Here is a 144179-nt window from a genome sequence, read left to right on the forward strand (position 1 = left end):
CCTCAGGCTATGAGCCTGAGGCAAGCCCGGCTCAGGCGAAGCCTCACCTCAGGCCATGAGCTTGAGGCAAGGCAAGCTCAGGCGAGGTTCGCCGCCGATAGCCCGGGCTCAACCTCATCGGCCATCGCCGGGGCATACAACGTGAAGAAGAAGAAGAAGAAGAAGAAGAAGAAGATTACCTGCGCGTCGCCGGGCGGTGGCGGGAGGTTGACGGGAAGCGGCAGCTGGCGAGCGCCGGCTGGCGAGCGGTGGACGGGGAGCGGCGACTGACGAGCGGCGGCGGCCGGACGGTGGCGAGAGCCGACGGGCGGCGGGAGGGAGAGGGCGGCGGGAGGGAGCAATACAGCGAAACAGGAAAAAGAGAAAGAGGGATGGGATTAGGGATTTACGCGACATTTTGCGACGGCTTAGCGACGGAATTATTCCGTCGCTAAGCCGTCGTAAATCAAAAATACCAAACGAGCGACGGAATATATTCTGTCGCTAAGCCGTCGCTAATTAGCGACGGATTAGCGACGATAGAGTTCCCTCTCTAAATCCATCGCTAAAATGGTGTTCTTGTAATAAAAAGTAGTGACAAAAAATGCAGTCGCTAATCCGTCGCTAAGTAGCGACAGATTAGCGATAAAAGTTGTTTCCTCGCTAATCCGTCGCGACTTAGCGACAGATTCTATCTCTAGCTAATCTGTCGCTAATTAGCGACGGAAAAAATCCGACGCTAATTTCCGTCGCTAATTATCAATTTTCTTGTAGTGAAATTATTTTATGCGAGATCATGCAATATGTACAAATAAGTAAGATATTTGTAAATTTAGTGGTAAGTAGAGTTTCGTAGATAAATTTATGCAAGTTCTAAAAGTATACGCAAAAATGTAGGATATTTATGAATTTAGTAGTAAGTTTTGCAAATAAATTTATGTGATTTCTGAAAGTATATGCGAAAAAATAGGATATTTGTGAATTTAATGGTAATAATGTTTCGCACATAAATTTATGCAATTTCGTGAAAGATATGTGAAAGCGTAGGATATTTGTGATTTTGGTGGTTTTAGTTTCACTAAAAATTTGTAAATAAATTTATGTGAATTCATGAGTTCCGCATGAAATAACCTACAATTCTGGATTTAAGTGAGAGTTAGACCTAGCTGACAGTACAATTTTATCGCAATTACACCTTAATTCACAATTGTGAAGGGTAAAAAGGTCTTAACAATGTTAGATATTTGCGATTTTAGACATCAAAAGAATATAAAAAATTAAACGGTTTTTAGGAAATCAGGTCAAATTATTTGTACAATACGGTTATTTTTTGTTGAATATTTGTGATTCAAATGTTTATTTTATAAATGTGTTCTTATTTATATTTTTATAAAATAAATAAATACACCCAAGCAAAACATACATGAGACGGCCACACAAAACCCAAATCCTATTTATCCTTTCCGACAAACCTAATTTTCAGTAGTTACTAGAGACACATAGCTTCTCGCGGGATCCTTTCTTAGATCCAAGGAAAGATGGGAATATATTTGCTACAAGCATTTGTATTTATAAACGACTTCCGGTTTTTTTTGTCCACTAGTCTAACTGCATAAATGTGATTTGCATGCCTTGTTTAATAGATACTGGCATTGGGATCACTAACTAGATCCGGACAACAGAACAGCTTTTTCTAGCAATTGAAAGATCATTGTCCAAATATGTTTGGGAGCCTCTTTTTTTTAATAGGCAAGCTAGGGTTAGGCAGACTCCCACCAGTCATACAACCATACCATTGGGATTTGAACTTGCAACGTCCCAACACAAGGTAACGTGCACTCACTGCCGGAGCCCCCCGTTGGTTATGTTTGGGAGCCTTGCATTTAGATGGAAACACCGTTTCCATGTGTTGACAAAGCATGATTTTGAGGTTTTTTAGAGTTCCAAGATCCACACATGCTGTTTGGGAACACTTTTTTTCAAATGGTTTTGGCATTTCAAAGAATCAGTGTTGGCTACCAAACAAATGATTTTTTGGAGTCAAAATAGTCAAACAGTGTTGGCTTGGTTTTGGGCTTTAATAGTAAAAAACAAGGTGAAATTTGGATTGGTTTGCCATGTCTCTGAAGATGCCAACCGAACAAATTTGGCTTAGATATCTAACCGAATTCAAATCCATTGGTCTGACTTAGTAGAGCATATGACTTGGAATAATAGATGAATTTGGATTCAGCGTGTACTATTCTGTCCAAATTTTAATTTGAACCTGACATGATCCAAATTAAATACTTGTAAGATTTATTTGAATGGCTAGTTGGATATGATTTGGTACCCCCTTCCCATCTAACTCTGACCATATGTGATCATGTGAAGCCCTATTTGAACTTATTTATTGAAATCTAGCTTCAGACAAAGCATATCCCTTATCCAATCCGTTTGCATTCAAAGTTAACACCTACACCCAGAGTTCATGAAATCCATAAGACTCACATGACAAATCCGGATCATAGAAAAAGTGAGGCCCCACATCCAAGCAAAGGGCAGGATGGTTTCTCGTCTTTGTTGAGAGAGAGAGAGAGAGAGAGGTCGCAGTAACCTTCCTCAACCCACCAGCCTTGTCTTCTATTCCCGTGCTCAGCCATTGCCCCTACCAGGTATGCTTCTGCCTCTTCCTTTCCAAACCTTAAACCCAACCCTTCTGAGATAACAATGATTATAATGAAGCTTGCCTGAATAATGAACGAGTACGTCGGAGTTGCATCGAAAAACGGCGGTGCCAAAAAACAACCTTATCTTCAGTGGATGGGTGTTGAAATATGATGTTGGGAATGTAGGTGCATTGCCACCTCCATCCTTAGCAAAGCACTTTGGCAACACACCAACGTGCTCGGCATGATTGGTAGGAGCTGTCGGTGCACGTTTCCTTATGGTGGGACGTTGCAGGTTCAAAACCCAATGGCACGTTGAATAACTGGTAGTTGTCTAACCCCAGCTTGCCTTTTAAAAAAAAAAGCACTTTGGCAACAGTGGCTTTCATGGGCATTATGGAATCGGTAGTAAAACTCTAACACCCTTTGATGCCAAGATCACAGAGAATACCTAAGGCTATGTGTGGGGAGGAGGCATTTGAAGGGGCTCTGAAGGAGTAGGTTGAGATGCAAATACCAGATTTCAAGGGAAGCTGTTTTGAAGGGAAATACATTAAAGCTATTTTTTGCAAGTACCTGTAATTCCTTCAAGGATGCAGGCTTTATACTCCTTTGATTCCTTGTCTTGGTTGGAAAACAATTTATTTGTAATATGGAAACTAGATTAGCAAAAGATATGAATCAGATTTGAATTGGATCAACCCAGTATTTGGATACAGTTCCATTGAAGAGCTTGATTTTAGAATTTTAGTTATCATTTACCAACCTTTTCCTTTTTCATTGTTTTTTAGTTAGGTTTCTCCCTACAACAAGAAGCAACAAAAAAAAAACACCTAAAATTTTTTGCCTTCATCCAACAGTATAATAGAAATAATAGATTTCTTTTACGATGTGTTCACATTTTACTACAGATTTCTGTACATGGGAACAAGAAGACAAAACAATATAATAAACACAACAAATATGAAACAATTTGGTGAAAAGCAGCTAAGCATAGAGAAATAACAAGAAAATAGAAAAAACAAAAATTAAGTCATCTCTTTCTTTTTCAGATTGAGGATGAGGCGAAAGAACTAATAGCGGAAGACAGATGCATATATAAGATGATGACTGAAGACGTGAAAACGGACAATAGAGAGATGAAAGATTTCTCAGAAGCAAGAACCTCCGAAAATCTTGCACCCATGCAGATCAGGTCATGCTGAAAATGAGCGTTTGACATCGTGGCCGTCTGTTTGCATTTTGGATGAATGTCACATGGTTTTGTTGACTTTTGATCTTTTTAAAATGCAAATCGGATGGCCACGATGTCAGCATGAGCAAAAACGCTCATTTTCAGCATGACCTGATCTGCTTCCCCCACCAATAGCCCACTGGAATGTTTTCACAATGAGTCGTAAATACCTCCTCATTGTGAAGGAATTGAAAAAGGGGAAAGTGAGGATTTGTAAGCTCTTGATTCCAGGCATAAGGATCACAGTTCCCTGGGATCCCCTCTTTCTAACAATACTCAACAGTGCTGGGAGTGATCTAACAGTCATAACGGTCTCAGATGCCCTCTCAGTTCCACTTCCTCCCTCCCAAACGCAGCCTAAATGCACTCAACTTAGAAAAAACATTTTTTCATCAAAAAATCTGATCAAAAGATTGATTCCTAGCCAATCAACCATGTTGAATCCATCTGAGACCTTAGGTCAATTGTACCTACAATCAATTGTAGCAAATATATTACCAATGGAGCTCCGCTTGTCCCGCAGGATCAGTTAGTGCACGCCACCTCATGTTGGGTTGTTGCAAGTTTGAATCCCAATGGTATGGTTGTATAACTGGTAGGGGTCTGCCTAACCCCAGCTTTCTCTCTAAAAAAAAATTTTGCCGCAAATATATTCTAAAACTGAGTCGTTGATATCCCATTTTTATCAATTAAGTGGGTGCATGCCCTAACCTAAACTAAGCTGATTTAAGACACGATGGTGGGTGGAGCTACCTGGTCTATATCTGACTTGCTCCTACGGAACCAAGGTCGAAAAGATTGAGAAAGTCAGTCATTCACAACCACTGATGAAGGATTCCTCGAAAAGTTAAGGATTAGTAATCCTTTTTGGAAATCGAATGGATTCGGTCTTATACATACGTGAGGAAGGTAATAAAAAAAGAAAGAAGATGAGTTCTTCTTTCTTTTATCACTTAGGAGCCGTGCGAGATGAAAGTCTCATGCAACAGAGAATGGGGGGATGGGGGGAAGAATAACTTCAGTGAAAATTTGAGTTTGCTTGGCACAGCCTTAATAACATAATCATCACTTTCAAAGCCATTACTGTGAGACACCATCCACGCTGCAGCTTAACGAACATCATAGTACTCGAACGAATATCTTAACTGGCAACCCTCTTCCTAACAATAGCATGCTCTCTTTCGTTTGGCATTATCAAATGCTTGGGGAAGTAAAATTAAAACTTATTCATGTCACTGGCAACAAACCAATCGCTTCATGAAAGTAATGGAGCAAATCTCTCTCTCTCTCTCTCTCTCTCTCTCTCTCTCTCTCTCTCTCTCTCTCTCTCTCTCTCTCTCTCTCTCTCTCTCTCTCTCTCAACAAATATAAAGAAAATGAGAATGAGGGCTTTCAGCAACTCCACCATAAATTTATCTCTTCAGGTGGTGCTCAAACAAAGAAGCCATCTCTATCTGCAAAACGATACCTCCGTCTCAACATTTTTTAACATCTCAATAAATAATTGAACTACACATTATTTCATTTGGTTACGCCATCCCAGGTCCCATTACCTGAACCCACACACACACAAATGAAGGTGCAGAAATACAGAATCAGAAATAAGATGGTGAACAATCTGCTTGAGTTTTGATGAACCTAAAATTGTCACCGACTTGTACTCTAGATTGACCCCTTATCTGGCATCCACTCTAGAGGGCAACATGTATTATCAGGGCAGATAACCAACTACCAAGCTAGCTACGAGGAGTCTAGGACCAACACAAAGACTTAAAAAAGTTTCCTCATAGGTACTGGTGCATTCCTGGGACTGGGTTAGTAACTTTTATGCAGCGGGTAAACAGGGTTCGGTTTTCTGAAACTGTTCAGTAGAAAAATCAGTGTGCCCAAACGGTACCACAGAAAAATCCCAAATTTTAAGGGATGGTTCTGGACACCTTGAACTAGGTACGTTTGAAATTTCAAGGGCAGCCTACACAGGAACAAGGAGAAATGACTCAGACAAGTGGCGGGACAGACAGAGCAGGGACAGTTTGGGTTTTGACAACAGACAGATTGACTTGTAAAATCAAGATCTCCGCACAAAGAGCCCAATAAATCATGATTTTTGGAGGGAAGATACCTGAGTCAATTTCAGACCTAGAGGCACTACAGTTTGGGCTGAACGATTTTACAAAGTCTGACTAATTTTCAAGGTAGGTCAGATTTTAGGTTTAGCTTAATTTGGTTCAGGGGCTTCTGAACTAGGTTTAGGGTTATGGAAAGGTATCAGACGACTTATTGAGGCTAGGCTGAGTAATCTGTGGAAGGCCAGGGTTCCACGAGTTGGGCTTGAGAGGATCTAGGCCTCCAAAGTTGACCGCACCAAACAGAGTGGAGACAAGGCAGCAACTTGGTCCACTAAAGTGAGTTGACTCACCAAGGATCAACCATGCCAATTGAGTGTAGGGATTAGCCCTAGAGAGTGACGAGTCAGAGGGTAGGGACTCGAGCTAAAGAGAGAGTGAGACTCGTCCTTAGAGAGAGAAGGGGGACAAATTTAAGAGAGAGATGAGAGACAAGTTCAAGATTAAACTCAATTTCTTAGTTGATTTTCAAAGAGGAACAAGGCCTCTATATATAGGCCAGAAAGGGGCACCGAATGCCTTACACAATTTCATAAGCAATCCTAAATCTAAAACTAAAACTAGATAAAATGTAAATATGAAAAAGCTATATTTAGTTAACCCACTTGGACCAAGCTAGAAATAGGGGTCTTCTCGTCTAAAACTGGTCAACTCCCTTGGCTTCCCATTTCCTTTCTTAGAGTGCCATCAAATCCCTTGAAACGTTTTTTAGGAGACTCTAAAAATATGGGAGGATGCCCCCTAGGGTTGTTCCCACTTGGCTCCTCTCTAATTTTGGCTCTCCCATTTTTAGAGACACCAGAAAGAGTCTTCCTTTGACTTCTTTCTTCCTTTTTTAGAAAGGCATTCAAATCCCTCTAAACGATTTTCCTGGAGCCCTGAAATAGGCTGAGACGCCAAGGTGGGTGCCACTAAGCTCCCTTGGGCTATTTCTGGAGAAGGCATCCCACAGGTGGGTCCCACTTGATCTTTAATGTTGGGCTAGTAAGGTGGAACCCCAAGGGTGAGTTCCACAAAGTTGCTGCATTTGATAGATTGGATCTAGTTCTGGGACTACAGGAATTGGGTCCGCATCAGGTATATGGAAACCACCTACTAGAGCAGAGACATATTCATTTTGTCTCTTTTATGTTTCTAAGTTTGAGATGTAAAATGAACTTACAGCTGTTACAGCAGCCTCTGAACCTTTATTTCCAGACTTTCCACCTGCTCGATTTATAGCCTGCCAGGAAAGGTACATGTTATGAGGCACAGTACAAGATTCTAAACTTCCAAAATTATTTGCAGGATGTTTGCTTCAGAAACAGCTTAAGCATATGACAAAATTCAGAGAAAAAGCTGCTAACGAATTTCAAGCTATTACTACCATGAATAATAATTTTTTGACTTTGAACTTGAGAAACAATATACATATTTCCCACATGCCTTCTAGAGAGGGGAAAGAAAGTCCCACCTAATCCATATCATCACAAGTTAGGACACCAAATATGCAAGGAACCCCTGCAATCAACAAATAATATTTTAGTCACACCCACTAGCTTAGCATATGGATCAAGTCTAACTGAAGAGTTTGGAGAAAAACAGAAACAAATGTAAAATGATCTCATCAGTGCAGCTAGCTGACATGGCCAAAGAAATTGAAATAAGTCAGATAGAAGGATTACATAGGAGAAATTAACAATAAATTTTTGGAATTTATATCAATGTTATAGAGAAAATGTAGCAAGGGGCAGAATAGTGAATATAACAACTTTTAAAAAAAATTGTCAAGCATTACAAAGGGTAAATTAACAATAAATACTTTTGGAGTTTTATTTTTGATATTTAACAAGGGAAAACCCAGGCTTGGAAGAAATCTGATGCACTGCCATATGGCCCACCTGTAACGACCCCAATCCATACCCCTTGAAAATGTAATTTTTTTTTTAACTATTGCAGAAATATTCCCAGAAACCTGGGGCCTTTACAGTTCCACTCCCAATTGGATAAACAACCAACCACAATAGAGCTTACAATTATCATCCATACCAAACCAAACCTTTATTGAAATAATGAGTAGTAAGTCTCGAGACAAGTGCATAAAGGAAATGTTCAGAGTGCAATATCAACTAAATGAAACGAAAGGTAATAAAAGAAAACTGAGCCACGTTGTCCATCTGTGATCTGTCTAGCAAATGTGTGACACCCGTAACTCCTTCAAAAGTCAGTCGTTTCACCGATCACCTGCGTCTGAGAAAAACCACAAATAGAGGGGGGGCAGAAATCTGAAGAATTCTGCGTACAAATCCCTTTAATGAAATAAATGAGCATAAAGAACACAGATACGGTTTGATTAAATAATGCAAAGGAATGCAATATGACAATTACATAGTTTTATTAAGCAATCATGCAACATGAAGCATTCATTAAGCATGAAAGAACATTAATCAACAACAAGAATCATAATTTAATTGAACAGGATATTTGACATGCATTAGAAATTAAACATCATGTATCCACCACCATGTAACAATTAAGAAAACAGGTAAAATGTGCATGATCTAATGCATAGCAGGAATATGTATGATTTATCTGCAGTGCATGAACATTTTATTATCTTTCATTAAAGTTTTTCTTTCTATATGTATGCCCTATTAAATGCATACAATTTAAATTTCTCTCTTTAATTATTGTTGCTTGCAGATACACCAAAGAGATAAAATCCCCGAGGTCAAGTTAGGTTCTTAGGGTAGCTTAACACACAAATTATATTTTATTACTGGGTTTCAAACTTAGCCCTCGACCGAATCACCTTCGAAATATTAGACATCAATATCTAATGTCGAGGACACTATGGACACTCTACACCCACAAATGTCACTTTCTTGGTATACCAAAAACAACAACTGTGTTGAACACACCACCTCAAAGGTAAAGTGGAGGACTCTCTCTAAAACTGTGGCCAGGAGAAAGAACCTCAATATCGGGTTCAAGGATCAAAATAAAGCACACAAAGTTTATGTATCCTCCTGGTCCCCCAAAACCGAATCTCTAAAATCCTTATTCTTTCGATGGAAGATCTCAAAATGTATATTACACTGTTCTTATTCATTATCTTTTTATTAAAAGTCAATTATTGAGTTTTGCAATTCAGCATGCAAAAGCAAAGGCAAAAGCTCGCATCTACTCCTGCGAGAACCATCACAGGACTCCTGCCCATGGAAACACATAGAACAGTACAATATAATGCAATTAAAATAAATGTGATTTTTGCGATGCATTTAAACTATATAAAGAAAGAGCAAACCAAAGCTCGAGGCCCACCAGGCCCATGATGATTTATTTCGACCATTGGTGCATCGTATGCAAAAATCATAATAATATGCAATTTATGCAATGATACCAACATTATTCCAAATGCACATTCATTCATACCAATTTAACAATGTGCATGAGCTACCACAGTCGCATGCATGTGTTCACCATTTATGTGAAATTGCATTCATGAAATCACTTAATACGCATGCATTCATTCATGATTCATAAGTACATGAGAACATTTATGCAGGATTGTACATGCAAAACACACATTGATTTCATATATGCACATGCACTTGAAACAAATCCATAAATGCACGATAATCACTCATGTCCCATACATGTAGACATATGAAACTTTTCATTCATAACATATGTTAACATCCACACACATAACATAACCCGGATCTAGAAATTGAATTTCAAGGTTACACACATTCATATCATGTATGCACCTGGACCAAAACAAACTTTGCAATTGTAATAACCGCATTTTTGGGGGGGAATTGATTAGAATTTTTGTAGATAAAATACGTAAATAGGCCCAGAATCCACATTCCGGATCCAAAATATCTACTTATATAAGTATAATATCTTTTATATATATATATATATATATATATATTTAAGAAAAAGAAAATAAGAAGTGGAAAATATGTATATATATATATATACGGACGTAGGTATATTAAGGGATCCACGATTGGATCCATTCGGATCCAACCCGTGGATCCATATCGCATGGGTGGTGTGTGCCCAAAACCTTGGCTGGACTCGGATCTCGATCTCGGTCTCAGACCCGGACCAGCTCCACACCCTACAAAAAAAAAAGTTAGGGTTCAGAGTGAACCCTAACAGAAATCGCAATGTGGGAGGGGTGGAGCGCAGCCGTCGGAGGAGAGCTCCTCTCTTCTTGGGCTTTCCCCTACAAAGAGGGACCCCAAATTCGTCTCTCTCACTCTCCTCTGCCTCTCGTTCTCTTCTCTACCCTTTGTATCCCCTTTTTCCTCTCATTTTCGCGCATGGCAGCAGTAGCACTAGCGCCAGCAACCTCCCATCTGCGGCACACACCCCCTCTCCCTCTCTGTCTTCTCCTCTCTCGACAGCGGAGCAATCGACGTCGACCAACCCTCCTTTCGCAGCAGCAGTCTCCGATCGCCGGTCTGAGGTACGGGCTCTCTCTCTTGAAATCGAGTGAGGAATGGAATATGGACCGGATTCCATACAATATTTTGAGGGGAAACCTCATCTTGAATTTCCTGTTTTTTTTTTTCTCTTTTGGGCTTTTGGTGGATCGAATCACATGGGGTTAAGAAAGCAAAAACCCTAAGGGGATTTGTGTAGTGGGTTGGGTTTGGCTACCAGACAGGTGGTCAAGGTTCAATTCATGAGGGCATCACTCCCTTGCTGAAGCAGACACCCAAGATAAGCCCTGAGGTTGGGGGTTGAAGCCTCAGAGTTTTATGACTCTAGGACGACAACCATAGGCGTGGAAGGCTGAGCCATCTAAGTGTTACTGAAATAGCCTGTATTTAAAAAAAAACTAAAAATCAAAATCCTATCGTGATGAGGATTTAGTTTCAGCAGGCTAGAGAAATTTCAGCTCATATGGGTTTAGGTTTCATGGTGGCTTTTTGTACCTATTAAGAATCTGGTTTCGGAATTTAAAATTGACTTTAAGTTTGATCAGTGATCATGTATCGTTTCATGAATCGTATGATGAGTGAAGAATTTTAAGATGTCTACAGCACAATCGTCCTAATCACTGATACATGACAGTAACAGTGCGCATCTTATGAAGTTGGATGATTGTTCCTATATAAATCTGTCAGAATATTAGCAGAAGAAATAAACAAAGAAATTTTATCTCCTTCTCATCTAGTTTTGCTTCTTGTATTAGCATATTTAACTACTCATTTATGTTTCCTTGATGTCCATTCTTTAGTGTGGGAATCTTGGATGTTGCGGTTTAGGAGAAACTGTAAGGATACAAAAACTCCGTGTGCGTGTTGTTACCCCTGAATCCGATATTGAGGTTCTTCTTCTAACCACGGTTTTAGGGTGAGTCCGCCACTTTGCCTGGGGGTGGTGTGAAGATACAGTTGTTGTTTTGGTATACCAAGAAAGTGACACTTATGGGTGTAGGGTGTCTCTGGTGTCCCTGACATTAGATGGGTGGTCTAATGTTCTGAAGGTTGTTTCGGTCGAGGGCTAAGTTTGAAACTCAGTAATAAAATACAAATTGTGTGTTAAGCTACCCTGAGAACCTAACTTGACCTCAGGGATTTTACCCGTTTGATGTATCCGCGGGCAATGGTAATTAAAAAGAGAAACTTAAATTATATGCTTTTAATAAGGAATGCATATGGAAAAAAGAAACTTTAATGAAAGATAATGATGTGTTAGACATTACACATAAATCATGCATATTCCTGCCATGCATTAGAATGTGCATATGTTATTTGTTTTCTTAATTGTTACATGTTGGTGGATGCATGATGTTTAATCTATAATGTTTGTTAAATGTTTTGCTTACTTAAATTGTGATCCTTGCTATTGTTTAAATGTTCCCTGATGTTTAATAAATGCTCTTTGTTGCATAAATGCTTAATTGAATTATGAAATTGTCATAATTGTGTTCTTTTAAATTATTGCATGAAATCTTAATTATATTCTTTAGCTCACTTGTTTCATTAGAGGTATTTGTGCTCAGGATTTCGGTTATGACACCCTACTTCTATGGTTTTTCACAGCCGCAGGTGATCAGTGAAGTGACTGGCTCCTGGGAGAGTTACAAGTGTCACATTATTGCTAGACGGTTCACAGAGGGACAACATGACTCAGTTTTTCGTTATTTACTTTTATGTCATTTAATAACTCTGATATCTCTTACAATTATTGCTTAAACATTCTTTTTTTCAAATCAATGAATAATAGTTTGGTTTGGTATGAATGATAAGTATAAGCTCTATTGTGGTGTGTGTGTGGTTATCCAATTGGGAGTGGAACTGTAAAGGCCCCGGATCTCTGGGAATATTTCCGCATTTGTCTAAAAAAAATGCATTTTCAAAGAGTATGAGTTGGGGTCGCTTATGGTCACGATGTTGCACATGATATGCATGTCATATCTCCATTGGCCGATGAAACATTCATAGAGGAATGTGATCCAAATGATGTACCAAATGGATGGGTAAACAATAAAGAAAAAGAAGAAGAAAAAGAAAGTCAAGCAAGTGACGAGGAAGAATTCTCAAGCTAGTGAGTAAAATCTTGTAATACAAACCTCTATTTAAATGCATTGCAATACTTGATTTGAATGATTTGAATTATTTGAATGTATTGTAATACTTGATGCGAATGAATGAGTTGTATTGCAATACATGATGTGAATGATTAAAAATTTTATTTGAATGTATTGTAATGCTTGATACGAATTATTTGAATGTATTGTAATACTTGATGTGAATGATTTGAATTATTTGAATTATTTGAATGTATTGTAATACTTGATACGAATGATTTGAGTTATTGCAATACTTGATGTGAATGATTTGAATTATTTGAATGCATTGGAATACTTGATGCTAATGATTTGAATGCATTGTAATGCTTGATGTGAATGACTTGAATGCATTACAGTACCTGATATGAATGATTTGAATGTATTATAATACTTGTTGTGAATCATTTGAATGTATTGCAATACTTAATGCGAATGATTTGAATTATTGTAATACTTGATGCGAATGACTTGAATGTATTGTAATACTTGATGTAAATTATTTGAATGTGTTATATGCCATATGTTATTTGTTAGAATATGGTTTGTGGAGGTTACAGTAGTCGCACATTCAGTAATAGCCAGGCTCAGCTTTCATCTTCACGGGCTCCTGTGATTGGTATATCATTTAACTAATTGGATGCTTGATTAGTTCAATTGCGCATTCTGAGAATTTCTAACGTATTTTTTTACAGATGATGTTTCGCCTATACACGACCCACCTACACCAGTTGATCACACAAGTCAGGAGCCAGGGTCTTCTCAGACTGGCACAAGAAGACTCATTCGAATATTGTATATCGATAATCGACCGTAAGTATTTCATTTTCAATTATTGCATATCTTATCAATATTTTATATTGATATTTACTGTGTATCAATTCATGTGCAACACGAGGTTTGAGCCACAAAAAGTAGTACGGGAGATTAGGAATTCACTTCTTCATCTACCAGGACCGGTTGCTCAATGGAAAGAGTACCCAAATGAGGTGTTAGAGATATTGTGGTCCTCATTCACGGTATACAGTTGTTTCTCATAGTTAATTTGTTTCATATTTAATTTTTTAAGGCATGTCTACTAACTTTCTGAAAATATTTGTAGGCTTCAAATCGCTTCACAACTACGGTGAAAGAAAATGATGCAAGGAAGGTGTGGCAGAAGGTGGTTGTCAATCGATTTGCAGACATGATGCACAATATAAAGTCTGCAGCAAAAAAAACACCTGGCGTAATAGATGATCCACTACAGTGGAAGGGCCATGGCCCTATTACTATTAGGAGAGATTATTGAGATGAAATGTGTGATAAGTGGGCGGGAGATGCATTTCGAAATTGCTCTGCGAAGGCTGCACAAAATCGAGCAAAAATGCCTGAAGCCCATCTACACACAGGTGGATCTAAGACATTTGGGAGCCACCTAAAGAAAATGGTAACTCATCAATATATAATATTAATTTTATAAGTATTGGTGCAAACTTGTGAACTAAATCTTTTGCCCTTTAACTTCGCAGGAAGCAGAAAAAGGAGGTAGTGTACCATATAAGGATGTGTTTGTTGAAACACATAAACGGAAGACCACGGGAGACTTCGTATCAGAGAAGGCGAGAACGACAACGGTATGTATTTATTGTATTAATAATCATTGCAATATGCAAGTTATCATAATGTTATCATTAATTATTAATGCATACTTTAAACATTATTTTGTAAGAGGCATATGAGCAACAGATGGTAGAGTGATATGGCGATGATGCTACTCAGCATTCATCATTTGATCCTGCAGCATGAGTGACTGCAGCAGGTGAACCCAAAAAAGGTCGCGTGTTGAGGTTTGGGAGTAATATGAACACTTCACCAGTTATTGCTTCTTCCAGTTACGGCTCACAGACTTATTCCGCCGACATAAGCTCCAAGCCGCAGCCTATTCTTTTCGGTGATGATGTACGCCAGATCATTAAGGACACACTGCATGACTGCTTTCATGACACCGTCGCCCCCTTTCTTCGAGATGAGTTCAACAGTTTTTTGCTGAACAGAGGATCTTCGATTGCAGGTCCCTCTCAGGTATAATCACATATTCAGTTTTTTGTCTGCCTTAGAACACATGTGAGTATAATTGAATGACATATATAACTTTTTGCATGCCTTAGAGCACATATGAGCATGATAGAATCACATATAGAGTTTTTTGCCTGCATTAGATCATATATGAGCATGCTATAATCATATATAAAGTTTTTTGCCTACCTTAGAGCACATATGAGCATGATAGAATCACATATAAAGTTTTTTTGACTGCCTTAGAACACATATGAGCATGCTATAATCAAATATTCAGTTTTTTGACTGCCTTAAAACACATATGAGCATGTTATAATCACATATTCAGTTTTTTGACTGCCTTAAAACACATATGAGCATGCTAGAATCACATATAGAGTTTTTTTACTGCCTTAATTAGAACACATATCATTCATGATAGAATCACATATAAAGTTTTTTGCTTTGCCTGCCTTAGAGCACATATGAGCATGCTATAATCACATATTCAATTTTTTGACTGCCTTAGTACACATATGAGCATGATCGAATCACATATATAGCTTTTTGCCTGCCTTAGGGCACATATGAGCATGGTAGAATCACATATAGAGCTTTTTTAACTGCCTTAGAAATCATCTGAGCATGATATAATCGCATATAAAAAATTTTTAATGCCTTAAAACACATATAATTCATGATAGAAACACATATAAAGTTTTTTGCCTGCCTTAAAGCACATATGAGCATGATATAATCACATATAAAGTTTTTTTATTGCTTTAGAACACATATGAGCACATGATAGAATCACATATAGTGTGTAATTTATTTTATTATATTTTGTTTATCAATACTGACTGTTCTTTTCTTGTGTAGGCTGCTAGTGATAATCAGCGTAGGGAAGCTGAAGGGATAGACAAAGGCAATGAACAAGAAGACGCACAAAATCTTGGCGATGATTAGAGAACTGAAGACTTTAAATTTTTTTTTTTTTGCAAATTGTAATTGTTGAATTGTAAATAACTAAACTTGTTAATTTTAAGGTGAAACGATTAATTGTTGTAGATTCCCTTTATATGAAATTTTATGTGTAGTTTGTTTTTTATTTACAAGAAATATAAATTGTACAAGAAATATAAATTGTACCGTTCTCGGTATTTAATTTTCAAATAATTTTTTTTTATTTTTTTTCGTGTTTGCGACGGAAACATCCGTCGCTATGCATATAAATCTAGCGACGGCTTAGCGATGGATGTCAATCTGTCGTCAACCGAGGTCGTCGTTTAGTACCGACGGATTGGCGACGGAATACGTCGCTCATTATTCCATCGCAATTAGCGACGGACCTGGCGACGAATTTATTCTGTCTCCAGTTAGCGTCGAAAAATTTGCGATGTAAGCATTCCGTCGCCTAGTCGTCGCTAAGCCATCACTAAGTCTGTTAGCAACGGATTAACGACGGATTAGCGACGGAATGTGGTCGTCGCTAATCCACTGCTTTGTTGTGGTGATTGGGAGAAAGCTCGCACCCAAGAATGGTGGTGACTTTTCTGGGTGAATGCTGAGCTGGGTCTAATGAAGGAGGTCCAACCTAGTTAACAGCCCTAAACCACTGAGAATCAATAGGAAAAGCATCATCGGACCCTTCTAATAGTTGAAAATGAAAGGAAAGGCAAACTATGAAAGGAAATCGTTCGTATGTTATTATTTCCAAAAACAAGGAAATCATATATGGAAGGTTAATATTTGAAACTTCCTAAATAGACCTTACCTAAACAATATAAATAGAAGCCAACCTTTATGCACACATACTCGAGAACTCAACTCAGGGAAGAAAGAAGAAGAAGAAGAGAAGAGAAGGAAAACGAGAAAATGGCCAAGATTTTTGTTGTCACCTTTTTTGTGTACTTCCTTCTCGTTGCAAGTGAGTAGAGGAAGATTCCTTAATTTTCCCCTTTACCATCTTCCTTTACATGTGTTAAAGTTACACCAGTCCTATGTTACACGGACACTTCAGTTTGTGCTTGTGTCGTGTCTACTACTTCCCATGGTCAATTTCACAGTATTCTTATGGTTGTGTCCATGTCACGTAGCACCGGACAAAAGCTTCTTAGCCAACTTTTTATCATCAAATTTAGTACAGTTTTGCATGTCACACTTGTTAGCTAATTTTCATCGCTTTTTAAGTTATTGTATGGTTTGCACGTCTATGACCTACATACATGCGCTGTAGTCTTTTTCTTTTGCTCTTACGCTCAAAGTAATGAATTTTGATGGATTATAACAAAAAAAAAAGCAGTCATAGTCACAAATACTGGTGACATTTTGAAAATATTCTGATTTTATCCTGATATTCTAAAAGATGCTATTATACCAAAAGTATGCAACATTTTTAAGAATAATTGTCATTTTGAAAATATTGTGTTAGTATCATGCTATCAATGCTAAGACCAACTTTTTCAGATAATAGCAGACATCTATATTTCCTTCAAAGAAAAATAGTAGTCATATATATATATATATATATATATATATATATATATATATATATATATATATATATATATATATATGGACTGGTATTTTTCAGAGATCTTTCCAAGAAAAATAGTTTCTTCAACATGATATATATTTCACTAGTACGAGATTTGTGATTTTCATTCAGAAAAATAGGAAACGAGATTTATAATAATGAAAGTAACTGATGACTGTATTTTTTTTTTCTTTTTATGAAAAAACTTAATCAAGCATGAAAGTGTACATCGAACTTTTTCCTCTAAGCAAGCTGGGCTTAGGCAGATCCCAACCAGTTGTTCATTGTTGCTGCTCCTTAGCGCAGATATGAAAAGAAGATCAGGTGTAATGTGATTGCACTGTTTTGGTGTGCAGCACCATCTGCGGATGGACCCCACAGCTGAGAAGCTGTATCCCAAAGATGCAGGGTGATCAGGTGCAGCAGCACACTAAAAGTGTGCAATCATATTGCACCTGATCCTCCCTTGGAGACATGCCACGTATCAAAGTAAAATGTACAACCCTAGTGTACATCCAGTTTGGTCTATATGTTTTTATCACTTTTGATAAGTTTTCAAAAGAAAAAAAAAGAACTTATATATGAATGGCTCCGATAAAATTAATTTATATATAATTTTTATTTCTTACTTTATTTTTCAATATTCTTTAAGGCAACAAATTTTGCTTAAACACGCGTCGTGATATTTTCCTTGCCGATAAAATTTCAAAAACCATACCCATAATACTGTTTTTTATTTTGTGGTTTATTTAGATTGCATGGGAGCGGAGACACAACAAGGCAACTCGGTGTGCTGCACCAACCCTTACAATGGTTGCCACAAAGGGAACGGAGGCGACGAGGATCGCTGCAACTCGTACTGTGCAGCAAACGGGTGCAAGGGTGGCGAGTGCAAGAACTGGGGCGACCCAGCCGGCCAATGCCATTGCTATTGCTGAGCTATATACCTTAGCCTTTCATCAAACATTTGGAGGGTCACCAACGTCAATCATGAATGCTTATTTTTGTTATATCTATGTATTAAGCTCCACCGAGCTCATTGGACGCTTTGAAAGCAACTGCAATAAGAGTAGACTCTGATGAAATTGAAATTTGAACCACATAATGGATGATCTGCTAATGTGCTTTCCTATTTAAGGGTTATTTGTGTGTGTGGATGGTTTGGTAGAATAATATTGATGTTGATTATACTTTGTGGATTCCAAACACTTAGTTGGAACCTGAAGGGGATGTAGTTTTGACCAATTTTGGCACCAGTGAAAATGGTCTTTTAATGGTCCCAAAGGTTATAAGTATTTTTCGTTAGGTCTAGTTAGGCCCCTTTAAAAATCATAGTTTTAAGTAATTTTTCTCACATCTAACACGGTAGATGTTATTTATAGGTTTTGTTTAGTGGGAATACGCTTTTCGATCGCTGGAATCTGACTTGTATACAGGTTTTCCGGTTATTCAAAATTATGAAGGTACCAGTTTTTCCCATATCAGAAAAGCATAGTTTTTCATTGAAAAAACATGATCTAAGAGTGGATTCTCACTAAATGGATCATGGTAAACACATCTAAGGGTTCAGATCTATCATAAAATACTTAAAACCTTTGGGACCGAGCAGAACAAGAAATGAGGCTTAATATATATATATATATATATATATATATATAGGGTCAGTAAAATATGATAACGTTTGTGTGAGTTAGGCATTTGCAATATCGTTATGTGTTCAACATGGTTTATTTGCTAGAAAGATACACTATTGGATCGTCTATGAGAAAACATGATCTTGGATGCTTGAATAGTTATGAAAAATTGAGTCATGGATTTTCAAGCATATCATCATCAGATGTTCTAGAGGTGGTCTCCTTTGAACCAATAAGTAGATCACATCCGTATAGTTAAATTTAAGAAAAAACAAAGAGACCCATGAAAATCTCGGTTCACATAAAACTTCTCATACTGGTTATATGAGAGATATATATAGATCTTCGCATGTGCACAGCCTCATAACTGGCAACCCTCTTCCTAACAATAGCATGCTCTCTTTCGTTTGGCATTATCAAATGCTTGGGGAAGTAAAATTAAAACTTATTCATGTCACTGGCAACAAACCAATCGCTTCATGAAAGTAATGGAGCAAATCTCTCTCTCTCTCTCTCTCTCTCTCTCTCTCTCTCTCTCTCTCTCTCTCTCTCTCTCTCAACAAATATAAAGAAAATGAGAATGAGGGCTTTCAGCAACTCCACCATAAATTTATCTCTTCAGGTGGTGCTCAAACAAAGAAGCCATCTCTATCTGCAAAACGATACCTCCGTCTCAACATTTTTTAACATCTCAATAAATAATTGAACTACACATTATTTCATTTGGTTACGCCATCCCAGGTCCCATTACCTGAACCCACACACACACAAATGAAGGTGCAGAAATACAAAATCGGAAATAAGATGGTGAACAATCTGCTTGAGTTTTGATGAACCTAAAATTGTCACCGACTTGTACTCCAGATTGACCCCTTATCTGGCATCCAATCTAGAGGGCAACATGTATTATCAGGGCAGATAACCAACTACCAAGCTAGCTACGAGGAGTCTAGGACCAACACAAAGACATAAAAAAGTTTCCTCATAGGTACTGGTGCATTCATGGGACTGGGTTAGTAACTTTTATGCAGCGGGTAAACAGGGTTCGGTTTTCTGAAACGGTTCAGTAGAAAAATCAGTGTGCCCAAACGGTACCACAGAAAAATCCCAAATTTTAAGGGATGGTTCTGGACACCTTGAAATAGGTACGTTTGAAATTTCAAGGGCAGCCCACACAGGAACAAGGAGAAATGACTCGGACAAGTGGCGGGACAGACAGGGCAGGGACAGTTTGGGTTTTGAGAACAGACAGATTGACTTGTAAAATCAAGATCTTCGAACAGAGAGCTCAATAAATCATGATTTTTGGAGGGTAGATACTAGACATCCTAAGGTAGGCTGAGTCAATTTCAGAACTAGAGGCACTACAGTTTGGGCTGAGCGATTTTACAAAGTCTGACTAATTTTCAAGGTAGGTCAGATTTTAGGTTTAGCTTAATTTGGTTTAGGGGCTTCTGAACTAGGTTTAGGGTTATGGAAAGGTCTCGGACGACTTATTGAGGCTAGGCTGAGTAATCTGTGGAAGGCCAGGGTTCCACGAGTTGGGTTTGAGAGGATCTAGGCCTCCAAAGTTGACCGCACAAAACAGAGTGGAGACAAGGCAGCAACTTGGTCCACTAAAGTGAGTTGACTCACCAAGGATCAACCATGCCAATTGAGTGTAGGGATTAGCCCTAGAGAGAGACGAGTCAGAGGGTAGGGACTCGAGCTAAAGAGAGAGTGAGACTCGTCCTTAGAGAGAGAAGGGGGACAAATTTAAAAGAGAGATGAGAGACAAGTTCAAGATTTAACTCAATTTCTTAGTTGATTTTCAAAGAGGAACAAGGCCTCTATATATAGGCCAGAAAGGGGCACCTAATGCCTTACACAATTTCATAAGCAATATTAAATCTAAATCTAAAACTAGATAAAATGTAAATATGAAAAAGCTATATTTAGTTAACCCACTTGGACCAAGCTAGAAATAGGGGTTTTCTCGTCTGAAACTGGTCAACTCCCTTGGCTTCCCATTTCCTTTCTTAGAGAGCCATCAAATCCCTTGAAACGTTTTTTAAGAGACTCCAAAAATATGGGAGGATGCCCCCTAGGGTTGTTCCCACTTGGCTCCTCTCTAATTTTGTCTCTCCCATTTTTAGAGACACCAGAAGGAGTCTTCCTTTGACTTCTTTCTTCCTTTTTTTAGAGAGGCATTCAAATCCCTCTACACGATTTTCCTGGAGCCCTGAAATAGGCTGAGACGCCAAGGAGGTGGGTGCCACTAAGCTCCCTTGGGCTATTTCTGGAGAAGGCATCCCACAGGTGGGTCCCACTTGATCTTTAATGCTGGGCTAGTAAGGTGGAGCCCCAAGGGTGAGTTCCACAAGTTGCTGCATTTGATAAATTGGATCTAGTTCTGGGACTACAGGAATTGGGTCTGCATCAGGTATATAGAAACCACCTACTAGAGCAGAGACAGATTCATTTTGTCTCTTTTATGTTTCTAAGTTTGATATGTAAAATGAACTTACAGCTGTTAGAGCAGCCTCTGAACCTTTATTTCCAGACTTTCCACCTGCTCGATTTATAGCCTGCCAGGAAAGGTACATGTTATGAGGCACAGTACAAGATTCTAAACTTCCAAAATTATTTGCAGGATGTTTGCTTCAGAAACAGCTTAAGCATATGTCAAAATTCAGAGAAAAAGCTGCTAACGAATTTCAAGCTATTACTACCATGAATAATAATTTTTTGACTTTGAACTTGAGAAACAATATACATATTTCCCACATGCCTTCTAGAGAGGGGAAAGAAAGTCCCACCTGATCCATATCATCACAAGTTAGGACACCAAATATGCAAGGAACCCCTGCAATCAACAAATAATATTTTAGTCACACCCACTAGCTTAGCATATGGATCAAGTCTAACTGAAGAGTTTGGAGAAAAACAGAAACAAATGTAAAATGATCTCATCAGTGCAGCTAGCTGACATGGCCAAAGAAATTGAAATAAGTCAGAAGGATTACATAGGAGAAATTAACAATAAATTTTTGAAATTTATATCAATGTTATAGAGAAAATGTAGCAAGGGGCAGAATAGTGAATATAACAACTTTTAAAAAAAATTAAAAATCACTTCCAAGTAGGTGAAGATAAGAAATTAACAACCAAAATTATCTTTCAACAACAGACAAAAGCTACAAGTGCAACTTTTATTAGTCTCCATACTGAAAGAGGGGCAGCTTCTAATAAAACTTATTAATGAACAACAACTAATCATCATTGTAGATTGTGGACCATGCAGCTCATAAATATGTTGCGCCTACAGGATAAAAAGAAACAAGGAGACAGCAGAACAGAAACCTCATAAAACCCCATAAATGAAGACATCTCAAAAACAGAATCTATTTATAAATGGTCCTTGAAGATTGTGGTCCATTAAACCAGACCCCTTGGTGAACAAAGCATAACTTAACAAGCCAACCATCACCTTCAACCATGCAGCTTGTGTTGCATGCATAGAAGATTCAAGTGCATGCAACTATTTGCATATGGAGGTTAGGATCCACAGGCTAGAAATATACAATAACAAAATACTGTGACTTGGTGTTCAGGATTAAATGCATACATACACATTAAGCTGGACATGATGGGTTATGGAATAGCATGTTTTGAAAGAAGTTACACTTATAATTCTAAATCCAGAAAAGTTTGGTGATCTTACATTGAACCACAATCCAAGTCAGAATGCACTAAAATTATTAACAACAATACCCGAATGTTAATGCTACTAATCTTCCAAAGGAAAAGTGAAACCACACCTATGTCCCTCTTCTATCATTTATTAAAAAAAATCATTTCCAAAGCTGGATAAGCATTCCTAAATTGGCAAAATAATTACCATAAAAATAAAAAGAGATCTCATAACTCAAATTTAATGATGTCTTAAACTGGATTTCAATATCTAACACTTTACAGTTGAAGTAGGGACAGCCACACTTCAACTGTAAAGGATCTTTTTTTGCTTGTTTCAAAAAAAAATTAAATAACCCACCAAAAAAGGATTCTAGTTATGACCAATTGGACTGTCTTTCTCATGCTTCTCTTTTTGTTGTAATTAACTCATTAAGAAATTTACAGAAACTTATTAAGCCACACAAGCTTATCTTAGGAACATTCATTTTCACATGAAATTATGAAAATAATATTTTCTCGGTCTAAGAGATTTTCATGGAATTTGAAGTCCCAACTGGCCCCATGTAACTCCAAATCCCATGAAAGTTTGTCAGCCATAATTTGTGTGGAAAACAGATCCAGGTCAAAAGGATTTTTATGGGATTTCAAGTCATTCCTCACCCCCATGTGACTCTCTCTCTCTCTCTCTCTCTCTCTCTCTCTCTCTCTCTCTCTCTCTCTCTCTCTCTCTCTCTCTCTCTCTCTCTCTCTCTCTCTCCAACACACACAAATCTCACAAAATGTAAGTAGCTTCAATATGAAAATTGCCAAATTCAACTTAGATCTGTATCAAATGCAATTGACATGGGTTTAAGATTGGAAAAAACATTTTATCTATTCAAATAAATACATTTAATTCTTCATCAGATGCATTCAATTTGGATTTTATGACTAAGACTGATACCGAATCTAACCCTATGTCACAGATACTCTATTTTGACTCCCATTCCAAATCCCCTTATATGCTAGTCATATTGGAATTCTATAAAAAAATAGTGTATCCATACCTTTAGTAGCTCCAGTTTGACTTGAGCCAAGTCTGAGACCTCTCTCAAATGCCCCACTAGTTAAAATGATAAACTCCCAACCTTTCCTAAAATTTCAGGATATCCAATGTTGGCTTCCCAAATTCTATGTTAATCTCTTGTGATTCATATGTGTCCCCTTTCATTAGGAAGGATAATCTTGCTAGAAATTGATTATAATTCAAATAATTTTTAACTTGAATTCAGGAATAGCACCCAAAAACCTTACCTAACAATTTTAAGTCCTGTAAAGCACACTCCCTCATGATTTGAATCCACAAGAGATAAAGTTTCAAAACCCCACTATTTCTAATAGTGGTGTTACTTTTCCTACTGATATGAATTGCACAATTGCTCAGTGAGCAAAAGACAATCCTCATTCCACTCCACACTCTGAAAAGTATAGTGTATCCACACCTGAGATAAACCATTTGCAAAATGTTTGCCTGATTACATGGAGCAGAAATGGCCAATTTTTGGTGTAAGGTACAGGAAACAAAATAAGTCTCAAGCAATGGTATTATAACAAAAGAGTAAAGTCGCAGTCTGCATAAGCATCTTACGCTTTTCAACAATGTCATCAGATCAAGTATGATGCAGATCAAATAGAAACAATGGACATATCCTGCATGTGCAAACTCTAATGTTGGAGACCAGACTGTCCAAGCCAGCAGCTAGAAACATAGTAAGCAAACCCGGCGATCCGACTCTGGAATCGTCCGATTGGAACGGATCGTCCAACAGTTGGGCCGCCGATCCAGCCCAAACCTGTTTTAACCTGGTTCGGGCTAGAATCATTCAGGAATCGCCTGACTCAGCACTGACTTGGCAACTCATCGACTCAGTGTTGAACCGGACGATTCAAGTCTGTTTCAAGTCAATCGGTTCTGAACAGATTCACTGGATCGAACCGGTATGCATACCGGTTTGTTCCAAGACGAACCGGCTTTAAAACATAACAAAGGGCTCGAGTCTCTCGACTCTTCCCCTCCTTACCCATTTCTGAAAGACTAAAACCCTATTCCGCTCCGAGCCCTCCCCTCCATTTTCGGTGACCATCACCACCGCCGGTGACCACTAATGACCGCCGGAGACGCTGACATAGGGTTCTCTCTCTCTTTCTCACTCTTTCTTTTCTGCTTTGCGACCCCCTATTGCCGATGTGCGTTGCGATGCTCTCTCTCTCTCTCTCTCTCTCTCTCTCTCTCTCTCTCTCTCTCTCTCTCTCTCTCTCTCTCTCTCTCTCTCTCAGAGGAGATGCATGATGATTTTTTTTTTCCATACAGTTTGTGTTTCCCTGTATTGTAGTGTGCACTATGCACACTTTGGGTGTTTTTCATCTTATTGTGTACCATGTCTATGTGTGTGCATTGTGGGATTGTGTGAATCTTTTTTTATTTTTTCCATTTTGCTGTTAAAAATATAAATTTACAAAGTGAGGATTGTGTAGCTTAATTATTAATATTTATTTCACAATTTTCATTATTGTTATTATGTATGTGGCTAGTTACATGTGAAATTATGAAGCTTATCTATTTTTTATGCAAATATTTTGTAGTTTTTGTCCTTTGATGCTTTGATTTTGGTGAATTTGCTGCTTGGGCCTTGGATTTTGATTATTTGCATTCATACTGTAGAAAAACATAGTGCTATATTCAATATTTAAGGTATTATTAAAAAACACTGAAAATTTTAGGTCCTAACCCGTCCGAGTAACCGAGTCGACCCGCTGACCCACGAGTCAAGTGTTGGGTGATCCAAATCTGAGTCACAGGTTTGCCAACTATGACTAGAAAGAAAAGTAAATGTAACAGTATTCTTGCAAGTTCTAAAAGTATACGCAAAAATGTAGGATATTTATGAATTTAGTAGTAAGTTTTGCAAATAAATTTATGTGATTTCTGAAAGTATATGCGAAAAAATAGGATATTTGTGAATTTAATGGTAAGTAAAGTTTCGCACATAAATTTATGCAATTTCGTGAAAGATATGTGAAAGCGTAGGATATTTGTGATTTTGGTGGTTTTAGTTTCACTAAAAATTTGTAAATAAATTTATGTGAATTCATGAGTTCCGCAAGAAATAACCTACAAATCTGGATTTAAGTGAGAGTTAGAACTAGCTGACAGTACAATTTTATCGCAATTACACCTTAATTCACAATTGTGAAGGGTAAAAAGGTCTTAACAATGTTAGATATTTGTGATTTTAGACATCAAAAGAATATCAAAAATTAAAAGGTTTTTAGGAAATCAGGTCAAATTATTTGTACAATACGGTTATTTTTCGTTGAATATTTGTGATTCAAATGTTTATTTTATAAATGTGTTCTTATTTATATTTTTATAAAATAAATAAATACACCCAAGCAAAACATACATGAGACGGCCACACAAAACCCAAACCCTATTTATCCTTTCCGACAAACCTAATTTTCAGTAGTTACTAGAGACACGTAGCTTCTCGCGGGATCCTTTCTTAGATCCAAGGAAAGATGGGAATATATTTGCTACAAGCATTTGTATTTATAAACGACTTCTGGGTTTTTTTTTTCCACTAGTCTAACTGCATAAATGTAATTTGCATGCCTTGTTTAATAGATACTGGCATTGGGATCACTAGATCCGGACAACAGAACAGCTTTTTCTAGCAATTGAAAGATCATTGTCCAAATATGTTTGGGAGCCTCTTTTTTTTAATAGGCAAGCTAGGGTTAGGCAGACTCCCACCAGTCATACAACCATACCATTGGGATTTGAACTTGCAACGTCCCAACACAAGGTAACGTGCACTCACTGCCGGAGCCCCCCGTTGGTTATGTTTGGGAGCCTTGCATTTAGATGGAAACACCGTTTCCATGTGTTGACAAAGCATGATTTTGAGGTTTTTTAGAGTTCCAAGATCCACACATGCTGTTTGGGAACACTTTTTTTCAAATGGTTTTGGCATTTCAAAGAATCAGTGTTGGCTACCAAACAAATGATTTTTTGGAGTCAAAATAGTCAAACAGTGTTGGCTTGGTTTTGGGCTTTAATAGTAAAAAACAAGGTGAAATTTGGATTGGTTTGCCATGTCTCTGAAGATGCCAACCGAACAAATTTGGCTTAGATATCTAACCGAATTCAAATCCATTGGTCTGACTTTGTAGAGCATATGACTTGGAATAATAGATGAATTTGGATTCAGCGTGTACTATTCTGTCCAAATTTTAATTTGAACCTGACATGATCCAAATTAAATACGTGTAAGATTTATTTGAATGGCTAGTTGGATATGATTTGGTACCCCCTTCCCATCTAACTCTGACCATATGTGATCATGTGAAGCCCTATTTGAACTTATTTATTGAAATCTAGCTTCAGACCAAGCATATCCCTTATCCAATCCGTTTGCATTCAAAGTTAACACCTACACCCAGAGTTCATGAAATCCATAAGACTCACATGACAAATCCGGATCATAGAAAAAGTGAGGCCCCACATCCAAGCAAAGGGCAGGATGGTTTCTCGTCTTTGTTGAGAGAGAGAGAGAGAGAGGTCGCAGTAACCTTCCTCAACCCACCAGCCTTGTCTTCTATTCCCGTGCTCAGCCATTGCCCCTACCAGGTATGCTTCTGCCTCTTCCTTTCCAAACCTTAAACCCAACCCTTCTGAGATAATGATTATAATGAAGCTTGCCTGAATAATGAACGAGTACGTCGGAGTTGCATCGAAAAACGGCGGTGCCAAAAAACAACCTTATCTTCAGTGGATGGGTGTTGAAATATGATGTTGGGAATGTAGGTGCATTGCCACCTCCATCCTTAGCAAAGCACTTTGGCAACACACCAACGTGCTCGGCATGATTGGTAGGAGCTGTCGGTGCACATCTCCTTGTGGTGGGACGTTGCAGGTTCAAAACCCAATGGCACGTTGAATAACTGGTAGTTGTCTAACCCCAGCTTGCCTTTTTAAAAAAAAAGCACTTTGGCAACAGTGGCTTTCATGGGCATTATGGAATCGGTAGTAAAACTCTAACACCCTTTGATGCCAAGATCACAGAGAATACCTAAGGCTATGTGTGGGAAGGAGGCATTTGAAGGGGCTCTGAAGGAGTTCGTTGAGATGCAAATACCAGATTTCAAGGGAAGCTGTTTTGACGGGAAATACATTAAAGCTATTGTTTGCAAGTACCTGTAATTCCTTCAAGGATTCAGGCTTTATACTCCTTTGATTCATTGTCTTGGTTGGAAAACAATTTATTTGTAATATGGAAACTAGATTAGCAAAATATATGAATCAGATTTGAATTGGATCAACACAGTATTTGGATACAGTTCCATTGAAGAGCATGATTTTAGAATTTTAGTTATCATTTACCAACCTTTTCCTTTTTTTTAGTTAGGTTTCTCCCTACAACAAGAAGCAACAAAAAAAAACACCTAAAATTTTTTGCCTTCATCCAACAGTATAATAGAAATAATAGATTTCTTTTACGATGTGTTCACATTTTACCACAGATTTCTGTACATGGGAACAAGAAGACAAAACAATATAATAAACACAACAAATATGAAACAATTTGGTGAAAAGCAGCTAAGCATAGAGAAATAACAAGAAAATAGAAAAAACAAAAATTAAGTCATCTCTTTCTTTTTCAGATTGAGGATGAGGTGAAAGAACTAATAGCGGAAGACAGATGCATATATAAGATGATGACAGGACGTGAAAACCGACAATAGAGAGATGAAAGATTTCTCAGAAGCAAGAACCTCCGAAAATCTTGCACCCATGCAGATCAGGTCATGCTGAAAATGAGCGTTTGACATCGTGGCCGTCTGTTTGCATTTTGGATGAATGTCACGTGGTTTTGTTGACTTTTGATCTTTTTAAAATGCAAATCGGATGGCCACGATGTCAGCATGAGCAAAAACGCTCATTTTCAGCATGACCTGATCTGCTTCCCCCACCAATAGCCCACTGGAATGTTTTCACAATGGGTCGTAAATACCTCCTCATTGTGAATGAATTGAAAAAGGGGAAAGTGAGGATTTGGAAGGTCTTGATTCCAGGCATAAGGATCACAGTTCCCTGGGATCCCCTCTTTCTAACAATACTCAACAGTGCTGGGAGTGATCTAACAGTCATAACGGTCTCAGATGCCCTCTCAGTTCCACTTCCTCCCTCCCAAACGCAGCCTAAATGCACTTAACTTAGAAAAAACATTTTTTCATCAAAAAATCTGATCAAAAGATTGATTCCTAGCCAATCAACCATGCTGAATCCATCTGAGACCTTAGGTCAATTGTACCTACAATCAATTGTAGCAAATATATTACCAATGGAGCTCCGCTTGTCCCGCAGGATCAGTTAGTGCATGCCACCTCATGTTGGGATGTTGCAAGTTTGAATCCCAATGGTATGGTTGTATAACTGGTAGGGGTCTGCCTAACCCCAGCTTTCTCTCTAAAAAAAAAAATTGCCGCAAATATATTCTAAAACTGAGTCGTTGATATCCCACTTTTATCAATTAAGTGGGTGCATGCCCTAACCTAAACTAAGCTGATTTAAGACACGATGGTGGGTGGAGCTACCTGGTCTATATCTGACTTGCTCCTACGGAACCAAGGTCGAAAAGATTGAGAAAGTCAGTCATTCACAACCACTGATGAAGGATTCCTCGAAAAGTTAAGGATTAGTAATCCTTTTTAGAAATCGAATGGATTCGGTCTTATACATACGTGAGGAAGGTAATAAAAAAAGAAAGAAGATGAGTTCTTCTTTCTTTTATCACTTAGGAGCCGTGCGAGATAAAAGTCTCATGCAACAGAGAATGGAGGGATGGGGGGAAGAATAACTTCAGTGAAAATTTGAGTTTGCTTGGCACAGCCTTAATAACATAATCATCACTTTCAAAGCCATTACTGTGAGACCCCATCCACGCTGCAGCTTAACGAACATCATAGTACTCGAACGAATATCTTAACTGGCAACCCTCTTCCTAACAATAGCATGCTCTCTTTCGTTTGGCATTATCAAATGCTTGGGGAAGTAAAATTAAAACTTATTCATGTCACTGGCAACAAACCAATCGCTTCATGAAAGTAATGGAGCAAATCTCTCTCTCTCTCTCTCTCTCTCTCTCTCTCTCTCTCTCTCTCTCTCTCTCTCTCTCTCTCTCTCTCTCAACAAATATAAAGAAAATGAGAATGAGGGCTTTCAGCAACTCCACCATAAATTTATCTCTTCAGGTGGTGCTCAAACAAAGAAGCCATCTCTATCTGCAAAACGATACCTCTGTCTCAACATTTTTTAACATCTCAATAAATAATTGAACTACACATTATTTCATTTGGTTACGCCATCCCAGGTCCCATTACCTGAACCCACACACACACAAATGAAGGTGCAGAAATACAGAATCGGAAATAAGATGGTGAACAATCTGCTTGAGTTTTGATGAACCTAAAATTGTCACCGACTTGTACTCCAGATTGACCCCTTATCTGGCATCCAATCTAGAGAGCAACATGTATTATCAGGGCAGATAACCAACTACCAAGCTAGCTACGATGGGAGATCTCAAAACGTATATTACACTGTTCTTATTCATTATTTTTTTATTAAAAGTCAATTATTGAGTTTTGCAATTCAGCATGCAAAAGCAAAGGCAAAAGCTCGCATCTACTCCTGCGAGAACCATCACGGGACTCCTGCCCCTGGAAACACATAGAACAGTACAATATAATGCAATTAAAATAAATGTGATTTTTGCGATGCATTTAAACTATATAAAGAAAGAGCAAACCAAAGCTCGAGGCCCACCAGACCCATGATGATTCATTTTGACCATCGGTGCATCGTATGCAAAAATCATAATAATATACAATTTATGCAATGATACCAACATTATTCCAAATGCACATTCATTCATACCAATTTAACAATGTGCATGAGCTACCACAGTCGCATGCATGTGTTCACCATTTATGTGAAATTGCTTTCATGAAATCACTTAATACACATGCATTCATTCATGATTCATAAGTACATGAGAACATTTATGCAGGATTGTACATGCTAAACACACATTGATTTCATATATGCACATGCACTTGAAACAAATCCATAAATGCACGATAATCACCCATGTCCCATACATGTAGGCATATGAAACTTTTCATTCATAACATATGTTAACATCCACACACATAACATAACCCGGATCTAGAAATTGAATTTCAAGGTTGCACACATTCATATCGTGTATGCACCTGGACCAAAACAAACTTTGCAATTGTAATAACCTCATTTTTGGGGGGGAATTAATTAGAATTTTTGTTGATAAAATACGTAAATAGGCCCAGGATCCACATTCCGGATCCAAAATATCTACTTATATAAGTATAATATCTTTTATATATATATATATATATATTTAAGAAAAAGAAAATAAGAAGTGGAAAATATGTATATATATATATGGACGTAGGTATATTAAGGGATCCACGATTGGATCCATTCGGATCCAACCCGTGGATCCATATCGCGTGGGTGGTGCGTGCCCAAAACCTTGGTTGGACTCGAATCTCGATCTCGGTCTCAGACCCAGACCAGCCCCGCACCCTACAAAAAAAAAAGTTAGGGTTCAGAGTGAACCCTAACAGAAATCGCAATGTGGGAGGGGTGGAGCGCAGCCGTCGGAGGAGAGCTCCTCTCTTCTTGGGCTTTCCCCTACAAAGAGGGACCCCGAATCCGTCTCTCTCACTCTCCTCTGCCTCTCGTTCTCTTCTCTACCCTCTGTATCCCCTTCTTCCTCTCATTTTCGCGCACGGCAGCAGTAGCACCAGCGCCAGTGACCTCCCAATCGTGGCAGACACACCCTCTCCTTCTCTGTCTTCTCCTCTCTCGACAGCGGAGCAATCGACGTCGGCCGACCCTTCTTTCGCAGCAACAGTCTCCGATCGCCGGTCTGAGGTACGGGCTCTCTCTCTTGAAATCGAGTGAGGAATGGAATATGGACCGGATTCCATACAATATTTTGAGGGGAAACCTCATCTTGAATTTCCTGTTTTTTTTTCTCTTTTGGGCTTTCAGTGGATCGAATCACATGGGGTTAAGAAAGCAAAAACCCTAAGGGGATTTGTGTAGTGGGTTGGGTTTGGCTACCAGACAAGTGGTCAAGGTTCAATTCATGCAGGCATCACTCCCTTGCTGAAGCAGACACCCAAGATAAGCCCTGAGGTTGGGGGTTGAAGCCTCAGAGTTTTATTAGTCTAGGACGACAACCATAGGTGTGGCAGGCTGAGCCATCTAAGTGCTACTGAAATAGCTTGTATTTAAAAAAAAAAACTGAAAAACAAAATCCTATCATGATGAGGATTTAGTTTCAGCAGGCTAGGGAAATTTCAGCTCATATGGGTTTAGGTTTCATGGTGGCTTTTTGAACCTATTAAGAATCTGGTTTCTGAATTTAAAATTGACTTAAAGTTTGATCAGTGATCATGTATCGTTTCATGAATCGTATGATGAGTGAAGAATTTTAAGATGTCTACAGCACAATCGTCCTAATCACTGATACATGACAGTAACAGTGCGCATCTTATGAAGTTGGATGATTGTTCCTATATAAATCTGTCAGAATATTAGCAGAAGAAATAAACAAAGAAATTTTATCTCCTTCTCATCTAGTCTTGCTTCTTGTATTAGCATATTTAACTACTCATTTATGTTTCCTTGATGTCCATTCTTTAGTGTGGGAATCTTGGATGTTGCGGTTTAGGAGAAACTGTAAGGATACAAAAACTCTGTGTGCGTGTTGTTACCCCTGAATCCGATATTGAGGTTCTTCTTCTAACCACGGTTTTAGGGTGAGTCCGCCACTTTGCCTGGAGGTGGTTTGAAGACACAGTTGTTGTTTTGGTATACCAAGAATGTGGCACTTGTGGGCGTAGGGCGTCTCTGGTGTCCCTGACATTAGATAGGTGGTCTAATGTTCCGAAGGCTATTTCGGTCGAGGGCTAAGTTTGAAACTCAGTAATAAAATACAAATTGTGTGTTAAGATACCCTGGGAACCTAACTTGACCTCGGGGATTTTACCCGTTTGATGTATCCGTGGGCAATGGTAATTAAAAAGAGGAACTTAAATTGTATGTATTTAATAAGGAATGCATATGGAAAAAAGTGTTGGATTTTAGATACATTAAGATGGCTAAGTCTTTTATGTCATAAATTCAAATCCAGTTTTTGAACATTATAACAAAAAGTACTTATGTATTTCTAAAAAATTCATGTAGTATAAACCTCCTTCTCTATGGTCTTCCCCAATCAACTTCCCTGACTGGCGATCCTACACCCGACAACCAATAGATGAGAAAGAAACAGTATACGATAGTCAGATAATTGAGAAACAGACAAAATTTAGATTTAGCTTAGGAATATATCTAATTTTGGAATAGAAAACCTTTTTTAAAACATTTTTGAAATTTTCTACTCCCTTAATCTCAAAGGATATCCCATCAATAGTAAAAATATTTGACCTGCTTGAATTACGACATTCGGATAAAATATCACCATTCAGTGTCATATAGAAAGAGGCACCTGAGTCAAGAAGTCAAAGAGACTTACCGGGGTCAGAGATGCCAACTAAAGAGACTGCGGCTCCGATTGATGGAGCGCCTTTGAGTAAAGGTTGAAGGGTTTAAATTAAGGACATGCTCCCGATGTTTGATTTTTGTGAAGCTTTGAACTCACTTGTCTCTTATGTAACTAAAGCTACCTTTATCTCGTATGGTCTCTTCAATTTAGGACAATATGGCTTGACATGTCCCAATTCACGACAATACAACAACAACAACAACTACGCCTTCATCCCAAAACAATTGGGGTCGGCGATATGAACCAACAAAGAAAATCATTATGGGTCTTCCACATGAATCCTTCTCCTCCATTCATTTCTATCCAATGTCATGTCCTCGGTGAGGTTCAAAGCATTCATATCCTTTCCTATCACCTCCATCCATGTCTTCTTAGGCCTACCCCGACCTCTTTTAACTAATATATTTTCCCATTTCTCCATCCTTCTAACTGGAGCATCATTAGGCCTTCTTTGAATATGTCCAAACCACCGTAAACGATTCTCTCTCATCTTATTTTCAATGGGTGTCACGCCTACCCTCTTACGTATCTCCTCGTTCTGAATCTTATCTTTTATTGTATTTTCACACATCCATCTCAACATTCCGTACTATATAGTAAAGCGGGCCTAATAGTCGTCCTATAAAACTTTCCCTTCAACCGCAATGGCATTCTACGGTCGCACAACACTCCAGTTGCACTCTTCCATTTCATCCACCCAACCTTTATCCTATGATTTACATCTCCATCAATTTCTCCAATTCATGACAATAGTAACAAATAATTTTCTTCTTCTCAAACTCATTGCCTTGTCTTCTATACTGCTCGTTGTTCGGTCTTCCATAATGTGGTGGTTTGTAAGCAAGAACATAGTTTTCTGGCCCAAACACGGATAGGACTTAGACATTATCATCTTTAGATGTCTTCTTTTTTAATCTATTTTCCTTCGTACTTAGTTCTTAAATAGTATCTTCAATAGAGGGAACTTTCCATCCATGAAGAAGAGCCGATTTAGTAGACTCAAATTGTGGCTTAAGAAGAGTTAACTCATTCCAAAGATCGGACAACTCACTAAAGTTTTCTCTAATACTTTTTCCTCCTTGAGTTATAGTGAGTACTTTGTCTTACAAATTACAAATTGAGCAACATTTTTAAGAGAGTGCATTCTCTTAAGATAGTCTCATGCTTTATTTGCTTGTTCAAATTTAGCAAGACTCGAGCACTTCTTGATATCAACACCACTAATGAGCCAAGACATAATCTTGGCATATTTCATTCTTCACTCTTTCCATTTTTTCTCATAGGAGGCCATAGCCTTGGTCTTTTCCGCCTCCGTAAGAGGTACTTCTTTTTCTCCTTCTATCTTAATTAGAATTAGTTTGGGTTCCAAATTTGACCCATCCACTAACCCTACAAACCTTTTCCGCATTCGAAGTGCTTCATGATAGAAGTCCATGTTACAAGGTTTGTGTCAATGAGCTTGATGGATTTTAGGGTGACATTATCATCCATATTTACAAAGGCTAAGAAAGAGAATAGAAGATCGAGAGGGAGAAAAAAAAAGAGATAAGAAAGAATCATGAGCACTCCACCACAAAGAGGCCCTCTCCAATAAAGAGCATGAATACACGAACGCTCTACCACAAAAAAAAGGGCACCACAATCTCACAAGCACTTAAATGGATTTTGCAAAAGAGACCTTATCCCTTCTAAATCTTGAGTGGCATGCTTCCCAATGCACTAAAAATAACTTGATCTCCAAGTTCTGATACCATGAAAGGAAACGAGATCCTCCAAAAGATGTTCACCAAGAACAATAATGTGGACACTAAAACGAATTTCACCAAAGCACCAAGAAAACACACACAAGCCACAAGATGAGCTCACACACAAACACCCACTAAAAAAGGCAAACACAAGGGATAAAAATAATATTTTATTGATAAATGCTCATGCAAGAAGCATACATATTGTGGGGGTTTTGCCTCCTATTTATACACAAAGTTGGAGCTCCAAAAAGGAGAGTCGTTAGTCCAACAACTCTAAATAATCGTTGGACTCATAATTACAATACGGGTTGACTAATCAACCTTTGTTGACTAGTCTCATCCCAACTAAAAAACAAAAAAAAACTAACTAAACTAACCTAGTTACTATCCTAGTTATATACATATATATATATATAATTATATATATATATATAATTATATTTTTAACAGACACTTCTTCGTTGTTGATCCCATGCGGATCAGCAGCTACACTTTTTTTAATGTATTTAAGGAAACGGTCGCATCGGCCGCTGATTCCTTATTTTCCACCGAAGGCATTAATGACAATTGTGACCGCCGCTAATGTCCCAGATTACACAAAACTGGATGCACTAGGAGCATCCGACCCTCGTTCACCAGCCATCCGCTCTTACGACCTATATATATTATACAACATAGATATGCCTTATGTTCAATGCTATGTAATTTTATGATATTTTACATTGAATTACACACTTATGCTTAATTCATAATTACAATCACATTCTTGATACTAATTTAACCATTTACTGTAATGTTTATGCTTTTCTTGATATTTTGTTTTCTTCGTCCTGCCTAGGCCGACTAGTCCTTTTTGGGGTTGTCCGCCTAGGCACTGACTAGCGCTTTTGACAACTAAGCCAGAGACTTCAACTTCAGTTTATGCAAGCGCATAACATGAGACACAGGCTATTCATTTAAATAAAGGCAAGTAAATTTTAGGAAAAAAAATAATAGCAACGGAGGTTCTTCTAAATCCTGGCTCAAGCATCCATTCTGACAATGAGTATGATAACTGAACTATAACAAGTATATAACACCACCAACAGAAACACTTTCCAAACTATGACCTGAATGCAGACTAGCTGAAAGCACGCCAGATGCAGCTGAATTTGCAACAGCATCATAGTGTGAAGTATCACCTCGTACCTATTTTGGAAAAATGAGAAAAAGTAAACCTTAGATTAACAAGAATAAGATGTCAATCCCTTGAATACATAAATTTGGAAACAACTAAAACATAATTAATCAATTACATGCTTATCAACTGTATACATAAAGATGATGACTGGCACCTAGCTTTCAATCTTATAAGGAAAGAGCTCACATTATTTCCTAATCACCATGAAGAACAAAGGCAGAGGAAGTGAAAAGTATGTATGAAAAGAAAATACTAAATCATCATCATCAATATGATGAGACAAACATCGCCTGGGATTGAAAGTACATGAAAGAGACATGGGATTTCAAGGAATTACACATTGTTGTAAAGAAAACCAGAAGCTTAAGCTCAAATAATGTGTGTGTATATATATAGCAGCCATATGGACTTGGTGTAACATAGCGAAGTGGACACATTATGTACTACATGCACCATTTCAGATACTCAATCTTCACAATCATAGATATGCTCTAAAGGTGAGTATTATAAAAGCAGAAAGAAAGAAACATAAAGATAAAAGAAAAGATAAGACAAGACAATGACGAGCCCTGCTATAAATAAATAAATAAATATTTTTTATTGTTTGTTTGTTTATGCATTCCACAGTTCAACCACCAGAGTCTTGAGGATAAATGCAGAATCAAACAGTTGTTAACTAGTCTATTGATTTGACAAGGATGTATCTTTGTTACAGAACCAAATAAAGTATTTCATGCCTTTTTACCAAGGGAAATGTTCTAGTCAAGAACCATTTTCATTAGGACCCTTGTCAGTGTAAGAAGATGAGTTCTTGGATCACCACCAAACAACACTTCAAAGATCTCAAACTAAAGTGTTGAGAAAGAACACTCACAAGAACCACAAAGGTTCATACAAAATACCCAAAAAAGAGTATGCAACAACAAAGAGAAAAATATATATATTATTGATTGAGAATCTCACTAGAGAAAGCATTACATTATGAGAGGGCAAAGCCCCATATTTATGCACAATGAATGGGCTTGGAGGAGGGAGTCGTTGGGCTTTATGAGGGGGCAAAGCCCCATATTTATACACAATGAATGGGCCTGGAGGAGGGAGTCGTTGGGCTTCCAACGGCCCTAAATAGAGTCGTTGGGAGCCCAACGTCTCTTTGTCTTTTTGACTAAGTCAAATATTGACTAGTCAAAAAGACTATAAAGTAAAAGTAATGACAAAAATATCATATTCTAACTAAACTAGGCCTATGCTAACTAAAGTAAAAATAAAATAACAAAGATTCCTAGTTAGCCTAGGTTATTACATATAATTTAATACTCCTCAAACTTACGGTTGGATAACCAAAAGTTTGTCTAAGAGAAAGTAAAATTGAAAAGCAACGAGAGGTTTGATAAAGAATTCTGCCATTTGATATTCTGAAGAAACATAGGGAAGATCAATGGTGCCATGTAGAAATTCATTTCGTACATAGTGACAATCCATCTCGAGTTCGTGGAATGTCCGATTGCTGGCGATGTAAATAGAACTTTTGTTGTCGTGATGCTTCTGTGCTCTGAATACCCATGTCATGAAGCAAGCGTCTTAGTTAGACAATTTTCATAGTGGTTATGGCCATAGCTATGTACTTGGCTTTAGTTGATGAGATGGAGACTTTTTGTTGCTTCTTACACCTCCAAGAGATCAATGATTCACCTAAAAATACATAAAAAACAGTAGTTGTGTGTCGATTATTGGGATCACCTCCCCAATCTGCATTAGTATAAGCAATTAGATCTAAGAAGGAAGAAACATACAAGAAAAGTCCTTAAAAAGTGAAGGATAATACGTAAAACAGCTCTCATATGAACAATGGTAGGAGCATACTGAAATTGGCTTACTGTGTAAACGGCATGAGCAATGTCAGGTCTTGTAATTGAGAGATAAGACAGACACTGCCCCGACAAGTTGTCTCTAAGGTGTTAGATTTTCAAGTGGTTCTCCATCATCAATCTTGATTTTGATAATTATAACTTCGGGAGTGTCGACCTATTTTTCATGTCAACAATATCTAGAGCAAATTTAGATTGAGTTAGTAAATAGCCTCTAGAGGAATAGGCAACTTTTATACCAAGAAAGAATTTTAAAAAACCCAAATCACTCATTTCAAAGTATATTTTGAGAAAATTTTTAATGTTGTCAACTCCCTATTTATCCATACAAAGCCTTATTTAAACGAAAAGCATTTCCTTTAGGAATATTAATGTCAGGTGGCGGTTCCATATACACTTCTTCGGCTAAGCTTTTATTGAGAAATGCATTTTTGACATCCATTTGATATATATGTCATTTATTTACAGAGCCAAGAGCTACTAAGGTCCTAACTATGGTCATTCTAGCGACTGGAGCAAAGGTCTCTTCATAGTTTATTCCATACTCTTAGGAATAGCCTTTGGCAACTAATCGGTCCTTAAACCTTTCAAGTGTTCCGTCACTCTTGGTTTTAACTTTATACACCCATCGACAACCTATAGGCTTTTTGCCTGGCGGAATATCTTGAATAGTCCAAGTATTCGCCTTTTCTAAGGCATTTAATTGTGTTGTCATTGCTTCGACCCATTCAGATTGTTCCTTTGTTGCAGCATAGTTAGAAGGCTCTATGTAGGAATGTATTAAAGCAATGTAGGCTTGATACTTCGGTGAAAATGACTCATAAGACAAATTTTTCGGAGACTTTTGACACTCTAGATGACCTTGTTTATATTTGTTCATGTTCTTTAGTATATTTTGCGAGAGCACATAGTTGTTCTAAATTACCACGCCTAGAGTATTGAATACAATCTTGATATCACGAAATGATTTTGTACTTATCATGTCATTTTGATCTTCTTGGCTTTCATCAATATCACCTTTATCAATTTTTAGAACCAAGTCCAATAAAAAAGAATACTCATCTATTTCCTTAGAATTCTCATTCTCAAAGAACTTTCATTTTCCAAAAAAGATACATTTCTAACCACATAACTTTTTAGTTTTTAAATTAAAGCATCTATAGCCTTTTTTGTGATTTGCATATCCTAAAAAAATACAAGGAATAGCACGAGGAGAGAGTTTGTCATTTTTGTCGGAAAAAACAAAACACTTGCACTCAAAAACCTTTAACCTAGAATAATCTGAAATTTGTTTGAAAATTTTTTCAACAAGAGATATATTATTTAATGAAAATGATAGAAATATGTTAATAAGATAAACTGCCGTTAGAGTGGCTTCAACCCAAAAGGTTTTTGGTACTTAATGTGTAACAAGTAAAGTTTTTATTGTCTCTATAATATGCCTATGCTTTCTTTCTGCTAAGCCATTTTGTTTAAGGGTATAAGGACATGATCTTTTATGTATGATACTGTGTAGATTCAAATAATCATTAAATTCTTTTGATAAAAAGTATTTCCCTAATCGGTGCGCAAGATTAAAATATCATTCTTAAATTGATTTTTGACTAGATTATGAAATATTTAAAAGTGCGAGAAAACTGCAGATTTATGCTTAAGAAAATAGATCCAAGTGTGTCTTGTAAAATCATCAACCAAAATTACATAATACATAAAGCCACATTCTGATATAACAGATGCGGGTCTCCGTACATCCGAATGTATTAACTCAAGTGGTCGAGAAGAGACAAAGGTTCTTTCTTGAAAAGGTAATATCTTCATTTTACCAAGAATACATTTTTCACATGTAAGTTTTCAAAATTACAAAAATTTTCCATCTTTGGAAAGAACTGGATCTTGGATACACTAGGATGGCCAAGTCTCTTGTGTCGTAGATCCAAGTTCATTTTCTAAACATTACAACATAATATATTCTTCGGTATTTTTTAAAAATTCATGTAGTATACGACTCCTTCTTTATGTCCTTCCCTAATCAACTTTCCTGACTGGTGATCCTGCACTCGACAACCATGAGAGGAGAATGAAACTTTACATCCATGGTCAGATAATTGAAAGACAAATAAAAGATTTAGGTTAAGTTTAGGAATATATCTAATTTGTGGAATACAAAAATCTTTTGACTTTTGAGAAGTATTTTCAAAATTTCTTATTTTTTTTATTTCAAGATATGTTTCTTCAGCGGTAAAAACATTTGACCCACTTGAGTTATGACATTCGGATAACATATCAATATTTGGTGTCATGAAAAGAGGCATCGGAGTCAAGAGGCCCAAGAGATTTACCAGGATCAAAGATGCTGCCGGAAGAGAGCGGCCCTAGTGGATGAAGATGCTCGTTTTAGTAGAGGTTGAAGTGTCTCCACTAATTGTGTTAAGGACATGCTTTCAATGGATGGTTCGCTTGATTCTTGTGGAGGTCCAACGAAGGCAACCTTCTTTTGATAGGGTTTCTTCAATTTCGTACAATAAGTTTTCACATGCCTCGGTTCTCGGTAATAGTAACAAATGACTTTTCTTTTCAAATTCATTTTCTTGGTTCTCATCATTTGTCCTCCCATAGTGTGGAAGTTTGTATGTACGAACATAGTTTCCCAATCTAGATATGGCTAGAACCGAGTCATCATCACACTTGGAGATTCTCTTCTTAAGCTTATTCTCTTCCATGCTTAATTCTTCTATCGTGTCTTTTATTGAAGGAATCTTCCCTCGATGAAGAATGGATTTGGTTGATTCAAATTCCGATCTTAATCTATTAATAAATTGGAAAAATACTCCATATTTATTTGATTTTGACAGAGTTCTATGTCTTTTGGATAATGCCACTTTGGTTCAAGAAGAGTCAATTATTCTCATAATTCGGACAAGCTATTATAGTACTCTTTAATGCTCTTGTCCCCTTGAACCATATTTCATACTTTATCTTGTAAATCGCACACATGTGCAATGTCTTAAAAGAATACATTCAATTAAGATAGTCTCAAGCATTGTTTGCATGTTCAAATTTTGCAAGACTTGAACATTTTTTTATATTGACACTACTAATGAGCCAAGACATAATTTTGGCATGTCCCATTCTCCATTCCTTCTACTTTTTTTCGTAAGTGGTAATAGCTTTGTTTTTCTCAACCTCCGTAAGAGGTATCTCTTTCTCACCTTCTATCTTTGTAAGAATTAGTTTGGGTTCCGAAACGGTCTCATCCACTAATCCCCACAGCCCCTTTCCCCATATAAGGTGTTGAAATATAACCAATGTAATATATATAAATATTTTTCTTTTTCCTTTCTTTGCCTTTTTTCTTTTTATTATTTTTGGGTCTCTAGTTCACATGGAACTAGACCCAACTTTATTAGTCAAGTGCACGCTTTCATTTAAAGCACTGCATGATTCCATTCATTATGCATAATCATGTCAATTGCATACTTTGATTATGTACATATATTCACGTCAATGCATGTTTTTTTTAGTATACATATTCATGTCAATGCATCCGCCATTCACGATTCACACATGTGAACATTCATGCAACTGCACGCATGTAAACCCGCATAAATTTCATGCATACACGTACGCTATAAACAAGCTTTATAATCAGATCTAAAAATCTGTATACACATTCAATTTGATTCCTCAGGTTTACACACGTACTGTGTTAATTTCATATATATCTATATATGTATATATATATATAAATCTTCTTTTTTCTAAAGGGGTTTACACCCAGTCGACCTAGTCGGCTGGTCGGCTGGGGTTCCAAACAGGCCCAGCCGACCCTGGTCGTCGGCTGGGTCTAGTCTGGACAGACCCCAGCCAGGCCTGTCCCAGTCCTGCCCAAGGGCTGGACTGGGCTCGGCAGGTCCTTGCCAGCCCCAGGCTAGCTGAGCCAGCCCAGCCGAGTCCATCGGCTGGGCAAGGAAGCCCATGCACAGGCCCAGCCCGGGCCTGTGTATGCACTGTCAGGACCTGGCTGACAGCCTACCACTCCACGTATAAAAAAAAAGTTTACCTGAGCCCTGTGGCTTGGCAGACCTTGTCAGGCCGGCTGGACTTAGTCCAGTCGGGCCTGGTAGGGCTGTCATTACCTTGCCAGGTATGGCCAGACCTGAACAGCCAAGCCATGCTCGGCTGGTCTGTTCGGCCAGACCATGAGGTCCAACAAAAGAGACAAGAGTGTCCACTAGTAACACGATTTCTTCTTCTTTAAAACTATGCATATTTATATGAATGAAAAACGTGTGTTAAAACATTATCTGATACGTCCATGCCTGCATTTATAGATTCATGGCCCAAATATGCATGTTTAAACAATGATCCCATTCACGTAGGGTTACAAACAAATCAAACCATGTGCATGTTCAAAAATGTAACATGGGCATTAAGCCTACTTGTGAATACTTATTCACGAATGCATGCATATTTAATGTTTTCTGAAAAATACATGCATACATCATAATTTCAACATATACTCAGTCCATATTGTTAGAAATCCACCCGTACCTGCATTGAGAAAGAGAGAGAGATGAAGAGGCGAAAGCAAGAAGAGGCCCGCGGCTGTCACGATTTCTATATGAAATCGTGACCTAAAACAATGCATTTATAACTTTACATGATATGGATCTGGGTCTGGTGTATCCAGACCCGATTAAAGGTAAACATATACTCTGTACACAATCTTTACATGGATCGGGTCGACTCGGGTCGGATCTTTTTTCACCTTTTTCACCCTCCCTCAAGTTGATCATAGTTTTGGACCATGAACAACTTGCCTTTAAGCATCCAAAAACGATCATTGGTTAACCCTTTGGTAAATATGTCTGCAACTTGCATTTCAGTACTGATGAATTCAGGCTCAATCTCTTTTTCTTCAACCTTCTGTCTCACAAAGTGTTGGTCAATCTCAATGTGCTTAGCACGACTGTGATGTACGTGTTTGAATGACATGTTGATAGCACTTTGGTTGTCACATAGCAAGGTAATGTGGGAGATCTTTTCTCCTACTTCAGTTAGTAGATGCCTGATCCATGTGACTTCGGCAGTAGCAGCAGCCATGGATCTATATTCAGCTCCAGTGCTTGATCTAGCGATAGCCTTTTATTTTCTGCTGCTCTAAGAGACTAAATTTCTTTCAATGAAGGCACAATATCCTGATGTAGATCTTCGTTCGTCAGGATCTCCTGCCTAGTCTGCATCACAATATACAGTAAGTTCGTGCTCATCTTTGCCATATGACTGTGGTGAATATATCAATCCATCCCCAATAGTCCCTTTCAGATATCTAAGGATTCTCTTGACCGCTTCCATATGTCCAGTACGTGGCGCATGCATAAATTGAGATACTTGATTGACTGAATAAACGATGTCAGGTCTAGTGAATGTGAGGTACTGTAACATTCCTATTATGCTTCGATACCTGGTTGGGTCATCACACAAATCTCCATCATCAGCGCTAAGTTTCTGATGAAGCACACTCAGAGTTCCTAGAGGTTTGCAGTCTTTCATGTCTGCCTTGCTGAGAACGTCTATGGTGTACTTGTGCTGAGTGAGTGTCAAGTCATGAGCCTGGTTATCAACTTCTACACCAAGAAAGTAGCACAGGACTCCAAGATCTTTTATTTTGAACCTCTGACCTAGTAAGTTTTTTACTTCTTTGATGTGAACTTCAGAGTTTCCTGTGATAACAATGTCGTTAACATAAATTAATCACAGAGTAGTCACAGTCTGACTTCTAAAAATAAATAATGAGTAGTCCAGTATGGAACGTGAAAATCCATGTTTCTGAATCTCTAGCGAGAAGCTATCAAACCAAGAGCGAGATGCTTGCTTCAGACCATAGATAGCTCTGTTTAACCTGCACACATGGGTTTTACAATTTTGTTCTTGATATCTAGGAGGTTGCTCCATGTATACTTCCTCCTTCAAATCTCCATGCAAGAATGCATTTTTCACATCAAGCTGACTCAACTTCCATCTATGTTCAACAGCCAAAGAAATAATAATTCGAATTGTTCTCATTCTTACAACCGGACTAAAAGTCTCATCAGAGTCTTGCCCTGCTTCTTGAGTGAATCCTTTTGCCACAAGTCTTGCCTTATATCGTTCAATGGTTCCATCTGGCTTGTACTTTATTTTATAGACCCATTTACATCCGACAACATTTTTGTCAGGTGATCTCGGAACAACTTCCCAAGTTCCACATTCATGCAAGGCTTGCATTTCATCATTCATGGCTTCTACCCATTTGGTAGAAGTGGTTGCCTGATAGTACATAATGGGCTCATCTTCTTTATTGAGGGCAGTTAAAAAGAGTTGAAGATCCAAGGAAAAGTTGTTATAGCTAACCCACCTGTCAATAGGATGTCGTATGCGGTTTGATTTTCTGACCTCAAGAGTATGAGGAGTTGGATTGGTGACTGAGACATGATCTGAATGACTTGATGATATCAGTCTCTGTCCGGAATAGACAATGTTTTTGTATCTACCTGGTATTTCCTCTGCATTCTGTGAACCCAACGTCCTAGTGTTCTCAAACATCTCTTCTTCTTGTTGCACGCAATATGAGGAACACGCTTCATTAGGGCCAGCAAAAAGTTCTGAACTCAACCAAGGATAGTAAACTTCAGTTGACATGTTTGTTGTGTCAGCTTCGCGATCAAAATTTTGTTCATCAAAGACAACATTTCTTGAAGTTATGATGCGTTTGTTGATGGGATCACAACACCTATATCCTTTATAGTCATCTGCATATCCCATAAACCTACATTTCTTGGCCTTGTCCTGAAACTTGTTTCTCAGGGACTGATCAATATGCACATAACAAAAACATCCAAAAACACGCAGATTGTGATAACTACGATGAGCTCCAAAAAGACAGTGATAAGGAGACTTATTTTCCAGAACAACCATAGGTCACATGTACGGCAGAGTGGAAAGCTTCTGTCCATAGGTTGATGGGAAGATTACTATAATGAAGCATGCTCATGGCACTTTCAACGATATGCCTATGTTTTTGTTCAGCAATCCCATTTTGTTGGGGGGTGCGAGGGCAAGACACCCTTCTTCCTATTCCGTTATTTCGGAGAAAGGAAATAAAATCACGGGATGAGAATTCCCCACTTCCATCACATTGGAAAAATTGAATGGACTCAGAAAATTGATTTTTGACCAAGGAAAGAAAACTTTGAAACGAAGAGAAGACTTCTGACTTAATTTTTATGAAATATATCCAAGTGTATCGGGAATAGTTATCAACAAAGACTAGATAGTATCTGCTCCCAGATCCAAAGGCAATCGGGGCGGATCCCTATACATCAGAACAAATTATCTCAAAAGGTTTTGAAGCTCTCTTATTAATGAAATGGACCCTTTCCTTTATTCTCTGGATTATGCCAGTAATTTGCCTTGATATGCCCATTTTTGTTACAAAGGAAGCAACTAGGGATGGATCTTGATCCCTTCGCATGAGCTAACATGTTTGGAGTGGGAAGTAGACCACGCCCTCCGTATCCACTTCGCCCTTGTCCTCCTCGTCCCCGTCCTCTACCATAAGTCACTCCTATAGCAAAAACTTCTTGAGAATTTGGGTGAATGTGAGTTTCTTCCGAGAATCCCTTCAGAGTCATTTCATACTGGATCAATTTGGCTCGTAGCTCATCAAAGGTAGGAAGAACAGGAAGGCACAATAGTGAAGTAACTATCATATTGTAGTCAGATCCCAATCCGCTCAGAGTTTGTTGCACCATGGCATTGTCACTAACGGCACATCCTATAACTGCAAGTTGATCTGTGATGGTCTTTATCTTGTTCAAATATTTCATGATGGTCATTGAATCTTTTCTTAGCAACTGAAATTCCCTTTTTAGAAAAACCATCCTGGCTTGTGAAACCTGTGAATACGTCTGAACCAGTCGCTCCCAGAGTTGCAATGTTGTACAATTGTCGGGAATGGCAACAAGAACCTCTTGAGACAGGGTTGAGGTGATGTATGCAACAACAGATTGATCTTTCATTTCCCAATTGAGAAATTCTATATTTTTTACATATACAATCGAACTCGCACCTTGATCGTCTTTCTCTTCTCTCGGAACAAATTCTGGTGGGACTAGGATGGTTCCATCCAAGTGACCTAAGAGACATTGGCTCCTTATAAAATGAATGATTTGTCTCTTCCAAATCAAGAAGTTTGAGGTATTCAACTTTTCAGAAATGAGTTGGTTGAGAAAACTTGAAGAAATATTTGATTGAAGGGAATAGGGATCCATAGAGAGTGAATTTCAGCAAGAGTGTTCACGAAATGCTCAACCTCTTTTTTTTTCTTTTTTCTTTTTTTGCGGCTGTCAGATTTAGAGAATAAGAATAGAGAGACTGAACCTTTTTCTATGCTCTCCAGAAAACTGATATTAAAAAAAACTTTCCCACGTTAAATATATTTTCAAACGAGTATCAATAAGAGAAACAAAAAAAAAAACTACACGACAAATATATATTTGAATATGTAGAAATGGATGCATGAAAGGGATTGGACAAAGGGAGATCGAGCGTACGACAGCAGTAGAAGGAAGTCTAGCAGGCAATGTCAAACAGAAACTGAAATAGGGCACACGATTGGTCTGATGTTTCATGTGAATCAATTTCAGCGATTCACATGAAATACAGGCCCTCATTTTTTACGGTCTGGGTTCACGTGAACAAGATTCACGTGAACAGGATACACAGAAAAACAGAAGAGGAAGGAAGAACGAGAGAAGAAAGAAAATGAAGAAGAGTAGAAGAGTTTATGCAAACAGAAATAGCACAAGTATTAACTTCAGCAAATAGAATATTCAGATTGAGGGAGGGAAAACCGGTCTACGTCTCTTCACGTCGGCAGATCCAACTGAAAGTCCACTTTGATTCCAGAGAGAATCAGATCTTAAAGAACAAGAAAAGAGGAGATGTTGATGGAAGAGAAGGAGGAGACGTTATCGATCTTACCAGAACTGGAGAACACGGAGAAAAGGAGGAAGAAGACGCACGCAGACGAGAAGGCGATCTCAGGCCAAGCTTCAACACCGCTTTGATACCATGTTAGAAATCCACCCGTACCTGCATTGAGAAAGAGAGAGAGAGAGAGACGAAGAGACGAAAGCAAGAAGAGGTCTGCGGCTGTCACGATTTCTGTATGAAATCGTGACCTAAAACAATGCATTTATAACTTTACTTTATATGATATGGATCCGGGTCTGGTGTATCCAGACCCGATTAAAGGTAAACGTATACTCTGTACACAATCTTTACATGGATCGGGTCGACTCGGGTAGGATCCTTTTTCACCTTTTTCACATATCATGATCCATCAATCGAGATTGATATTCATTAGAGAGGATTCTAAAAAAACCACTCCTACCACCAATAGAATTCAGTTATAACATGAAAAAAAAAACAAGAATACAGCCATGGAGGAAGATCCATGAATCATCCTCCATGTATTTTTGAGAAAAAAATCACATAAATGTTTTTCCATGGATTTCCATCCAAGATATTGCATAGAAATCAAACCGGCATTCGATTTCTCACTTGAATCCAAAACAAGAGACTTATACCTTTGCAAAGATTGAATGAACAAGAAAAACCACCGGTGAAAAATATAGGATCGCTAGAGAAGAAGGCTCCTTCTTCGTCTTCCTCCTTCCTCTCTTTTTTTCTCCTCCTCTCTCCGCCTTTTCTCTTTTCTTTCTCATGACGTTTTTTTGTCTAGGCCTTGAGGCCTATTTATAGGCATAATGAGTGAAGATTGATGTATATTCTCAGTCCATATCATGATCCATCAATCGAGATTGATATTCATTAGAGAGGATTCTAAAAGAACCACTCCTACCACCAATAAAATTCGGTTATAACATGTACAAAATTTTATTTCATGAAAAAGATCAAAGAAAAACAAGAATACAGCCATGGAGGAAGATCCATGAATCATCCTCCATGCATTTTTGATAAAACAATCACATAAATGTTTTTCCATGGATTTCCATCCAAGATATTGCATAGAAATCAAACCGGCATTCGATTTCTCACTTGAATCCAAAACAAGAGACTCATACCTTTGCAAAGATTGAATGAACAAGGAAAACCACTGGTGAAAAATATCAGATGGCTGGAGAAGAAGGCTCCTTCTTCTTCGTCTTCCTCCTTCTTCCTCTCTTTTTTTCTCCTCCTCTCTCTGCCTTTTGTCTTTTCTTTCTCATGACGTTTTTTTTTCTAGGACTTAAGGCCTATTTATAGGCATAATGGGTGACGCCCCCCCCCCCCCCCCCCCCGCCCTTCCAGCCCCTTCTAAAATGGGCTGGAGAGAGAGCCTTCACCTTGGACTCTCTTCCCTTGTTTCCAAATTTTTAAAAATTCCTCTATGTTGACTTTTCCAAATTTGGTAATTTTTAAAAGTCTTTTTTAATCCCTCGTTAAAAGAGGTCGGGGTAGGCCTAAGAAGACTTGGATGGAGATGATAGGAAAGGATATGAATACTTTGAACCTCACCGAGGACATGGCATTGGATAGAAATGATTGGAGGAGAAGGATTCATGTGGAAGACCCATAATTATTTTCTTTTTAGGATTATATCGCCGACCCCAATTGTTTTGGGATGAAGGTGTAGTTGTTGTTGTTGTTGTTTCTTAATCTCTCGTAGGTAAGAATAAGGACTCTTTTAAGAAGTCCTAATCAACCCTAAAATAAATTTCAAAATTAATTAAATTAAATTAAATTAAATAATTAATTAAATATTTTCAAAATTCCAAAGTTAATTTAATTACTTTAGGAGTCTTCCTAACTCCAGCTAGCTTTAAACTGAATTTAAAGCTACATTCTTATTGGACATGGATTTAGGTCTTAATCCGAATCCAAAATCCAAATCCATAGCCAAAACGAAATTGGATCATGATCTGGATTAAATTCAGATTAAAATGGGTCTTAAATAAGATCCAAATTCATATTAATTCGGGTCATATGCATTGGATTTAATCCGATCCAACTTCGGATCCAGTTCGACAAACTACTAAATTTTTGAAAAAATATGATTTTCGGGCCAACTGAAACTCGAATTCTGAAGAGTAAAATATTGTTGCGCTCATAATTTTGAGACGCATTCAACGACATATTGCACGAATAACAAATTCTGAATTTTGCCATAAAATAACCCGAATTTCGCTTGAATTTAAATGTCAAAAGTAAAACTTTTTCTCACATTTGACAATGAAACCTGGGCCAAGCCCAGATTTCAAAGCATCGGCCTAATATCGAGGTTTAAACAATTTTTCTCTCAGACTTAGCCAAATTTTCGACAAAATCATAAAATGACTAATTGTGAAAATATGCGACATTACATCCCTACCCCCCTTAAAGGAATTTTGTCCTCAAAATTTAAATGTACCGAATAAGTGTGGGTAGTGTTGACGCATATCCGTCACAAGCTCCCAAAGTGCACTCATTCAGTCCATGATGCTGCCAACACATCTTCACGAACAGAATCATCCTACTCCGCAGCATCTTCTCTTGACGATCCACAATCTCAACAGGTCTCTCTTCTATCGTCAAGTCAGGTTGTACGAGAGTTACCGAAAGCTTCTTAGATAGGTGGGAAGCTCGTTTCCCGAAAACTTGCTTTGAAAGCACGATACTCCACGCTTCCGAAACTTGATGAGAACCTCGATTCCCCCACGCTTTCCACATGCTTCATCTATTCTTCTTATATGTTCTCCTACTCAACTTTTCATGTTTCTTTATGTGTTTTCTCTCACTCTTCTCACTCATTTTCATGTGTTTTCTTTAAATTGGTAGTCATCATTTTTAGATTTTGTTAAAATTTTAATTCTTACACTAAAAAAATCATGAAATTTAATATTAGTCACTTTATTTTAGTTTGTATTTGTGTTTCATTTTGATTCTCATTCAATTCTTATATTTCTTTTTTAATATTCATCGCTTCCCGCTTCCTATACATTTTAAAATACAACACTTCTCGCTTTCGCTTTCCGTATCGTTTTCCGCTTTCGCTTCCTAATTTGGCAACCTTGGGTTATACCTCGATCACCTCACAGTGAATCATATGTAAGGGGTCAGGTACATACTTCCTCAATATCGAGACATGAAACACATCGCGAATCTGTGAAAACTAAGAAAGAAGTGTTACTCGATATGCAGTCTCCCCAACTTATCCAAGAACCTCAAAGGGTCTGACACACTGAGGACTCAGCTTCTCCTTTTTCTTGAACTGAAAGACACTCTTCGTAGGCGAAATCCGTACGAACATATGATCGCCAACCTCAAAACTGAGCTCTCTACACCGCCGATCGGCATGACACTTCTGTCTGCTCTGTGCTGCAACCAATCTCTGCCGAATCAAACGCACCTGATCCGCATAATGCTGGATGATCTCTGGAGACTCCACTACTCTCACTCCAACCTCATCCCAGTACACAGGGGATCTACATGGTCGGCCATACAGAGCTTCATACGGGGCCTGTAACGACCCCAATCCATACCCTTTAAAAATGTGAAATATTTTTTTTTTATAATAGTTGCGAAAAACTTCCCAGAGACCTAGCGTCCTCACAGTTCCAATTTCAACTGGATAGTCCAAACACCACAAACGAACTTGCAACCATCATCCATAAGAACCAAAATAATTTCTTTATTTATAAGTAAAAGTAAATTTCAGATAATATTTTATTCAACTGAAAGTAAAGTAACAATTGAAAAAGCAAGGATTGAAGAAAGAGTCACTATGTCCCCTGCTGAAGCTGTCAATCTCAAGTATGACTCTCATCCATTCCCAGTAACCAGTCAAACCTCACTGTTCACCATATCCTGTGAAAAACCAACAAAGTAGGGTGTCAGAACCGAAATTTTGAGCACAGCTACTTCTAAGGAATCCAGGAGAGACAAAGAATATGGATAAGATTTCATGTAATGATTTGAGTGAGTGCAGATATAAAATTTACAGCATTCAAATATCCATACCTACCAACAATTACATATGGTCACCAGTCAAGAACAGTAAAGCAGTACCATATATCAAGAACTAAATAATCAAACCTTGCAGCATGATTTCAAGAAGTAAATCATATGCTACCACCAAATCATGTCATGATATAGAGAAAGATTCAAACATGCATGATCTAATGCATAACAGGAAAATGCATGATTATGTGCAATGCATGATTTCTTCTGTTATCTTTCATTTAAGTTTCATTTTTCCATATGCATGCCCTATTAAATGCACGCAGCTTTAAGTTCCTCTTTTTAATTACCGTTGCCCGCAGATACACCAAACGGGTACAATCCGCGAGGTTAAGTAGGTTCCCAGGGTAGCTTAGCACACAATTTGTATTTTATTACTGGGTTCCAACTTAGCCCTCGACCGAATCACCTTCGGAACATTAGACCTCCACATCTAATGTCGGGGACACAAGGGACACCCCACGCCCACATGTGTCACTTCCTTGGTACCATAAACAACAGTTGTGTCAAACACACTACTCTCGGGTAAAGTGACGGACTCTCCATAAAACCGTGGTCAGGAGAAAGAACCTCAATATCGGGTACAGGGGATAAAAATACAGCACACAGAGCACAGTATCTTCAAGACCGGATATCTAAGATTCTCATACTCCAGATGAGATATCCCAGAACGTATATTACATTGTTCTTATTATATTTTTATTAAAGTTAGTTCTTTAAGTATGCAACACCATATGCAAAAGTAAAGTGAAAGTCCGCATCTACCCTTGCGGGGACCCTTACGAAACTCCAGCCCGTATAATCAACTAGAACAGTGTAGTAATGTGTCAAACCATCTTATGTGGTTTTAGTGATGCAGTTAAAAACATATGTGAAAGAAAACCAAACCTACGGCTCTCCAGGCCGATGATGGTCCATTTAGGCCATCGGTGCATCACATAATAAAACAAAAGTAGTGTTTTATTTAACACTAGGCCAAAATGCCAAAAGCATGTGCACTCATGCAAGCATAACCCAACCACACACATGTACCATCCATGTGCAAGTGTTTCTATACAATCCAATACACAAGCTTTTAAATAACACATGGAACTCTAGACAAAAGTATAATGTTCAACTAGAGACGACAAAACAAGATACATTACATATAAAATTTCAGTTTTATGTGTCCATCCTCCCTAAACAGTGTAAAATGAACACTATTATACACAGCTGAAAATTTCAGGTTATGTTCAATGATGCCACGCTGCATCTTACAAATTTTGAGCTTAAACCACACTCAAGCACCAACTTATGCCAATAGACAACCTACATCAAAACATTAGGTAATGCATGCAAGATCCTGTCGGACCTTAATAATTCATGAACCTAGCAGAAGTGTATCACACTATTCATGCTTTAATGGTTTAGGATTGTGTATATCCATTTATGAAAAATAGGAAATCAGATTTACATCATTCAGCTGACCACGAAAATGTATGGAAATCAGCCCTGACAATAGTAACCAAGACATATATATATATATACATATATATAGTCAGTTGGAACACATACTGACTTTAAGTCTAATTCAAAACATGGTATGGTGCTGCATCATCAAACACCTCTATCCTCTGTTTCAGTATGCACAGCAGTGTTCCATTTTGAGGATAGCAAGATTTCAAAAATAAAGGAAATCAATTAACAAGAAATTGCCTATATGCAGATCATCGCACAGTCCCTTTTTCTCCCCTTTCATATTACAGGCATAGACATCCCCTTTGATATCAAAATAACCAAATGCAAACCGAAAATATGACTTCAAATTCTGGAAACCCAACATTCAGTCCAGAATACAATGCTCCATTATGGAAATAGCAAGTTAAGATTTTGCAGTAAATTTCTGAAACCTACTTACCCCATTATCAACAGCAACTACAAGTCCCAAACAATCTTTATGTACTTGGTTTTCAAGATTTCAAGTACTCAGATTCAAATACAGCGTATTTCAGGTAAGTAACGGTATCAAGACCTAAATCCACACGCAAGATCAACTGGATAACAATCTACAATGTAATCATCAAACCATAACACAGCAAACAGTTCTACACTCCTTAAAACACCTGAAATTTTTAATCCCATAGCATAAAAAGATCTGTCTGAAAACTTCATAACGGTTCATACTGTGCGATGCATATAATGCACACTGTGAAACCAAACTAAATTAGTTTATACATGACTCTTCTCATGCACATTCAAAATAAAGAAACCCCCATGCCCTAATTCGTATACCTAAACAGAATTTGGAACATAGATTCGAGTTATCAGTTTCAATGTCTATTACCCCCAAATCAGCCAGATTTTGGGGTTTCCAGGCTAGGGTTAGGCAAAAGAACCCCAAACTCCATGTCATCACGACCGAAACCCCGACTCACAGCATTGGGTTTTCCGGTAGCCAAGAAATGCATTGACATGCTGATGACGTGAGGGGAGAATCGGTATCCCCCCCCCGATTCTTGAAGAAGAATAGCCCTCTAAGGGCGTTTCTTTGACCTTCATCACAAATCCATACACGGAATCGAACCATATTCGATTCCTCACATAGTTTCAAGAGAAGCCCCGTACCTATTCGGCGATTTCTCGCTGGTTTTCCGGCGATCGGAGGCTACAATCGCGAGGGTAGGGACGGCTGGTGTTGCTCCACTCACTGCCGTGACAGAGGGTTGCTCGAGGAGCCCTTGAAGGTTGCGGATTGCCGAAGCTCTGCTGCTGATGGCTCCTTCCTCCAGCATGCGCACCAAATGTCAGAACGAGAGAGAGAGAGAGAGACCGAGTGAAGAGGGCAAAACCCTCTCTCCACTCCTTTTATTCCCACTGAACCCCTTCTTCGCGAGATGCGGGGTTGGTTACGCCCTGCGTAATCCCCCCTCCTGCTTCCGATTCTTGAAAACAAGAATCGTGCCCTAGGCAATATTCCTATTTTAACGCCCCCCTCTGTTTTAAATTGGACTCGGGTCCGGGTCCGAGCCCGTGACCCGCGACGTTGGGTCCATTATTACAATGGACCCGGTTCGCTGGTAAATGACGGATCCTCAGTTGGATCCGGGTGGATCCAACTGTGGGTCCGACCCCTTGTACCATAATTTTCTCCTTCTTTTTATCTTATAATTAATATTAATTATCTTTTTAATTTAAAATTAACATTATTCATATAATTTAACCCCCCATTTTGTAGTTTATTTACAGATTCGGGTAATGGGTCCGAACTCTATGACTCGGGATCCAAATCCCAATTTGGATCCGGGCTGGATAAAGAGTGGATATGTCTCCACTATTTACTGTTTTATTTATTTTATTATGATTATATATATATATATTAAAATATCTATACGGGTATATGGATCCGAAAGGTGGATCCCGGACCCATCTACGCACCCCTTTTAAATAATTATTCCCTGAATTATTTAATTAATTAAAAATTATTGTACTTATACATACATATCAAATTTACGAGGTAAATTTATTCGAAAAATCCCTTTATGGGTCCTGGATCTAAAATTTGGATCCCAGGCCCAAATCACTCTGTTATGAAATATATATTATAATATATTTAAATAAATGCCTAAAAATTATGGTTATTACAGGGCCATACCAATACTGGCATGAAAGTTGTACGAAAACTCAACAAGCTTCACATGTTTGTCTCAATCACCTGCCCAATCCAAAGCACACGCTCTCAACATGTCTTCGACCGTCTGAATCGTACACTCCGTTTGCCCGACCGTCTATGGATAGAACGCAGTACTGAACTTCTAGGTAGTGTCAAGGGCCTTCTGAAGCCAAAATCGAGACGTGAAATGTGGATCTCGATCTAACACTCTCGAACGCGACACCCCGTGAAGTCTAACGATCTCACCTACATAGAGATCGACCAAACTTTGACTGATTCTGATCGAAAGAAAGTGAGCACTCTTCGTCAAACGATCCACTATTATCCAAATGGCATCACGCTATCGTCGGGTCTTAGGCAACCCTACGATGAAATCCATCGAGATATCGTCTAACTTCCACTCTGGGATCTCAAGTGGCTGCAGAAGTCCACCAGGCCTCTGGTGCTCGATCTTCACCTATTGACAAATGAGACACCGAGACACGAACTCAGCTACATCCCATTTCACCTCGTTCCACCACTAAGTTCTCTGAAGATCTTTGAATATCTTGGTGGAGCCAGGGTGAACGAAATATCTAGACCTGTGGGTTTCGCTCATCAGCTGCTCCTGCAATGCCTTCGGGACCCACCATCTGTCTCCAAACATGATGGTCTCGTCCTCTACTCGACGAAATTGTGCGTCTGGCTTCTGAGCACTCACGCATAACTTCTCAAAATCCGGATTGGTTGCCTGAAACTCCTCGATCCAATCTATGAACTTTGGTCGTGTCTGCATCCCAACACAAAGGATGCGTCCGGAGTCATCAGCAAAAGGTTGTCATCTGACGAACTTCTCGACCAAATCCCAACTCCATCCAATCAGGCTAGCTGTTGTGACTGACGCATTTCTACTAAGCACATCTGCCACCACATTCGCCTTACTAGGATGGTAAGCGACGAAGAAGTTGTAGTCCTTCAGGAACTCCAACCATCTACGTTGCCTCAAATTCAAATCACAATGAGTGAATATGTGCTTGAAGCCATGCGTGAGGTAATTCTTCTCGTGCACCTTCAGCTGCCGAAAAGCATACACGATGACCTTTCTGTGTTGTATAAGAACACAGCCCAGTGTGGTTCTCGAAGCATCGCTGTACACAACGAAACCACCTGTCCTAGAAAGCAACGTCAAAACCGGTGTCGTGGTCAACCTTCTCTTCAGCTCCTAAAAGCTATCCTCGCATGAGTTGACCACTCAAACTTCACTCTTTTTTGCAATAGTCAAGTCATCGGGGCAGCTATACGTGAGAAGCCCTAGATGAATCGACGGTAATAGCCCACCAATCCCAAGAAACTCCTAATGTCAATCACTGTCTTCGGCTGCCCCTAAGACAACACGGCCTCCACCTTGGCTAGATCGACCTCCACGCCCCTCTCGGATATCACATAACCGAGAAACATCACCCTATCAATCCAGAACTCGCACTTTGAGAACTTAGCATAGAGCTAATGTTCTCTCAGTGTCTGCAATATGATCCGTAGATGCTCTCGGTGCTCTTCTACACTCTCAGAGTAGATGAGAATATCATCAATGAACACGATGACAAAGAAATCCAACCACAAACTAAAAACCTGATTCATCAAGTCCATAAATGTTACAGGGGCATTGGTGAGTCCAAAAGACATCACCAGAAACTCATAATGCTCGTCTCTGAACCTGAATGTTGTCTTCGGAACATCCTCCGCCCTGATCCTCAACTAATGATATCCAGAACGAAAGTCAATTTTTTAGAATACATTTGCCTTCCTTAGCTGATCGAACAAGTCATCGATCCTACGCAAGGAGTACTTGTTCATTACCGTGACTTGGTTCAACATGCAATAATCAATACAAAGCCGCATTGAACCATCCTTCTTCTTTACAAAGAGGACTGGTGCACCCCAAGGGGATACACTCGGCCTGATAAAACCTTTGTCAAGAAGCTCTTGCAACTGCTTCTTCAGCTCCACAAGCTCTGCAAGTGCCATGCGATATGGAGCTCGAGAAATAGGTGTCCTACCAGGCACTAACTCGATCGAGAATTCAATCTCTCGATGCGGTGACAATCCCAACAAGTCTTCGAGAAAGACATCCGAAAACTCACAAACAACGTCTAACTGCTCCATGGGTGTCGCCTGACTGTGTTACGCGGACACACTGGCCAAAAACACCATGTAACCCTGCTTATGATACTTGGAGATCTTCAATGCGGAAACCATCATCACCTCGCTCGTTGGTCTAGTCGAATGGAATAACAGAGCAGATAAATTGGGACGCTCCAAAATGACTTTCTTGCCCCGACACTAGATGTAATAACCACGATTTTTTTTAAAACTTAAGTGATTTGGGCCTGGGATCCAAGTCGCGGATCCGGGACCCATAAAGGGGTCTTTATATATATATATATATATATATTTATTTATTTCGTAAAACCTATATGGACTTACATAAGTGCAAAATTTTTAATTAGGCGAATTATTCAGGAGATAACTACGTATATAATGTATATATGGGCTTGGGATCCACATTTCGGATCCAATACCCAGATAGGATCCATTTGGATATAGGTAAAATACCCTATATATTCGTATACCTGATTAAATATATATAAAAATATATATTATATGAGTATTTTTAGGGGATCCACGATTAGATCCATTTGGATCCAATCCGTGGATCCATACCAAGTGGGAGGCAAGGGTCCGGTCGGGTTTGGATCCCGAGCCGCAGGTCGCAGACCCGGACCCGGCCCTCTCGTAAAAAAAAAAAAAGAAAAGCTCTTGGACCCGGGTCGGACCCGACCCGGATCCATAACCCGATAGGGTTTTTAAACCCTATATCGGGCTGCGTTTTTTTTAAAAGAAAGTGGGGAAGAGCAAGAATCGTGCCTAGGGCACGATTCTGCTGTTTCTAAAGAGGAAAGGAAGGAAGGGGGGGGTCGGCTGGCGTAACCGATCCCCACCCATCTCGGCATGGAAGGGGGGGGAATCAGCCGATAAAAGGGAGTGAAGAGGGGGTCTCTTCCCTCGTCTCCCTCGTTTCTCCCTTCCCTCGTCTCTCTCTCTCGTGTAGGCGTGTAGTGGAAGGCTGGAGGTCGCCGGAAGGCTGCACCCACCAGCAGCCACTACAGGCTACGGCAGCCCCTTCCCTGGTCTTTTCCCTTGCGTGCGACCACCACGACACCGGAGCAGTTGAGGCCGGTGGGATAGCTCGCCTTCTCACGACAGCCGCAACCCCCAAGTGTTGGATTTTAAAGGTACGGGTTTTCCTCTTGATTTCGAGTGAGAAAGAGGGTGCAGATTTGCTTTCCATGGAATATTTTAGGGAAATCATTAGAGGGGCAGATTTGGGGGTTTGAGGAGCCGGAAACCCCAAATCGTCAGATTTGTGAAATTTGATGCTATGGGTTTTATTGGTACCTGTTTGGGTGGGTTTGAGTTCTCTAGTGTCGATTTTATATAAGGACGCCATTGAAATCAGTTTTGTGGCTGATAGGCTTGTCTAGCAAAAGTTTTCTCCAGGACCGATAGTCTAGTAATCTGATTTTCAGTTTTCTGTGGTATCGAGTTGCATATGTTTGAGATTGTGTGGCTGGTTTTAGCATTGTTTTGGCATAAGTAGTGCTATTACTGTATTTTGTAACTATGTGTAACACTTGGTTGAGGCATCTCTCGTTTCATGTATGCTTCTTGATATCGATTGTTTATACCTGTACTACAAAAAGGTTCTCTGTTGTGTGCACAATTTGTTATATGTTTTCTATTATGTTGGGAGGCCTTTCATGATGTGTGATGGAGAAACCTTTCCAGATTTTGGTTTGCTGGGGCAGAGGAGTTGAGGTGTCTATTGTTTGCTTATGAGAATTGGTAACTTGCCCTCAGCATAGTAGGTTGCTATCTGGAGTGCTTTAGTCGATCGTACGTAAAATACCTTGATAAGTACAGAGAACATATACCTCAGTTGAATAGTAATTAAAAGTTCATGACTCCACTATGCATTTGAGATTTCGGAAAAAAAAAAATATGATAACACTCAAAAAGATAATGTGCATTAACCCAATAATCAGTTTATGTTTGTGCATGTTGCGTGCCATCTGCTGGCCACATATCAGCATGATTGAATTAGTTTTGGTGTTCCCAGACATAAGATGATGCAGCATGATCTGTAATATTCACTAGGTGTTGGAGAACAAAACAGACTTTGACACTTTTTCTTCATGAGTCAATGGCAAATCCACTTAACTATCCATTTGAGATGCACAACAGTTACATCATGTAACACCTCTTCTAGTAAGACCAGACCAGAAGACCTTAAAGGAAGTGTCTTGGAAATTTTTGTTTTTCATGGGTTTGTTTGTCCTATTAACAGATTTTCTTTTCACAAACTGTGAAAGTCTGTCTCTAATGGCTAGAAGCAGCTGCCTCTGACACATTCAACTTTCCAAATGCCTAATGATGCTTCGATTGAAGTGGTTTTCATGAGGAGTTTCAGTGCTTCACTCATTTCAGGAAATTTCAGGGAATATTACTAGAAAAACAAAGGTGTTCATGTATATTTACCAATGACTTGTTATGCCCATACATCATATTTACAAAGGAAAACCTCACTTATAGGTATTATCCACTACAAGCCAAGCACCAACTCTTCTACAGGTAATTAAGATTCTTTGCATGACATGTTATTAAGGAATTGGTTTGGGTGCATGAATAAAATGTTACACGAAAAAAAAAATCATTTATCTATCTCTATCAGAGTTCACCAGCCTGATCTGAACCCCCAACCGAGTCGGGGCCGAACTCTAGCCAACAGGGTTGGCTAGGCTTGGGAAGAAAAAAAAAATATTACGTGTATACTTTAACACTTAGTGTTATTTTTATTCTAGAGCTAGATCTTTAAATTTGCAAGTTAAATTTCCAGATTTAGTTATATGCATGTATGGTAATTTTAATACATGTTATGAATGAGATTGTCCATGTGCTTTGATTTGATCTGACATGCCTAAGTATTATGTTATCGAAAAATTTGTTTAAGTGTATATATATACATGAAATCGATGTGTGTGTAACAGGTACAATACTGCTTGAATGTCCACATGTACTTACGAATCATAAATGAATGCATATGTTATGAAATGATTTCATAAAAGCACATGCACATGAATAGTGAACTCATGCACATATATAAATATATTATTGTTTCATGCACATCTTTAAAAATTGTCATACATATGCATCGAAAAGCATGTGGAAAGTTATGCAGAGAGGCATGTGATTGATGATTTTTGCTTATGAATGCATTGATGGTCAATTGGATCATCAGGGGCTGGGTGAGCCTCGAGAACTAGTTCTCCGTTTTAATTATTTTGATGCATTGCAACAAATCAAATGTGATATTGTTGTTTTCTTACACTGTTCTCTGTTGTCACGGGCTGTGGTCCCTTGAAAAGCTTAGCGTGCTGATGTGCAAGCTTATGTTATTAATTCTGCATGTAAATTTGCAAAGGTAAAAGAAATGAATTAATAACCAGATAAAGGAAAGTAAAGAACAGTGTAATTCACTTTCTCCTTGATGTCCCTGCTTTAGTGTGGGAATCTTGGATATTGCGGTTTAGGGGAAACCGTGAGGATACAAAAACTCTGTGTGCGTTTGGTTAGCCCTGAACCCGATATTGAGGTTCTTCTCCTGGATACGGTTTTAGGGAGAATCCGCCACTTTACCCGGGAGTGGTGTGTTAGTCACAGCTGTGAGTTTGTTTTGGTATACCAAGAAAGAGGCGCCAGTGGATGCTGTTTTCCCTGGTGTCCCCGACTTTGGATGTTGTTTTCCAAGGTTCCGATAGATGGTGTTGTTTCCTGATATCGGTCGAGGGCTAAGTTTGGAACCCGGTAATAAAATACAAATTGTGTGTGAAGATACCCCGGGAACCCTACTTGACCTCGGGGATTGTACCCGTTTGGTGTATCCGCGGGCAATGATAAATTAAAAAGAGGAACTTAAAGATTGTGTGCATTTAATAGGACATGCATATGGAAAGAGGGAAGCTTAAATGAAAGATAATATGGGTTCATGCATTGCACATAAATCATGCATAATCTTGCTCTGCATTAGTTCATGCATGTTTACCTGTTCACTTGGTTTGTATATATTGATCATTGCATGATGTTGATCTCTGTTGCATTTAATTTCCTTATTGATTAAGTTGTGATCAATGTTAATTACTTCGTATTCCCTTATGTTCAATTCTGCATGAATGGTTAATTGTCTTATGAATTGATTATAACCGTATTCCTCAAATTATTACATGGGTCTTATTTAAGCTCTTTTTCTTATTTGATTCATTAGGGAAACCTGTACGCAGAATTCTTCGGATTTCTGACCCTCTCATTTTATTGGTTTTTCCCAAACACAGATGATCAGTGAAATCGACTCGCTTCTGAGGGGATACGAGGGTCACGTTTGCTTCAGACGGCTTCACTTACGGACAGAGTGGCTCTACTTGTGTATCCTTTTAGTTCTTCTTATTTCTTGCAATTTGATATTTCACTTTTAACATTGAATATGACTCTTGTTGATTCATTAATAAAAGAGTTTTGTTGGTTGGTTATGGATGATAAATGTAAGTTTGGTTGTGGTGTTTAGTTATCCAACTGAAATTGGAACTGTAAGGACCCCAGATCTCTGGGAAGTTTTCTGCAACTCTTAGAAAAAAAAAATCTGCATTTTTCAAAGGTATGAGTTGGGGTCGTTACACTAGAGGGTAGCATTATGTCTGGACAACCAGTCCATACCCAAAATAACATCATAAAACGTCATATCTAGTATGACCAAGTCGGCAGACAACTCATGCCCCTCGATAACAATGCAAACTGCCGAAAAATACTTTCCGCAAAATACTTTCCGCAGGAAGAGAATGCACTCATAGGTGACATCACATCTAGAGTTTTTTCAAGACTAGAAAGAACCAATTCGAACGAATTTGCAAATGAAGCAGAAATAAAACTATGGGTCGCAACCGAATCAAACATCACACGTGCAAAGTGATCGACAACTAGGAAAATACCTTCGATCGGGTCAGTTTGATCGCCCTGAGTGGCTGTTGTAGCCACGTAGACTCGTCTGTTGGTCCTGCGCTGACCTTGTTGTTGATGAGATCTCTGTTGTTGTCCACCCTGAGCCGTTGGCTTGTTAGGACAATATGGAGCAATGTGCCGAGGCTACTGGCACTGGTAGCAAACCACCTTGAACAACGAACAAAAGCCCAGAGGATGGCTCTTGCCGCACTTGCAACATACTGACTGGGCCTTTCCCTGCTGCCTCTACTGTTGGGATCGACCCTACTGTGTACCCTATTTCGCTCCTCACGGGTCCACTGCCGCCTTTCTAAAATCTATTTTTGGACCTCTCTCAGTCTTCTGTCGGGACTGTAGCAGACTTGATCGCATCGGCCAAGGTAGTAGGCAGACTCATCAACACTCGAGTCTGCAGTCCGTCTTTCATCCCGCGCACGAACTTAGTGGCCCTCGCCTTATCGTCAGCGAAAAGGTTCGGGCAGTATCTCTGCAGGCTTCTGAATTTGATGGCGTAGTCCACCAGACTCATGCTTCCCTGAGTAAGCTCAAGGAACTGTTGTTGCATCTGCTTCCGAGCATAGGAAGGGAAGTAGGTGTCCAAGAACTCCTCCCTGAACACCCTCCAAGGAATCACGTCCAAATCTGCTTACTTTACCTTTCGCAGGGTGTTCCACCACTTCTTGGCATCGCCCTTCAGACGGTATGTGCCAAACACAGTCTTCCTGTCCTCGAGGACAGGTAGGACGTCGAACATCCGCTCGGTCTCCTCGACCTAGCTCTCTGCCACCTCTGGATCGGCCTTTCCTGAAAAAGTTGGTGGGTCCAACTTTAGAAATCTCTCGAAGGAAACGTTGTCTATGTTCGGAACGACCTCAGCAGGGTGGACACAAGCAGCAGCTTGTGCCGTCTGCGCCGTCATAGTCTCCGTCAGCATGTTGAGGGCATTCATCATGAAATATCTCTGTTCCTGCTAATCTGCGGGAGCACCAAAAGAAGTCGAAGCACCCTTGTGTCAACACATCTAAAACATGAAAATTTTTAAAAATTATACCTCGATCGATCCTACCCTCTTAGGATTGATCCAGAACAATTACATTCATACAATCACACCAAAGATAATACTTCAGGACAGGGCTTATTTCTCAAAATTAAAATCTTTAATGCTAATAAGATTATAAAAATATAAGATTTTGTAGTGGCTCTGATACCAAACTTGTAACGACCCCAACTCATAAACCTTAAAAAGTGCAGAATTTTTTTTTAACCGTTGTGAAAATATTCTCAGAGACCCGAGGCCTTAGAGTTTCACTCACAATTGGATAACCAAACAAACCACTAGGGATCTTACATTTATCGTGTACACCATAGCAAGCTAAATTTTATTAAATAAGAATAGTCTCGAGACAATTGCATAAAAAAAAATCAAAGTGCGTGAACAATTTAATGTAAAGAAAATAAAAGAAAAACAGAGTCACGCTATCCATCTGTGAAGTTGTCTAGCAAACGTGTAGCACTCGTAGCTCTCCCAGAAGCGAGTCACTTCACTGATCCTCTAAGAGTGCAAAAAACACAAAGTAGGAGTATCAGAAATCCAAAGAATTTGGTATACGAATCTCTCTAATGAAGCAAATAACCATAAATAATGCAGTCAAGATTCATGCAATAATTTAGAGAGAAACAATTATAACATTCATAATTTAAGCAATCATTTAAGTAACAGGGAACAAGTGTTAAACAAGAGGGAACAATTATGTATGCAATAAAGAGCACACATCATGCAATTACCCATATATCATAAATAAGAAAACAAGTAAATATGCATGATCTAATGCTTAGCAGGAATATGCATGATTTCTATGCATATACATGAATAACTTATTATCTTTTATTAGAGTATTATGCATGTCCATATTAAATGCACACAATTTAAGTTCTTTTTTTTATTATCATTGCCCGCAGATACACCAAACGAGTAGAAATTCCCGAGGTCAAGTAGGGCTCTCAGGGTAACTTAGCACACAAGTTGTATTTTATTACTGGGTTTCAAACTTAACCCTCGACCGAATCACCTTCGGAACATTAGACCTCCACATCTAATGTCGGGACACTAAGGATATCCACATCTAATAGTGTTACTTTCTTGGTATATCAAAACAATAGTTGTGTCTACACACCACCCCCAGGTAAAGTGGCGGACTCTCCCTAAAATTGTAGCCAGGAGAAAGAACCTTAATATCGGGTTCAAAGGTAATCAATAATGCACACAGAGTTTTTGTATCCTCGTGGTCCCCCAAAAGCGAAACTCTAAGATTCTTATTCTAACAATGGGAGATCTCAGAACGTATATTACACTATTCTTTTATCTTTATTTGTTTATTAATAATCAATTCTTTAATTTGCAAATCAGCATACAAACAAAGGCCTAAGCTCATATATTCCCCTGCGAGAACCATCACGGGACCACCGCCCACGAAAAAGCATAGAACAGTGCAATACTGTGCAACAACATCAATGTGATTTTTGTGATGCATTTAAAATAAATAAATGAGTAAACCAAAGCTCGAGGCCCACGATGATTCACTTCGATCATCGATGCACCAAATGCAAAAACCATAACAATATGCCATATATGAAATAAATCACATGTTTTTTAAATGCACATTCATATATGCAAATTTTAACCATGCGCATGAAACAAGGATATTCATAGGCATGTTTTTATTCAATTCATATGCTAGAAACAAGTGCACGCTTTCATTTAATGCACATATTCAAGTCAACTGCATGATTTCATTCATTACGCATAACAGTTGCATCCTTCGTTGCGTACACATTCATGTCAATACATGTTTTCTTTGAGTGTACATATTCATGTCAATGCATCCGCCATTCACGATTCACACCTGTGAACATTCATGCAACTGCACGCATGTAAACCCGCATAAATTTCATGTATACACATGCGCTATAAACAAGCTTTGTACTTAACATAACACTCATGCATGTCAACATACCATTAAGGCATGGAAAAATTATGTTCATAATCAGATCTAAAATTTGTATACACATTCAATTCGATTCCTCAGGTTTAAAAACACTCACATACTGTGTTAATTTCATAAATATATCTATATATGTATATATATATATATGTATAAATCTCTTTTTTTCTAGAAGGGTTTACACCCAGCCGACTGGGTCTAGTATGGACAGACCCCAGGTCGTCCTGCCCAAGGGTTGGACTAGGCCCGACAGGTCCCTGCCAGCCCAGCCGAGTCCATCGGTGGGGCCCAACAGCCCATGCACAGGCCCAGCCCAGGCATGTGTATGCGCTGTCAGGACCTGGCTGAAAGCTTACCACTCCACGTGTAAACGTTTTTTTTTTTTTACCTAAGTCTGCTCAGCCGAGCCGCTCAGCTGAGCCCTGTGGCTTGGCAGACCTTGTGCAGGTCTGTCAATACCTTGCTAGGTATGGCCAGACCTGGCCAGCCAAGCCATGCTCGGCTAGTCTGTTCAACCAGACTGTGAGGTCCAACAAAAGAGACAAGAGGGTCCACTAGTAACCCGATTTCTTCTTCTTTAAAACTATGCATATTTATATGAATGAAAAACATGTGTTAAACCATTATCGGATTCATACATGCCTACATTTACAGATTCATGGCCCAAATATGCATGTTTAAACAATGATCTCATTCATGTAGGGTTACAAACAAATCAAACCATGTGCATGTTCAAAAACGTAACATGGGCATTAAGCCTACTTGTGAATACTTATTCACGAATGGATGCATATTCAATGTATTCCACTAAACACACCAATACACGCGTTTTTTGAAAAATACATGCATACATCATGATTTCAACATATATTTTCATGCATATACTCAGTCCATATCATGATCCATCCATGGAGATTGATATTCATTAGAAAGGGTTCTAAAAGAACCACTCCTACCACCAATAAAATTCTATTATAACATGTACAGAATTTTATTTCATGAAAAAGATGAAAGAAAAACAAGAATCCAGCCATGGAGGAAGATCCATGAATCATCCTCTATGTATTTTTTAGAAAATAATCACATAAACGTTTTTCCATGGATTTCCATCCAAGATATTACATAGAAATCAAACCGGCATTCGATTTCTCACTTGAATCCAATAGAGGAGACTCATACCTTTGCAAAGATTGAAAGAACAAGAAAAACTACAGATGAAAAATATTGAATGGCTGGAGAAGAAGGCTCCTCCTCCTTCTTTTTCCTCCTTCTTCCTCTCTTTCTTTCTCCTTCTCTCTCCTCCTTTTCTCTTTTCTTTCTCGACTTTTTTTTTTCAAGCCATATCACCCCCCCCTCTCTCTCTCTCTCCAGCCCCTTCTAAAATGGGTTGGAGAGAGAGCCTTCACCTTGGACTCTCTTCCCTTGTTTCCAAATTTTTAAAAACTCCTCTATGTTGACTTTTTCAAATTTGGTAATTTTTAAGTCTTTCTTAATCCCTCTTAGGTAAGAATAAGGACTCTTTTAAGAAGTCCTAATCAACCCTAAAATAAATTTTTGAATTAATAAATTTAAATTAAATAATTAATTAAATATTTTCAAAATTCCAAAGTTAATTTAATTAATTAGATATGTATGAAGGAGTAGTAACCAATGTCCGCACTTGTGGAGGGGTGACAACCAATTTTCCTATAACGGTTGGGTTACATCAAAGATCTGCTTTAAGCCCTTTCCTATTTGCTATAGTGATGGATGAGCTTACGAGATCAATTCAAGAAAATGTGCCGTGGTGTATGTTGTTTGCTGATGATATTGTTTTGATTGATGAGTCTAGAGGTGGGGTTAATGCTAAGTTAGAATTATGGAGACAGACATTGGAAGCAAGAGGTTTTAAGTTGAGTAAGAGTAAGACAGAATACATGGAATGTCGATTTAGTAAGCAACGAAGTAGTGATCGGAGTGTAGTGAAGCTTGGTGTGCAAGAAATACCGATGGATGATTCTTTCAAATATTTGAGATCTATCATTCAAAAGTATGGAGAAATTGATGGAGATGTAAATCATAGGATAAAGGTTGGGTGGATGAAATGGAAGAGTGCAACTGGAGTGTTGTGCGACCGTAGAATGCCATTGCGGTTGAAGGGAAAGTTTTATAGGACGACTATTAGGCCCGCTTTACTATATAGTACGGTATGTTGGGCTGCCAAGAGACATCATATTCAAAAAATGAGTGTAGCTGAGATGCGTATGCTGAGATGGATGTGTGGAAATACAATAAAAGATAAATTCGGAACGAGGAGATACGTAAGAAGGTAGGCGTTGCACCCATTGAAAATAAGATGAGAGAGAATCGTTTACGGTGGTTTGGAACATATTCAACGAAGGCCTAATGATGCTCCAGTTAGAAGGATGGAGAAATGGAAAAATATATTAGTCAAAAGAGGTCGGGGTAGACCTAAGAAGACATGGATTGAGGTGATAGGAAAGGATATGAATGCTTTGAACCTCACCGAGGACGTGGCATTGGATAGAAATGAATGGAGGAGAAGGATTCATGTGGAAGACCCAGAATGATTTTCTTTGTTGGTTCATATCGCTGACCCCAATTGTTTTGGGATGAAGGCGTAGTTGTTGTTGTTGTTGTTGTTGTTGTTGTTGTAGGAGTCTTCCTAACTCCAGCTAGCTTTATTTAAAGCTTTAAACTGAATTTAAAGCTACGTTCTTATTGGACATGGATTTGAGTGTGGATCCGAATCTAAAATTCAAATCCATATCCAAAACGAAATTGGATCATGATCTGGATTAAATCCAGATTAAAATGGGTCTTGAATAAGATCCAAATCCATATTAATTTAGGTCATATGCATTGGATTAAATCTGATCCAACTTCGGATCCAGTTCGATAACTGCTCAGTTTTTTAAAACATGTGATTTTCGGGCCAACCGGAACTCGAATTCAGAAGAGTAAAATATCGTTGCGCTCAGAATTCCGAGACGCATCCAACGACATATTACATGAATATCAAATTTCGAATTTCACTAAAAAAAAACTCGAATTTCGCTTGAATTTAAAGGTCAAAAATAAAACTTTTTCTCACATTTCGATTGGCTCGTTTAGGCCTTGACAATGAGACCTAGGCCAAGCCCAGATTCCAAAGCGTCGGCCTAATATCGAGGTTCAAACGATTTTTCTCCCAGACTTAGCCAAATTTTTGACAAAATCATAAAATGACTAATTGTAAAAATATTGATATTACATCTATACAATTAATTATACAATTAATTAATTAATTATATAGAAAAAAGTAATTTTCTAAAGAAGAAGAAGAATATCGGAAGAACAAGAAGGGGGGAGAAAGAAGAAGAAGACGGTCGACAAAAGGAGGAGGAGGAGAACAAAAGAAAATGAAGAAGAATACAAGGAGAAGAAGAAGAAGATGGAGGAGGAGAAGAAGAAGAACAAAAGGAGAAGAGACAAAAGGGAGAGAAAGAAGGTACGTACCGAGAAACGACCTTCTTCCTTTGTTAGACCTTCCTCTAAGCTTCTTCTTCCTCTGTCGAGCGAGAGAGAGAGAGAGAGGGGAGGGGGGGGGGGGGGGGGGAAGTGCCCTATTGGGCCTCCCACTTTTTCTTTTAAAAAGAACATTTGAGTTGTGTGCCTCATCCTCGAGGCACGCCTCGCCTTGAGGCATATGCCTCAGGGCCAATGAGGTGCATGCCTCATGTTTCCTTATGCAACACTGATGTGCCTCTCAAGGCACCAAAGACCGCACCTCGCCTTGAGGCGTGCCTTTTGCGCCTCGAGGCGTTCTTTTAGCAACACTGGTAGACGGCAAAGAAATTCAACAAGTCTTTATTTGAGGAGATCAAGTTGTTGATCTGTTTACTAAGCTGTTGTCCACTAATCGATGTTGGAACTTGAAGAACAAACTGTCCATGGTTTTTGCCAAGCACAGTTTGAGGGGGGTGTTGAGAATCTCGCATTGGATTTGGATCCAGATTCATATCCAAAATAAAATAATGAGTCAGACATTTCATTATGTTTGTGTATTTGTTGTTATTTGTAATATGCTTATGTTGTACTGACATACTTATCCATGTGTAAAGGCATTACTTATATAAGGGATTAATAGAAGTCACGCCCAACAATTCCAAATCAGTTGGGACGTTTTGCAGCAGCCATCTCTCTCTCTCTCTCTCTCTCTCTCTCTCTCTCTCTCTCTCTCTCTCTCTCTCTCTCTCTCTCTCTCTCTCTCTTGCACAAGGCATGGTTCCCAAGGCAACTCTGACAATTTCACTAAAAGAGTTGTTGATCCTGGAAGTCCATTCAATGGACGTCAAAATTTCTGTCTAGTGTGACAAACAAAAAATGATCAGATGCTTCCAGTTAAATGCAAACTGTCAACAACTAATGATCAATCAGATACATGAATGACACTGTACATGCATAATGCCTTAATGTTACGATGAACTCTTTGCAGATTTCAAGAGATCATATTGATCATTAGATACCTTGATGAAGATATTCAGATAGACAAGTTTGAACTTCAAAATCTCCAAATGCAATTACAAGATACACACAAATGCCTTTTAACAGTGTAAAGCTAGACGATAAGATCCAACTAGGCTACTTTCAATTATGTTCAACTTGTTTGTTTCTTCTTTCAGTACTATGTTACAAAAGATGGATCCTCAGCATCAGAGAGAGCATGATGACCCAAAAAGCTGACCGAAAAAGCTATTGTTTTCAAAAAGAGGCATACTTTTGAAATGAGATGATGATCTTCCAAACACGAACTGAGATTCACAATAGATGATGTCTTAACAAGACATTTAGGCTGTAATATCCGGAAGAATTAGGGTATATTTAGTCGATTTGGGTCTAGGACCCGATATCCGGACCCATAAAGGAATCAATAAATGGGTGTTAAATTCGGACCTTTTTATATAATAAATGTAATTAGGTAAATACTTAGGTATTAGGGTAGGATCCACAGTTGGACCCGCTAGGATCCAACTGAGGATCCATTAGCCCAGAAAGACCCGGATCCATGCACATGTTGGATCGGGTGTTGCGGGTCGCAGGATTTGGACCCGGACCTGAGTGCGAGCATTTGTGAAATAAAAGAAAATCAAGAATCGTGCCTCAAGCACGATTCTTGCATTTTCAAAGAGGCGAGAAAGGTGAAAGGGGGAGGTTACGCCGAACGTAACCAACCCCTCTTTTCTCGGAAGGAGGTGGAAAGGGGGGGGAGCTCGGCATTAAGAAGGAGTGGAAACTCCCACATTCAGGTTTTGTTTCTCCCATTCGACCTCCCTCCCTCTCACGACCGGTGCGCACACAGTGGAGGAAGGAGCCTTCACGGCAGGAGCTTCGACCTTCCGCACCCGTCCAGGTTCTTGCGAAGATTTCCCTTCACGGCTGTAGGGGGGGAACCATCATCGGCCTGTACCTCTTCACGACGGAAGCCACCAGCCGCTGGAAATCACCGTAAAAAGGTACGGCTATTCTCGGAAATGGGTGAGGGATCGAACGTGGGTTCGATCTTGTATGAGGGTTTGAGGGTAGGGTTTGGGGGTTTACATTAGCCCTAAACCTAAAACCCCAAATCGGTGAGATTGGGGTTTCGGATCTTCCATGTGAGGGGTTATAGGGGAAGCCCTACTCGGACAGCAATGAGGGTTTATCTTGTCAATATAAATCCCGAATTTTTACATGTGTGCTCTACACCGATTGTGGGTTTGGTGTGTAGTGATTTAGGGAATCAGTGTGGAAGCACCTGATTTGCCTAATCTAGGGTTTCATCTGTCGATTTTGGGGAAAACACGATTCCCGTAAAGAAAATCTGATTTCTCCTGTACAGGGGTGTTGATAGAACTAAAACCATGAATGGTAAGTTACTTTATGTGTAGCATCTTTTTACAGTTTTCATTTGATTACAATAGTCTTGATCATGGGCTTTATAATAAGTTGCAACAGTGGGTTAAATTGGGTGTATGTATGAGGGAGCCTCATATTTGCAGCTCGGTTCACCATAACTTCAGGGCTGCGAAGTATCATTTGTTTTATCATGGGTCTGCTGAAGTCTATGATTTCTCCGAATTGTGTTAAGGTATTGAGGGTTAGACTCAACCAGTTAGGAGTGTATCAAAATAACTCTTAAATTTCAATTTGCAGTTCATGATAGCAATGGTGATAGTTGGGGTTTTATAGTGACACTCTTAAGCCGATGTTTCTGAAATAATTTAAGTATACATTCTGCATGCTTTAAATCTAAAACAAGTACATAATGCACTTTAAGATGTTGTTCATTTTAATGTCATGAGGATTTGCAGGGGTCACCCACCTGTCAACAGATGTCCGGGTACCGATGACTACCATTATTAACATTACTTCTAAATGCTATTATTGTTTCTCCATAATCGGCTGCTAATGGTGTGTTTTCTTTGTATAAAGACCACCAGCCGTAGGGGATTAGCCTGTTTGTTTCGTTTCTGTTTTTTTATGATGGTGTATGTGCAGTAATATGAGCAGGGGACGTGCTGGATGATCTCATCTAGCTAGTCCAGCCAGCAGTCTAAGTAGTGTGGACTACTTAGACAGTAGGACGAAAGGCTGAGTGTGGCAAGCCTAATGACTTCTTATAATAGGTGCTGGGATTTTTACACCATTCTGATGGATGGATGAATGATAGCATTTCATTTCATGATATTTAAATGGGAGCTTGGTTAGTATACTGCTGTTTGTATTAATTAGGAATGCTTGTTGAAATATGTGGCATGTTACATGGAAGTATGTCTTGTTTAAAGCCTCATGTGCATATGTGGATCAATGTGGGTTTTAAAATGGGATATCATGCATAGATTGTTGTCATGAATTTATGAACGATGGATGAATGCATAAGAGGTAGGGGGTGTCATAGAGACACTTGTACATGGATAGTACATGCATATGGTGTGGTAATTTGTGCACTTTATTAAGAAAGTTGGTTTTGTTTCCACATTGGCTGCATCACTTACACAACGTAAGATGGTGGCATACAACTACACTGTTCACATGGTATTCGTGGGCGGGAGTCTCATATGAGTTCTCGCAAGGGTGTATGCGAGCTTTACACTTCACGTTTGCATAGGGTGTTGCAAAATTTAGAACTGAATTAAATAAACACATAATAAAGAACAGTGTAACTTTTGATCTGAGGTCTTCCATCTGGAGAATGGAGATCTTAGAGTTTCCAGTCCTGGGGAGGCTGTGAGGATACAAAAACTCCGTGTGCGTGAATTTTGGTCCCCAGAACCCGATATGGAGGTTCTTTCTCCTGGCCACGGTTTTAGGGAGAACCCGCCACTTTACCCGGGAGTGGTGGTGTTGGTCACAGCTGTGAATTTGTTTGGTACCAAAGGAAGTGGCACTTGTGGGCGTGGAGTGTCCCTTGTGTCCCCGACATTAGATGGGGAGGTCTAATGCTCCGAGGGTGACTCGGTCGAGGGCTAGGTTGGGACCCAGAAATAAAATACCAATTTGTGTGCTAATCTACCCTGGGAACCTACTTGACCTCGGGATTTTTACCCGTTTGGTGTATCCGCGGGCGATGGAAATTTAAAAGAGAAATTTGAAAGTTTTATGTATTAAATAAGGTCATGCATATGGAAAGAAAACTCAAATGTAAATGTATGATAATAAGGAAGCCATGCATTTTCTCCTTTGCACTATGTCATGCATCAATTGAAATGATCTCTAGTTCATGATATGGTAAATGTATGCAATTCATTTCTTAAAAGCATGTTGAAATGTTTTATTTTTGCTATGTATTACTGTCTTACTGTCCTTTAGCCGTGAGTATGAAAAATCTGTTACACTTATGCATGATTGGATGTTGCATGTTGGTTGTATTGGCACTCACTCAAACCAACATATGAAATCTTACTCATGATCTTTGTCTCACCTAATTTCCTTGAATTAGTAGTGCTCAGAATTTTGTTCTGACCCTTCTACTTCGTTGGTTTTACAGGAAATGGAGAGCAGTGAGAGATGAGCTGTTCACTATGGATGGACGAGGTTCACATTTTGAGTTGGATAGTTCGGCAGTGGCACAGGGATTTTATGTTTGTTTTTTACTCCATGGTTCTTTTCAATTCTTGTACTCTTTGATTGTATGAAGAATGGTAATAACAATTTACTTCGGTTCATAAATAAATGGTTGGTGTTGCTACTCATTGATGATGATTGTCAGTACTTTGTGATGATGGGATATCCAATGGAAAGTGAAACTGTGAGGACCCCAGATCCTTGGGAAGGTTTCTATAAAAAAAAAATCTTGCATTTTTGAAAGGGAAGAAGTTGGGGTCGTTACAGGTTTGGTATCAGAGCCACCATAAAGGACTGAAAATTTTATCATCTCTGAGTAGTAGGGATCTTTATTTTGGTAAGAAAGCCCTGCCCGGAACATCCACTGGTTGTGACCCGTCCTCCAGAGCAGTCATCCTCACTGGTAAAGTTATTTAATGTTGTTATTTAAAAGTATATGAACTATACATGATTGATTGCATTCATAGTTCGATGTGTTGGATTAGTAGGGAATTAAAAGTTTAATATGTTTTTATGAACGTTCTTGTTCGTGATTAAACCCGAGAGGGTAGGACCACTATGAGGCTAATCATGTTAATAATGTGAGTGTTGTAGATGTCACATTATACCCGCAGGGGTGCTTCGTCATCTACTGCTGCTCCCGCAAACTGGCAGGAGCAGAGAAACTTTATGATGGAAGTCATTCACACCCTGACCGAGACTATGACGGCTCAGGCAAATCAGACTGCTCAGGCTTTGCAGGCTGCACAGGCCATGCAGGCAGTGCAAGCTGCTCAGGCAGCGCAGGCAGCACAGGCGGCTCAGGCGGCGGCGCGTGACCATCCGGTCGACATTGGTACTCATGTGGGCGGTGTCTCGTTCGAAAGGTTCCTGAAGTTGGACCCGCCAACTTTTTCAGGAAAGTCGGACCCAGAAGCCGCCGAGAGCTGGGTCGAAGAAATGGAACGAGCGTTCGACGTCCTACCTGTTCCCGAGGACAGAAAGACTCCATTTGGCACGTACCGTCTGCAGGGAGATGCCAAGAAATGGTGGGATACCCTACGAAGGGTAAAGTTCGCTGGCCAGGACGGGATTCCCTGAGAATTGTTTAAGGATGAGTTTTTGGATGCATACTTTCCTCCTTATGCTGAGGAACAGATGCAAAGAGAGTTCCTTGATCTGACTCAGGGAACCATGAGTCTGGTGGAGTACACTACCCGGTTCCGGAATCTCGAGAAGTATTGTCCGAACCTCTTTAAGAGCGAGAAGGCAAGAGCGGCCAAATATGTGCACGGACTGAAAGATGGGTTGAGGACTCGTGTTCTGACTAGCCGGCCTCCTACGTTGGCCGATGCTATCGAGTCAGCCACTGTCCTAACCAAAGATTGGGAGAAGTCACGAGCTACGTTTAAGAAAGGAGGCGGCAACGGAGATGGTTCTTCTGGTGGACCAAGGAAGAACCCACCAACTGGGGGTAAAGTGCATGGTGGCAAGAAACAGCGAACCCATGGTGGGGGACAACAGGGGCGACCCCAGCACCAGAGGCAGCAAGGGAGGGCCTCGCCCGTATGTCGTAAGTGCGGCAAGAGCCATCAACCAGGCTTCTGTCCATTGTTCAAAGGGGTTTGTTTTCAGTGCCAACAACCGGGGCACATCGCTCCCTTCTGCCCAAACAAGCCAGCAGCCGCAGGCCAACAACAACAGAGGCCTCAACAGCAACAACAACAAGGTCCGCGCAGAACCAATGGGCGAGTCTACGCTGCTACAGCAGCCCCTCAGGACGATCAGCCTGACCTGATCGAAGGTATATTCCTAGTTGCTGATCATCTTGCACGTGTGATGTTTGATTCGGGTGCAACCCACAGTTTTATTTCTTCTGCATTTGCAAAATCACTCAAAAGAAAGAAATTGCAGAGGCTTTGAAGAAAATGAAATCAAGAAGGGCAGTTGGCCCAGATGGTATACCTATCGAGGCTTGGAAATGCTTGGGAGAGAAAGGTTTAGAATGGTTGACAAATCTTTTTAACTTGATTTGGCGAACAAATAAGATGCCTAATGAGTGGAGGAAGAGTACTTTGGTGCCTTTATATAAGAATAAGGGTGATATACAAGATTGCACAAACTATCGTGGTATAAAACTCATGAGTCATACTATGAAACTTTGGGAGAGGGTGATTGAGTCTAGGTTGAGGAAGGTTGTCATGATATCGGAGAATCAATTTGGTTTTATGCCTGGAAGATCAACTATGGAAGCTATACATCTTCTTAGACAACTTATTGAAAGATATAGAGAGAGGAACAAAGATTTGCATATGGTTTTTATTGATTTAGAGAAGGCATACGATAGAGTACCTAGGGACGTTCTCTGGTGGACAATGATGAAGAAAGGTGTTTCTCTCAAGTACATTAGTATAATTAAAGATATGTATGAAGGAGTAGTAACCAATGTCCGCACTTGTGGAGGGGTGTCAACCAATTTTCCGATAACGGTTAGGTTACATCAAGGATCTGCTTTAAGCCCTTTCCTATTTGCGATAGTGATGGATGAGCTTACGAGATCAATTCAAGAAATTGTACCGTGGTGTATGTTGTTTGCTGATGATATTGTTTTGATTAATGAGTCTAGAGCTGGGGTTAATGCTAAGTTAGAATTATGGAGACAGACATTGGAAGCTAGAGGTTTTAAGTTGAGTAAGAGTAAGACTGAATATATGGAATGTCGGTTTAGTAAGCAACGAAGTAGTGATGGGAGTGTAGTGAAGCTTGGTGAGCAAGATATACTGGTGAATGATTATTTCAAATATTTGGGATCCATCATTCAAAAGTATGGAGAAATTGATGGAGATGTAAATCATAGGATAAAGGTTGGGTGGATGAAATGGAAAAGTGCTACTGGAGTGTTGTGCGATCGTAGAATGCCATTGCGGTTGAAGGGAAAGTTTTATAGGACGACTATTAGACCCGCTTTACTATATGGTACGGAATGTTGGGCTGCCAAGAGACATCATATTCAAAAAATGAGTGTAGCTGAGATGCGGATGCTTAGATGGATGTGTGGAAATACAATAAAAGATAAGATTCGGAACGAAGAGATACGTAAGAAGGTAGGTGTTGCACCCATTGAAAATAAGATGCGAGAGAATCGTTTACGGTGGTTTGGACATATTCGGCGAAGGCCTAATGATGCTCCAGTTAGAAGGTTGGAGAAATGGGAAAATATATTAGTTAAAAGAGGTCGGGGTAGGCCTAGGAAGACTTGGATGGAGATGATAGGAAAGGATATGAATGCTTTGAACCTCACCGAGGACATGGCGTTGGATAGAAATGATTGGAGGAAAAGGATTCATGTGGAAGACCCAAAATGAATTTCTTTTTTGGTTCATATCGCTGACCCCAATTGTTTTGGGATGAAGGCGTAGTTGTTGTTGTTGTTTGTTGTTGTTGTTGCAAAATCACTCAATTTAGTTCCTTCTAGCCTCGAAAAAGTTTTAGATGTGATGTCACCATTGGGTGTGTCTTCTTCCTACGGGAGGTATTTTCCCGCGATGTGTTGTGATCGAGGGCCATGAATTGTCCGCTGATTTGGTTATTTTGGATATGACCTTTTATGACGTTATCCTGGGTATGGATTGGTTATCAAAACATAACGCGACTCTCCAGTGTCGGGGCAAGAAAGTGATCTTGGAGCGCCCCGAATTGTCTATGTTGTTTCTCCTTCCACAAAGACCGACCAGTGGAGTGAAGATTGTCTCCGCCTTGAAGGTATCCAAGTATTACAAGCAAGGTTGCATGGTGTTCTTGGCTAGTGTATCCGCTCAAGATAATCAGACGATACCTTTAGATCAGTTAGATGTTGTCTGCGAGTTTTCAGACGTTTTTCCGAAGGACTTACCGGGACTTCCCCCGCAGCGGGAAGTTGAGTTCTCAATTGAGCTAGTGCCTGGCACGGCACCAGTCTCTCGCGCTCCGTATCGTATGGCACCCGCGGAATTGGGAGAATTAAAGAAACAATTGCAGGAGCTTCTGGACAAGGGATTTATTAGACCAAGTGTGTCTCCTTGGGGAGCACCAGTCCTTTTCGTTAAGAAGAAGGATGGCTCTATGCGGCTTTGTATTGACTACCGCATGTTAAATCAAGTGACCATAAAGAATAAGTATCCCCTGCCGAGAATTGACGATTTGTTTGATCAATTGAGAAAGGCCAAGGTATTCTCAAAAATTGACCTTCGGTCGGGATATCATCAACTGAGGATTAAGACTGAGGATATTCCAAAAACAGTTTTCCGGTTCAGATATGGGCATTATGAGTTCTTGGTGATGTCTTTTGGACTCACTAATGCTCCTGCGGCGTTTATGGATCTAATGAATCGTGTTTTTAGATTATGGCTGGATTCTTTTGTCATCGTGTTCATTGACGACATCTTAATCTAGTCGGAAAGCGTGGATGATCATAGGGAGCATCTGCGTATTGTATTGCAGACGCTGAGGGAACATAAGCTTTACGCTAAATTCTCAAAGTGCGAGTTTTGGATCGATAAAGTAATGTTTCTCGGTCACGTAATATCAGAAAAGGGTGTTGAGGTTGATCCAGCCAAGGTAGAAGCTGTGTTGTCTTGGGAACAACCAAAGACTGTGACTGATATAAGAAGTTTCTTGGGATTGGCGGGGTATTACCGTCGATTTATCCAAGACTTTTCTCGTATTGCAGCACCAATGACCAGGTTGTTGCAGAAAGGGGTAAAGTTTGAATGGTCCCCTCGATGCGAAGATAGTTTTCGAGAATTAAAGAAACGGTTGACCACGGCCCCAATGTTGTCATTGCCTTCCGGTACAGGTGGTTTGGTGGTATACAGCGATGCGTCAGGGACTGGGTTAGGATGTGTTCTTATGCAACACGGAAGGGTTATAGCATATGCTTCCCGACAGCTGAAGGTGCATGAAAAGAATTATCCCACGCATGACTTGGAGTTGGCGGCAGTGGTCTTCGCGTTGAAGATTTGGCGCCACTACCTCTATGGGGAACAGTTTGAGGTGATGTCCGATCACAAGAGCCTCAAATATATTTTCACTCAAAGGGATTTGAATTTGAGGCAGCGGAGGTGGTTGGAGTTCTTGAAGGATTATGACTTTTCCATCGCTTACCATCCGGGTAAAGCGAATGTGGTGGCGTACGCGCTCAGCAGAAAGGCATCAGTCACAGCGGCAATCTTGATAGAACGTAGTTGAGATCTGGTCGAGGAGTTTGTCAGATGGCAACCTTTTGTGAATAACTCTGGACGCATCCTTTGTTCAGGGATGCAGGTACGACCAGAAATATTGGAACGGATCGAAGAACTTCAGTCGGAAGATCCAGGTTTTGAGAAATTATGTGAGAGTGCTAACAAACCAGAAGCACAATTTTGCAGAACAGAGGATGGAGTCATCATGTTTGGGAATAGGTGGTGGGTCCCGAAGGCTTTGCGAGAAGAGTTATTAAGTGAAGCTCATAGGTCTAGGTTCTCTGTTCACCCTGGCTCCACCAAGATGTTCAAGGATCTTCAGAGGACGTACTGGTGGAATGGAATGAAGGGAGATGTAGCGGAATTTGTGTCCCGATGTCTCACTTGTCAACAGGTAAAGATCGAGCACCAAAGACCTGGTGGACTTCTGCAACCACTAGAAATTCCAGAATGGAAGTGGGATGATATTTCAATGGACTTTATCGTAGGATTTCCTAAGACACGACGTCAACATGACGCCATTTGGGTAATTGTGGATCGTTTGACTAAGAGTGCGCATTTTCTTCCGATTAGGATCAGCCAGAGTTTGGAGAGCTTGGCTGATCTCTACGTAGAGGAGATTGTTAGGCTCCATGGTGTGCCTCGTTCTATAGTGTCAAATCGAGACCCAAGGTTCACATCTCGATTTTGGCGACAACTGCAGAAGGCTCTTGGTACTACCTTGAAATTCAGTACAGCTTTCCATCCACAGACGGACGGGCAATCAGAACGTACAATCCAAACTCTCGAGGATATGTTGAGAGCGTGTGCCCTGGACTGGGCAGGAGATTGGGATAAGCACGTGAAACTCGCGGAATTTTCATACAACAATAGCTACCATGCTAGTATTGGGATGGCGCCGTATGAAGCTTTATATGGTCGACCATGTAGGTCTCCAGTGTGTTGGGATGAAGTTGGGATTAGAGCGGGGAAGTCTCCCGAAATCATTCAGCATTATACGGATCAGGTGCGCTTAATACGGCAAAAGTTGGTCGCAGCTCAGAGTAGGCAAAAGAGCTACGCCGATCGGCGGCGGCGCGAGCTCAATTTTGAGGTTGGCGACCACGTTTTTGTTCGGATTTCACCTACGAAAAGTGTTTTTCGGTTTGGTAAGAAAGGAAAGTTGAGTCCCCGATACGTAGGACCTTTCGAAGTTCTTGATCGGGTCGGAGAAACTGCTTACCGTATAGCACTTTCTCCTCAGTTTTCGCAGATTCACGATGTGTTCCATGTCTCTATGTTGAGAAAGTATGTACCAGACCCCTCGCACGTGATTCGTTATGAGGCAATCGAGGTGCAACCTGACTTAACTACGGATGAAAAGCCGATAGCGATTGTGGAACGCCAGGAAAAAGTGTTACGAAGTAGAACAATCCCTTTTGTAAAAGTGCTCTGACAGCATCATGGGTTGGATGAATGCACGTGGGAACCTGAGGCGGACATGCGCCAACATTATCCACACTTATTCGGTATGTTCTAATTTCGTGGACGAAATTCTTTTAAGGGGGTTCGGATGTAATATCCGAAAGAATTAGGGTATATTTAGTCGATTTGGGTCTAGGACCCGATATCCGGACCCATAAAGGAATCAATAAATGGGTGTTAAATTCGGACCTTTTTATATAATAAATGTAATTAGGTAAATACTTAGGTATTAGGGTAGGATCCACAGTTGGACCCGCTAGGATCCAACTGAGGATCCATTAGCCCAGAAAGACCCGGATCCATGCACATGTTGGATCGGGTGTTGCGGGTCGCAGGGTTTGGACCCGAACCCGAGTGCGAGCATTTGTGAAATAAAAGAAAATCAAGAATCGTGCCTCAAGCACGATTCTTGCATTTTCAAAGAGGCGAGAAAGGTGAAAGGGGGAGGTTACGCCGAACGTAACCAACCCCTCTTTTCTCGGAAGGAGGTGGAAAGGGGGGGAGCTCGGCATTAAGAAGGAGGGGAAGCTCCCGCATTCAGGTTTTGTTTCTCCCATTCGACCTCCCTCCCTCTCACGACCGGTGCGCACACAGTGGAGGAAGGAGCCTTCACGGCAGGAGCTTCGACCTTCCGCACCCGTCCAGGTTCTTGCGAAGATTTCCCTTCACGGCTGTAGGGGGGGAACCATCATCGGCCTGTACCTCTTCACGACGGAAGCCACCAGCTGCCGGAAATCACCGTAAAAAGGTACGGCTATTCTTGGAAATGGGTGAGGGATCGAACGTGGGTTCGATCGTGTATGAGGGTTTGAGGGTAGGGTTTGGGGGTTTACATTAGCCCTAAACCTAAAACCCCAAATCGGTGAGATTGGGGTTTCGGATCTTCCATGTGAGGGGTTATAGGGGAAGCCCTACTCGGACAGCAATGAGGGTTTATCTTGTCAATATAAATCCCTGATTTTTACATGCGTGCTCTACACCGATTGTGGGTTTGGTGTGTAGTGATTTAGGGAATCAGTGTGGAAGCACCTGATTTGCCTAATCTAGGGTTTCATCTGTCGATTTTGGGGAAAACACGATTCCCGTAAAGAAAATCTGATTTCTCCTGTACAGGGGTGTTGATAGAACTAAAACCATGAATGGTAAGTTACTTTATGCGTAGCATCTTTTTACAGTTTTCATTTGATTACAATAGTCTTGATCATGGGCTTTATAATAAGTTGCAACAGTGGGTTAAATTGGGTGTATGTATGAGGGAGCCTCATATTTGCAGCTCGGTTCACCATAACTTCAGGGCTGCGAAGTATCATTTGTTTTATCATGGGTCTGCTGAAGTCTATGATTTCTCCGAATTGTGTTAAGGTATTGAGGGTTAGACTCAACCAGTTAGGAGTGTATCAAAATAACTCTTAAATTTCAATTTGCAGTTCATGATAGCAATGGTGATAGTTGGGGTTTTATAGTGACACTCTTAAGTCGATATTTCTGAAATAATTTAAGTATACATTCTGCATGCTTTAAATCTAAAACAAGTACATAATGCACTTTAAGATGTTGTTCATTTTAATGTCATGAGGATTTGCAGGGGTCACCCCCCTGTCAACAGATGTCCGGGTACCGATGACTGCCATTGTTAACATTACTTCTAAATGCTATTATTGTTTCTCCATAATCGGCTGCTAATGGTGTGTTTTCTTTGTATAAAGACCACCAGCCGTAGGGGATTAGCCTGTTTGTTTCGTTTCTGTTTTTTTATGATGGTGTATGTGCAGTAATATGAGCAGGGGACGTGCTGGATGATCTCATCTAGCTAGTCCAGCCAGCAGTCTAAGTAGTGTGGACTACTTAGACAGTAGGACGAAAGGCTGAGTGTGGCAAGCCTAATGACTTCTTATAATAGGTGCTGGGATTTTTACACCATTCTGATGGATGGATGAATGATAGCATTTCATTTCATGATATTTAAATGGGAGCTTGGTTAGTATACTGCTGTTTGTATTAATTAGGAATGCTTGTTGAAATATGTGGCATGTTACATGGAAGTATGTCTTGTTTAAAGCCTCATGTGCATATGTGGATCAATGTGGGTTTTAAAATGGGATATCATGCATAGATTGTTGTCATGAATTTATGAACGATGGATGAATGCATAAGAGGTAGGGGGTGTCATAGAGACACTTGTACATGGATAGTACATGCATATGGTGTGGTAATTTGTGCACTTTATTAAGAAAGTTGGTTTTGTTTCCACATTGGCTGCATCACTTACACAACGTAAGATGGTGGCATACAACTACACTGTTCACATGGTATTCGTGGGCGGGAGTCTCATATGAGTTCTCGCAAGGGTGTATGCGAGCTTTACACTTCACGTTTGCATAGGGTGTTGCAAAATTTAGAACTGAATTAAATAAACACATAATAAAGAACAGTGTAACTTTTGATCTGAGGTCTTCCATCTGGAGAATGGAGATCTTAGAGTTTCCAGTCCTGGGGAGGCTGTGAGGATACAAAAACTCCGTGTGCGTGAATTTTGGTCCCCAGAACCCGATATGGAGGTTCTTTCTCCTGGCCACGGTTTTAGGGAGAACCCGTCACTTTACCCGGGAGTGGTGGTGTTGGTCACAGCTGTGAATTTGTTTGGTACCAAAGGAAGTGGCACTTGTGGGCGTGGAGTGTCCCTTGTGTCCCCGACATTAGATGGGGAGGTCTAATGCTCCGAGGGTGACTCGGTCGAGGGCTAGGTTGGGACCCAGAAATAAAATACCAATTTGTGTGCTAATCTACCCTGGGAACCTACTTGACCTCGGGATTTTTACCCGTTTGGTGTATCCGCGGGCGATGGAAATTTAAAAGAGAAATTTGAAAGTTTTATGCATTAAATAAGGTCATGCATATGGAAAGAAAACTCAAATGTAAATGTATGATAATAAGGAAGCCATGCATTTTCTCCTTTGCACTATGTCATGCATCAATTGAAATGATCTCTAGTTCATGATATGGTAAATGTATGCAATTCATTTCTTAAAAGCATGTTGAAATGTTTTATTTTTGCTATGTATTACTGTCTTACTGTCCTTTAGCCGTGAGTATGAAAAATCTGTTATACTTATGCATGATTGGATGTTGCATGTTCGTTGTATCGGCACTCACTCAAACCAACATATGAAATCTTACTCATGATCTTTGTCCCACCTAATTTCCTTGAATTAGTAGTGCTCAGAATTTTGTTCTGACCCTTCTACTTTGTTGGTTTTACAGGAAATGGAGAGCAGTGAGAGATGAGCTGTTCACTATGGATGGACGAGGTTCACATTTTGAGTTGGATAGTTCGGCAGTGGCACAGGGATTTTATGTTTGTTTTTGACTCCATGGTTCTTTTCAATTCTTGTACTCTTTGATTGTATGAAGAATGGTAATAACAATTTACTTCGGTTCATAAATAAATGGTTGGTGTTGCTACTCATTGATGATGATTGTCAGTACTTTGTGATGATGGGATATCCAATGGAAAGTGGAACTGTGAGGACCCCAGATCCTTGGGAAGGTTTCTATAAAAAAAAAAAAAAATTCTTGCATTTTTGAAAGGGAAGAAGTTGGGGTCGTTACATAGGCATAACCCTAAAGAGGCATACTTTTGAAATGAGATGATGATCTTCCAAACACGAACTGAGATTCACAATAGATGATGTCTTAACAAGACATTTAGGCATAACCCTAAAGAAGGGTATAAAAGGAAACAAACAAAATAAAATATTCCTTTTATTGAATAAGAGAAAGACAATGCTGAAGAAGCATTGGACTGTTTTTACAAGAGGGGCTGCAGCCTTATATATACACAGCATGAGAGAAGGAGGGAAGAGAGGACTCAATAGAGTCGTTGGACACAGTTGTGTCCAACGGCTCCCGTTAGACTAGAGTCCAACGACTCTATTGAAAAACAAAAAAAATAAAAAAGTTACAGTAAAGAAAAGAAAAATATATATATATATATAATAATAATATTATTATATATATATATATATATTTACAATTTTACATTTTAACACTCCCCCTCAAACTTACGGTATAATGAGCAAAAGTTTGTCTAAGAGAAAGTGAAAATGGGGAGCAGCGAGAAGCATTGTAAAGAAGTCTGCTAACTGATATTTTGAAGTAACATATGGCAGATCAATTATCCCGTGTAGATATTCATCTCTGACGTAGTGACAATCCATTTCGATGTATTTTGTGTGTTCGTGGAATGTTCTGTTACTTGCAATGTAGATCGCACTTTTGTTGTCATAGTACATTTGTGAAGCCTTTGTTGCTTCAGCTCCCATGTCAGCAAGCAATCGTTGGAGTCAAACTACTTTCATGGTCGTGGTTGCCATGACTCTATATTCAGCTTCGGTGGATGAGAGAGATACCTTCTGTTGCTTTTTACAATTCCACGAGATCAACGATTCTCCTAAAAAAAACACAAAAACCAGTAGTTGAGTGTTTGTTATTGGGATCACCCCCCCAATCAGCATCAGTATATACAATTAAATCAAGAGAAGAGGAGGAAGATAAGAAAAGTCCTCGTGAAAGAGAGGATTGGATGTATCTGATAATACGCATGACTGCTCCCATATGAACAGAAGTAAGAGCATGTTGAAATTGACTTGTTGTGTGAACAGCATGTGCTATATCTGGTCTGGTAATGGATAGATAAAAAAGTGACCCGACAAGCTGTCTGTAAGGAGTAGGATCAGCAAGAAGTTCTTCATCATCAATCTTCATTTTAACATTAACAACTTCTGAAGTGTCAACTTTCTTATCATCAGTAATACCAGACCTGAAAACAATATCAAAAGCAAATTTAGTCTGAAATAATAAATATCCTATAGGAAAATAAGCAACTTCAATGCCTAAAAAATATCTCAACAATCCTAAATCAGTTATTTCAAAATAAGATTTAATAAGTGTTTTGATCGTTTCAACTTCATGTTTATCGCTTCCGATGATGATCATATCATCCACATAGAGAAGAAGCACAATGAGCACTGCATCAGAATTCTTAATAAACAAAGCAGTGTCAATTAAACAAAATTGAAAACCAATATCAATCATAACACGACTAAATCTATCATACCAATCTTTTTGTGCATGTTTAAGTCCATAAAGAGCTTTTTCTAAGCGAAAGACTTTACCCTTATAAATACTTAGACCAGGAGGGGGGTCCATGTAAACTTCTTCAACTAGCTTTCCATTTAGAAAAGCATTTTTGACATCTATTTGAAAAATAGACCATTTCTTGATAGATGCTAAGGCAATTAAGGTTCGGACAGTTGTCATACGAGCCACCGGAGTAAAGGTTTCTTCATAATCAATGTCATATTCTTGGGCATAACCTTTGGCTACTAATCGGGCTTTATATCTTTCAAGAGTATCATCACTCTTGGTTTTAATTTTATAAACCCATCGACATCCTATAGTTTTCTTTCCTGGAGGAAGATCTGGAATAGTCCATGTAGAAGCCTTGATATCATTTTTTGCTTGAAAATATGTGGATGGTTCTTCATATGAGTGAATTAATGGAATAACTATCCTATATGTAGGTGAGAAGGACTCGTATCAAACAAACTTTCCTGGAGGCCTCGAGACTCGGGATGATTGTCTAGTTGGAATGTTAGAATATTTTTCAAGTGCACATGGAGGATTAGACTCTTGTCGCTTGGAATATTGTATACTAGTATGAACTTCTTCATTTTCAACACTATGATCAAGATCAATAATTCTTTGATCATTATCAAAGTTACAGTCAAAGTCATATTCATCAGATGTTGATGTTAGATCTAACAAAAAGGAGTACTCAGTGACATCCTTTAGTTTTTTAAAATCAAAGAAGCTCTCCTTTTCAAGAAAGGAAACATTTCTAGACACATATAGTCTATTATTTTTGAAGTCAAAACATCTATAACTTTTTTTATTTTCAGCATATCCTAAAAAGTCATAGGGAATCGCACGAGGGGAAAGTTTATCATTTTTGTCGGTAAATATGAAACATGTGCACCCAAACATTCTTAGTCTAGAGTAGTCTCGAGAAATGTTCATAAGTTTTTCAATGGGAGTAATATTTTGTAAAGAGGAGGATGGCATCCTATTAATGAGATAGGTGGCAGTTAAGATAGCTTCTGCCCAAAAATCTTTCGGAACTTGATTTGCTATGGTTTTCATAATATGGCGATGTTTTCGTTCCGTCAGCCCATTTTGTTGAGGTGTAAAGGACAAGATATTTAATATGATGTCATGCAATTTAAGATAATTTTTAAAATATGTGGATAAAAACTCTCCCTCTGAATTTGTGCGAAAAATAGTAATATCATTTTGAAACTTGTTTTTAACCATATTATGAAAAGTTTGAAAGTATGAAAATACTTCAGACTTATGTTTAAGAAAGTAAATCCACGTATGTCGGGAGAAATCATCAACAAAAATAACATAGTAAGCAAATGCTCCTTTAGAAATTACTGGTGCAAGACCCCAAACATCTGAATGCACTAATTCAAGTGGTCTTGAGGAGAAAAAAGTTCTGTTCTGAAATGGTAATCTTTTCATTTTGCCGAGAATACAATCTTTATAATTAAATGATTCAAAGTTACAAAATTTTTCTAGATTTGAAAAATGTTGGATTTTGGCTATATGTGGGTGACTAAGTCTCTTATGCCACAGTTCCAACTCAATTTTCTAAATATTATAACAAAAAGCTTTCTTCGGCATTTCCAAAAAATCCATGTAATAGAGTCCTCCTTCTCTATAGCCTTCCCCAATCAGCTTGCCTGACCGGTGATCATGTACCCAACAACCATGAGAAGAAAATAAAATATTACACCCATAGTCAGAAATTTGAGATACAAATAAAAGATTTAAATTTAATTTGGGAACATGTCTAATTTCTAAAATAGAAAATTTCTTTGTTTTATAAATCTTTTCAAAATTTCATATTCCTTCTATTTCAAGAGAAGTCCCATCAGTTGTAAAGACCTTTGACACACTTGTTTTATTTTTAACACATTCAGATAGACTTTGATTATTTGGGGTCATATGAAAAGATGCACTAGAGTCAAGGAGCCAAGAAATTTTACTTGGATCGGAAAAAGATGAGGTTGCTGCATCGGTTGAAGCTTCAGATGAAGAAGAGGCACCTTTGATGAGAGGCTGAAGAATCTCCATTAGTTGGGCCAGGAAAACTGGTGCATCCTGATCTTTAGGCTCCGATCCAGCAATCGCAGCTCTTTTCTCTCTCAGCTCCTTGAGTTTGGGACATTGTGGCCTGTAGTGTCTTGGTTCATGACAGTGATGACAAATAACTTTCTTCTTGTCAAAGACACCATTTTGACGATTAAAGTGAGGAGGTCTATATGATCGAACATGATTCCCTAGTCTAGACACGGCTAAAACGGAATCATTTTCAGCTATGTCACACGGACTCGGCTAAGGAGGTGCCGCACCCGAGTCGACACGCCCCGACACGGGTGCGGACTCGGGTGCGGCTTCGGACTCGGCCCGGACTCGGTCAACGCCGAGTCGGACTCGGTCAACGAGTCCAGGCCGAGTCCGTCCACATTTTGGACTCGGTCAACTTTGACCGAGTCCAAAAATGTCCCTAAAAAACTAATTTTTTATATTTTTTATTTAAAAAAATATATATAAAAAAGGCACTGTGACTGTGCAGTCTTTGCAGTGTGCACAGTCACAGACTGTGCACAGTCTGTGACTGTGCACAGTGCACAGTCTTTGCAGTGTGCACTGTGCACAGTCTGTGACTGTGCACAGTGCTGTGCCTGTGCACAGTGCACAGTGCTGTGCCTGTGCACAGTCACAGTCACAGTCACAGTCACAGTCACAGTCACAGTCACAGTCACAGTCACAGTCACAGTCACAGTCTGTGCACAGACACCTGTGGCATTTTAAAAATAAAATAAAATAAAATTATATATATATATATTTTATTTTTTTTTGCCGAGTCCCCGTGTCCAAAAATTTTAAAATTGTGCCGCACCCGTGTCGCACCTGCACCCGCACCCGCACCCGCACCCGCACCCATGTGACATAGATTTTCAGTTTTTGAAGAACCTTTTCGGAGACGATTTTCTTCCATTGTTAATTTTTCAATAGTTTTAACAATTGAAGGTATTTTTTTCCAGTAAAGGAGGGTTGACTTAGTGGTTTCAAATTTCGGCCTTAATCCAGTTATAAACTGGTAAAAATGTTCAGCATCGAGTTGTTTCTGACGAAGCTCGATGTCTTCGTCATAATGCCACTTTGGTTCTAAAAGGAAAAGTTTTTTCTAAAGTTCGGACAACCCATTCTAATATTCACAAATAGGTTTGTCTCCTTGGGTCATCATTCAAACTTTTTCTTGGAGGTTGCACACGTATGCAATATCTTTAAGGGAATACATATTTTTAAGGTATTCCCATGCCTTATCGGCATGATCAAACTTGGCAAGACTTGAGCATTTTTTAATGTCAACACTATTGATAAGCCATGACATTATCTTCACATGAGATATTCTCCATTCTTTTCATTTCTTCTCGTAAGAGGCAAGAGCCTTGATTTTCTCTTCTTCCGATAGATGAACCTCTTTATCTCCCTCCTTTTTAGTAAGAGATAGCTTAGGTTCCGAATCGAAACCATCCACAATCCCCTATAGGCCTTTTCCCCATATATGGTGCTTCATGATTGAAGCCCATGTTACATAGTTCGTATCGGTTAATTTCATAGGCATGATTGTGACTTTATCATTGTCATCCATCGATTACAATGAGAGAGAAAGAATAGGGATAGAAGAGAGACAAGAAGAGAAATGAAAAACAAAAGAAAGAAATACAATATAACAAGATGTGAAATCTTCCCCAATGAAGTGATAAAACACTTCTCTTTAAGTGGCGAATACTTTTGCAAATGGGCACAGAAACCGAGGCTGCTTTTCTTCAAGATCTAATACTTCTGCGGCTTTGATACCATGAAATGAGATGATGATCTTCCAAATATGAACTGAGATTCACAATAGATGATGTCTTAACAAGACATTTAGGCATAACCCTAAAGAAGGGTATAAAAGGAAACAAACAAAATAAAATATTCCTTTTATTGAATAAGAGAAAGACAATGCTTAAGAAGCATTGGACTGTTTTTACAAGAGGGGCTGCAGCCCTATATATACACAGCATGAGAGAAGGAGGGAAGAGAGGACTCAATAGAGTCAACGGCTCTAAATAGAGCCGTTAGACTAGAGTCCAACGACTCTATTGCTAGTCAAGTCTGGACAGGACTTGACTAGCAATTGTCAGTCTAGTTCAAACTGAATTAGATGACAGAAAAACAAAAAAAATAAAAAAGTTACAGAAAAGAAAAGAAATATATATATAATAATATTATTATTATATATATATTTACAACTTTAAATTTTAACAACTTTGACAGTTAAGGCGTTGAAAAAATGTTTGACATGCTGACAAGTACTACCATTGATCATGTTGAGGCCATAATGTTTTGGTCTTTGAACACTCTTTTAAGTAGTTACAAGTGTTAAGACCAGTAATAATTTTTTAAATTCATTAATGCAGCACACCCACTTATGAAACCGAGAATCCCTTCCCACGATTTATTCATTATCTAGGTCCAAAGTTGAGAGCATGCAAACACAATCAAATTGTCTGGATGAGCTAGCATAGCCAAACAATTCAAACTCATCTTCTTGCTGGATGTCCAGAACAGACTCTGTTGACTACATAACCAAGCTAATCAATAGATTAATCAAGACCATTTCCACAAACAACAGCACATGAACGTATTAGAGGTTCCGAAGCACAATTCACAAGAAACTCCATAGAAAAAGTATATATATCAGTCCACTACATTCAGCTCACACAAACTTGAAAGCAGCAAGGGTTTGAAAGTAGAAAAAGTGATATAAGGAGCACACAAAACATAGTAAGCAAATTGACATATGAAGACAGAAATGCATCTAGAATGTAATAAAAAAACTCATACCACTGCTCCAATACACAAAACTGCACTATATGCCCCTGATTTGCCAAGCTGTGCTGCAACAAGAGGGATTTCAAAACTGCCTGGCACCCAATAAACCTGTTGGAAAAAGAAATTCTAGTATACCATCGATAAAACTACAAATTTCCATTAGTTTGGCAATAAGAATGCATAAAACAGATAGCTTATTATGATAGACCAGAGTTACCAGTCGAGGAAGCGGGAGCGGGAAGCGATACGGGAAGCGGGAGCGGGAAGCGAGGCACTTTCAAAAATTTAAGAAGCGGGGATGCGTGGGACCACTTAGAAGAAAATTCTGAACCGTCTCGGAAGCGACCTAGGAAGCAAACCGGAAGCGACCTAGGAAGCAAGGGAAAGCGAAAAAAAATGAAAAAAATGGGGAAGCGAGAGGGAAGCGAGGGGGAAGCGTGGGGGAAACGTGAGGGAAGCGTGGGGGAAGCATGCTTCCCATAAATGGGAAGCGTGTTTCCCATAAAAGGGAAACGCGCTTCCCATAAAAGGGAAGTGCGCTTCCCAAAAAAGGGGGACGCTTCCCCTCACGCTTCGGAAGCGCGACGTTTCGCGCTTCCCCTTTTGCCTAGGCGCTTCCGGTAACTCTGTGATAGACAAGGATAATTTTTTTTCAACCATAAACCTTAATCCTTATTTTATTATGAAATCTTGTCAAGGATCATTTTTTTACCCATAAACCCAATATTTATTTCCAGTATTCATATGCTTAGTGCCAGTGCATGGCTGTAATATCTTGTATTTTTCCATGATTTTTAAAGTCCAAAAATATAATTTTTAAATTTTATATTTATATTTAATTTATAAAATCATGAAAATTGTTTAAAATATAGGTGACGTCAGTTAGGTCCGGTCATGGCCCAGAGCCCACTTACATAAGCTATTTGAGTTAGTTATAATTTGAGAAATTTTCAGCTTTTAACCTTTAAATTTGAGCAAAATTCGAGCAAAAATCATGTTAAATTCAAGTGAAATTTAGAAGTGAAATTTAGAAGCGAAATTCAGGTATAATCACTGTTAGATCCACCTCGGAAAGTAAATCACGTAGGCAACCTAGTTTTCCGAAATCGGATTACGGCTGGCCCGAGCAATGCATTTTTCAAAAATGACTGGCCTTTATTTTGGAACTTTTTCTGAATTGGATCGGACTGGATCTGCTCCATTTGATCCAAGTTAGTATGGATCTAGACTCAGTCCAGGATCCATATTGACTAGAATCTGGTCTAAGTTAGATTCATTAGAATTTGGACATGGATTTGAATCTTGGATCCAAATCTGGATCTTAAATCCATCCATGGTAATTTTAAAACTACTTTAAATTTAAAGTTTTAAAATCAACTTTTAAATAAAATAAGGGTGAGCAAAACTCTACCCCCCCCCCATGAAGATTTCCAAAAGAGGGTGTCCCCCTCTGAAATATTCTTTTAGAATATTAATTAAAAATAAAAATAAAATATAGTAAATATCTAGAAGGTAGAGAGATAAGGGAGTAAAGTTCTACACGGTAGAACTCTACTCATATGAGAGCACTCTAGAGGGGACGTCACCCCCTTTCTAAACTAAATTAGAACAAATCAAAAAATATATAAAAAGAGGACTTTAGAAGCCTCTTTATAGAACTCAAGTGTGATAGAGAGAGAGAGAGAGTTGAGAGAAAAAAAAGGAAAACTCGTGTGAGGAGATAGAGAAAAAAGAAAGAGAGAAGAAAGGGAAAAGAGAAGAAGAAACGAAAAATAATCCAGCATCCATCAATTTTTTTCTAAGTTCTTCAGACTACGAATCAAGGTACGGGTTTCTCTCTTAATTCGCTCAGGAAAGAGAATCATATAAATCGATTTAAGCAAGAGTTTAGTGGAAAAAAGGGAGAATCTGATTTAATATATATATATATGGATTTAGTTTGTTGATTGTTGATTTTTCTTGTGTATCTAAATCTAAAAATATGCATGACGATTTTATAAAGCATGCATTTGATTACATATATGTTGATTTTCTTAATTCGCATCTGAATATGCATTTAGTCAAAATTATCAATTTTATTTCTCATACATACTGAATATATATATTCAGTTTTGATGATGTCCCTGTTCGAACAAATCTGCATATATACACATACATATATTTCAGGTTTGACGAGTTTCCTTGCTGGTGCATCTGAATATATATATATATATATATATATATATATATATATATATATATATATATATATATTCCAGGTTGGTCGATTTTTATAAATCTCAATATGTGTTTCAGACTTCACAAATTTAGCACTCGTACATCTAAATATATTCTTTCTTATTTCAGACTTGTCGAGTTTGACATCCATGCATCTGAATTTATTTTGAGCATTTCTGACTGCGGATTTCATAGATTTTCTGTTAATATATTTATGTTGGCCGATACATGTACATGAACTTGTTCATGTACATGAACCAGCCCAGTCAATTGTTGTCATGTCCAATATTGGCCTGGCCGACCCATGTACATGAATTTGATCATCTACAAGGGTTAAACCAGCTGATAACATGATAATTCATGTCTGGCCAGCAGTTATACTCTTGATTAGCACGTCGTATACATATTTATACAGGTCTGGCCAACCAATGTACATGATTCTGATGATGTACATGGACCAACCCGCACGTTGCGTATATATTTATACAGGTAATCATGTACGTGGAGTAGCCAACATGCTAAATACATATTTATTTCAGGTCTGGCCAACCCATGTACATTATTATGATCATGTACATGGATCAGCTAGCATGCTGAATACAGATTTTTTTTCGGTCTGGCCGACCCATGTACATTATTAATCATTTACATGTATCAACCAGCATGCTTAATACAATTTTTTTTTCTGGTCTGTTCGACCCATGTACATGATTATGATCATGTACATGGATAATCATGGACATGGATCAGCCATCATGCTCATTACATGTTTATTTCAGTTTGGCTAACCCATGTACATGATTCTGATCATGTACATGAATCAACCTAGCTTATGTTTACATGGGTATACATGTGCCTAAGTGACCCATGTACATGATTTTGATCATGTACATGGATCAGACCAGTTATGATATGAATCATATGATTATAGCCGAGTGGTTGATTCATGTATATAAATCTAATATGTGGATTGCACATCTCTTGTTATAGTCGATACATATACATAATTCTGAGTATGTACATGAATTGGACGAGTTAGGGCTAGTTTTCTGATGGTCGATACATGTACATGAATCTGGTCATACACATGAATCGGACTAGTACATTGATATTTCATGTTTTGCTGAATTATGCACATGATTTGAGTATGTACATAAATCTGATCGGTGCTTGAAATTTTCTGTATAGCCGATTTATGTACATGAAGATGATCATGCACATAAATTTGATCAAAAAGTGTATTTTCTGAGTTAATACATAAATCTCATCCTAAGTTGATTGGTTTGCAATTGTGCATAATATACGCATGAATCTGAAAATAATTTGATGTTTGCATAACTGTGATCACATGCATGTTTGCTTGATTATATGCATGAAATTGATCATGAATGATCTCTTTTGCAAGCATTATATTCGCATGTCTATGTACTTGGCTTAATGTGCATTTTTTCGTGTTTTGAATGTACATTGTGAACATGTTTGAAAACCGTGTTGCTTATTTAATAAAATTTTGCAATTTGCATAAATTACTTTTGAGATATGTTAGTGGTCAGATGTGAACCAGTGTGGGCCATGTAGGCCAATAGTATGTGTTGCTCCAAATGTTGATTTTATTTATGCATTGCAAAATTTATTTCTATAAATTATTGATTTTTTAAATTTAATTACACTGCTAAATTTTGAGGGTTAGGGCCCGAAATTGATTGTTTTTGCATATTGATTTGCAAAACGGTTCTTGTGTAAAGAACTTGAAACTGATTTGAAATGGTAAAAGAAACCAAACAGTGTAATTAATCTCTTACTTAATGTTCCTTTCGTAGTGTAGGAATCTTGAATGTCAGTCATGGAGGACCGTGAGGATACTAAAACTCCATATGTGATTGTGTCCCTGAACCCGATATGGTGGTTCACGTCTCGGCTACAGTTTTAGTGAGATTCATCTAGGTTTGGTGTTGTTGACTCAACTGTAATTATTGGTATAGCAAGAAAGTGACGTCAGTGGATTTTGATTTCTCTAATGTCTCGGCATTAGATGTTAATTTATAATGTTTCGATGGATAGTGTTGATTCCTAATATCGGTCGAGGAACAAGTGTATAACCCAATAATAAAATACAAATTATGTATTAAGCTACGACTTGGAACATAACTTGAACTTCATGAATTTTACATGTTTAAATATGTGCAGGTTTAAGGAAAAGTGAAATTAAACTTGTGTGCATTTAATAAGGACATGCATACAAAAGCAACTCTGATAAATAGCTTAAGTTATTCATGCATGTGCATTGAATCATGCATATTTTACTGTTCAGCATTAGTTCATGCATGTACGTTTAATGATGCATATTTTACTGTTCAGCATTAGTTCATGCATGTGCGTTTAATCATGCATATCTTTTACTGATCAGCATTAGTTCATGCATGTATGCATATTTGGCTTGAATAATATTTGATCTTGCATGGTATTTGGTTGAATGCTTGAATGGTAATGTAATTATGGTAAGTTAATTGTTTGTGATATTCATCTATAATTTATGCATGAATTTGCTTATATTATTTTCTTTACTGTTTGGATTTTTAGAAGAATTCGTACGAGGACTTCGATTCTTACCCATTTTCTTAAAACTATTTTCCAGGTACAAATGCTCAGTGATGTCTTGGACTAGCCAGTTGGAGACTGCGAGACTTGTGACTGGTGTCTGAGTTCTAACAGGATGGCATGGATTTATGATAGACAATTTTTATGTCTCAGATATTTGACATTTTGATTAAATTAATAAAGTTGATTTTATTGTTTCAATTTGATTCAATACACGGTATGGATTGTGGTTTGGTATATTAAATCTATGATGTGCCCCGGATCGTTGGGAGTGTTTTTCATAATTATTTAAAAAAAAATACTATTTTTACGAGGGCCAGTTGGTGTCGTTACAATGGCTCAGTCAACATGATAACAATATTCAAAATTCAAGTTTAAAAAATCACCTAGGATATAAAGCTCAAGTTGCTCATGTCACCTCTTAGATTTATAACTTGCCTATACATCAAAAGGAAACCAGCCCCAACCAAGGTACTAACCAATGACGATAGGACGAGCTCCTTGCTCCTTGTTTAAGCATTTCATCGATTGAACATTATATACTTGTTTTTTTAATTTATTTAGTAAGAAATTTGCTTTATATGAAGATTTTACATCTAGACATGCTTTTCAAAATGTGAAAAATTAACGCGAACATTGCATTTAAAAATTTATAATACAAAGATTTGTGATTTTTAGCTCTTTAGAAAACACAACTAAATGTAAAAAAATCATAATCTAAAATATGTTGCTTACTAAATAAAAGATAAAGTCCAATATGTAGAGTCCAATCAACGAAAAAATTGATCGCTAGAGAAGGAACGTCATGCGATTATCGGTTGTTGTAAAATTTGGACCTTTTGGTTGGACGGTCCCATTGACATGGTTGATTTGCTAGAAAATGACACTATGATCGTGTTTGTCGATAAAAAAAACATGATTTTTTAAGCCTTGGATATTTATGATATTTATAAAAAATTTATATCAGCGATTTTCATACCTTATAAAAACTTACCCGCACGTCAGAATTGGATGATGCAGGAGTCCATTCCTATAAAATCAAGTACATAGAACACATCTGTACGGTCATATTTGAGAAAAACACATAAATAAACCCCTAGTAGACTGAAGTAAAAACGGATTAGAGTAGGCAACTACCTTCTGCCCCATGCATCGATCCATACATACATACATATATATAGGGAAGGGGCACCATCCAACCAAATGAAGGCACAAACAATCCAAACCACTTTCAAAAATTGATTTTTTATAAATGTTTTTGGCAAATATGACCATATGATGTGACTCCATGGTCAAAAACCTAAGAGCCCACTATTATTGTAGTACATTTTTCGTTGTGTATATAGGATTTTATAATGTGCTAAAAATCTACAGATTGAAATTTTTGGAGTTTTCTATATCATAAAATCCAATCTATGCATCAAAAAAGTTCTCAATAAGAGTCACTTCTTAGGTTTTTTATCATGAAGATCACATATGTGTGGTCATATTTACCAAAAAAAAATAATATGATTTTTAAAAGTAGTTTTGATGGTTTGTACCTTCCATTGGTTAGACAGTCCCCCTATCTATATATCTATATATATATATATAGGTGGACCGTCAACCAAAGGAAGGTCTAAAATCAACAACCAACGTCAGTCAGACGGATCCCCTTCTCCAATGCTTGAGCATCTCATCGATCAAACCTCATATATTTGTTCTTTATAATTTATTTAGTAAGTATGTTTTACACGAAGACTTTACAACATATAAAGAGACTTTACAACATATAGACATGCTTTTCGAAACGTGAAAAATTGATGGCTCACAATGCATTTAAAACTTTACAATACAAAGTATTATGGACCATTGATTTTCAGCGCTTTAAAAAACGCATCTAAATATCGAAAATTCATAAGCCCATAGAGGTTTACGCTGTCAGGACAGTGATTGTAAGTACGGCAAGCAGTGCTAGTGCAGCTATGTCTTTGATCCTGGGGGTGGTTTCTCCATGTAAATATAAAAAAAAAACGTCACTCACTAAATGAATGATAAAAATCCAATATGACAAAAACTTGATCATTAGAGACCTTCCTTTGGTTGGAAGGACTCCCTTCCCTATATATAAATATAAATAAATATATAGAGAGAGAGAGTGAGAGACAAAACGGGAATTATGTTGCCCTTTTTTTATTAGTCCACCATTAGGACCCTTCAAAAATCATAGTTTTAGGTGTTTTATGCAACCATTAGATGTGTTTATCATTGTTTACTTTGATTAAGCATCTTCATGCTCATATGTGCAATTTAAAGAGGTAAAAAAACCAATGGTTGATATTGTACTAAAATTTGATGATAAAATATTCACATTTTTACATCAAATCAAGTCAAAACAAAGCCTGTTTCTTAATAAATAAGCAACGATAAACACATCTAAAGGTTCAGTTCTAACATAAAACACCTAAACTATGATTTTTAGAAGGTACTAACAGTGACCTAACAAAAAAGGGGCAGCATAATCTCCATTCTCATATATATATATATATATAGAGAGAGAGAGAGAGAGAGATGGAAACATCCTAAATGAAACATGCTAAGTGGAAATTTTGAGTTTTCCAGTGCTTTTTTTTGCAATTCAACCCGATAGACATGATAACTCCGCCTGTGTATAACTGTTTAGTTATACACTGCCGATCCCAAGCCCGGATAAAGGAGGAGGGTTGCGGTAGGCCTGTGACAGCCAGCATAAAAACTTAGTCACACCCTATGAATATGAACCAATATGAGAATTTTGTTGGGGCGTTCTCTACTGAGCGACGCGTTGTCCTCTATAGGCCAGAAGGCAGTGATAAATGGGCAAGGGTTGCTAGGTCGTCACCCAGAAGCGACGCGTCACACCGGCACCCGGGTGTGGTGTCAAATAGGCAAGGGTTCCCTCACTTTGTTGGACGGGTGGGGGTAAAGAAGATAGTTTAAGACCATAAAATTAGGTTAGCCACTTGGAACATAGGGTCTTGGTAGAGTTAGTAGATGTTATGTGTAGGAAAAAGATGGATATTTTATGTGTACAAGAGACCAAATGGGTAGGTGAGAAAGCAAAAGTGATAGAACCTTGGGAATATAAGATTTGGTATACAGGAATAAATAGGAATAGGAATAGAGTAGAGATTGTTATTAGTTATGAGTTTATAGATAATGTAGTTGAGGTATGTAGGAAGGGTGATAGGATTTTACTTATTAAATTAGTATTAGGTACGGATATTATTAATATTATTAGTGTTTATGCACCTCAAGTAGGTTTAGATGATTCCATTAAGCGTCAATTTTGAGAAGATTTAGATGGAGTAGTACAAGGGATATCTTATGGAGAAAAGCTTTTCATCGGCGGTGACCTTAATGGACATGTAGGCATTAGTAGGGATGGATTTGAGAGTATCCATGGAGGCTATGGTATAGGAGAAAGAAATGAATGTAGAAAAAGGAGTTTAGATTTTGGTTTGTCCTATGATATGATCTTAGCAAACACTTGGTTTAGGAAGAGGGAGTCTCACCTAGTAACATTTAAAAGTGGGGTTAATACGAGTCAGATAGATTTTTTCCTACTTAGAAAGAGAGATAGGGGTTGTTGCATCGATTGTAAGGTTATATCGGGAGAAAGTGTAGCTACACAACATAGAGTCTTAATTTTAGATCTTAGAATTAAAAAATGCCGCAAAAAGGATAGACATAGGATAGATCCTAGAATTAAGTGGTGGGCACTGAAAGGAGATAAACAAGGAATGTTTGTAGAGCAAGTAGTTAAGGAAGCTGATTGGTGTCTCGAGGAGGATTCAGAATCAATGTGGAATAAGATAGCGAATGGCATGAGAAAGGTGGCTAAGGAGGTATTGGGTGAGTCTAAAGGCGGTGCACCGCTAGGTAAGGATACATCATGGTGGAACGAGGATGTCAAATTAGCTATTAAGGTTAAAAGAGAGTGTTATAGAAATCTAAGTAAAAGTCGTGATAATGAGAATTTGGAGAAGTATATGATAGCAAAGAAGGAAGCGAAAAAAGTAGTTCGGAACGCGAGGGATAAGGTATATAAGGAGGTTTATGACAAGTTGGATACCAAAGAGGGCGAGAAGGATATTTATAGGCTTGCAAAGATGAGAGATAGGAAATCAAGAGATCTGGGTATGGTTAGATGTATCAAAGATGAAATGCAAAGGGTTTTAGTCAAAGATAAGGAGATTAAGGAGAGATGGAAAGATTATTTTGATAAGCTATTTAATGGAAGTCATACTCAGGATCTTGGAAGCTTCTCCATTCCTTTTTATGAGATAAATTGTGACTTCATGCGCAAGATTCAAAAGAAAGAAATTGCAGAGGCTTTTAAGAAAATGAAATCAAGAAGCCCAGATGGTATACCTATCGAGGCTTGAAAATACTTGGGTGAGAAAGGTTTAGAATGGTTGACAAATCTTTTTAACAAGATTTGGCGGACAAATAAGATGCCTAATGAGTGGAGGAAGAGTATTTTGGTGCCTCTATATAAGAATAAGGGTGATATACAAGATTGCACAAACTATCATGGTATAAAACTCATGAGTCATACTATGAAACTTTGGAAGAGGGCGATTGAGTATAGGTTGAGGAAGGTTGTCATGATATCGGAGAATCAATTTAGTTTTATGCCTGGAAGATCAACTATGGAAGCTATACATCTTCTTAGACAACTTATTTAGAGATATAGAGAGAGGAACAAAGATTTGCATATGGTTTTTATAGATTTGGAGAAGACATACGATAGAGTACCTAGGGATGTTCTCTGGTGGACAATGATGAAGAAAGGTATTTCTCTCAAGTACATTAGTATAATTAAAAATATGTACGAAGGAGTAGTAACCAATGTCCGTACTTGTGGAGGGGTGACAACCAATTTTCCTATAATGGTTGGGTACCATCAAGGATTTGCATTAAGCCCTTTCCTATTTGCTATAGTGATGGATGAGCTTACAAGATCAATTCAAGAAAATGTGTCGTGGTGTATGTTGTTTGCTGATGATATTGTTTTGATTGATGAGTCTAGAGTTGGGGTTAATGCTAAGTTAGAATTATGGATACAGACATTAGAAGAAAGAGGTTTTAAGTTGAGTAAGAGTAAGACAGAATATACGGAATGTCGGTTTAGTAAGCAACGAAGTAGCGATGGAAGTGTAGTGAAGCTTGGTGAGCAAGAAATACCGGTGGATGATTGTTTCAAATATTTGGGATCTATCATTCAAAAGTATGGAGAAATTGATGGAGATGTAAATCATAGGATAAAGGTTGGGTGGATGAAATGAAAAAGTGCAATTGGAATGTTATGCGATCGTAGAATCCCATTGCGGTTGAAGGGAAAGTTTTATAGGACGACAATTAGGCCCGCTTTACTATATGGTACGGAATGTTGGGCTGCCAAGAGATATCATATTCAAAAAATGAGTGTAGCTAAGATGCGTATGCTTAGATGGATGTGTGAAAATACAATAAAAGATAAGATTCGAAATGAGGAGATACGTAAGAAGGTAGGCGTTGCACACATTGAAAATAAGATGAGAGAGAATCGTTTACGGTGGTTTGGACATATTCGGCGAAGGCCTAATGATGCTCCAGTTAGAAGGATGGAGAAATGGGAAAATATATTAGTTAAAAGATGTCAGGGTAGGCCTAGGAAGACTTGGATGGCGATGATAGGAAAGGACATGAATGCTTTGAACCTCACCGAGGACATGGCATTGGATAGAAATGATTGGAGGAGAAGGATTCATGTGGAAGACCCAGAATGATTTTCTTTTTTTGATTCATATCGCCGACCCCAATTGTTTTGGGATGAAGGCGTAGTTGTTGTTGTTGTTGTTGTTGTTGTTGTTGCAACCCGATAGACATGATAGGTATGGCCGATTTACTATATAACGACGCTCAGACCATGCTTTTTTTAAGAAAAAAAGATATTTGGAGCTTTAAAATTTTACAAAGATTTTGAGCCATTGATTTCTCAAACCTAATAAAAACCGACCCATGTGTGAGGATCAAACACTCTAAGAGCTGATCCCTATAAAATCAACTATGTGGATCACATTTGTATAGTCAAAATTTAAAAAAAAAACAAAAGAAAAAATGAAAAACTCATTTAGCATGTTTTCATTACTCTCTCTTATATACACATATATAGTAGGGTAGCTGCCTACTCCGACCCATGCCTACCACCAGCCTACTAGGCAACATGTTTTGGATTATGAATTTTCGATATTTAGATGCAGTTTTGAAAGCGCTAAAATTCAACGGCCCACAATACTTTGTATTGTAAAGTTTTAAATGCATTGTGAATCATTGATTTTTCACGTTTCGAAAAGCATATCTATATATCGCAAAGTCTCCGTGTAAAGTGTATTTCTTACTAAATAAATTATAAAAAATAAATATATGAGGTCTGATCGATGAGATGTTCAAGCATTGGATAAGGAGAGCCGTCCAATCGTCATTGGTTGTAGATTTTGGACCTTCCTTTGGTTAGACGGTCCCCCTTCCTATGTATATATATATAGAATAATACAACCGTGCTAAATCAAATATGCTAAATGGGTTTTTTGGGCTTTTTTGTTTTATTTTTAAATTCTGACCGTACAAATGTGATATATGTACTTGATTTTAGGGTGGCCAAAGGGCCAGCCTAACCTGGCCCGTTAATGGACCGGGCCAGGCCTAAAGCCTGGTCCAGGCTGGCTTGTTGGGAAAACCCCGGCCCACGGTCCGCCGTTAGGCCCATGGGCCTAATCGAGTCGGGCCTATTATATTATATATAATATGTATATTATATTATATATAAAATATAAAGTTTATGTTATATAAAATATATATTTTATGTTATATATAATATATATTTTGTATTTTATATATAGAGAGAGAGAGATGGAAACATCCTAAATGAAATATGCCAAATGAAACATGCCAAGTGGAATTCTCGGGTTTTCTAGTGTGTTTTTTTGCAATTCAACCTGATAGACATGTTGGGCATGACCGATTTACTAGGTATCGACACCCAGACCATGATTTTTTTCTGAAAAAAGATATTTGGAGCTTCAAAAATTACAAAGATTTTGAGCCATTGATTTCTCAAACCTAATAAAAACCTACCCATGTGTCAGGATCAAACACTCCAAGAGCTGATCCCTATAAATCAAGCATGTGAATCACATTTGTACAGTCAAAATTTTAAAATAAAACCCAAAAAAACTGAACTCATTTAGCATGTTTTCATTACTCTCTCTCTCATATATATACAACAATAACAACTACGCCTTCATCCCAAAACAATTGGGGTCGGCGATATGAACCAAAAAAGAAAATCATTTTGGGTCTTCCACATGAATCCTTCTCCTCCAATCATTTCTATCCAATGCCATGTCCTCGGTGAGGTTCAAAGTATTCATATCCTTTCCTATCATCTCCATCCAAGTCTTCCTAGGCCTACCCCGACATCTTTTAACTAATATATTTTCCCATTTCTCCATCCTTCTAACTGGAGCATCATTAGGCCTTCGTTGAATATGTCCAAACCACCGTAAACGATTCTCTCTCATCTTATTTTCAATGGGTGCAATGCCTACCTTCTTACGTATCTCCTCGTTCTGAATCTTATCTTTTATTGTATTTTCACACATCCATCTAAGCATACGCATCTCAGCTACAGTCATTTTTTGAATATGATATCTCTTGGCAACCCAACATTTCGTACCATATAGTAAAGCGGGCCTAATTGTCTCTCTCTCTATATATATATATAGAGAGAGAGAGAGTAGGGGTAGCTGCCTACTACAACCCATGCCTACCGCCATAATATTGGGCTTTTGAAGGGTTATTTTACAAGTTGTTTTTTAAATCTAACAATAGATATGTGCTCTACATGCTTCATTTTATAGGAATGGACTATTGGATCATTTGATTCCGACATGTGGGTAGGTTTTTATAAGGTTTGAAAATCGATGGTCTAAAATTTGCATAAATATTCAAGCTTAAAAAATCTTGTTTTTTCATCGAAAGCCATGACCCAAGTGTTGTTTTCTAGCAAACTAACCATGTTAAACACATTTGCAGGATAGGATTTGCAAAAAACACATCAAAAACCCTTTTTGCTAATGGTAGACACCTACTCCCCACTATATATATATATATATATATATATATATATATATATATATATATATATATATAGGGAAGAGGGACAGTCCAACCAAAAGAAGGTCTAAAATCTACAACCAATAATAATTGACGATGTTCCTTCTCTAATTATCAAGTTTTTCATCAATCGGACTTTACATGTTGGATTTTTATCATTCATTTAGTGAGCAACATGTTTTGGATTATGAATTTTCGATGTTTAGATGCATTTTTTTAATGCACTAAAATTCAACGGCCCACAATTGAAAGCGCTAAAGTTTTAAATGCATTGTGAGCCATCAATTTTTCACAATTTGAAAAACATGTCTATATGTCATAAAGTCCGTGTAAATCATATTTCTTACTAAATAAATTATAAAGAACAAATATATGAGGTCTGATCAATAAGATGATCAAGCATTGGAGAAGGCAAGTCATTCAATCGGCATTGGTTGTAGATTTTGGGCCTTATCCTGGTTGGACATATATATATATGGGGTAATACATCCATGCTAAATGAAATATGATAAATGGGAAAACCTTGGCCAAAAGCTTGGTCCAGGCCGGCCCGGAGGCCACCCAGCCCATTTCCCACCTTTACTTGATTATATAGGGATCAGCTCTTGAAGCGTTCAATTTCAACATATGGGTAGATTTTTATAATGTTCGAAAAATCAACGGTCCAAAATCTTTGTAAATTTTTGAGGTTCCAAATATCATTTTTTTCCATCGAAAACTCATGATCCAGATGTGGATTCCCATTAAATCGACCATGGCCAACACATTTATGGGGTCAGAACTATGAAAAACAACACTAGAAAAGCCAAAAAAACATTTACCATGTTTCATTTAGCATGAATGTATTACCCTATATATATATATATATATATATATATATATATATATATATATATATCGGGGGAGAGAGAGGGACAGAAATTGGTCCCTCCTCCCTATTTGATAAGGACCACTTCTAAAATTCATAGTTGTAGGTAGGGGTATCAATGGGTCAGGTTTGACCTAGACCCGACTCGTACCATACCCTATAGGGACAGGGTTTGGTGATAAACAAGGAGGTCCGATTAGAATCTTGGTCCAACCTGAAGGGTCCGATTAATATATGGGGCGGGGAATGGTTTGTGAAATTTCATACCAGACCCGAGCCCAACCCAAGTTTCAACTAACATCCACAATTTTTCAATGTAAAAAGGATAAAAAAATATTATTTTATACGGTATGGTCTGGGTTTGGTTCATGGAATCCTTATAGCATCCAGGTATGGTTTCTCTTATGGTGAGTCCGATTACACTCGTGTCCGGACCCGGTACCATCATCTTAAATCAGGTCTGGGTTTGGTTCCACTTGGGTCCGAATCAAACCCGACCCCTTGACACCCGTAGTTGTAGGTGTTTTCTGATTAATCTGAGGTTTTGGATGTGGTTATCACTATTTTTTAGTAGGAAACATGCTTTGATCGAACTGTTTCGATGAAAAACCTAGATTTTTTTTTCATTGGGAAATTTCAGTGCAATATGCACCTTTGATTTTTAGATTCGTAAATGTTCTCCACTAAATAAACCATAGAGATCACATCTGTAGGGTTTGGCTTACAAAACATGCAATACAACATAAGAAAATAATATGACCCACACTGAGTGCATACCCAAATTAGGGAGTTCCTATTATTAATATGTATATATAATCCCTTTTTCCTTTAATATAACTGATGTTTTGCTCTTTTGATCCTATTATCCACGTCCTGGTGGAAATATCATGTCATGCGCATATCGTGGAGCAGGTGGACTTGTGGAATAACCATACAATGAAACAATTTTAGTCCACCAAAATTATTTTTCATGCGTCTGAAATTCCACTTAATTCTTTCATTTTCATATTTTTCACAAGTTTAACAAGTATGCATATGTATTCATCATATTTATCAAGATATTTGGGAGTACAGAATCCATATTTTTAAGATTTTAGGACCCACTTACTTCAACATCTTCATCTCTGACTGAGTACCTCCTGAAAGTGTCAAGAGCTCCCTCCAAAAGCAACTTGGTAACCACCTCGTTGAACCTTGCCACAACCTAGAATGGCACAACATTACCATGGTCATCGTCATCATGGAATTGAAATCATAAAAGGGGGGCGGGGAGGAAAATGGATGACACTATAAAGACAAGTACCACGCAAAGGCCCATACAAATTTTGGTTCAGTTGTAAGCACTAATCTACATAACGTTAGGGTGTGAATTTAGCAAGGAACAAAAATGGAAACGTTTGCATTTATACGGCTGCAATGGCCAAAAGAACTTTGGTATTTTCTGTAAAAGGAGAAAATGTACATAAGAACTCTTTCTCTTTCATTTTTTTTTCTTCCACTATCCAGAATTAAAAGCGTTACTCAAGAAAACACAGAAAAGAAGAGAAGAAACATCAACGGATGTGCCAACCAATTCAACCATTGAGAGAAACACAAATAAGAGCTTGAGATTTCCACCAAAACGAAAGAGAGGAAAAGAAAAACATAAGTAGCTAAAAGAATGCAAATCAGCTTCTTCTTCTTCTTCATGTAAACCCTGCTGTTGTTGTACTTACCACAGCGAATCGAAGGCCTTGGGTGTTTGTCAAAGAACCCGTCAAGTGCTTCACTGCCGAAACCATTCCCACCGACCGGGCCCCCTTCCCATCGTCCTTGCATAATCGTAAGCCTTGAGAAGAATTGCTCGGTTGGTAGAAGATTCCTCCTCCTATCCCTACTCCTGAGAGTGAGAGAGAGAGAGAGATCAAACACTCTGGTAGTATATAAAAAGGAGGAAGAAGGAAAGAGACGTCCGTGGGTAGTGTGAGTTAACAAAAAGTTTACCTCGATTGGAGGAGGAGAAGGCGAAGCTGATCGAGGGTGTCGGGCATTGGGAAGTAATCCTTTTTTGGTTGGTGATGTTGGTGGTGGAGCAGAAGACTGTGTGGGGTAACAACGACGCCATCATTCCCTTTCCCCCCCCCCCAAACACAAACTCAGAGAGCAAGAGCTGAGAGGGAAGCAAAGAGAGCACCACCATCTAAAAAAAGCAAGAGCATCAAGGAAACCCGCACGTTCCACGTGGGTTTCTCCGGTTCGGAGAGATTTCCCCTCGAACCGGATAGCGAACCGGGTGATCTGCCAGCCAACATCCATCCATCCTTGGTTGTTGTCAGAGCGTCGCCGTCCGTTTCCTTCACCTACTCCCGTGTCATTGTGCTAAGTGCCAACAAACAGAGCCCACTGGGGCATGTTCGGCTGCTCTCAGAATTTGATTTGGAGTCTCATGAGAATCCCTTTCTCATGTTGAGGAAAAGAATCTCATACAAATGAGATTCATTTTCTTTTGTTCGGTTAATGTGACATGGATTCATTTTCTCATGTTTTAAAAAAATTAGATTATGGATTAGATATAACGAATCATGGATTGGATCAATGTTTTTTTAGATTTAATGATCATGGATCGGATTTAATGGATCATGGCTTGGATCAATGGATTTTTGGATTTACAATGGATTGTGGTTTGGTTCGATAGTTTTTTTTATTTAAAATGGATCATAGCTTGGATCTAATGGATCGTGGATTGGATATGGTTGTTTGTCGTTAGAAGTTAGCCTTTTTCAGTGTTTGTCAGGACTTCCCAAACGATACATGCATTTGTCATCAATGATTCGCCAACCTATGAAGTGTCATCGACTCTTTCTACTAATGACACTCAATGTTTATCATTAACATTGTTTATTGTCAGTTGTTTGTCATCAGAATTTTTTGTCAATCTCAGAAAATGTGTCGGCACCCTAAACTTATCCTGCCCTCCTTTTTAACTGGAAACGGAATATTCCAGGTTAAAAACCTCTAGACTAAATTCAACACCTACATCTAAGGTAGCATACGTTGGACCAATCACAACCCTCTATTCTAAAATCAGTCAATAGGACACCTTGATTTCAATCTGGGACAAAGCTGAAAAATCAGAACTCTAATATTTCGAAAACGTGTCCAAATCCCTCCGAAAAAACTATAAATAGGGGGTCACCCTCTCCCCAATTCCAGCATCTGGAGTTCAAACCCTGACTATATTGCTAAATCCCTATATAACTAGATGCAGCAGCCTTAGCCTAGCCTATGACTGAGATCCCTTATCTCAGCCCTCTTTTGGAATTTGTGCTTAGCCGAAGTGTTGCCCGTTATCCACCGTGCTCGTCAACAACTTAGAAAGGGCTACCTAAGTCCGAGGTAAGATTTAGTGTGTTTTACTATTTTATTTATTTATTATGTCTTTATATGTTTAGACCCCTAACTTTCATATATGTTCGATGTTTTCTTCTTTTCTTGAACCTTAGTGGCTTACACCATTGAGCTGCTTTTTTATTAGGATCCGCGTATGAGGTACATGAACATGCAAGCTAAAGACTCAGAAGTGAATGTTTTGAGCTCTTGGTGCTGCTCAACGGAGGCAGAAATGCTCACAATATTGCAGAACGGACTCCACTCTCAAATTCATATCCCATTTTTGGACCCTTTTCTAAAAAAATCTTTTAGAAAAACCTTATTTTTTTATTTCAAAAATTTGGGATCTAGAATGGTGATTATTGTATGACTGCTCATCTAGATTCCACAATCAACACTTTTGGGAAATGAAGTTAGCTTTTTCATTTTTATGCACTTTTTTAGATATTGGATCCAATATCAGATCCAAAATCTATTTTTCTGTATTTTGTCTTGGTTGACCCTATCATGTTGATAGTGTATCATCTCCCTATCTGTAAGTCATTTTTCAAAGTTTTAGGGCTCATTAGAAAGTAGATATTTGGCTTTGCCATTCTCATATTCGATGTGAGTTTGGATTCTATGGATCTTAGAAAATATATTTAAAGTCATATCTGAATTTTAGAAATCGCGGTGACCGTTCTTCAAGGTAGTGTGTCTTTCCTCTTTCATTGAGTAGGGATCAATCGTACCAAGAGCTCCAGATCTTTATCTTTGAGGCGGTGGCTTACGAGTGGACATACCACGTAATCGAATCCTAAAAGAAAATTGAGCTTTGTGGCAAGAGCTACCAAGACTTGAGAAAACATGAAAAAGATAAAAATATATTAATGTTATGGCTTTTAATATAAAAATATGAATAAAAAAAAAGGAATCTCACCTTAGGCTTAGGTAGCCCTTTCTATATTGTTGATGAGTGCAATGAAGCATGAGCGACATTTCAGCTAGGGGCAAGAACCGAAAAGGGGTGAGATAGGAGATATGGGTCTTAGTCTAGGCTAGACATATGAGGTACATGGACTTCGGCTAGGGGCGGGCACCAAATAAAACACTAAATGCTGGAATAAGGGGTTACCTCTCTTTTTATAGGTTTTCTGCGAATTCAAATATGTTTCATGAATTTTTAGGATTTGTCTTTCTGAATGTGCATCAAATTATGATGGATGGTTTCTAATGGACAGTTTTTGAATGAATAGTTGAGATTCATCAAAGGCATGTTACCTTAGATACCATTATTGATTTTTGTAAAGGAATTTGAGATTTGGAATATTTTAATCATGGTTCGGAAAGAAGGTAGGATAAAATAAAAGGAATTAGGATTTATGAATATTTTGTTTTTTATTTTAGGGAGATAAGGATAGGCTTTTGGGTGGTCTCTCTTTAAATGGTGTGTGCGGATGGGGCTTTTAGACATTTTTCTATAATTTCATACAGAAATTTCTCATCTTGATATTTAAATCGGGTTGTAATTTAGATTCATTATGATAGAATGACTTGTTTTGACCATAACTTCTTATCCGTACGTAGATTGAGGCATTGTTTGATAAGTTGGAAAGCTAACATATTCAAATTTAATTTATATTTTAAGTAAAAAACTAAATTCAAATTTTTGTGGTAAAAAATATGGTCAAAGTGGGACCTACCTAAAAAACTAGTTTTTTTACTGAATAAGTTACCTTATTTTGATCATGCCTTTGTACTTTGATATCGTATTGACTTGGTGTTTGGCTTGATGGAAAGCTAAGATCTTCTATTTTAACTAATCTTTTGGACAAAAATCTTAAGGATGCATTTTTTAAGGCGAAAAATGAAGTTGAAGTTATAATAACTTTAAAATATATCGAAATACTCGATTTTGGTATGTGACTCTGACATAAAATAACTCGATCAAAATTAGGGTGTCTACAGATGCCTCTCTTTATTGTCAAAAATGTGAAACTTATTTGATAACAAATAAGTATACACATTGATATTGAAAAGGCAAAATGATTGGCTTTGACAATGTGTTTTTAAAAATGGTCTTGTGAAAAGCAAAGATATAGACGACTGATGGTGTGGGATGATAGCTAAAGGAACATATGTAGCTTAACACGAGAGTCTCTCTATGATGCTTATCTATATAGGTGGAGAGGTCCTGCGAAACGAGGTTTGATCAAAGACTAAGTTAGTACCTTGTTTCACACAAGGGCTTTTCCTTAGACTTAGTGGTTGTGAGCAAAAAGTCTTGGCTGATCAAGGTCAGATAAAGACGAAACAAGTATCTTGTCACTTGAGAATCTCACGAAAGATGGTTGATGATTTTTATAAAGATAAAGACAAAGACTTATTTTTAAAAAAGACATACAAAGATAAGTTTTTAGGGCAAAAGCATAAAAAGATGGACATTTTATTTAAAAATGGGATGGACAATGCCAGTTTCTGAGATGTGCATTTGAAAAAAGAATGGGTTTAGGATGGTCTACGTGCTTGTTAAATGGGTTTCAAATTATTTCATCAATCTATTGGACAACCTATGAACCTAATATTCATCTATTTATAGGATGATCCTAAGATCGAACTGGGTAGGCTTACCTAATCGGAGAATTGGGTTCCTAAGAACTATGTTAATTGTAAGAAAACCGGTTAGTAATATGCAAAAAAAATGCATATGGCATGACATGATGATGCGTGATAAAATACTTTGATTTGACCCATTATGATCTAAGTGATCTCGAAGCAAGTTCTTAAAGACAAAATTATTTAATATATGAAAGATCAACTTTTTAAGAAAAACAATGTAGAAGATATTTGACATAAGCTTGTTTAAAGTCAATATTGTCAGCTTTGACAAAAAAATGATTATGTTGACAAAACGAATTTTTAGACGTTTCACACTCTCTTGCTTAATGATCAGGTGGAAGGAATTGTCGATGACCAACCATCAGTCTCAATATGAAATAAGCAAGATGAAATGTAGTAAGACAAAAATACATATTTTTAAAAGATTAACTAAAAATGACACTTCATGCAAAAGCTATGACAATGATTTGTGCATTATAAAAAAACTCAATTTGGATAAAATCAATAAAGATTGCAGAAAAATTTTGTTAAAATAATTTATACCGTGAGATTAACTTGTAGATGTAAATGAGACAATATAAATGAATGACTGCAATATAAATGTTATTGATGAGATAATTAAATCATGATATTAAAGAACTTCGTGACAAGCAAATGACAAGACAAAGAAGACATTTATAATTGACAAGTGTGCATGACATAATGATTAGTCCTATGGTGAGACTTATGAAATACAATGTGAATGATGGACTAAGTCTAAAAATGATGATCCAATTAATTTTTTTTAAAAAAGAAAGAACTTCCTTTGCTAAAAATTTTGTAATCAAATGCTGAAAATAAAAATTTTCATATGACTGGATACTTGCCATGGAAAATATTATAGACATGAGAAGAGTGAGGGTAAAGGTGAGTGTATACTCAGCAACAATTTAGTTTCTTGCCAATATTGATTTGACTTTATTTTCTAGTTTTTTTTACCCTCAATTGTAGTTATCATAAAATAAACAGGTTCACTCTTCATTACTAGAATAAATATTTTGTTTGATCTTTAAATTTCAAAGCGACTATTCATAGAAGTGCATGTATAAGCTTATACTTCAACAACTGCCAATATAATCTAACAAAGATTGAAACTCTAGAAATTCCAAATAAGCAAGACTCCTTGGCCATATAGGCATCAAAGTGCATAAAAGTCTGAAACTTTCCATTCTAATGCAATTTAATCTCATCACTCTAAGGCTTGCATCAAACTGATTCATATTAAATATTTTTAAGTGATCAACTATTTTTTAAAGACTTCAAAGGAAACAATAGGACATGGGATATGGGACTTAAAATAATAAGGATAAATGGTAATAACAATAGTAATTGATGAAATAGTTTTTGTTTTAGGTAGAAAGATTCTTTTTTTGAACTTTGGGTATCACGAGTCTTAAAAGGGATAACAAAGAAGGTTGGACACAACATTCTTGAATGTAAGGCTCAAAGAAACAACATAGGTAAAGGGATCTTGGGCATCTCTTGCATAAGATTTTCAATTACATAGAAAGCATTGAAATTTTGGAGTTTTTTTACTTTTTTTTCAATAATGCCTTTTTAAATTTTTTTTTTTTTGGCATTTTCTTAATTTTTGGTATTTTGGCATTTTTTAAACTTTTTTATGCTCCTCTTCATAAAATAAAATAAAAATGCCCTAGGATAAGGACTGAATGAGTAGGTTTTTCTTTGTGTAATGATATGACCAACTTAGTCATTTTCAAGAATATTGAAAATAAGACTTGAGAACAAAAGGTACCAGAGCATATAACAGATAAGTTCATAAGATTGTCCAAAGACGATGATGAGAAGCAAAGACAAAATAGAAGGTACTCTTGTCATCCTTCAACTTGAAGAGTTTTTCCTCTAAGTGGATCATCGTGATCTTAAACCATAGAATATGAGTTTGTACATGCCTCAGTGTGGTTAATTCTTTGCTATATTCAAACTTCACAAAGAAATTTATCATTTTATTTTATTATAGGCTCATTCATTTTATGTTTTTGTCTCATAAAGAGCTCTACTTTAAAGTTTTATCTTCACAATAAAGGAAAAGAAACTTACCATTGTTAATGATGTAAGGAGTGAGATGAAGTGCATGTGGACTTTTCATAAAAGCAATGACTTCTAAAAAAAATACATTCAAATGACAAAAATTTTGTAGCAAAAAATATATTTTTTAAAATTTTCTATTTTTTATATTTTACTTTTTGATATTTTTCAAATAACTATTTACAAAATACAATCGAAACAAATCACTCACATTAACAAAAGATATGAGAATAATGAACACATGACTTTTGTCTATAAGAGGTTGAAAGCAAACCTAATCCAGATAATGCAATTTTACCTCTTGTGACTCTCTGACCTTATGTGGAGAACAATGTATGCTTTGGATTTGACCAAGCGATAGACTATAAGTGTTGGGAGGACAGGTCTATAATACTTTTCTCTTTATCATATTTTGATTTTGTCCTCCTCCTTTTCAACCTTGGAAATGATTAGGATTTAGATTTGTGTTCTATTGTTGCTCCAAATATGGCTCTATAAAATGGCAAATGATGTTGATCTTTCACATTATTGAAAATATCTGGCAACCTTTTGGCTCTCTTGACTCTGCATAGATTTGCTTTGTATAGTGTAAATTGCAAATCACTCCACCATTTTCAACATTAAGGATAAGAGCTCAGATTGAGTATGTGAGAATCTTGGTTATTCCATGGACACTGTCGAGGCTGAGATCACAAAATCGATAAACAATATGAGCATATAAATGGCAAAGTTTCATATCTTCTCATTAAATATTGAGTTGTTATAAGAAATCTCGTCATCAGAACTTTCTTCTGCCTCCAAAGAGGCATAAGGAATTTTGACTTTTGAATTCTCCATTCATCTGAGCATGATCATCTGCATTTGCAAAGTCAAATGTGTCAAAATCTTCTTCAGGGTCTTCCTCTTCAATGAGAATTTCAAACACCTTTACTTTCTCTAAAGGGGGGAGAACTAGTGGTTGATTTTGGCATAACTAAACCATGTTCTTCTAGAGACTTGGTAGGATCATCCTCTTTTGAAGCCTTCTAGGAATTTCTTTTTATGAAGCCATGATAAGACTTTCATCTTTTGAAACCTTGCAAGACCTTCCTCATTTTCTTTTATAATGACATTGTCGATAGATGACTCATGCACACATGTTTTTTTAGGACTTGGCTAGAGGTATTACCACCTTTCTCCTTGGCTGGAGTGTCACAATGGTGCAACTAAGGGCAAGCAGACTGTGGTTATTCTGTTTGTCATGAGGCTCCTTCTTGATCAACATGGTCAACATAGACTTTAGAGATTATGGTAATTTTTTTTATATATTCAACTTTGCTAATCATGTGGACTTCCTCATTCTGAATGCAACTTGATTCCTCTCGAACTTTTTCATTTTCTAAGATCAGTTCACATTTGTCAATGTGGTCCTGAATTATGTGCTTAAGAGGAATGCATTCTTTAGTGTCATGGCCAAGAGCTTGATGATATATACAGATTTTTGTTGGGCCCCTTCCTTTCATCTGAGAGGATTTGGCACCTTAGGCAATTCAAAACCCTCATTTTACAGCAAAATACTCAAAACTTGAGATTGAGTCTATTGGATCTCGTCGTACTCTTTATTGTTAGGTCATCTATGATTTTGGGTCTGCCCCTAGTTTTGCTTGAAAAACTTTGACTTTTTCATTTCTCTTTAAGGAGTAGCCACACTAACCAAACTCCCAGATGATTCTTCTTTTTCGAATTCATCCTTCTTAGACCCAGTATTGACCAACATCACATCATACATGCCTCTTTTGAGGTTTTCTTCTGATGCAAATCCAATTTTTAAAGACCACGATCCACATTCATTGTCCCAAGATATTGAAATGGATCCAAATATGGCAAACTCATATTCAAGTCCATTGCACATAATGGTTAAGGTAGATTCATTTGATGTTGCTCCAGATCCAAACACTAATAAGTCACGGGACCCACCCATGGAATGCCACCTCATCATATCAGCCTAGTGGGACCCATTATCAGGATGCCATCTCATCTCAACATTAAAAGATTAAGTGGGACACACATGTGGGATGCCCCTCTTGAAATAAGCAAAGAGGCAAGTGGGTCCCACCTCCTTACGCCCTCACTTGCCCTAATAATACTCAAAGAAGGACATGTAGCCCCTTTAAGCCCTCTCTAAATGTGGGGCATGGGGAAACCAAAAGAGGGTTGAGAAAATAGACATTATGAGAGTCCATGTACATTGCAACTAGGGTAGCCTAGGTTTATCTAAAATTAATTTAGGTTATATCTAAAGTAGCTTTAAGTTTTATCTTAGATTAGGTTTATTTACTTAAATTTGTCTTTGTTATATGTGTGGCCTTTATGAGGCAAGCATTGGCCTATTTTGTATTGAATCAACAATGAAGAAAATAATAGACTTGTTCTCTTAACTCTCTTTATCTCTAAAGAGCATGGCCTTATCTCTCTTCTCTCTCCTCTATCTCATGTCCCTCTACCTCATAATAATGTCACTCTCTCTCTCTAGGGCTTGTCCCTAACCTAATTTACCTCAGTGTGTTGACCCTTGTGGTCTATCTCACAAAGGGACCCAAGTGGCCGTCTAGACCTACTTGCATTAACACTGCAACGTTCTTAGCGTTCCCAACCCAATTTTGTGGATCCCAAACATTTTGAAGTTGACTCATACTCTGTAGCAGGCGTTAGATGACTCAACCTAAGTCAAGTAAGTCAGACCAACCCCTTTCATTAACCCAAACCCAACCTAGAACCCACCATGCCCAAAAGTGCCTAACTTGAAACCTGACGAACCCTGAAAACTAGCCTAACTTCTAAAAATCTCTCAACCCAAACCATAGTGCCTATGAGTTTGAAATTTGGACTTAGACTACCTAGGATATTTGGTTTGACCTCCCCAAAAATTCTGATTTATTGGTCTCTGTGTTGAGATATTGATTTTATAATTCGGGTGTGTCTGTCTCAAAACCTAGTTTGACCCTGTTTTGTCCTATATATCTGTCCTCTTTCAAAAATTGTATTGCCTTGTCCTAGTCCAAAATCTCTGAAATCATCTCTCTAAACTTAGGATTTTCCTCCATACCATTTAGGTGTACCAATTTTCTATTGTAACTTGTCTGAAAATCTAACCTCTATCTATCCATTTTGACTATTGACTTAGAACTAAACCTATACCTAACCAAGTCTACTCACTGTCTAAAATTCCTAATCCCAAGCTCAGAAACATTTCACCTTTCATTCAAGTGTCAACATCAATCAAATCCATGAAGGTCTTACATCTCTGAGTAGCCAAGAGGTTTTTGAGAGGTTGATTAAAATTGTTCATAATGAGGGTGATGGCATGTGACTCCCAGATTGAGTACTTCATGCAATGGTATATAGATCTTCGTCGGTTGATGAAATCTTGGAACATATGCATCTTTCATTTGCCTAAGATTATAGAGTTGGCTGGTCATCGAGAGGGCATCCACTTTGAACTAAAATCGTTCAATGAACATGTTCATGAGAGACTAGAATTGACGAATTTGGTGGACATCCAAAGTTGAAAACTAGAACAAGGCATCCCTTTAAAGAGTCCTTGGGAACCATCAAATTAACACTTGGTTGTAACACCCCAAAATTTTAACTAAAAAATATAGACATGTTTTTTAATGCATAATTTAATGTGAGGTTTCATATATAGTATTGCCTTAACTAGATTAAGCTCTAAGGAGTCAACATGTGCAAACACCAACATTTAATAGCTCTTTATAATCAAGTTCATGAAAAGACCACCAAAGACAAATCTAATAAGGCATTGTTTTACCAAACTAAGTTCTAGGGAGTCAGCTTGTGTGCAAGCGCTCCTTCTAGCTAAGAGGATCCCCATAGAACCTAGTTTAAGAAAGAAACTACCTTAGACAAAATCCTTTGGTAGAAAACAACAAAAGATCTTTTATTTTGAAAAGCGGGTTACAAATCTTGGGCGAGCCACAGGTAATTAAATACACATGAAACTAGATCTTAGTCCCTTGGACTTGGGCCAATGTCCTAATTCAAAACCAAATTAGAAACATAATAACTATCGTACGATACATTTCATATGTCAAATCATTCAACTTTAATCAAATAATCAATTTAAAATAGAGTTTAACATCAACCAAATGTTTAAAGTCTAAATCTAATTTCTGAGACTAAACTTGGCCATGATAAGAGCTCGATTTGTTGGCCTTGTTGTCCTTGCACCCTGGCATTGCAACTACTCCTCACATGCAAAGTTTGATAAATATGAGGTCAAAACCATCGAGTCTACTAGGTGTGCAATCACCTTACATGTGTGTAAAGAATTAAGGCATAAAACCACAAACAATCATTTAAAACATAACATGAAATGAACATGTTCCATTCATTTGCAAGCATTCTATAGTCATGATTCAAATCACAATATCATGCTTTCAACATCTAAGTTCACATGAGAGGCATGTTATAACATTTCATACATAAGCAAATAAATATTGTTATTCAAAACATGCTCATATCATGCCTTAAGTATTTGCATAATTAGGGTATATTTTGTCATATGTTTGACATAAAGTAACTCAATGTATAAGATCTTTGTTTTTCTTAGTTACAGTTCAATCAGGTACTCGTGAAACATCAGTGAAACGAAAGAGAGCATTATGGGCATTTATTATGCCATGAATTTTAATTTTTTCAAGTGTCTAACTACTCGAATCAATCCAAAGTGGGTGGTTCATGTATAAGAAAAATCACCAACGATTTTTATCATTGGCTATGTTAGTTAAAAAAAATGGATGCAGTCGATGATAAAAATTGTCGGCAATTTTTCTTATAGCAATGATAATTATTGTCGGCTATGTTAGTTTCAAAATAAAAAAATGGATATAGCCGACAATAAAAGTCGTTGGCTATATTCCTTAAACCGACAATAAATTATCATCAGCTCAAAATAATATAGTTGTCCATAGATTATAAATAATTATCATATTGATGATGATAATTATCATCATCAATAGATTATAAATAATTAGGATAATTTATTTTAATGAGTAACTAACAATGATTTTAAATAGAAAATGATTATAATATATGACAAATATCACTAAAAATGAAATGCACACAATGTTTCTATGGAAATCACTAATTTTGTACGATATCTAATGCAAATCTCTAGATAATCCTTGTAAAATTCCCTCACGATTTTCACACATATAGTACTAAAATTGCGATAATCCTTAGGAAAATCCCTTACGTGCAGAATTGCACAATACACTTATATATACTAAAACAGAATTATGCACACTATAACAGAATTATGCATCACTATAAGTCAACAATATGCAAAAATCTTGACGAATTTCACAGAAAATGTTTTAAGAATTGCGCATGTTATAATGAAATTGTGCACACTATAATGAAATTGTGCAACTATAACAGAATTCTCACGAAAAAATGAATTTTGCATCAACTCATGCGACATTTAGCGATTTTATAAACATTCATCATTAATAAGTTGATTATTTGTAATCTATTGATGATGATAATTATCTTCATCATTATATTGATTATCTGTAATCTATTAACGGTGATAATTATCGTCGTCAATATGTTGATTATTTATGAACCATTGATTTCTAGCCTTAAAAGGTCCTTATATATCATAATAAGATGATCCAAGAGTTTGTTTTTATAAAACCATGCATCTATATCGCATTTATATATTGAAATTTTAGAAAAAAAATATAAAAATCTTGATGCACACCAGCTTATATATTTTAGTTACCATGGATCAAAGGAAACTGAAATATGTAAAGATCCTTCTTATATATCATAATCTGATGATCCAAGAGTTTGTTTCTATAGAACCATGCATCTAGATCACATATGTATGGTAAAATTTTAGAAAAAAACTATAAAAATCTCGATGCATGCCAGTTTACATATTTTAGTCACCCCTGATCAAGAGAAACTGAAATATGTAAACTAACAAAATATGCAAATTGATATGAACCAAGATTTTCATAATTTTTTTTTGCAAATCTAACCCTATAGATGCATTTGGCATGGTCCACTTGCTTGGAATTGACTATTGGATCACCGTAATCAAATAAAAAAATGTGATTATTTATGCTTGCATATTTACAAAAATTTTGAGCCATTGTTTTTAAAGCCTTAAAAGATCCTTCTTATACATCGTAATTGAATGATCCAAGAGCCTGTTTCTATAAAACCATGCATCTAAATTGCATTTGTACAGTAAAACTTTAGAAAAAAAACCTATAAAAATCTTGGTGCATACCAGTTTACATATTTTATTTACTATGGATCAAGGGAAATTGGAATATGTAAACTAACAAAATATGTAAATTGGTATGAACCAATATTTTTATAATTTTTTTGCAAATCTAACCCCACAAATGCATTCGGTGTGGTCCACTTGCTTAGAATCGACTATTGGATCACCGTAATTGGATAAAGAAATGTGATTATTTATGCTTGTATATTAAAAAAAATTTTGAGACATTGATTTTGAAGCCTTAAAAGATCCTTCTTATATATCGTAATCAGATGATCCAAGAGTCTATTTCTATAAAACCATGCATTTAGATTGCATCTGTATGATGAATTTTTAGAAAAAATAAAAAAACCTATAAAAATCTTGGTGCATGCTAATTTACATATTTTAGTTACCCTGGATCAAGGAAAACTGGAATATATAAACTAACAAAATATGTAAACTGGTATGACACGAGATTTTCATAAGTTTTTTACAAATATGACTCTGCAGATGCATTTGGCATGGTCCACTTGCTTGGAATCGACTATTAGATTATCGTAATGGGATTAAGAAATATGATTATTTATGCTTGCATATTTATAAAAATGTTGAGCCAATGATTTTCAAGCCTTAAAAGATCCTTCTTATACACGTAATCAGATGATCCAAGGTTTCTATAAAACCATGCAGTTAGATCACATATGTATGGTGAAATTTTATAAAAAAATAAATAAAAAACCTATAAAAATCTTGGTGTATGCCAATTTACATATTTTAGTTACCCTTGGATCAAGGGAGACTGAAATATGTAAACTGGTACGAACCAAGATTTTATAGTTTTTTTTTTGTGTGAATCTAACCTTGCAAATGCATTCAGCATGGTCCACTTACTTGGAATCGACTATCGGATCACCATAATCGGATAAAAAATGTGAATATTTATGCTTGCATATTTACAAAAATTTTAAACCATTAATTTTCAAGCCTTAAACGATCCTTTTTATACAGCGTAATTGGATGATCCAAGACTCTATTTCTATAAAACCATGCATCTATGTCACATCCGTACAATGAACTTTTAGGAAAAAAAAAACTATGAAAATACATGATAATTACAAATCTAAAATCGACAATAATTATTGTCGTTAATATAAATCTAAAACCAACAATAACTAACATCGCTCTTAATAAACAACTGACGATAAATATTATCATTGATGTTAAAATTTTATATTTTGGCACACGGGATGCCTCCCTTTTTATTTTCGTTCCCTCCTAAAAACATCACATCCCTCTTCTCTTCACCCTCTCTCTCTTCTAAGATCCTTTCGTCCACCATCGTCGTTGGTGTCGGCTACTCTGGCCACTACTGATCTCTCTCTCTCTCTTAGCTTGATCTCTTCATTGTTCTAGAGGACCTCTTCTCTACCCTCAATCACCATATCCATAACTCGAAGTTCGAGCAATCCATTAACTCCGCTAATTAGAGTAAGAGTTTCACCCCCTCCTTCTCCTGCGATTTTGTGTGGTTCTGTTTTATTCTTTTCCTTTTTTGAATGTTTTTGTCTTCATCATGGCCAAGAAATGTATGATATCTACATTTTTTTTTCATTATTCTATGTTCATTGAATCTTTTGAGGTCATTTCTACTCCGAATCTCTGTAGACTAAACAATGAAACATTAAGTTTAATATACATCATTATATTATAAAAAATAGAGACAACCTGCAACATTGCTTTGAGATCCTTATGTTTAATTTTTTTATGCAGGTGTGGACACATGCATGGAGATCCTTTGCCTGGATTTATATGCATTTGCATTGTCCTTGTTTTTTCTTTGATGACAAGAAAGTGAATGAAAAAAGGTTCATGACATATTTTAGTATTTGATTGATGATTTAGAGTTTGTAACAATTAAAGTTTATTTTCTGTTTCTACTATTTAGGTTGAACCAAACAAAACGTTATGTTGAGTAAACATAAGATGCTTGTGTCTGAGGATATAGTGCAAATTCTTACATTTTACTGATTATCAATGAAGCTTCTTATTGTGTATTATTAAAATTGTTGTTATGAACTGTTTTAAGTTGTATATGCTTGGTTATTTGAATTGAATAAAAATTCCTATAATAACAGGAAAATCTGAAATTTGAATTGAAGTTTGAAGTGTGTTTGAGTGTTTTGTAATAGCAAAGTTTGACTTATTATATTTTTCTGTAATAATTGAAGTGTTATGTAATAATTGAAGTGTTATGTAATAATCAAATAGTAGTTTATGTAAGAACAGAGAAATTTGTACAATTTTATACAATTTTTTCAAGAATTGAGCAACTTTTCAAATAACTATGCAAATTTTTTATGAAAATTCATATGATTCCATGTGCATTTCCTTCTAATTGAACGAATTTCCATCAAACTATATGAAAGTTCTATGCAAATTTGTATGACTATATGCGATTTTTCTTCTAATTGTGCAAATTTTTATCAAACTATATTAAAGTTGTATGCAAATTCACATGATTCTATGCATTTTTTCTTCTAATTGAGCAAATTTCCATTAAACTATATGGAGGTTCTATGCAAATTTACACAATTACATGTGATTTTCCTTCTGATTAAGCACATTTTCATCAAACTATGTAGAAATTTTATGTAAATTCACACAATTCCATGCAATTTTCTTTCTAATTGAGCAAATTTTTATCTAACTATGCAAAAGTTTTATGAAATTTTGCACAATTTTATGCAAAAAGTGCACCACTAAAAATATACATTTTTTAAAAAAGTGACTTTTGCCAACAATATTTATCGTCGGCTATATGAAAGTTGATGGAAATGATATTTATTGTTAGTTTTCTTAATATAATCGATGATATTTATCGCCGACTATTTGAACATATATGACTTTTCAATATATATATGATGATAATTATCATCAACTTTTAATATATAGGCAACAATATTTATCATTAGTTTTAATTAGTATAGCCGATGCTAATTATCATCACCTTTAATTACTATTATTGATGACATTAGCCGACCCTTTTATATTGACTATATCATATCATCAAATTTATTTTTAGATACACGACAATATATAAATATCATAAAAAATAGTAATATAAATGATCATAAAAAACTGACGACATAGGCGGCGATATTTATCATTGTTTACGTTATTGGCTATCATAAATCATATATATCATCGACAATTACCTATTTACTTGTAGCTCTCCCTTCCACATGTCACCCTCTCATAGCTTGGCTCCTCCACTAGTTTGTCTACTTGGCACACTTGTAAGCCACTTGCAAGACACTTGCTTGCCACATGTTCCTCTCCTATTGATTGAGTCCTCCACTACTTCCACCTTCTTTTTCTCACTAACTTCATGAGCTTCCCTACCTTCTAAAGCCTTCTAGAATGTTGGAGAAGCTTCCAAGCCCGATGGTCGACCACCAAATGAGTCCCTACTTGGGTCCAACTCAAGTGGATCTAATTAAGATCCAATTGGGCATTTTTAAACCCAAACATATTTTTAAAATATGAAATTAACTCTAATTGTTTTTTTAATTATAATTTAAATATAATAGACAATTAAATGCTAATTGATATGTAAATATCAATTTAAATATAACTCCATCTAAATGTTAATTTAACAATTAAATGTCAATTAATTTACAATCAATAATAATTTATAAATACTAATTAAATATAAATTTTAATTTAATTAACCCTCTAATTTCTAAATTAATTGCCAAGTTAATTATGACTACAACTAAATGTTAATTTAATAAAAATTAGCAATTAAATGTCAAATTAATTAAAAATTCACTAATTGAAATCTCATACAAATTTAAATGCTATTTAACTATAAATTAAAATTACAAACCATATTTGGGCAAGAATTTAACTTTTATTTATTCAATAATCATGAAAAAGTCACAAAAAAATCTTGGATTTTACATCGATAGTTATTCAGAAAGTCTAAATAGGCATCTAGGAACAAGGTGATGTGTGTTTGAGGGTTCTTTGTCCTATCGAACTTAACGAACTTTCAAGAGGTGAGACCTAAAGGTTCATTGTCCTGACTTAGGAAAAAGCCTTGGATTTTGTAGGGTCTCCTTTCTTCCTTGGTTACTTTCAATTTGGTGGATCACATTTCTGAGCTTCTCTTCCAAGTTTTTCGTACTCACTGGGACAAGAAGTTGTGGCTTTGGCTACTAGAACCAATGTCTCAGAGATTTTGATGGATTAGACTTTTCTGACCAGCATACTATGAGCTTTCTGCTTGTAACTTTTCAACTTGGCTTCATTTTTCAGAAATTGCTATTGTATTTCCAATATCAATCTTCTCAAGGCGACGTTGGAATTTTTCACTTCTTTCAAAATGAATCTGCTTGAGAATTCTTGAGCTACTCCTTTGCCTTTATCTGATTCCTTAAACATAATGTCATATTATTCCTTTTCTTTTTCCTCTAGATCTAGACATTTCACAATGGGTCAATTGAAGGAGTCCCCTCCAGACAGAAGTGTCGGCTTCATTCCGTAAAGTGAGCTTCCGGCCAACACGACTTGCAACTCTCAGGTGCTTCTAGGTAGTTTATCGGTATTCCTAGGTGTATTTTGGGTCAAAAAATCAAGTTGGTTAAGGTTCTCGAAACCTTAGCCCAATTCAATAATTGGGTTTTTAGGGAGATCTGTCTAAACCTTTTGTTGAATAATGATTCGAGTTCTATTGGCAAATAGAAGTCCACATAAATCACACAACACATGAATCAAGTTTTTGAAAAATAAGTTTTCTAGGTCTCCTCGAGCGCTTCATGGATTTGTGAAGTCACTTCAAATGAGATCTAATAGAGAGAGTTTTTCTTCTTACCAGACTTTTTGCTATATACCTAAACTATAATTTTTGGTACGTGCGAGTGGGTTCTCGATCTCTTTAGTTCACCACTGATATACCCAAGCTGATGGCTTCTAGTATTAGTATGAAGATTTAAAGATCCAAAATATAAGACAAGATGGAGAGTTTTAAAAAACCAATTGTTAGTAGCAACTCACAGTGATGATGCTCCCAATGACCCCTTTATGAGAACGTCTTGAATGGGGAAGAAACAGAGGCGGAGCTGTGTGTGTGTGGGGGAGGGGGGGGGCAGGACTGGTCCCGAAACAGTTTTTTTTTTTTTTAAAGCCCAGTCCTAGCCCAGCCTTGACTGCAGCAAATAGTTTGATTTGTCCATATGAAATAGATTTTTATTAATAATTGTAGCTATTTTTTATTTTATCTCAAAATTTTTTTCCAGGGGCGCTGCCCCCGAACCCCCCACTATCACAGTTTTTTTTTTTTGCTACACCCCTGTTTGCCCCCTCCCCCTCACATGAATCCTAGCTACACCACTGGGAAGAAGGTATGGTAGTGAAACAAATCAAGGTTGACTGTAATGGTAGATGGGATTGGGTAAGGTAGGGAAGGATGGTTGTGGGTTGAGTGGGGTCGTGGGCTGAGTGGAAGGGAAGGAAGAAAACACGTTGATAGGGAGGTGCTAAGGCTGAATAGGGAAGAAAAGAAAGGATTGGGAGAGAGAAATAATGGGGTGTGAACATGTCTAAGTGTAGGGGAAAAGGAAATGGAAAGTGGGAGGTAAAAATAAGGAAGGAAGGAGTGAATGGTAAAGTGATTAAGACCTTTCCATTGGAAATTCAAGGAGACTTCTTTTTCCTAAGGAGACAATAGTAGGCCAAAAAGAAAAATATCCTTTCACATAATTAGTATTTCATGCTTTGAATTTATAATTTATAATATTTATAAGTGTGGGTCAATCTAATTTCAAATTGTACCAAACCTGGTCGTTCCACATCTAGAGAAGAGATTTTCTCTCCTTTACAATGATGGAATTTCCCTTGCATAGGCATTGGATCATAACTTGGACTAAAATGCCCCTAGGATGGCGTTTTGCTGGATCCCTTACCCAAAATTTCCCTCTTAACAATCTTAATTACCCATCTTGGCCCTCCTACGTGTAAATGACGGACATATCTCTTATCCTAACCCATATTTTCCGTACACTCACTTGGATCAATAGATCTAGTTTCTATTAGGGATACATCTAAATCCAATAAAGAAAAAACATTAAATAATAATGCATGCATATGAACAATAGGAACGTCTTGGGCTGGGTCGTTATCACCAAGCAAGAAAAATAATGGCTGTACAGTAAAAAATCGTAAGAAAATGAGAATAAAAATAGAGAACAAACATGAAGCAAGCAAGGTCTCCCACAAAATTACAACCCTAACTTGTTGGAGGTTGATAATTTTCTTAGAAAAACTAAGTGTCTCCAATAAAGGTTTCTAGATTATTTTCCTAAGAACTTAGGACCTGGGTCCATAGAATGCTGACCATAAATGTCATTAAGCCATTTGGAAGCCAACTATTGGTGGAACCTACTCCAAGCCGATTTTGTATTTCATGGGGAAGGCGTGGGCGCTCTTTACCTCTCTCTCTATATATATATACCTATCATTTTGACTTTGGAAAGGAAGGCTAACTGTTTTAGAAACTCTCTCTACAAACGTTTAGACTCAAGAAAGTTTTTTTACTTGGCTAAGATCGGTTAGACTGCTACCAAAAACAAAAGGAATAGTTTAACTGAGTATTACAAATTGAGCAAGAATATTGATTTATGTACATTCATGCTCTTGAGAAGCAGTTTAAGATTTTTTTTCCTTTGAATTGAAGCCACCATCATGAATAACTGCAGCTTGTTGGCTTTCTAATGCAGTATACAAATGAATGGTCAGCTCATATATGTATTACATGTGAGCATGTTAGAGTCTAAACTCTTTCAGCCGATAAATGGCTTATTCACACCGTTTTAAAAATTGGTTTCAGCTTGATCATCGTGGTCCTTGCAGGATTCGGATCAGATCAGCTTTTGGATAGTCAAAACAAGTCACCATAACAGGCCCTCAAAATCATGTCCTTCATCTTGATATAAGCCACAAAGCAAATTGTATTCCTGAATTTAGCTTCGACTTCTGTAGAGGGTTCATTGATGCTGTTAAATCGGGCAGAGAGAGAGAGAGAGAGAGTTTGGGTAGTTTCAAAAACGGACCTGATGGCCTTAAAAATTAGACATATTAGCATGTTGCTTACCGTATAAACTAGATACATATTCAGATTATCGAAAAATAAAAGATTTACGTCAATATTTAAACTTTTTGTTTTTGGGAAGTGAAGAAATATCAATATTTAAACTTCAGGATTGAGATCTTTTTTTTTTTTGGAAGGCAAGCTGGGGTTAAGCAGATCCCCACCAGATATCTCTTAAGCCCCCATGTGGCAGAGGGATTCAAGCATGGGCCTTCAACTTGGCACAGGACCCTCCTTACCACATGGGATACCACCTCGGTAGTAAGGATTGAGATTGTGAAATCCACAATATAATGTGTTGTTTACTCTTTTTTGTCTTTATTTTGTGCTGAGGCAGTAAACCTAGGGATGACAGTGGATCGGTGCGGGGGCAGGGGACAAGGTCTTCACCCCCATCCCGTCTCAAAATCCTGCCCTTCATCTCCGCACGGGTTTTGATTTTAACCTCCATCCCCGATCCAAATGGGGCGGAGCCCCGTTTTCCCCAGGTCCACTGCCATCTCTAAGTAAACCTCGGGTTTTGTAGTGAATAATGCTACCATCACTTTTACCTATTGGTCACACTTGGGTTATCAAACTCCACGTCAATTGGCTAACACTCACTCCTACCCAACGGTCAAGCTCTTATAAGAACGTTGAAGGGGATTCAAGCCAAACCATATTCCTATTTTGTTGAACCATGTCTAACTAGTACAACCCACTTGTATGATAACACTGAAAATGAGTTAATGCAGCTTGAAGAACCCCTGCCCTCAGGGCCTATGCTGAGCATCAACTTGCACAAAAGGGGTTGCTCATGAGAATCGAACCTTGACCACCCGTCTAGTAGCTAAAGCCCCATTCCACTACGCCAACCCCTTTGAGGCGATCATTTCCTAACTTGGGTATGTACAACCCAAAAAGCTAAAAATCTTCATGGATATCGGTGGCTCTTAAGTCCATACGTTTCGTTAGGTGGGTCGGCTTAAAAGCACCAAGTTGAAGGAGGTGGCGACACCTGAGGTCTGCTTTCTTGATATAAGGCTGAAGTTGAAAATACTACCAGGCCTGCACTAGGGGAGCTGAGGTTTTATTGGTAGAGGTCTGCACTAGGTTTTGCTTGCTTCACACCAATGCTGCTGGTTTTCCTTATAAAAGAAAAAAAATGTGTTCTATAAAAATTTGTAGACAGCCATAAATTTGTGGTTTCTCATATCATTGATATGTGGACAATGTTTTCATGCATCAATAGAATCATAACTATGGTTATGATGATATATCCGTCATATGCTTTGCACCATCAAAACCAACCTGTATCGTTTGGCAACTATTCAGGTGAATCGTTCTAAGTGGGCCACAAATAATTGAAAAATATTACATGTCAAACAGAACGTGACACATGTTAAATTTATTAAAATAAATTTTAAGCTATTTTTTACATTTATTAAAAAATAGCCTACTCAGGTCAGTATCGTATCGATTTTCTTGTGATATGTATAGGCCGATTTAGGCCAATACGCACTGATACTAACAACACTGTTCAAAACTCAAGGGCAATTATAGATGTAGACTAGCACCAAAAGTCCCAACTTTTAGTCATGGTGGTCCAAAAGGGGGAGAAGCAAGGAGAAAGAAGAAAGGGAACAAATGGCCAGCTACAAAAGATAGAGTGAGCTTCTACTGTTGTATGAGATTACGACCTATAACCACATAATGAAAGTACACAAAAACCCACGAATCAGTAAAAGGACCCATCCCCATGAAAGGGTGCTGCGTGTTCTCTCCCAAACATGCACTGTAGCTAGAGTGCGTTTCGACTGAGCACTGCATGGCGCTCAGTTGAGTGTACGGGGGTGCCGTACACCGCCGTACAGCCCACAGGCTGGCATACGGCACTATCTTACACCTGACTGCGGGACACCTGAACATGCACTACAGTGCATGTTCGGGGGGGGGTGCACATATAACCTGCCCCGCATCCCCATCAGATGCTAGACAGTGATACAAAAGTAGGGGTGTCAACGGGTCGGGTTTGGTTTGGACCCGGTAGAACCAGACTACGACCTGATTTTTGGGTATGGTATCAAGTCCAGACTCGGTCTAATCAGGTCCACTATAAGAGAAACCATACCCGGACCTGATAAGAACTACATGAACCAGACCCGGTAAAATAATATTGTTTTATTATATTTAAATTAAAAAATTGCAGGTCTTAATCGGAACTCGGGCCGAACCCGGGTCTGGTATAAAATTTTACAAACTACACCCAGATCCATGTTTAACAATAACTGGATTTTTATTCAATAGTGAATTGCATAAGCTAGCTTAGAGATGAATATATGGCAGTTATTTCAATTTTATGGTATCTTAGTTAACATGTTAGCTGGATTGGTAAAGGCAAAATGTCGACTTGGATATTATATAGTGGGATGTAAGATAATCGGATTTGAAATCGGGTTCGGGCTTGGACGCACCGAGACTATGCAGAAGACAGATCCCATAGAGTATATACCTTAATGCATTCAACATGTATACATAATCAGGTCAGTTCTTGCTAGACTTTGATTTGGATTCGGACTCTAACTTGAGAACCCTAAAACTGAATCCCAGTCTGACTAGCATTAGGATCTAGGTTTTGCTTACTGACTCGGATTTTGTGAGATATTAACCTAAACCCCAAATCTCGTTTATATCCCTAAGCCCAATGGGGATTATTTTAGACCCTATAGATCTAAAAGTAGTGTTTTTCATAAAGGATTGGCACAAAACAAACTCACACTAACTAGAAAAGATAGGGAAACCGTTGCTTCTTTGTCATTCAAAAAAAGTAAACAAGTGCAATTTAAACACCTTTCCATGAATGCTCCATTTTGTAATAACCATACAATAATTGGTCCAATGTGCATTTAGCTACACAGTTGTCCATGGAACACTTTTTCATCATTGGTGCCAAAGTATCAAAACCTGAACGTGTGGCCTCACAACCGCTCAAGTGCACTTTCTCTCAATTGCTGTTGATTTTTTTCGATAATGAGGAGATACCACTATTATGGTTTGGACGTCCTGCGGGCGTGTTTGAGTGCTTGCCCAAACGTGGACAAAACATGCACCCAGGACAGACAGGACAGTTGTCTTGTCTAGGACACAGTGTTCAGTTTGCCCTAGGCAGTTTTTTTTTTTTTACTTTTTATTTAAAAAAAAAACGTTCATGTCCCCACTGTTCCAATGGGGTTGTTACAGAAAAAATGCACCCCACAGACGTGCAGAACGCCACGGATGCACTTCTGCAGCTCTGCTGTTTGATGGGACAGCGTCCAGCTCATCTGCACAGGATGGCTGTTTCAAACACCCCATGGGCCAAGAGGTGCTCCGTCGACAGTGACCCTGTTTTGGTGTTCGTGGTGTAAAACTCCGAGTTCTCGCCTTGTATACAACAGAAATAGTTTCCTGTACCTATCTTAGGCCTATCAAACTCATAATGTCATTCAACTTTAATGCTTTAAACTGACCCACTTAGCCAAAATTAGTTGCCCACACAATCTCCAAAAAAAAAAAAATAACAGCATGATAGTTTATGAATATCATATCAGTGGCAGATTTCAAAATAAAATGGAACAATATCCCATAAATGTTGCATTTTTTGTTGTTACCATTAACAAAATCATAACTTGTCATAACTGACACCAAATCATACTTGGGAGACGATTCACCAAATCGCAATCCTTTTGGGAGTGGGGACCGAAATGTGAGCGGTGTTGGGAGGGGAGATGTTATTATAAATGGGTGGATTTGTTGTTGAATCCATCGATTTCAACACCTCTCCTAATCGAAACAGAGTTTTTTTTTTTTCCAGAAAATAATCTTATTGTCCTTACAAAATGGAGCACTTTAAAAAAAAACCTTACAAATTGCTGAATTTCACTCTGTCCAAAATTTTTATTTCTAATTTTTTAAGATATTTTTGCCCTCCACAAATATAGGGCAACATTAACAAATCATGCCAAAGTTTTCAAAATGTGCAAACCTCTTTTTACTATTTTTTTTTCATAAAAAGCATAAGCAAGAGGACATTCACAAATATAGTAGGACTTTTACATCTCATAGTTACTAATGTCCCCAAAATGTTTTAAATCTTCTTTTACTAAAACAAATGCATAAAAACATAAGTAGATGTTCTCAAAATGCCTGAATTTTTACTGAAATGAATCATAAGCATAATTGTAAATGTACAAAGGGAAATACATGTGAAGGTCAGTTAAAGTATTTAGTCAAAGGAGGTCTGCATATTTTGGTATTTGCCAATATTCTCTTGCTTGTACCCTCTTATGCGTATTTTTTTAGTAAATGAATTGTGAATGTCGTACTATATTTGCAAATGAGCAAAAATATCTTAAAAAGTTGAAATTTGAAATTTTGAACATGAAATGAATTTCAACAAATTGTGAGGCTTTTCCGATTACAATCATTTTTTGTTTTTCTTTTTAGATAATTCAAGAAAAAAAAAACTATCACCGATCGCACGTTGGCTGCCCCCACAAACGGAGCCTTATTTCCCTGTGCTTCTTCCCAAACTTGTAGAGCTACCGTAGTGCTTTAATGTTTTCAGCAGGAACTTAAGGAAAACAACTTTACCAAAATGTTTGCTCATCTACAAGGTATCACCTTACAAGTATATGGTGGCTAAAATTTGGACTCGTGTTACTTCAATCCACCTACAAGTCATGACTGTATGACAGTGAAACGTAATGACTGTGGGGAGCTACCAAAAATATTGTTGGCATTAATTACTTAGAAGAGATCTGTTGAGAAGATCACATGCAGCTAAGGGTGTCAATGGGTCAGACCTGGTTTGGATTCAGGTGAGTTCAAATTCGGATCTGTTTTGAGGTGTGGGTATCAGCTCTGGACTCGGTTTCTATTGAAACTGTTATAAGAAAAACCATACCGGGAACCTATAAAAATTACATGAACCACCTGGTCCATATCTGATAAAATAATATATTTTTATCTTTGTATATTGAAAAATCACATGTCTTAATTGGAACACGGGGTGGACTTGGGTTTGGTATGAAATTTCACAAACCATACCCGCCCTCATATACTAATTGAACCCTTTGAGTCCGATCTGGTTTCTAATTGAACCTCCTTTTTTTTTATCACCAACCCTATAGAGTTTGTTAATATGGGTCGAGTCGGGGTCATACCTACCCATTGACACCCCTACATGCAGCACTACCAAACGTTCATACAGAGATGATCAGGTGAAGATTCAAATGACATATCTAGTCATTAAAATATTTTGGTGGGGATAAACCATAGCATAGGCATATCTTTGGCCTCCATGTAAATAAAGGACTTGTCAAAGTTTCATAAATTGAAACAGAGGGATAGCAATACATGTGCTGCCTAACATAGCCATGCCCATGATATGATCACATGCTCACATGGTGACCACCACCATAAACACAATGATGATGTACAAATTTTTTTAGATACCCAAGATACCCCTTCAATAATTTCTGCACATACCCTGGTTCGTGGGCAAAAAACATTTCCCCTCTAGGCATCTACTGCAATATCCTTCAAATTCAAGAGAATTTCGGTATGACAACCCATGAGGTCAACTGGTGCATGCTGCTGATGCCCATACCATAAAATTCCTCATTTCACCTTCGGACTTCTAGAACCGTCGTCTTGCTACATAAAAATAAGCATATGAATGACCATAAATAGCCAAACGCTTACTTGAAACGCACCAAGAGAGAGAGAGAGAGAGAGAGAGAGAGAGTGAGAGAGAGAGAGCAATGGCGACGGAGGCAGTAGCGCCGGTGGAGGTATGTGTAAAGGCGGCAACCGGAGCACCAGACGTCTTGGGAGACTGTAAGTCTCTCTCTCTCTCTCTCACCAGCTCTGTTTATCACAATTCACAGAGTGCTTGTTGGCGCACATGTTTCCTCTCTCTCTAACGAGACTGGAAATGACCAACAGGTCCTTTCTGCCAGAGGGTGCTGCTCACAATGGAGGAGAAGGGCGTCCCATACGAGTTGAAACTGGTCGACCTCTCCAACAAGCCAGATTGGTACTCTTTCTCTTTGCTTGAAATGGAATTGGGTGGCGGGAAACTCCCATATTCTTCCATCCTCCTTTCTGACCCTTTCTCTCTCCCCACAAATTTGGTTTTCAGGTTTTTGGAGATCAACCCGGAAGGGAAGGTGCCGGTGCTGAAGTTTGAAGATAAATGGGTGCCGGACTCCGACGTGATCACGCAGATTCTTGAAGAGAAATTCCCGAATCCGCCGCTTGCGCCTCCGACGGAGGTCGCCTCTGTGTACGAGTCCTTCGCCAAGCTTGATATATTCTCCTATTCGTGTATATAAGTGTTTTTGGTTGATGTTTTTATCAAGTCTTTTGCATTCGGCACATATGATCGTTGCAGAAATATGGGAAGAATACATCTATTTGACTCTTGAAGTTGTGGTTATAGATCAAATTATTTGTTTAACGTCTGGGTTGCAAAGAAATTCTTTTTTCTTTCTGAAAACGGGGATATTGTTATGTTGGTATTGCAGAGGGTCTAAGATATTCCTCCCTTTCATCAAGTTTTTGAAAAGTAAGGACCCAAATGATGGCACGGAGCAGGCGCTGTTGGATGAACTTCGTGCGCTAAATGAGCATCTCAAAGAGCATGTACGATTTCTGTTTTTTCGCATGATGACTTGCATTCGACTATAAGCATATGTTTAATAGCTATATTTCTCTCTGTGGTTCATCATCTGTGTAGCAGAACGTTGAAGTCTATGATATTAACTGATTTTAGTGCATTAGTGTGATCCATGGTGCTACGCATGCTACTTTATTCTATTAGACTTTTCCTAATTTTATTCTTTTTTAATGAAAATGGTACGTTACATTCTTATTGAAGTGGCTGCAGATTTGTGTTTTGTGTGTGTTTTGGTTTGGATATTATCATCCTTGAGATCAATTCTTATAGTTTTAGATGCCGTTTAGTACCCCTTTTGTGGTTATTGCTTGTTACATTTCAAATGATTTCTTGAATTGGCACCCATATTGTTGGATTTCTTGGGTTTGGTGTTCCATGAAATCCATTTCATCCTTGACAATTTTAGTTAATTTCAGCAGCTTGAACATGGCTGGTTGACTTGATAGACCATCCCTTATTGGATTATCTTATTTGTTCTGATCTGGGAATTTTTTGGGTCCTTTTTATACTTGAAAATGCCAATATATATTATGCAATTATAGTTGTGTTTTCCTTTCTGTTGTTTTCTGCAATGTAATTTAGTCCGAAGCATTCATTGAGAAAATGCAATTCCACGTTCAAACTCAACCAGGTTGATGTTGGCATCACATTCCACTATAAAAAATGATTGACAAATGTCTAATACAATGTTCCCTATAAGATCAATATCTTCAAAATGGCCAAAAACTGGACTTGCAAACTGTTTCTAGAGAAGCACTGTCACCTGCTTAAACTGGCCTTCAAAATCTGGACTGCTGCTTCAAGAACCTCTAGACTTACCAACAGAAAGTATATGCTTTATATATGTCCAATGCTTTTGAATAATGAAATCTTACATCCATAGTTCGATGCATTCTCACTTGGAAAAGTTATTAGAAAAGCCATAACAAAGTGACTTGATGTAATGGTGTCATAGATGATAACTGCCGCTGAAGTTTGTGGACTTGTTAGTTCATAGATGGTCTTGTCACCATAAAGAATGGGGCAATACTGATCATAGAATTCGGGAAAATTGAGGAAGAGTTAGGTCCAAGGTTCTTGTTTGATTGTGATATTCCCTGCTTCTTCTTGCGTATGCATTAGGTTTTGCTCTCCTAATCTTCAGTTGATGGAAATGAAGCATTGGAAGCTATTGACAGAAGATTGGAGCTCTAGGAAACAAAAGAAAAGAAAGGGTTAGTTGTGCCAATTGTCATCACAATTGTATCTCAAGGAAAAAGTTTTCATATAGCCAGCTGCTGTTTGTTTGTGTTATGCTAAAGCGGAACTCATATATATATATATATATACCTGGCCCAATCTTAAAATGCATAAATGCTTGACTGAAATTATGGGTTAATGAGAGAATAGCAAGTTACCATGCAACTAATTCTTAATTAGTGCAACTAATTAGGTAAATAGTAATAATTAACAAATAGCAAATTCCCATGCAACTAATTAGGCAAATAATATTAGTTATCCAAGTTACTATGTAATAGTTAATTTAAAAAAATTATATTATTAAAAAATTAATAAATAACTCAGGTCCATCGGGCCAGCTTGGTAGCCCGCGGTCCAGGCCGTGCCCGGCCCACATATATAACGGGCCGGGTTTTGGCCTTGTACCTAATGGGCCCAGGCCTAAAATCATGGCCCAAACCTGGCCCATGGCGAGCCGGATCGGCTTGGCCCATCGGGCTGCCGTGGTTGCCCACCCCTATTTTTGGCTATTTGTCTGGGAAGAAGGGAAAGAAATGGAGGAAAGAATGGATGCTGATGTAGACATGGGCGATGATCCTTGTGTGGTGGTATACTTGGTGGGGCATAAACAGTAGAATGTTTGAAGAAAGGAATGAGCACCTCATTGTTGTTCTTCAAGAACTCGGTCCTCTATTTCTCTCGTTGCTAGGGACAAATGGACTTGACAGTAGCTGGATTTGCTTGGTAGAATAGGAGTTTGTGTTTTTCTTCTTTTTTGTTATTATTTTCCTTTTTGCACTCAGTTTTGGTGACCCTTTTCACTTCTATTATTAAAAGATTCATTTCCTCTTAAAAAGAATTATCCACAATAAAAAAATATGAGTTGGTTATGAACTAAATCAGGCAAATAATTAGAGGAAATAATAAAATTCAAAAGAAGCTATCGGGCATATTCAACATTAAGTTTCAGATGTTACTGGTGAAGTGTGGCAAGTATAACATTTCAATGAACCAGACATAAGGGAATGTGGCTAACACAATGAATCTCAGATGATAATTACACAGCTGATTTCTTTCATTTTTTCCATTGAAGAGTTTCTAATGTTGTTTCTGTGATTAGTACTGAGATTAGTTTCCAGTGTGCTTCAAGCCCATGTGGGTGCTTATTCTTGAGAAGGACAGGTGGGTGAGTTCTAATATTTTGTAAATCTTGAAGGTTGGAGATATTTATTATCATGATTTGGTGTTTCATATGCTAACTTGATTTTTAATGATGCTATTTTTGGCTGGCCTCACATCCATCATCCATGTCACGCAGACACTTTATTTAGCATGTGTATCCTGTGTCGACACGACACGACACTTGGACGCTTCATGGACACAGTCAAACTAGCTTTATACATAGTCAACATTGTGTCATTAACTTTGTCTATTTCCTTTTATGATCTTATATACTTATTTTGTATTTACCTGAGTTCTTTTTCTTTTAAAATTTGTCATCAATTATATCACATTCCAGTTTCAACCTAGTTACATTGTTTGGTGTTTCTATGTATAGTGATTTAAGTTTGTATACTCATACATACATCTATGTGTGTTCGGTCGTGTCCCCGTATCCTAATTTTTGAAAATTATCGTACGAAACATATCCACATCGTGTTCCGTTCCCGCATCCATATCCATGTGATGTAGCCCCACACCTTGCCTGTACTTTGGGTTATTTTGTTTATGTCTGTGCTTACATTTCATGCATTATGTATTTCACTCATGTTTCAAATTCCTTAACATTTGTTTATTCATTTGAAGCCATTTAACTTGCATTGTTGGCAGGGCCCATATGTTAATGGTGAAACTGTTTGTGCTGTTGACTTGAACCTTGCACCTAAGCTTTATCATTTGGAAGTTGCTCTCGGCCACTTCAAAAACTGGACCATCCCAGAGGAATTCGCCTATGTTCATAATTACATCAAGGTAATCATTTGTGATATTTTCTCCATGCTAAATTCTAATTGATGTATCTGGCTAGTCAAACATTTAGTTTTACCCAGATTACTTTGAGCCTTTTGCTTGATGATTGATATTAAACAGGCCTTTTCTTATTGTTAATTTTGATGGTTAAATTCATTTACAGATATTATACACTAGAAATCTTTTAGTTAGCCACATCATACTAATGGAATGAACAAAAGAAGGATCATACCCTGTAAACTAGCCATGAAATAATAAAGATGGGGATTTTTCCTTCAAAGAAGATATTGTTAGTTTTGGATCATGGATCCGACCCACACCACATTCCAAGGATCCATCTTGGGATGCGTGGGCGGTGGCATGTTTGTAATTTATTTTTATTTCTTGTGTAATGTCATACCCTTTACAACACTTATAAATAATAAGTAAAAGAGGGAAAACCCTATTTGCCGCCGACTTCTCTCTTCTATCTCCTCTCTTCTCTTCGCTCTCTTTACCTCACCTTTAACACTTGCAGGTCGATATTTCTGACATGGTATCAAAGCACATGCGCGTAAATCAATCATCTAGAAGACCTATAAGGACCAACACGTGCGTCAAAAGGACGTAGGCTTTATTTCTGTCTTGTTTCCCTTAATCAGATTTCTTTATTTCTCATTTTCTTAATCTGATTTCACGTCATTCTAGTTTCCCTTTTTGATTCTTCCCATTCTCAATATTTCTGGTACGCACGTCTTAACATCTTGTTTCAGTCTGTCGAGTTTTTGTTTTTCTCCCCCAAAATATTTCTGATTCTTTCTTTTATTTCTGGTTCGCACGTTACTATTCATCTGTGTAACGTGTGCGCTGATATTGTTTTCAGCACACAACATTGCTGTTTCCTTTTCTCTGTGTAACGTGTGTGCTGATATCATTTTTAGCACACAACAACATTGCTGTTTCCTTTTCTCTGTGTAACGTGTGTGCTGATATTATTTTCAGCACACAACAACATTGCTGTTTATTTTTCTCTGTGTAACGTGTGTGCTGATATTATTTTCAGCACACAGCAATTGCTGTTTTCTCTTCAATACACTGTTAGAACAGTTTGGCTTCTCATTATTCATATAATCCATGGATTCCAAGTTGAACCCTAGTTTTCTTACTCACCTCATGACCCACAAGTTATCTCATGATAACTACTTTGGAAATGTCGGATTGTGCCTTTTATTCGCAGTCATGGTCTTTATGGGCATCTAGATGGGCGATTACCCGCTCCACCTACACATATCATGCAAGAAATAACAGGTGAAGATGGGAAGGTGAGTCAACTTCGAACCACCAATCCTGCTTATGACATATGGGTACAACGAGATCAGACATTAGTTGCTTACATAACTTTCACACTTTCTGATCGTGTTTTACAAACTATTTCTGATGATCAATCTGCTGCCGAGTTGTGGAATGGACTAGCTCATTCCTTTTCTCAAGTTTCCGAATCTCGGGCTTTGCAACTCAAGTGGCAATTCCAATCCATGCGAAAAGGAAACAAATCTATTGCAAAGTTCATGGGGGATGTCAGGGTTATTACAGATCAGTTAGCTGCCATTGGAAGTCCTGTATCAGATAAGGACATGGTACAACAGGTATTAGGTAGCCTTGGACCTGAATATCGCATGTTTTGTCGCAAGTAAATTTTCTCACTTGACTCCTTACACTGGAAATGGCACTATAGTCATAGGAGATGGATCTCACCACCCCATCTCTCACACTGGAAATGTCTCCCTTTCTTTGTCTGAATCTCAATTACCCTTGTCAAGTGTCTTACTCACACCTACTATTCAAAAGAATATTCTATCTGTGTTTAAATTAGTTGATGAAACAAATTCTTCCGTTGAATTTACTCCTTCTGTTTATCTTAAGGATCTTCACACCAAGAAGACGCTCGCTAAAGGTGAACGGTGCGGGAACATGTACGTCTTTGAAGAATCTCATGTGCCTTTGAAGACGTTGTCTTCCGTAGCCGTGGCTTCTTCAGCTCCTTCCTTTCCAACATTTTTGAGTCGATCCACAGATCATAGTTCTTCATCTAGAGTCTTGAAACTTAATAAGCCAGACTTATGGCATCTTCGTTTGGGTCATTGTAGTCAAGTTTTTCTTGACAAGTTGTCTGCTAAAGGTCTAATACCCGCAGTTAGTTTAGAGTCAAAATGTCCAAGTTATCATTTATGCAAAAGTCATGTACTTCCTTTTCATAGTATCAATAAAAGAGCAACAAAGCCTTTTGAGATTATATGCTCAGATGTTTGGGGTCCTGCGCCCATTGCCTCTTTTTCTGGATCTCGATACTATGTACTCTTTCTTGATTCTTACACTCGATTTAGTTGGATTTACTTAATGAAAAACAAACATGAAGTTTTCAAGTTGTTCAAACAGTTCCATGCACTAGTCCAAAACCAATTCAATACCAATGTTGCATATTTTCAGTGTGATGGGGGGAGAATGCATATCCCATGATTTTAGTGAATATTTGAAGGAGCATGGCATTACACGTAACATTTCTTGCCCTCATACCCCTCAACAAAATGGAGTAGCTGAGAGAAAACACATGCATATTGTTGAGACAGCCTTGAGCATGATGCACACTGTGGGTATTCCCTTCTTTCTTTGGACCGAAGCTTTCTATACAACTGTTTATGTTATCAACAGGTTGCCCATGACCATCCTTGAAGATCATTCTCCGTATTTTGTTCTTTATAACTGTCATCCATCATATGAAGAACTACATCCTTTTGGTTGTGTATGTTATGTTCACATTGATCATTCATTGAGAAATAAGTTTCAAGACAGAACTGTACAGTGCAAGTTTCTTGGGTATGCAGATGACTATAAGGGATACAGGTGTTATGATCTTCATACAGGCAAAATTCGGGTATCTAGAAATGTTGTTTTTGATGATGAAAATTTTGACACTCTGGGTTCGTCTTCCACAGATACACAGGACAGTTATGATCCTTGGCTCAGTGACTCACTTTTATATGACTCGTTGCCTTATGTGGATTCATCTTTATTGACAGACAATGAACCCTATACTTCCGATGTGGAATCGCATATGGAAGACATTCCTCCTACAGCAACATCCTCACGTTTTTCTGGTCTTGTTTATTCTCGTAGAGCTCATCCAGTCAATGATGAGACTCTTCTACGACGTTCCACTCGGATTAGACATCCTATAGATCGCTGGGTAAGTTATAACAATTTCTCTTTGGATTTTCAAACATTTCTAACCCGAGTGTCCAAAGAAACAGAACCTTCCTCTTTTCATGAGGCTGTACATTCCCGTGCCTGGGTAGAGGCGATGAATGAGGAAATGGAAGCATTACATGAATGCAATACATGGGAAATTGTACCAAGGCCAGATAACAAGAATGCTGTAGGATCCAAATGGGTGTACAAGATCAAGCATAAACCGAATGGCAGTGTTGAGCACTATAAGGCTCGTCTGGTCGCACGAGGCTTCACACAGCAGTATGGGCAGGACTACGATGAAACGTTCAGCCCAGTAGTAAAATTGGGCACCGTCAGGATTATCATTGCATTGGCGTTACAACATGGATGGTCACTCAGTCAACTTGATGTCAAAAATGCTTTTCTACATGGTGAACTAAAAGAAGAAGTTTACATAGAGCAACCACCTGGTTATAGTATGCATGATTCATCCAATTGTGTATGTAAACTTCGATGCTCTCTTTATGGCTTGAAACAAGCTTCTCGATCTTGGTTTGAGAGTTTTTCCATGGAGATCCAGCATCATGAGTTCACTAAAAGTGTTCTAGATCATTCATTGTTCATATTCAAAAGTGATTCAGCTACTGTTTGGGTGCTTATATATGTTGCTGACATCATGATTATCGGGAATGATGAGGTTCACATATCTTGGGTTAAGTCTATGCTGATGGCTAAATTCAAGATGAAAGACTTGGGTCCCTTGCGATATTTTTTGGGTGTGGAAGTTGATAGTCGACATGAGACTATTACATTGAGCCAACATAAGTACACCATTGATATTTTACTTGCTACAGGGATGGAGAATTGTAAACCAATTAGCACACCTTGCCTTCTAAATCATAAGCTAAGTGCTAAAGAAGGCACTACTTATCATGATCCTACTTTGTATCGTCGAGTTGTAGGGATGTTACAATACTTAACATTCACTGGACCTGACATAGCATACTCTGTCAATCAGGCTTCACAGTTTATGCATGCTCCTACAGATGTACATATGGAAGGAGTAAAAAGGATCCTTCGGTATTTAAAGGGTACGATTGGAGATGGCTTGATGTACACCAAGGACAGATTATATGTCAGGGCATCGACTATTCACCTACACAGACGCGGACTGGGCTGGTGATCCTGACGAGTGCAGATCAGTTTCGGGGTATTGCATTCTTATCGGCAATAATATTGTAACATGGAGTAGCAAGAAGCAAAAGGCAGTGGCGCGATCTAGTACTGAAGCAGAATATCGTGCAATGGCAGCAGGAACAACCGATGTTACATGGGTGAGACATCTACTGCAAGAATTACAAGAACCGATCTCGTCTTCTATGCTTCTTTGCGATAATCAGAGTGCTATTAATATTGCCTTAAATCCCATCCTTCATTGTCGCACGAAGCATATCGAGATCGATCAACACTTTGTTAGGAAAAAGGTGGAAGAAAAAGAAATTGAACCTGCATATGTTCGGTCAGATATGCAAGTTGCTGACATCTTTACCAAGGGATTATCCACTCATCAATTTTGGGCACTCAAAGACAAGTTGAGCATGATCAAAGACCATACTCAACTTGAGGGAGGCTGTTAGTTTTGGATCATGGATCCGACCCGCACCACATTCCAAGGATCCATCTTGGGATGCGTGGGCATGTTTGTAATTTATTTTTATTTCTTGTGTAATGTCATACCCTGTACAACACTTATAAATAATAAGTAAAAGAGGGAAAACCCTATTTGCCGCCGACTTCTCTCTTCTATCTCCTCTCTTCTCTTTTCTCTCTCCTCTCTCTTTACCTCACCTTTAACACTTGCAGGTCGATATTTCTGACAGATATTGCAGTTCCTTATATCTGTTCAGACATCTGAGAATCTGGATTACACTGTTCTCTGTTCCTGTTGCAGTAGTTCACAAATCAGAATCTCCAGTCACTACTTTCTGAGGTTCTGCTTTGTATAGATAATCTGTTTACCGACATTGCTATGCAGATCACGTGATTTACTGACTATTTACCTTAATTATCCTTTTTTGCCTCTCTTCCTAATATAACTTGTTCAGGCATCATTGAAAGCATCAATTTCTCAGGTTTCTGAGGAAAAGAAGCTCAATAGAACCAAGTGCTTGCGAACTTGATAAAGTGGTGGATAGTTGAGAGAGTTGACTATTACCTGAGAAAGTGAGTCACAGGTTTAACCCCGTGGCTGGCTTTTTCAGGGATGGCACTTTCACACTTTCTCAGTTGAGTACCTGAGACGGTTGGATAGGTGCCCTTGAAGAAATATTGTCAGCTTCTTTCTGAACTATGTTGGCTGAGTTTTGCAATTCTTTTGTAGGAATTTGGTCATTTAACTTGTTCCATCCTTTTGGAAGAGATTTTTTTTGCATCTACTCTCTTTACCTGTATTAGGATTACATTGCTTATGTGATGACATTTTGTAAAAGTTTTCTTCATGTACTCATAGTGCGTAGTTGATGTGGTTGTAATGATCCTACGGGGTATGTAAATAATGTACTTGTTGCATAATGCTCCTAAAAATTGTATTGGTATAGTGAAAGGACAAGCTGCCAATATTGCTTTCTCATCTTCATAAGAATCTAGGTTATCTATGTGCAGCTAAGCTAGCCAGCACTTTGTTTGACTGCATATACAGCTGAGCACCTACCTTACCTGTGATAACACACACACCCTAACCTTTCCAGTCCCTAGCCCGGTGGTCGCAAGAAGACCTCAGTAACAAGGAAATATAGGGCATTTTGCCCTCTTTGTCTTGGATCCACCATTGGGCCTGATCCCATTGCTGTTCAAGGGTTGCCCAGGCCGGAAACAATCAGGCTTTTTCTATAAGGGTGTTGATTCATTTAGGTTCAAAAGAAATTACAAATGCCTATGTATAGCTCAAAATAACAAGGAGAAAAGGATAGACATGCCCATGAATCTAAGAAATATATAAGTAAATTATGGAATAGCACCTGGCTCATCACCTATTTAAAAGTGATTACATTTAACCACAGTTTTTTTTTAAAACACCTCAAATGTGAGAATTATTCTTTTGTTCTTCATTGATAAAATAGCTATTCCATGTTACTTTTGCTAATAAAAGAGATTGTAAGTGCATTTTTGACATTTTGTTTGACTTAGCCACGGTCAACTGTATAATAGACTAGACGTGCCGTTTTTGCAAAGTGAAAATTGCTTGGGCAGTTAAATGAAATAATAAAAAAGTTAGGCAGGATGGGTAACAAGTTGGGTGGTTTTGTAATTTATGCCAAGAGGTAACAAATACTTGGTGAAAATAATAAGTCGTCCTTATGCATAATGAATGAACAACTACTTGTATACTCCACCTGTATACACCTCTTGTAAATTCATAGTGAGATACTTGAAGAAACTTCTAGAAGATGTTCGCCTGTGTGTGTGTGTGGGCGGGTGGATAAGAAATTGTAGCACTTACTGGGAAGTGTTCCTGACAAAATGGTAATCCATTTTGTTATGCCTAGGCAATTACAGGAAATGTACCTTGCATCTTGGTTATTATATGTTCTGGAGTTCGCAAAGTGCAAATAAACCCATTGCCTCTCACAACCATAGATGTTACATAATTTCAAATACTGAAGATGAGTGGAAAATGTCTTTACATTCTGATGAACAACTGCCACATAGTGGTTTCAATTTGCTGGAATTGATCTGTTGCATGAACTGTATGACTGATAACCAAGTATGTAAGTTGTGAGTTCCAGACCTAGCTGTCTATCTTGCACTTGGAACAGAACATGGCAAAAATATCACTGTTTTTAGTATTCAGTGATCTAGGAGTATCAGCAGTCCTATAATTAGAAACACATTCTCACTGAACATGTACCTCTCAAGACATATCTTACTGTTCTGCACCTTTCAAGAACCATTTGCAGCAACAGCCTTCTTTCTGGTAAAAAAATGTAATAGTCCTCACACATAATCACATTTTCTGAGGGGTAGAAACTAGAAACTCATTAGCTGTGGGCGTATCTCGGACAGTACGTCTAAAGGACAATATAAATGCAAGCAAAAAATGATTGGTTTTGGGATTGAGAAGACATTAGAAACAAACTTGTGTACCTAAGATTGGGGAGAGTATATGAAACAGAAGTCTAGGTCATTGTCCAAGATCTATACCAGTCTCAAGGCCTAGTATATAGTTGAAGCTGATTGTCCCTACGCTGTTGTGCTATCTGTAAAAGAACTGCGTACAAGTATGGGCAAGTATGACGATTATACTCTACAGCTACAAGGGATAGGTAATGGAACTGTGGAAGCTCTGAAGGAAATTCAAGTAGAAAGTACATCAGTGTTAAGATTCATGTGGATTTAGTTGGCAAGATGGACTTTTAAAAGGGGAATGCTCGAAACATGTCACATGCGTTACTTCTGTATTCTAGGAGATTGGGAAAGTCGAGTGTATGTGGATCCTTGAATCCACAGAAAGTTGGATTATAAGAATCTTGTGTTCATTTAACATCTTAATTGGCCCTAGAATTTCAATATTTCGAAGAATCCTTGATTGTCATTATGACCCCTTGTGTCTGAATATAGTTGACAAAACTGTTACAGGTTGGATCTACATCTTCTCGAACATAAAAATATGACTCAAACTGGATCTGGTCTTTGTGGGTATCAAACCCAGTAGATATGGACATTTAATTTGTCACAAATTTCTTTGGTTTTTTGATGATGTCATTATTTGGCTGTGATTTACCAAAAGAAAGAAATCCTGAAACCTTGATAATTGCAGATAACAGAGATAGAACTTCATGCTGATTTTCGTCATTATAACATTGTGAACTCGTCCTCATATTGACCGGGATCATTGTAAAAGTAAATATAGGGATACCTGATTGCTCTATGTTTTGTCTCTTTCCTTTTGTCTTGAAAATCTGCCAAATCAGTCCTGAGATTTTGTTGAGAAAATAATTTTTTTTTGAAATCTCCCAAGATATCACTTGCTGATAGATCCTTGAAAACTACACTTGTGATTGCAGATTCCTTAAATATAAGGGTACCTCGTATGTTTTATCCTTTTCCTTTTAGCGTAGAAATCTGCCAAAACCGTCCTGAGATATTGTTGAGAAACAAAAGTTTTGAATCCTCCCAAGATACTGACAAGTCCTTGAGATTGATATGCTCACACCTTGCTTGTACATCTTGTCACTTGTGGGAATGCAAATCAAACCATAAAACCAAGCGAGCTGGATGGACCACCTGGTACTGTTTCAAACAGAGCCAGTTTCTTGAAACTGGCAAATGTGAATCAGAACCATAGTTGAAATGCCAAAGTCACTAAACCAGGTAGGTGCTTCAGGTCTCACTCTGATGCAAGATGCATCAAATGACTCACTGTTTAAGCATTGCTGATGTTAGTGGACATCAATCTGGCCTTTAAAAGATGATTGATGAAAATGAGCGGTCACTTTTGCCCTGCACTAAACCTTAATGGTCACCAAATGCGCTCTTTACTTAGCTGTTGTCATTCATTTTTTCTGCTCAATTGGTTTTCAGCTTCTCTTCTCTCGGGAACCATTCCAGAAGACAAAAGCTGCAAAGGAACACGTCGTGGCAGGATGGGCGCCCAAGGTTAATGCTTGAGGGACACGATCAATGTCTTCTACCTGCTAGATAGAGTTTAAATGATGTGTGCTTGTTGGACACTTGTTCTCAATTTGCGTGAATTGTTATCGTTGTGTAGCCTGCCCTGCATGAACTTTATATTTATAATAACTCATGTTTAGATACCTCTCTCTCTCTCTCTCACACACACACACACACACACACACACAAAAGCATGCAGACAAAAATGTTCCTGACATGGTTAACTTCAACTAACGAAGAGCGCCACTGAAATTCACGTGGAGAAATGTACTGTCAAAAAGACTACCTGCAAAGTAACGCAGGTATAACCCAAAAATCAAGTGTTCCTGATTTCTTATTGCCAATTTGTAAAACTGAGGGCTACTTGGAGAGATAATGAAAGATGAAGTTTTCTATGGAGAAAAACGTTCACTATTTTTGCATGTGGCAGTATTCAGTCACTGTTTTTTTTTTGAGGGAACTGAAAGTTTGTATTAAAGAAATGGTGATGAGAAATCACCCAACATCTTACAAAGCCAAAGGGAGAAAAAATGGAGATTAAACAGTCTAGTCCTACGCCCGATGATACGATTAAGTCCCTTGA

At 38.0% G+C, this 144179-nt stretch overlaps 2 protein-coding genes across 3 annotated transcripts; one reads left to right on the forward strand and one right to left on the reverse strand.

Annotated features, from left to right (window-relative positions):
• Nucleotides 1–19052: 19052 nt before the first annotated feature.
• COS1 (6,7-dimethyl-8-ribityllumazine synthase / DMRL synthase / lumazine synthase / riboflavin synthase) lies at nt 19053–105498 on the reverse strand. 2 transcript variants are annotated; one of them, XM_090002774.1, is made up of 8 exons: nt 105332–105498; nt 105064–105227; nt 104457–104552; nt 89497–89592; nt 36007–36085; nt 21573–21619; nt 21282–21341; nt 19053–19426 (listed from the first exon to the last, which is right to left on the reverse strand). In XM_090002774.1, exons 1-8 carry the CDS (start codon nt 105453–105455, stop codon nt 19385–19387), a joined length of 708 nt encoding a protein of 235 aa, XP_089858900.1. In that variant the 5' UTR covers nt 105456–105498; the 3' UTR covers nt 19053–19384. The 2 variants fall into 2 exon arrangements, with proteins under 2 accessions (XP_089858900.1, XP_089858901.1); XM_090002775.1 differs by lacking the exon at nt 89497–89592 and having other exon boundaries at nt 105332–105494.
• A 25050-nt stretch (nt 105499–130548) lies between these two features.
• Nucleotides 130549–143739, forward strand: LOC149839724 (putative glutathione S-transferase DHAR1, cytosolic). The gene is made up of 6 exons (XM_090004209.1): nt 130549–130692; nt 130801–130891; nt 130997–131140; nt 131382–131499; nt 134582–134722; nt 143507–143739. The coding sequence occupies exons 1-6, from the start codon at nt 130617–130619 to the stop codon at nt 143591–143593; spliced, it is 657 nt and encodes a 218-aa protein (XP_089860335.1). The 5' UTR covers nt 130549–130616; the 3' UTR covers nt 143594–143739.
• The last annotated feature ends 440 nt before the right edge of the window (nt 143740–144179 follow it).

Source organism: Nuphar pumila, chromosome 4, assembly GCF_984573655.1.
Source record: "Nuphar pumila chromosome 4, dmNupPumi1.hap1.1, whole genome shotgun sequence".
NCBI lineage: Eukaryota > Viridiplantae > Streptophyta > Magnoliopsida > Nymphaeales > Nymphaeaceae > Nuphar > Nuphar pumila.

Coding starts and splice junctions, on each gene's coding strand:
- COS1 (XM_090002774.1), bottom strand. CDS start 105,455: ATGATGGCGTCGTTGTTACCCCACACAGTCTTCTGCTCCACCACCAAC. Junction 105,228..105,331: donor CTTCTCCTCCTCCAATCGAG/GTAAACTTTTTG, acceptor TCTCACTCTCAG/GAGTAGGGATAGGAGGAGGA. Junction 21,342..21,572: donor CTTGTGATGATATGGATCAG/GTGGGACTTTCT, acceptor CTTTCCTGGCAG/GCTATAAATCGAGCAGGTGG.
- LOC149839724 (XM_090004209.1), top strand. CDS start 130,617: ATGGCGACGGAGGCAGTAGCGCCGGTGGAGGTATGTGTAAAGGCGGCA. Junction 130,693..130,800: donor ACCAGACGTCTTGGGAGACT/GTAAGTCTCTCT, acceptor AATGACCAACAG/GTCCTTTCTGCCAGAGGGTG. Junction 134,723..143,506: donor ATGTTCATAATTACATCAAG/GTAATCATTTGT, acceptor ATTGGTTTTCAG/CTTCTCTTCTCTCGGGAACC.